At 34.6% G+C, this 144179-nt stretch overlaps 1 protein-coding gene across 1 annotated transcript; it reads right to left on the bottom strand.

Moving 5' to 3' along the window:
• Positions 1–59145: 59145 nt before the first annotated feature.
• On the bottom strand, positions 59146–143154 carry RAB2A (RAB2A, member RAS oncogene family). Its single transcript, XM_074278742.1, has 8 exons — positions 142625–143154; positions 115469–115540; positions 106842–106909; positions 95803–95885; positions 95147–95239; positions 81702–81813; positions 62768–62836; positions 59146–60502 (listed from the first exon to the last, which is right to left on the bottom strand). The coding sequence occupies exons 1-8, from the start codon at positions 142668–142670 to the stop codon at positions 60407–60409; spliced, it is 639 nt and encodes a 212-aa protein (XP_074134843.1). The 5' UTR covers positions 142671–143154; the 3' UTR covers positions 59146–60406.
• Between the last annotated feature and the right edge of the window lie 1025 nt (positions 143155–144179).

The raw sequence follows: 144179 nt of genomic DNA, 5'->3' as shown, positions 1-144179 counted from the left end.
GTGACCCAGAACTGGGTAATGGGAGATAGAGTTATATTCCCATTCCTGTTCCCAGCACAAATTCAGGGATCCTGGAATCTCTATCTTCCCTGATAGTTTATCAGTGCTCCTGTCCTGTTGCTGCTGATGCTGCAATTGCTGCCAACAGGCTGCATTCCTGGACAACCTCCATCCCCAGTAGCTAGAAGGTCTTACTAAGCTTCCTTAAACTGGAAATTTGATTCACTGTGACTTTTTCTTAGTTTTACCAATCAATGTTCAGAATTTTCTAAGGCATTAAGAAGGAAATATTTTGAGAGAGTCATGCAAAAATTCTGACTCTCTGTCTCCTCCTTCCTTTGACTGCTATTGTAATAAAGACAAGTTCATGTCCATAATTCATCAATGTGCTTAGCTGATGTAAATCCCTTGCTTGGAAGAGGCTAAAGAGCCTACATCTTAAGAGAGATATGTAATAAAAGTACCTTGAGGGAGGAGGTTGTATGAGATGTTCAGAGAGGACTAGCATCTTGCTAGTTTGAGGGCTTGCTGAGTCCTTTCTAAGACTGTTCATCTACATCTGCTGTCTACCTATCACCCAACTCTCATCTGTAGCTCTAAGAAAATGTAGCATGTGCATTGACAACATCCTAATTAAACCATTTTGACCTTTATGAATTCTGAAAGATTAGGAGAGCAAATTTCTAGAGTTCCAGAGTTCTTGAGTTTTGCAGCCTGCTCAGCATCAATGCCCTAAGAAGCAAGGTATGACAATGCAAGGACTCTACTAGCATAGATGGTACTTTGTACAAAGAAAATATCCCATTGTAAATATTAATTGATATTAAGAGGGTTAAATGGACCCAGGGTACTAGTAAATGACCACCTTATATAGAGGGGAGCACAGCCAATCAGGAATGGAGATGATAAGATTAGAGAAGAGATACCTCCCCAACCCTTAGGATACCCTCAGGATACCCAGGATCCTATAAGGGGAGGTGTCACCTAGCTGGCCTTGGCAAGAAAGATTCAGAAAGTACTCATCACACTATAATTATCTGTGTGTTCAGTCATGTCTGACTCTTCATAACCCTACTTGGAGTTTTCTTGGCAAAGATACTGGAATGGTTTGTATTTCCTTCTCCAGCCCATTTTATAGATGAGGAAACTGAGGCAAGCAGGATTGTGACTTGCCCATGTAATAAGTATCCGAGGCCATATTTGAGCTCACATGTTCTGACTCTAGGTCCAATATTCTATCCACTGTACTATCTAGCTGCATGATTATCTTTGATTATTGAAATGTTAACCATATTTCAAGCTCCAGCTCAATTTTCACATGCTCTGTGAAGTAAATCTCTTATTCCTCCCAAATGGAAAATTTCTCCTTGTTCTGATAACTTCCATAAAATATTTATTTGCATCAGTCTTATGAAAAAAATCACAGGTTTTGAAGGTTTGGAGAGACCTTAGATTCCTGTTTAGTTCAACCCATACTTCAAATGGAATCTCTCCTATGCCATATGGTCTCTTCTTGAAAACCTTCAATGGGGCAAAACTTATAAGTTGTAACTTAGCTTATTCTTCTTTGAAATAGCTTTGATTAATAGATTTGTATATTTCTAATTGTACTTTCCATAAAGTTACATAATCACAGAAGTTTAAATGCAGAAGAAACTTTTGAAATCATAATTCAACTTTCTTCCTGACAAACAAATCCCTAACATATGTTTGAATACTTCCAGGGAAGAGGAACTTATTACTACATGAAACTGTCCGTTCCATTTTATGTTTTTGGGAAAATTCCAGCTGTTCAAAGTAAAATTACAGAGCTTTAGCTAACTCCATGAGTCTGGGGCACTCACCCTCTCCTAAAATATAGATATATAACATTTTTTTGTACTCTCACAGTTTAAGATATTGTGCTAAACCCAGGGAATAATCAAGAAAAGAAGATAGTCTTCATTCTCAAGAAACTTAACATTCTTTTAGAATAAAATCATGAAAGGGAGAGGAAGGAAGATTGCCTATATGGGATCAATGCAGTTGGTGGACTGGAGTAAAGACTCAAGAGTAAAATGGAAATGAAGTGAGCAGTAGATCTTGTCCTGAGGCAATTGAGGTATGTTACATAGAGCACTGGCCCTGGAGTCAGAAGAACCTGAGTTCAAATCTGACAGAAGAAGAAGAAGAAGAAGAAGAAGAAGAAGAAGAAGAAGAAGAAGAAGAAGAAGAAGAAGAAGAAGAAGAAGAAGAAGAAGAAGAAGAAGAAGAAGAAGAAGAAGAAGAAGAAGAAGAAGAAGAAGAAGAAGAAGAAGAAGAAGAAGAAGAAGAAGAAGAAGAAGAAGAAGAAGAAGAAGAAGAAGAAGAAGAAGAAGAGAAAGAGGAGGAGGAGGAGAAGAAAGAAGAATTAAAAAAAAAAAAGATATGGTATAGTCCCAATTGTTAGGTGATGAAAAAAGCTATGTATACCCAGAGAGAGGCCTGTGGAAACAGTGTGGACCACAACATAGCACTTTCACCCTTTCTGTTGATATTTGCTTGCATTTTGTTTTCCTTCTCAGGTTTTTTTTTCTCTAGATCCGATTTTTCTTCTGCAGCAAAATAACTGTATAAATATATATATATATATTGGATTTAACATATATTTTAACATATTTAACATGTATTGGACTACCTGCCATCTAGGGGAAGGGATGGGGAGAAGGAGAGGAAAATTTTAAAAATAAAGTTTTGCAAGGGTTGATGTTGAAAAATTACCCATGCATATGTTTTGTAAATAAAAAGCTTTAGATCACAGAGTGAAGTTATTCTTAAGTGAGCAAAACACCTAGTGGGGAGGAGGAGCGCACAGTAGAGTGAGCTAAAAGTGAATACTTTACTATTCCCTTTTGGGGAAACCCTAGACATAAGCCAAACATAAGTTTTAAGTGATCTTCCCCAGGGAGACAGGGTCGGGGTGTAAAGAAGCAGAGTCTGAAGAAAAAAAAGTTTAAGATTCCCCAAATCTGAACTCATGAAAATAGGCCAGGAACAATTTCACAGATTAGTCCTTAAAGATAATCTTCATGCTTTTTTTTTTTTTTTTTTTTTTTTTTTTTTTTTTCTCAGACTGTCTAGCTTTTTCAACCACCCACCCCCAAACCTTTGGGAGGATCAATTAAATCCTATATTTGACTCATGTAGCATTTACCCAAAAGGACTGCAGAGTGTGTGTAATGTGTAATGAGAATCAAGTGCAAGTATGTATTGTCATAGTCTTTAGTCCAGTTATGCTTTCCTAGAAGGCCAAGACTTCCCCTTCTGGAGAAAATCAGAACATGCTCCAATCCCTCTTTCACATGAAAATACTTCAAGTACTTGAAGACAATCATTATATTCTCCCCAAGTCTTTCCAAAGCTAAATGACCCCCCCTATTGCTTCAAGTTTGTAAAATATGGACCTGCAGCCTGTTTGTCCTTTTTAAAAAAAAAAAAAAAAAAAAAAGATACTCTTCATCATATATATGTTGTTGTTTTTTTGTTTTGTTTTGTTTTGTTTTGTTTAATTATGGCTCCTAGAACCGAATTCAGTACATTAAATGTAATCAATTGTACAACTCTGACAAGTTTTTGTTCAGCTTCTGCTTAAAGATTTCCAAGGGGGGAAAATCTTTCAGAGTAACTAATTTTTGGAATTAGAGTAACTACTTTGGGATAGGTTTGATTGTCAGGAAGTTTGTTGTTTGTTTTTGTTTTAAATATAGAGACAATATCTATTTCTCTACAACTTTCACTCATTTCTCCTAGTTTTACTCCTGGGGTTGATCAGGAAAATTTTATCACTTTGTGTTTAAGTTTAGGTTTTTTTTTTTCTTTCCCCACTTAACAAACATTGATGGTTTCTTTCACCCACCCAACACAGCCCCACCCCAAGTGGAAAAACAAATTCTTATGAACAGTATGCATAATCAAGAAGAAAAATCCCTCATTGTTTGTGTTTACAAATGTATCTCTTAGGCAGTTAGTTGACGCAGTGGATAGAGCACTAGCCCTGAAGTCAGGAGCATCTGAGTTCAAATCTGGTCTAGGACACTTAACACTTCCTTTCTTTATGACCCTAGGCAGATCACTTAACCCCAATTGCCTCAGCCAAAAAAAAAAATTGCTTTTTGTAGCTTGAATCCATCACCTCTGGGTTGGGGATAGGTAGCATACTTTATCATTGGTCCTGTGGAATCATATTTGGTTATTGCATTGACTGGTTCATATATTTTTGAAAGTTGTTTCTACAATGTTGTTGTATAAGTTGTTCTCCTAGCTCTGTTGATTTCATTCTGAATCAGTTCACACACACCTTCCCAGTTTTCTCTGAAGCCATCTCTCTTGTCTTTTCTTATGACTGAATAGTATTCGATTAGAGGCATATATCATAATTTGTAGTTTTTCCCCATGAAAGGGTAGCCCCTTAGTTTCTAGTTTGTGGTGATCACTACAAAAAGAACTCCTAAAAGAACTAATTGCTTTTTCACTTGACAATCCATTAGGTATATTAACTGCTTTTATATCTCCCTTCAGTATTTCCTCTCCAGTTCAAACATCCCTATTTTCTTTAACTGATCCTGATATAGCATAATTTCTAGTTTCCTCATAAACCTGGTCACCTTTCTTTATCCACCAATCTGTGAATGTCTTTCCTAAAATGTGGTTCTTAGAACTGAATACAATAATTTTAGATATGGTCTCTACAGGTCAGAGTTTATGAGAATTATTACCTTCCTCATTCTGGATACTATGACTTTAATTAATGCAAGCTAAAAATTACCTGGGTTTTACACCTTCTGAATCAGATTGTTGATTCCAGCACTTAGCATAGTAACTGTTACATAATAGGTGTTTACATGATCGATATAGAGGTGCAAGTTACACCTTCCCATCCTGTACTTGTGCAGCAAGTTTTTTCATCCCAAATATAAATTTCATCATAACAGATTTGACCCATCTCTCCAGCCTATCAGGATATTTTTAAATCCTGAATTTCTCATCTAACATGTTTTCTATCCTTGTCAATTTTGTATTATCTGTAAATTCGACAAGCATACCATGTATGTCTTTATCCACATCATAAATAAAAATGTTGAACAATATAGGAGCAAGGATAGATCACTGGGGCATTCAATTAGTGAACTCCCTCTATGTTTACATCAATCCATTAATGACTACTCTTTGGATTCAAACAGTTCCAAATAAAAATAACTGTACTATCATCTGGCCACATTATTTCTATCTTTTTTTTTTTTTTAGAATAGCATGAGGGATTTTGTAAAATGTTTGTTTCAGTTTAGGTATTCTATGTAAATGACATTTCCTTGACCTATCTATCTAATAACCCTGTCAAAAAAAAAAAAAAAAAAAAAAGGAAATGTGAGTCCTGAGAAATCTTTTCCATGCTTCATGATTTTCTTCTTTTTTAATTAAATTTCTTTTCTTTTTTTTTCAGATAACAAACATCTAGCTCTTTTCCTTCTCCCCTCATCCAGGAAAAAAAGAAAAACAAAATCTTCACAGCAAATATGTATAATCACACAAAATAAGTCCCCACATTGGCCATGTCCAAAAATATGTGTTTCACGCTATATCTAGTCCATCACCTTTCTGTCAGGAGGTGGGCAGCATAATAAAATACTTTTCCTCATGGGACTTAGGTGGTCATTACATTGATCAGAGTTCTTAAATCTTTCAAAATTTTCATTTTTGCAATGTTGTTTGCATAAATTGAGTTCTGTTTTTGCTTACCTCATTCTATATCAATTAAGAATGAAGCTTTTTATATTTCCCTTCAGCATTTCCTCTCAGGAGATGCTTCTATCATCTCCTTCTGCTTCTCCTCATTAGAATACTACAACCCTAAAAAAATCTTTTTCAATTTTTCATTTATATTTACTTATGTTTCTTTTTACTCCTATAGTTGAATTTCAAATTTTCTACTCATTTCTTGTTTTTATATCAGGAATGCTTGGAAGTCCCCTTTTTCATTGAAGTCTATTTTGCTGAATAATTTATTCTTGGTTGTAAACCTATGTATTTTGCTTTTTGAAATCTCATGTGAAACTGTGATTCCCCAGTATTTTAAACTCCTTTTTGGCTGCTCACTACATACACACACACACACACACACACACACACACCACTGAAATTCTGGTATTTAGTTATGACATTCCTGTGGATTTTCATTTGGGGGATTTCTTCCTGGAGGTGACCAATAGATTTTGCCTACATTCCCTTTCCCCTCTGATTCTAAGAGATTTAGGCAGGATTTCCTGATTTCTTGAAATCATGATGTCAGACTCTTTTTATTATTATCATTATAACTTTCAGGTAGTCCAGTGATTCTTAAATTAGATTTCCTTGATCTGTGTTGCAATCTAGCAATGGGAAATTATTTTTTAAGATGAAATATCTTACATTTTCTTTTGTATTGTCTCATGCAGTCATCTATTTTAAAAGTCCATTATAATTTTCAGTCCAATATAATTTTGCTCATTTACTTGGGCAACCTCTTATGATGAACTATTAATTCTTTTTCCAAATCTTTCCTCCCTAGCTCTCCCTTCTTTTCCAATTCTTTCCTCTCTCTCTCTCTTATTTACAATAACATTCAGAATTTTTTTTTCACTTTTGCATTCCTTTTTCTTAGGAATTTTAATTGATCTTGTGGTCAAGTTATGTAGGTACTTTTAAGTTATTCTCCCCAATTATTCTCACTCTGGTTTTACCTTTGGCTGCCATCAAAAATGTTGATTAAGGCAAGTTCTGTGGTCTTTTGGTGTTTTTGTTGTGGCAACAGATTGACGATTAGTTAAACATCAGATTATTATAAGAGGTGTTGATGTATTTCTCTGTTTTCCATTTTTCATTGATAATTAATTGTTAAAATAGTTGAGTACTGTGTTGTTTCAAATGCATGTATATATTTTTCTTATTATTATTCTTGCTTCTTACTAATTCTAGTTTTTGCGTTGACAATTGAGTGCACAGGAGTAAAAGAGGGGGGAAACGCTGTGTTTGTATGATATAGAAATTCAATTAAAAAACTGAATTGTGCAAGAAATGTAAAACTCCTTAGCCCATCAAAATATATGCACTGTCCTAAGTGACTAAGCCTATTGCTTAATTCTTGAAAATACATGCATCAGCATGAGGAAAGAAAACATTCATAAAACATTATGGATCTTGGGAGGAAGTTTTATTCAAATAAATAGTCTGTCAATTACTCTGATTTCCACAATATATTCAATTCTCTCTGGATATGAAATTCTCTTTTAATATCTGGATATGTGATTTTATCCATCCAGGAAGCTTCTCTCTCATTCCTCTGCCTCCCAATGATGAACCTATTATTATTATCATCATCATCCTCATCATTATTACACATGTACATTCTTTTTTTTTTACATATTTCCTTATAAATTATATTGGCAGAGAAAAATCAAAACAAAAAGGAAAAACCACCAGAAAAAAAGGGAAAAAAAGTGAACATAGCATACTTCCATTCAAAGTTTATTGTGATTACTTTGGATCACTGAACCAATCAGAAGAACCAAGTCTGTCATACTTGGTCATTGCACAATCTTGTTACTGCATTACAACGTTTTTCTGGTTCTGCTCCTTTCACTCAGCATCAGTTCATGTAAACCTTTCCAGGCCTTTCTACAATCAAATGAAGGTCATGATGAACTTCTTTTGTAAATGCAGAACAGTAGCTACTCTGCATATTATAGTCTAAAATTGTAAGGGACAAGTGACTTGCCTAGAGTCATAGCACCAATATGTGTCCAAGGCAGAATTTGAACTTAAGTCTTCCTGAATCTAAGGTCAGATTTCTTTTTGCAATACCATACTGCCTCTCAAGGTATAACCTGTATCATAATACTTATCAAGAAGGCAAACTATAGACCAAATATATAGGTCGATGCAATATCACAGATTCAATGCAGAGGTCATTTGTAATATACTCCCGATAGACCAAAGGGGCAATTAGGTGGCACAGTGCTAGAATTTTAAGTCTAGCATCAGGAAGACCTAAGTTCAAATGTGACCTCTGGCCCTAGGCAAGTCGTTCAACACTTTTTCTTAGTTCCTCATCTGTAAATTGAGTAGGAGAAGGAAATGACAAACCACTCTTTGCCAAGAAAACCTCAAATAGGGTCATGAAGAATCAGACATAACTGAAATGACTGAACAAAACAAATTATAAGCCAAATACATGCATTTTATCATTGTGAGGCAACATGGTATAGTAGCTAGAATTGGCCTTGTATCTAGGAAAATTGAGTTAAAATTCTGTCTCTGGCACAAATGACTCTATGACTCTCAAGCCTCTGAATTTGTAGAAAAGATGCTGACCCATATTTGTAGGAATAATTTCTTCACCTGGAACTTCCCCATGCCAATGTAAGCATATGTCTACTAACCCTATTTCTATCCCCCATCAATGAGCATTGTTTTCTACATGTGTAAACTCCCTCAGCCATTTGTGGACAGGCTCCAGGCATGCTGCTGAAGTCACTATCAGGATTATTGTACCTCTCTTCAGCTGCCTTGTCCATATTAAGATGATTCCATCTTGAGGTTGACTCTACTGAGTCTCTGGGGGCCCTACCTATGCTTCTTTTATTCCCAGATCAATTCACTATGCAGATGGCTCTAATTCTAGATGCCTTAAATTCTTTATGTTTTATTTCTACCATTAGACTATAACCTCTTTGAGTTTAGGGACTATCTTGTTTTCTGATATTCATATTCCCAAAGTCTTGCAACACTAAAAAGTAAATGTATTCTCTGTCTCTCTATTTCTCTCTCTACCCCTCTGTCTGTCTCTGTCTCTGTGTGTATGTGTGTGTGTCTCTGTCTCTCTGTCTGTCTCTGAATCTCTGTGACTGTCTGTCTCTGTCTCTCTCTGCCCCCCTCTCTTTCTGTGTGTCTCTCTGCCTCTCTCTCTGTCTCTGTCTCTTTCTCTCTGCCTCTGTTTCTATCTCTGTCTGTCTCTCTCTGTGTATCCTCCCCTTCTGTCTCTGTCTCTGTCTCTCTGCCTCTCTGTCTGTCTCTGTCTCTCTCTGTCTCTGTCTCTCTTCCCTTCTCTCTCTGTCTCTCTGTTTTTCTGTCACTGTGTGTCCTCTTCCTTTAGAGTATCATGTGTCATTCTGACCCTGGATGTTCCTAACACTCCAAAGGTGGTCTTCTATCAATTTTGTGCTCTGTGTCCTCAGTCCCACTTGTTTGTAGTCTCAGTTCTGAATTATGCCCAGTCGGGCTATCACTGTCTCTACTTCCTAGTCAGTCAGGTGCTAAATTGAGGGTTTCTATTTCCTCAGGGCCAACACAGCTAGAGAACTAAGATGGATTCAGTAATCTTCCTTCCACTTCCACCTAGTCCAACACTTCAACCTGGGGCAGTCTTTCCTGATCATTAAGGGATATCAATGTACATTTTCCTTTTCATACAAACTGTGATCTGGCTTCTCTCCACATGAGCCACTGTCTGGCTCCAATAGTCCATCTATACCTAATAGATTAGGCTGTTTCAGAGCCTACATGATTAACTATCTATTGCCTTTCTCCTTCAAATCATCAGGGAATACTACTGTCTCCCCTGTCAGTAACAGAAGGTTGTGATGTATTATTGGGGCCCTGACCATTCTCTAGGGCTATTTTGTAAATTCACATAAAGTCTAATCTTTCTTGGTATGAGGTCATTCTCTGATAGTCAGATACCTTTTGTGTTTTTCCTGGACACCAAAATTTCTTGACAGATTTTTATCTCTTGAGACTGTAGTTCCTGAAAACGAACTTAAGTCTTATACTGTCATTTGTTTCCTAATGGTCTTTTGGCTAAGGCCAGGATGGTGGACCTTTGTCAGCCCCATCTGCTTCCCTCTTTAAAGATTGCAATGCATAAATCAATAGGCAAATATGGTTCTCACTTAAACATGGGAACAAAACATGTGATATTCAAAAATTTTTTCATAAATAAACTTGCTCTGATAAATTTCATTTTTAGATTAACTATTTCCCAATATATTTCTTTCAGAAGGCATCTTCACTAAATTAAAAAAAAAAGAGGTGAAAAATATTCAGTAAAACTAGTCAACATACTGAAAAAGTCTGATTTGGGGCAGGAGGAATTGGACATGCAAATTCTGGTGTTTTATATTTCATACTAATAGTGTTCCTACCTGAGCAAAAGGAGGAGGTCATGTGATCATTTTATATGGTAATATACATATGTACTAAAAATGTCACATGATGACTCCACTAACCCTTCTCCATAGATCCCAGGGTCTCCAGAATGTTTAACAGAAAGAGATCAAAATTCTCAGATGTCAAGTATCTTTGGCACATTTGAGATACCACTACACACCTGTCAGATTGGCTAAAATGACAGGAAAATATAATGACAAATATTGGAGGGAATGTGGGAAAACAGGGACACTGATACATTGTTGGTGGAACTGTGAACGGATCCAACCATTCTGAAGAGTGATTTGGAACTATGCTCAAAAAGTTATCAAACTATGCATACCCCTGACCCAAGCAGTATTTCTACTGGGCTTATATCCCAAAGAGATCTTTTCCCCCCCTGAGGCAATTGGTGTTAAGTGACTTGCCCAGGGTCACACAGCTAGGCTTTATTAAGTATCTAAGACCACATTTGAACTCAGATCCTCCTGATTTCAGGGCTGGTGCTCTATCTACTGTGCCACCTAGCTGCCCCCCAAAAAGATCTTAAGAAGGGAAAGGGACCCACATGTGCCAAAATGTTTGTAGCAGCTTTTTTTTGTAGTGGTCAGAAACTGGAAACTGAGTAGATGCCCATCAGTTGGAGAATGGCTGCATAGGTTATGGTATAGGAAGATAACAAGATATTATTGTTCTGTAAGAAATGACCAGCAGAATGATTTCAGAGAGGCCTGGGGAGATTTACATGAACTGATGCTAAGTGAAGTGAGCAGGACCAGGAGATCATTATACATGGCAACAGCAAGATTATACGACAACCATTTCTGATGGACGTGGCTCTCTTCAACAATGAGCTGATTCAAACTAGCTTCAGTGATGAAGAGAGCCATCTACACCCAGAGAGTGAACAAAGTGTGGTTTACAACATAGCATTTTCACGCTTTCTGTTGATGTGTGCTTGCATTTTGTTTTCCTTCTCAGGTTTTTTTTTCCTTAGATTTGGTTTTTCTTATGCAGCAAGATAACTATATAAATATGTACACAGATATTGGATTTAACATGTATTTTAACATATTTAATATGTATTGGACTACCTGCCATCTCGGGAGGGGGTGGGGGGAAGGAGGTAAAAATTTGGAATAGAAAGTTTTGCAAGGATTAATGTTTAAAAAATTACCCATGCATATGTTTTGTAAATTAAAAAGCTTTAATAAAAATAAATAAATTTTAATGTGTCTTTGAAAGGTATAAGGTATAATTTTAGCTTTCTTTATTCCCTGAGTAGCTTGCATCCTTTGCTGCAAACTTGATCTAAACTGATCATGTTAGGGAAACTACACAGGGAAGTATTTATCCTACACCTTCACACCTGGATGCTGGTTGGGTTGCTTGTGTAGATGACATAAAATCATTTATCATCTTAGATATATCTTAAATGTCTCTGACTATTCTTCCTATTTCTTTTGTTTATTCTTCTTTTTCACCTAATTATGTGCTTTTAAGACTGTCTGCTTCTCAGTCTGGAACTATGCCCAAAAAGTTGTCAAAATGTGCATACCCTTTGACCCAGCAGTGCTACTACTGGGCTTATATCCCAAGGAAATACTAAAGAGGGGAAAGGGACCTGTATGTGCCAAAATGTTTGTGGCAGCTCTTTTTGTAGTGGCTAGAAGCTGGAAGATGAATGGATGTCCATCAGTTGGAGGATGGTTGTGTAAATTATGGTATATGAAGGTTATGGAATATTATTGTTCTGTAAGAAGTGACCAGCAGGATGAATACAGAGAGGCTTGGAGAGACTTACATCAACTGATGCTGAGTGAAATGAGCAGAACCAGGAGATCATTATACACTTCAACAATGATACTGTATGAGGATGTATTCTGATGGAAGTGGATATCTTCAACATAGGGAAGAGCTAATCCAATTCTAATTGATCAATGATGGACAGAATCAGCTACACCCAGAAAAGGAACACTGGGAAATGAGTGTAATCTGTTAGCATTTTTTGTTTTTCTCCCCAGGTTATTTTTACCTTCTGAATCCAATTCTTCCTTTGCAACAACAACAACAACAAAATTCAGTTCTGCACATATATATTGTACTTAGGATATACTATGACATATTTAATATGTATGGGAATGCCTGCCATCTAGGGGAGGGGGTGGAGGGAAGGAGGGGAAAAATGCGGAACAGAAGGGAGTACAAGGGATAATGTTGTAAAAAATTACCTATGCATATGTACTGTCAAAAAATGTTATAATTATAAAATTAATAAAATAAAATAAATAAAATAAAATATCCTTCAGCAAAAAAAAAAGACTGCTTCTCTGTTTTTTTTTTATATACTCACTTCCTTTTTCATTTACTCACAAGTTCAATCATCACTTCCATGAGAACAGCTTCCAAATATATATAAATAAAAGTTGTCTCCCAAGCTCTAGGCCTATGAATGTGCTGTACATATCTATTTGTATATTCTTTCTATGCCTCAAAAATAAACATATATGAAAATGAATTCATCATTTTACCCTCAAACCAAATTTCTCCTTCTTATTTCTGCTTATCATATCGACATTCTTCTAAGTCTTCTAAGCTAGAATTCTTAAATTTATCTTTGATTCTTCTATTGATTCTTTCTCTGTAATATTTCTAACATACATTCTTATTTTTTTGTTTTGATTATTTGCCATCCTAGTTCAAAGTTATATTACCTCATATTTAGCCTATTGCAGTAGCTCCCCCAAAAATCTTATCCTTCATTCTTTTACCTATTATAGTTATCTTCCATGCTGTCACCATATACACATTCCTAAAATAATACTTTTATAATGTCACTTCCTCTTGCCCAAAGCACCCTTTGCTTATGAGGTGAATTTCAGATTCCAAGCCTTGCATTCAAGACTCTTGCTGTGTAGCACTAAAACATTTTTGCAAACTCCTCTTTCATCATTTTATGAACCCATCCCTCTAAGTGAATCAATCCATTCCTAGGCAAAGATTATTCTTTTTCCTAGGGATCCTACTATTTGGAATGTTCCTTTTTTCCTTGACTATCAAAACTGCAAGTTCTAGTTCAAATTCTACTTCCCTGATCATCTCAATTAGAAGTGATCTCTCTCTCTCTCTCTCTCTCTCTCTCTCTCTCTCTCTCTCTCTCTCTCTCTCTCTCTCTCTCTCTCTCTCTCTCTCTCTCTCCTTGATCTCCTAGAGTATTTATTAAGTCTATTCCTCAGTTAACGCTCATATATTATTTTGTAAAGCCATTTTTCAAGTAGAACCATGACTTCATCATAGTTGTAGAAATGCAGTACAAAAGTTACCTACTCCAACATATTCCTCCAGTATGGTGAAGAGAAACTCCAGGGTATCAACATGGCCCTGGTGCTAATGGTTATGGACAAGATATTAGTGAAAAGGAATTTGTCTCAATCCAAATATCAAGTGGATCTGGAAATGCTTTTTCTGAGGGGTAAGAGGAGAACACAAAAAGACAGCTTTGACCTGAATTATTCTCTGCTGTACTGGTTGCATGGAGCTATGGGGCCAACTCACAAAGGAATTGACATAGCTCTGAAGTTATAGGTTCTCTCCTCTTTTCTTTTCTCCTCTCCTGGACGTTCCTGACACTCCAAAAGTGGTCTTCTATCAATTTTATGCTCTGTATCCCTCTCCTCTCCCCTCCCCTCTTCTCCCTTTCCTTTCCCTCTCTTCTTCTTCTCTGTCCCTTTGTCTCTTTTTCATATACACACACAAATCCACACACACATATCCTGTAAACACTGTCTTTTGGGGGAGAAAGTAGTTTAGCACCAATTTTTCTTTTTTCTTTTTCTTTTTTTTTTTTTTCCTGAGGGTAGGGTTAAGTGACTTTCCCAGGGTCACACAGCTAGGAAGTGTTAAGTGTCTGAGACCAGATTTGAACTCCGGTCCTCCTGAATTCAAGGCTGGTGCTCTATCCACTGCGCCACCTAGCTGCCCCCTAGCACCAATTTTTCAAAGAAGCAAATATCAATAGCAACTTAGTAGAGAAGGAGGAGGTGGCAGCCAGAAGACATAAGCTGCCCTACAAGGGAATAACCAAAAGAGTTTAAATTTGTAAACTCTTCTATCAGGGACACGAGTATGAATCATCTTTGTTATAAGTGTTCACTTTTCTATTGGTAACATGGTTGTCTGTGAGAAAGTATGCCTTTTATTTATTATATTGGGGACGGAGTGAATTTATCATGTTCTTTACCTTGCTATTATATTTTGTTGAAATGTTTTGCTCCTTGTAACTATGTCTAATGAAACAGAAAAATGTATAAAAGTTATGGTTTCAAATAAATGCTAATTCAAATGCTACCTTGAACTTAAGTGTAGTTTTCAAAAGAACCTAGACTTCATGTGCCTATAGTTGATATACCCAAATTGAATGTACTCTCCTCCAGAACAAAGATTGTGTTTTGTATTCCTCAGAGCACCTCACACAGTATTTATGTATACTAGATATGAAAAAGATATTTTTGATTAATTTATTAGTTGCTTTTACTTGTAATCTTTCATGTAAATAAAAATATAACCCAATATGACTAAAATCTAATTAGTAATGATATACTAATATTAATACTATCTATAACAGTTGATATTATCCATAAAAATTGGAACTATTTTATAATATTAATACTAATGATAACTACTTATAGAATAATTAGTAATAACCATTAAAAACCTAAATAGTATTACCCCCTAGCAAATGTCTGTTTTATCATTATGAAAATTATCATGTTAAAATGAGCCATTGAGGATACTGAACATACTGTGCCATAAGAATGCAATAGGAGATTTCAGATAATTTGAGGTAATATGAGATAATGTAAAGTGAGTAGAATAAGAAAAACCATATATACAAGAAGAGCAACATTATAAAGAAAAATTAGAAAGATTTAAGGACTCTGATCAATGATTTGATTGTTGATGTCTTCTGGGGGCCTGCTATGAAGCAGTTTTTTACCTATCTTCTGCTATGAATACAACAGAAACGCATATGATTTTTAATATGGCCATGATGTAGATTCATGTTTTTGAGTATGTTTATTTATTTCAAGATTTTTTTTCTTTCTTTTTCTGTGTTTTTTTTTTTTTTTTTTTTTTTTTTTTTTTTATTGAAGAATAGGATCCAGAGAAAGGAAGTTTGGCAGTGAAGATGCCCCCAAAGCAAGACCATTGTAACACTTTTTTTTTTTTTGGTACATAGAAGGGAAAAAAAGTTCAAAAGGAATTACTGACAATCAGGAGAAAATTATCACTTTTTGCAGATATGATGTATTTTCAAAACCCTAGAGAATCTGCTAAAAACTAACTGAAATAATAACTTCAACAAAGCTGTAGTATAAGGAAATCCATATAAATCATAGGCATTTTTAAATACTTAATGAAACAGTAAGAAGAATTGGAAAAAGAAATTTAATTAAAAATAATTATATATGCTGTAAGATATTTGAAAGTATATAGACCAAGATTGATCCAGGAAATATAGAATACAACTAGAATATACTCTTTTTTTTTTTTTTAATTGGTGTGGTAATTTGGGTTAAATGACTTGCCCAAGGTCCCATAGCTAACAAGTAAGTATCAAGTGTTTGAGGCTACATTTAGAATTGGGTCCTACTGACTCCAAGGCCAGTACTTTATCAACTGCCACCTAACTGCCCTTAGATAGACCCTGAATAACTGGAGAAACATTCATTGCTCCTGGGTAGGTCAAGTCAACATAATAAAAATGACAAGATTACCCAAATTAATTTATTTATTCAGTTCTGTACCAAACTCCCAAAATAATATTTTTATACAGCTAGAAACAATAATAAAATTCATAGGTAGGATCAAAAGATCAAAATTCTTGAAAATAATGATAAAAAAAAAAGTGGAAAGGAAGAGTTGTCTGTCAATACTAGACCTCAAACTTTATTACAAAGAAGTAGTGATTTAAAAAAAAATTGTTACTGGTTAAGAGAGAGAGAGAAATAAATTAGTGGAACAGAATAGACATATAACATGCAAAAACAAACAAACAAATAAAAAGAGTAGTAAGCTGTTTGATAAACCCCAAAACCCCAGTATCAAAGGAAGAGCTCACTATTTGACAAAAACTACGGGGAAAACTAGATTGCATTTGTCAGGAATTAATTTTAGAGCAACACTTCACATATATTCTAAAACAATCTCCAAATAGATAAATGATGTGAAAGGTCACATTATAAACAAATTAGAAGAACAAGGAAGAAATTCTTCCTCAAAGGTAGGGGATGAATTTTTTACAATTTTGATAATATAAAATTCAAAATTTTTTGAATCAGCAAATCTAAAGGGGTAAAAATTAGAAGGAAAACATAACTAGGGTAGGGGTGGGGAGAAGAAATCTCTGCAACAGCTTTCTCTGATAAAAGTCTAATTTTCATCATATAGAAAGAACTGATAAAAATTTATAAAACTTGGCATTCCCCAGGAGATAAAGGATAAAGGATATTTAAAGGTAGTTTTCAATGGAAGAAATCTAAATTGTTAACAATCATGAAAAAATGCTCCAAATCATTAATAATGATAGTAATATCAATCAATGCATCTTTGAGATTCCACCTTATACTTATCAGATGGACAAACAAAAGAGGTAAATAACAAATATTGGGTGAGTTACAGGAAAAGTTATACTAACTCACTGTTGGTTTAGCTATGAATTGGCTTAGCTATTCTGAAAAACAATTAGGAACTATGCCCAGAAAGTTACCAAATTGTGCATATCCTTTGATTCAGACATACCATCAGTAGGCCTAACCCCAAAGAAAGCAAAGAAAAAGTAAAGAAATTTATATGTTCTGTAAAATGTATGGGATTGCCTGTCATCAAGGGGAGGGAGTAGAGGGAGGGAGGGGATAATTTGGAAAAATGAATACAAGGGATAATGTTATAAAAAAAAATTACTCATGCATATATACTGTCAAAAAATTATAAATAAAATAAAAAAAAGAAATTTATATGTTCAAAAATATTTATAGCAGTTCTTCCCATGGTAGCCAAAAACTGGAAATTAGGGGAATATCATACTGGTGGGGAAAGGCTAAATAAATTGTGATATAGGAATGTAATGAAATATTATTATACTATAATAAATGATGAAGTAGACAGTTTCAGAGGAAACTGGAAAGACTTATTAACTGAAATTGAATTCAGTGACCAGAACTAAGAGAACAATTTATATAATGATAACATTATACAGAAAAACAACTTTGAAAGACTTTAGAACTCTCATTAGTACAATGATCAACTATGAGTCTAAAACATGATGATCAAACACACCACTTATTTCCTGACAGAGAGGTCATGGATGAATTTAAAATAAAGAAACAGACTTATATTTTTGGACTTGATTAGTGAGGGAATTTATTTTGCCAAACACTGGAGATACATATTAAGTTTTTTTTTTTTTTAATTTTTATTTGCTCACTGGAAAGTAGTAGTAGGGATAGATTTTTAAAAGAAATTTTCTACTAGAAAAATAATGAACTATAAAGATAATACTTAAAAGTATTTTGGGATTCAGATGGAAATACCTAAAAAATGAATGTATGTGTATAACAAAAATAGTTTTTACATGCAACTGGGGAAAATAAAAACAATTTCTTAAAAATGAAAAAATATTTCTTGGGACAGCTAGGTGTACAGTGGGTAGAGCATTGAGCGTGGAGTCAGGAGAACCTGAGTCCAAATTTGAACATAGACACTTACTAGGTATGTGATCTGGGCAAGTCACTTAACCCTGATTGCCTACTCAAAAACCCAAAGCAAAACAATAAAAAGCATTTCTAAAAAAAAAATTATAAATAGATAAAATTTTCAGCAACAACCAAAATGCTTTTCTTAAAATTTCTATATTATTTTTTCTTCTTAAAATTAAACTTTACTTCAATTACTCCATCTTTAATACTATAAAACTAATAATTTATTAATAAGTGGCAATTTAACTATCCATTAGTAAAATATTTTACAATATATTTTACAATCTTAGTACAATTTACAAAGGAGAAAGACTAATGAGAGTTAAGATATTACTGAGTGATTTTAATCCTAAAAGGTCCCCCTTAGTGTTTCTCAAGGTCAGGGGTGGCAACAGAAGGGAAACATTGGGAAAGTTTTTTGGTCCCAACCAACAGCTCCCATCCTGCAGGGGAACCTCCAATATCTAATTTCTCTACTCCTGATCCCTAATTATTGAAGGTACTCAAAGAAAGTTAGAACACCCAATTGATTTCCAATCCCCCTACGTCCTCAGCTAAAAATTTACAATGCAAAATCTTAGCTTTGCTCTTCATGCTTCTTGTTCTTATTCCTTCCTATTCTGTGGTGGATGACTTACCTCATTTAAGTTCTCTTTAGGAGATATTAAGTTTAAGACAACCAGGTGATTTACAGTTGGTGCTGACAAATGGTGATAGAAGGGTTGAAGTTTAGGGGAAGAAAGCTGCACTAGAGATGTAGAGCTGATATTCATCTGCATAGGTATGATGGTAGAACCCTTGGAAGATGAGATTACTCAGAGAGACAATACTGATGTGGGTACTCCTCATTTTGTATCCATGGGGGAAATGGCAATAATTTGTTTGCCAGTTTGACAATAGGCCACCCACTAGGCATTTAAATTCTCCATTTCCATGCTAGGAATGATGATTTCTGGAATTACAAAGACAAAAAAAAAAAAAAAAAAAAAAAAAAAAAAAAAAAAAAAAAAAAAAAAATTAGGCCTTACCAAGAAGAGTTTACATTCTAATGTAAACTACTATGGTAAGTAAGATAGGGGCAGCTAGGTGGTGCAGTGGAGAAAACACTAGGCTTCAAATCAAAAAGACTCATTTTCCTGAGTTCAAATTTGGCCTCATGGAATTAATGGGAAAAAAAATGCCAATAATGGTGGCTTAGCTGTGCCAGACCTAAAACTCTATTATAAAGTAGTAGTCATCAAAACCATTTGGTACTGGCAAAGAAATACGAGTGGTGGAACACTAGAACAGATTAGGTTTACAGGACAAAATAGCCAAATTTAGCCTCAGACACTTACAAGCTATGTGATCCTAAGCAAATCACTTAACTCTGTTTGCCTCAGTTTTTTCCTCTGTAAAAATTATTTGGAGCAGGAAATGGCAAACCATTCTAGTATCTCTGGCAAGAAAACTTCCCAAAAGGGGATCCCAAGAAGTCAGGCACCATTGAAATCACTAAAAACAACTTCTTTGTCTTTCCTTCTCAAAAAGGACCATGATAGTAGGGAGGGGATGTCATGCCATGCAAGTGAATTGGATTTAAGTGAGGGAGTGCTGGGCAAGGTCACCTGCCTCACTTTGTCCTCCAGAGCCATTTGGGTCCAGGGGCCAGACATAGATCAGGACGACTGGACAAGAAAAGTAGGAAGGGCTTTCCTTACAGACCAAACGAAAAGCCAAAGTTCCTCTCTAATCCTAAAAGTGATCATCAGTTCTATTGGGAGAAGAGGAATAGCGTGTTAAAGGCTCAAATCTATGCTTTTAAAAATCCCCTTGGCAACTAAGTGGAGAATGGGTCAGAGAAGGGAGAATGTTGGGTAGAATTATAGTAGTTCAAGAGAAGATGATGCAGAAGAATCTTGCAGCTCTATGAGTGGAGAGAAGGGGAGATATATGAGACATACTGTAAAGAGAGATACCACAAATTTGTTGATAATTTGTTAATGTTGCGAGGTGGGGGCAAGTTGGGAGGTGCACATATATAGCATGGGAGTGCTATATGCAGGCAAAATCACCCACAGCTGTAGCATCCTATATAGCAACTACCCCTCCCTCCTTTTTCTCTCTACGCTGACTCATTCATGCACTCAAGTTAGTAGATCTGAGAAGTTTTCCCCAAAATAGACATATTCCTCACACTCCCTCTCCAGGTCCTAGAGATATGCCCTACAGTTGGAGAGTGTAGTGTTCTCTGGTTCGGTTTCCCTGGGATCTCTAGGAGCAGCCTTCCTTTCAATTCAGTAATCACCACAGGAGTAGCCAGGGGTTAAAGTCCAAATCCTTTATTATCTCTTTCAAAGTCTTATCTCCTTTCCCAGGGCCCAGTTAGTTTTCTTAGAGGCTTATCTCTCTCCTTGGTTCCAAGAGCTTGAGCTCCTGCCTGTCTTCTCTGCCCTCTGAATCTCTCAGAATCAACCTGGCTGAGGCTCCTAACTTATATGTTCTACACTGAGTATAAACCAATCATTATATCCCTAGGAAACCATTATTTGTTGTAGGATTAAATCAATGCTAAACTAGATAACCATTATCTCCTCAATTCCACTTAGTACCTTGTTTCAAGTTCTGGCCCAAAACCGGAGAGGGGGAGATAAACTCCTATTCACTGCTGTAGCTCCAGAATATCCTCACCTTATTTTCTATTTACACCATAATAGTAATGGTGGAAACACCATTGACTCAAATATAAACATTTACAAAGGATAAGACAGAAGCAATAATAATCAAAACAATCAATAGAAGACAAAAGCAATAATAACAAAATATGACACTCCACCCATAAATGAGTTATGCTTTCTCACTGATGCCTAAATATCTATATTGTTGTTAAGTTGTTTCAGTGTCTGACTCTTTGTGACCATCTGGGATTTTCTTGGCAAAGATACTGGAATGCCAGTTCCTTCTCCAGCTCATTTACAGATGAGTAAACTGAGGTAAACAGGTTTATGTGACTTGCCCAGGGTCAAAGAGCTAGTGTCTGAGGCTGAATTTGAACTCAGATCTTTCTGATTCCAGGTCCAGAGCTCTATCCACTGTGCCACCTAACTGTCCATGTCTTTGAGGTAACTTAGCAAGAAGATACATGATTCCAGAGCAACTCACAACTCTATAAGGACTACAAACCTTGGTATTCTTAGTCCCTTCAAGAACAATTCGTACCACATTCATTTAAAATAGTTAGCCTATGGTCCCTTATGGTCCTCATTGCTCAGCTCCTGAACAAAGCTGCTCTCTTGCTCTTGAGCCAATAATGCAGAAGGCTCCTTTAGCTTACAATCATCCTGTTATAATGACCAACATATTCTCTTTGGGGAGAAAAAATATATATAAGTATATATGCACATATATATATGTACACAAAGATAAATACAGATTTAGCTACATAAATTTTTCAGTGATAAAAAGTTTCCTTAAGCTGGAGTTCAGTCAGATCAATATTCAATAGGACCCTCTACTCTAAAGAGTGCCTTGTTTGTGATGGCCCTTTTTGTAGTGGCAAGGATTGGAAACTGAGTAGATGTCCATCAGTTGGAGAATGGCTGAATAAGTTATGGTATATGAAGCCACTCCTGACAGATTTCTCCTCTCTCAAGCTATAGGTGGCATTCAGACAGCATTGGACATGGCAGCAAGATTCAACTCATCTCCAATCAATACAACTCTAGCCCTCACATTTCTTCAGCTAGTGAGCATTTAGCAGATGCTATAAAGTTTTATTATTAAACTCTAGAACTTAGTCAGACATGGAAGATATCAAGGTCATCCACTTCACCCTAGGCCATGCCACTGGACTTTGATAATTCAGGAAGAAAGAGAGACTGGTGATTTTGTGTGACTCTGCCTCACTTACACACAATTCACATGGAAGTCCTCTGTGATGGTCCTTTTTGAAGGAACAACCATGTGATCAGGAAGCCAATATCTCTTTTCCAGTCAGCTATCTCAGCTGGAAAAAGCTTCTCTAGTTACCTTGTAAATCTTCTATCTTTTCTTATGATTTCTCCTTGGCTCAATTTATTGTCTTGTTTCTTCCATGTATTTCTTCCTATTGCTTCTTCCCTCTCTTTTTTATGGCTTTCACTGTCTCCAATCAAGTCTTCTGGTGTCAGTGACTCTTCTTTACATTATAAGTAAAGCTCAAAAAGCCAGCTTTCTGGCAAGTATTAAACAAACAGACCTTATTTAATCTCATAATCCTCAAAGAGTTATTTTATTTAAATTTCTTTTCTTGTGAGGCAATTGGGATTAGGTGACTTGCCTAGGCTCACACTGCTAAGAAGTTGTAAGTATCTGAGACCAGACTGAGACTCAGGTCCTCCTGAATCCACAACTGATGCTCTATCCATTGAACCATCTAACTTCCCCCTCTATTTAAATTTCTTAAAACAGTTTTATGTAATTGATTAAAGGACCACAATTTCTTGAAGCCATCATTACTTTAGTCTGTGCCCTGCCTTTAAACAAATCCTCTCAGAACATCCAGTAAATCTTCAAAATACTCTGTTTCTTCAACAACTTATCTGAGAGGTTGTAATTCTTCTCAAATTTGGTTTCTATCAGTTTTTCTTATACAAATGTTCTTTTTTTTTCTGCCCCCTTTCAGCAAATTATTCATGAAGAAAAAGGACATGGATTCCTAATAGAAACCTCTGTTTGAAAATATCTTATCAGTCAATAGGCATTTATAAAGCACCTACTACATGCCAGGCTCTGTATTAAGGCCTGGGTATAATAAAAAAGGCAAACGTCAATCCCTAACCTCAAGGATTTCACAATTTAGTGGGGAAAACTACAAGCAAATAAATATATACAAACAAGTTATGGAGAAGACAAATAGGAATTATTTAATTCTAGAATTAAAAGCAGTTGAGAAGGATTTCCTGTAGAAAATGGGATTTTAGTTGGGATTTGAAAGAAGCCAGAGAAGGCAGTGAGTAGAGATGAGGAGGGAGAGCATTCCAGGCCCATAGGATAGGCAGAAAAAAAAAAAAAAAAAGCTTGGAGCACAGAGATGGAGTATTTTGTTTGTGAAACATTAAGAGATAAGTGTCACTAGTTGGAAGACTAGAAGATTAGGAGAAAATTATAAAAAGGAACATTAGGAAGAGACTATGAACAGTTTTGAACACCAGAGATTTTCTATTTGATCCTGGGGGTGATTATTGACTAGAAAGACTGATATGGTATGCCTTCTGCTTTAGGAAAATCACTTTGGTAATGAAATAGTGGTTAAATGGAAAATGCAGAAAAACTTGAAGCAGGAAGACTCACCGATAGATTTTTGGAGAAGTCAAGTGTGAGTTGAGGAGAGGTCTACATTAGGATGGTGACAGTAGCAGTGGAGAGAAAGAAGAAAATGGAAAGACGTTGCAAAGATAAAATCAAGGGGCCGTTATCAAAGGTCAGGGAAAATGTGTCAACAGAAGAAGCAAAGTTCTAAGAACACACGTGGCACTGGAAAGGACCCTTTGAATCAAAGAGATGCTCCATCAACTATATTCCAGCCAGAGCCAATGAGGAAATTCCCCTGATTGCACCGATGACACTACTATTACTATGTGAATTCTCTTCACTTGGCTGCCCTCCTGATTAGTTGTTCACCATGGCTTATTTTCCAAACCAAAACACTTTCACTCATCAGTATTTTCATATATGTGTTGTTTTCTCCTATTAAAATATATATTTCTTAAGGATAGCAACTGTCTAAATTTTTGTATTTGTATTCTCAGGACTTAATGTCTGTCATAGCAAGTGCTTAATAAATGCTTTTTCATTCACTCACTCGCATAAAGAAAAAAAAAAATGGAACAGTTCCTATTTTTAAGAAGTTTACATTCCATCCAGGGAAAACATTTACCCAGAGGAAATACAAGTATTGACAAAATAAAACAAACATTTTTAAGAGGGAGAGGATGCTAACAACTGGGTGAAGTAGGAAAGACTTTACTCATGTAGGAAATAGCACCCAAGTCTCAGACACTTTTTAGATGTGTGACCCTAAACAGTCACTTGTCTGCCTCAGCTTTGTCTTCTGTAAAGTGAAGGTCATAATACCCATCAGAGTAGTCAGAGTTGTGAAGATCAAATAAGATAAAATGATAAAGCAATTAGCATAGTGCCTGGAACTGAGGAAGTGCTATATAAATGCTAGATATTATTATTATAGAACCAAATGTTCTAAATCACTAAAGATTAGAGAAATTAAATTAAAACAATTTTGAGGTTGTCCTTATATCTGTCAACTTGTCATAGATGACTAAAATAGGAAAATGACAAATGTTAGAGAAGCTCCAGGAAAACAGTCACATCAATGCATTGTAGTTGGAGCTGGAAATTGCTCTAGCCATTCTGGAAAGCAATGTGGAACTATGTCTCAGACACTAAACTATGCTTATCTTTTGACCCAGCGAAACCACTATTATATATATCACATCCTCCAAATGCAAAGAGAAAAGTGAAAGATCTATATGTAGAAAAATAATTATAGTAGCTTTTTTTAAATAGCAAAGAATTGAAAACTACCAATTGCCTATCAACTGGGAAATGGCTGAACATTATGATTTATGAATGAGATAAAAATAAAAAAAATTTAAAAAAGAATGGTTTCAGAGGAACTTGGGGAGACTTATCCAGTATGAACTGGTGCAGAATGAAGTGAACAGAACCAGGAGAACAATTTACATAGTAATGACAATATTGATAAGACAAATAACTATAAAGACAATGACTATTCACGCTTGATTCTCAGGAAGGATAAAGAAACATATTTAACTAAACTCCTTACAAAGAGATAATGGACTCATGATGCAAAATGAGACATATAGTACATTTCTGGATATAGTAAATATTTAGTTTTATTTTATTTGATTATTCATATTAGTTACAAGGATTTATTTTGCCCCTACCCCAGCCCCAAAGATGTTGGGAAAATGCTTGTAAATTGAGGGGGAAAAATAAAGTTTTTGAAGAGAGTGTAAAGAAAATTAGAGATTCCAGAAGTGGAAAAGGAATGTGCATACTCCAGATATGAAGAAAAATTGTGAAAAGTTGTGGAGAGAGAAGGTAGAACTTCATATATGAAGAACAGTTATCTGTCCTATTTGGAATGGGGAATGGATGAAGGTGCATAATGGTAATTCTAAAATAACTGGAAAAGTAGAGGGGAGTGATATCATGAAAAACTTTTAAGTGCCAAGCTGATGATTTTGTATCATCCTAGGGGCAATAGGGAACCACAACTGATATTTGTACTTTTTTTCCCCCCAGGCAATTGGGGTTGGTGACTTGCCCAGAGTCACGAAGATAGGAAGTGTTAAATGTCTGAGGCCAGATTTGAACTCAGATCCTCCTGACTTCATGGTTGGTGCTTTATCCACTTCACCAATTAGCTGCCCCTCACAACTGATTTTTGAACAGGAGAATAAAAACATCAAATCTATATTTTGGAAATACCAATTTGGTGGCTGTGTAGAGAATGTTTTCAAAGGGGAGAAAGATTAAAAGTAGGGAGAATAATTAAAAGATAATTGTAATATCCCAAGTAGCAGGGAGTTTGTATTTGAACCAAGGAAGATGTTGTATGACTAAAAAGAAGGGAAGAGATATGAAAGATCTTGTGGGATTAAATTTCACAAACTATGGCAAGAATAACTTAAGGTTATAAACTTGGATATTTGGGAAAATGGTGGGTGCCCTCAAAAAAGTCATGCACAGAGAATAGTCAAATTTAAGAAAGGAGAGGAGAAGTCAAGAGAGGAAAGAATACAATTGAGAATCTAGTGGTAAAGAGTATGAAAACTGCAGAAAGGCCAACAAGGATAAGGTCTCAGAAACAGTCATTAGATTTGGCAATTAAGAAATTATTGGTCACTTTGGAGATATAATCAAATGTAGGTGTCAGAAGCCATGTTGCAAGGGACCAAAAAGTAAGTTGAGAGTAAGAGAATGGAAACTGATAAGCTTAAAAGATACTCTCTTTGAATCAGCTATGATAGGGATAAGAGATATGGGAATGACAGTTTTAGTCATGGTAGTGTCAAGTTAAGATGCATACAATTATTCATAGAATTGCTAGCCTAGGTCATGGGAATAAATGAAATTGTTAAGAGAAAGTTTAGAAAGTGAATGTCAAGGTCAAATAAAAGATTTGATTGGGAAAAACTCACTTTAAGGGGAAGAAAGAGGACAAAGTGTCAATGACAAAGAAAGAAGAATTAGAGAAGTAGGGGAAACAGGAGAGTGTGCTAACTCTAAAAACACACTTTCTGATAAGAGGAGATATAAAGTGTTAAACACTTTGGAGCTCAAAAAAGAATGAGAATTTGAAAATGAGATTTAGCAGTGATGACTTAAAAGAGAGAGTAGCTTGTAGTAGCGTGGTGGGGAGAAGAAACCTGGTTACAAGACAATTCAGGTAGCTAACTTCCCCACTCTCCAACCCCTGAGAAATTTCATAGTAAAGGGATGGGAGGAGATGTAATGGTAATTGGATAGAATCAAGGGAAGAATCTGTTTTAGCACCTGAGAAATTTGATCACGTTTTTAGGTCTATTGGAAGGAGTCAGTAGAAAATTTGAAGATTTATGCAAGTCAATAAATGCTAGAAAAAAAGTTGGTGGTTAGAAATTTGAGTTGAGGCAGTTATTTCAGATGATCTTAATCTTCTCAATGATTTAGGATGCAAAATTATTTTCACAAGGATAGTGTTTGGGACATGGCTCAGGATTTAAGAAAAGAGGAAAAAGTTTGGAAAGTTACTATGGAGAATGAGTTTAAGAGATAAGAACATTATTGAGGAACAGCAAACAGATGAGATCACATATCAGATGAGGGCAGCTAGATGATGCAGGTGGTGGAGTGCTGGTCCTAGAGTCAGGAAGATTCATCTTCATGCATCTAAATCTAATCTTACTAGTTGCTTGACCCTGGGCAGGTCACTTAACCCTATTTGCCTCAGTTTCCTTATTTGTAAATTGAACTAGAGAAGCAAATGGGCAAATCACTCTAGCATCTTTGCTAAGAAAACTCCAAATGGAGTCATGAAGAACAAAAAGATATTGAAAACGACTGAACGACATTAGATGAGATTAGATTATATACCATGAAATGAGTGAGCTAAGGAGCCTAGGAGTGAAAAAAATGTTACCTGATTTATATTACCATAACCCAAGAATATGGATTTGCAGGTTAGGAGTAATAGAAATCCTAGGAAAGTAGAAACTAAAACATTAAAATAGCAAGTCTTAGGGCAGGGCTGGATTTGGAGCCAGTGTGGAAATAGGACAAGTGACTAGTTAGAATAAAAGAGTGGGAAAGGGGTTAGCTGTGATGTGAGTGAGAGTATAGTGTAAGGACAGGAAGCTATGGTGAGAAAATGGTATTTCAAGGTTTTTGAAGGTGGTGCAATTCCAAGAGAGAGTGAAGAGTAACTATATCAACTAGTAGCTGAAATGGGAAATAGAAAGTCATTGGAATTGAGGAGTTATATTTTTAGAAGATTATCATGATCTCAGAGTTGTAAGGAATCTTAGAGCCCATTTGCCTTTTTATTAATTATCTCAATAGCGTCTAAATCTACCCTATGAATTCAAGCAAATGCTGTCAAGATTCTTCACCACCTCTAGATTTATACCAATCAATTAATCCATAAGCATTAATTGAATGTTTAATGTTATGCACTGAACTTTTATTTGTTTTGTTTCTCTTCTTCCAGATTGTCCTTCACTACTGAATATTGGCATTCCAAGTCAGTTATTCTCTCTTATTTCTTTGGTGAGATGACACCATGAATTTGAATTTTTCTATTTTAAAAATTACATCTTCTTGAAGGCCATAAATTCTGTTTGCATAAATCTTACATCCCTTTCAGGAATATCCTGCTGGTAGTTCATGCTTTCTAAGAAAGCTGGCTGCTTGCAGTATTATAATAAAACTATTTTTATTTGGAAGCCCTGGATTTTGGTTACAATGGTCCTAGGAAATTTTATTTTAGGTTTTTTTTTTTTTTTTTAAGGGATGACTGTCATATTCTTCCTATTTCTACTTTTCTAAGAGATATGGGAAGTTTTTATTATTTCATAAAAATATGGCTAGGTTTTTTTGCTTCAAGTTTCAATGATTCTTCTTCTTCTTTTTAAATCTTAATCTGTTTTCCCGGTGAGTTGTTTTTGCTATGAAATAGTTTACAATTCCTTCTGTTTTCTTTAAATCTTTTGATTTTGTTTTTAAATATTTCTTCTTTTCTCTTGGAAGCACTGCTTCTTTTTGGTTGCTCTTTTTTTCTCCCTTGGCCATCTTGTCAACTTCTGTGGATTCAGTTATCATTTCTATTATTTCCCAAAAGTTACTAATGCTATTTTAAATGGAAAAGAATAATATTTTTTTTCTTCTCAATCCTCATCTATCTTGACCTCTGCAGGTTTTTTACCTGTCAATCTTCTTAATACTCTTCCTGGAAAGCTCTCCCTCTTCATCTCTACATCCTGACTTTATCTTTTTTTTTTTTTTGGGGGGGGGAAAGAGGTTTGAAAGTCAATCTAAAATTCCAAATTCTATGGTATAGGAAGCCTTTTCTCAATCTCTCTTAATTCTAATGTTCTCCTCTGTAGATTAATTCCAAGTTATCCTGTATATAGTTTGATAATATATAGTTGTTTGCAAGTTGTTTCCTCATCAGATTCTTAAGAGCAGAAACTGCCTTTTACCTGTCATTAAATCCCTAGTACTTAGCATAGTTCCTGAAACATAGGTGTTTAACAAATATTTTTTTACTTTCAACAAACTTACTAGGCAAAGTTTTGTACTGATTTTCCCCATTCCAATTCTTCCCCCCACCTTCCCACCCCCACTACAATTATTTAAATAAAAAAAAAAAAACTTTTTAAAACTCTTGCTTTGTCTCAGTTCTAAGCTATATTTTACTGAGACTTCGCTTATATATGTTTCAGAATCATTCTCTTCTTTGGAGTTTTGGTATTCAGCATTTTGTCATCGTGATAGCTTTTTTAAATGATAGGATTCTTTCAGCCTACTTCTGGATTTTTCTCGATGTTAGGAGTTGTGCCTTGAAGATCAGATAGGCACAAAGATGGGGAGACAATTTTTAAAAAGGATTACAGATGCTTCTGAAGTGAAAAGGTGAGGGAGGGGGTAATGAGAGAAATCCAATTTTGGAGCAGCAGTGTATAAATAGCAAACCCTCCTTGTCTTGAAAACCAGAGGATTTGGAATGATTGCCTTTCACTCTGAAAGGGTTACAAGGGATGTGCTCTTTTCAGGGAAATTTTTCTTTTCTATTAAAGAAAGGAGGTAGAAGAAATATCGATTGAGAAATTTGAGGAAGGAGAATATATATCACTTTATTCACAAAGTCTAATAACCCATAACCGTTTTCCATTCTTATCATGACTTCCGATACCTTCACTCCATTGCCTTTGTTCTAGTTACCTCTTCTCCTCTCTGCATATTGAACTCTGGTCAAACCAGTTCAACTCTACACTATCTTGTTTTCTCTAATCCATTGCCCCTTAATTCTTTTGTCTGTCTTGTCCCATCAAGCCTCTGCTTTGTTTCATTTCCGCTATCATCTGTTGCTTTCATTCTTATTCATGTGCTGTGGAACAAAACTAAAGAAAATCACAAACTGTGCTGACTAGGTTCACTACAAATTTTTACATAATTTTAATTGGGCCTTTATTACTACAAGGCATTCATTTATTTTTTTTTTTCTGCCCCACTAAACGATTCACTATTCCACTCAACCCATAAGTTTTTTTAAAACCTTTTCATTCCTTCTCAACCTTCCCATCACTTCTCTCTCCACTCTGAGTTGGGAATTTTGCCTCTTATTTCACTGAAAAAATCAAGGCCATTCACTGAGAGCTCCTTCTTTTCCCCTCTACCTCATCCCACATCGATCAGATATCTTCCCCTATTATCTCCTTTTTCATCTCTATCTTATATGAGTTATCACGTTCCATTTTATCTTTTCCATCAGAATGCCCTTCTATAATCCCTACTTTCTCACTAATCTTGAATTTCTTCCCATCTATTGGCTACTTCTCTGCTGCCAACAATTTTGCCCTTTTCTTCCCCATTCTTAAAAAAATCCTCACTTGACCTGCCCATCTCCAATAGCTATAATCCTGCATTTCTCCTCCCTTTCATGGCTAAACTCTTTTGAGAAAGCTATCTACAATTAGTTCCTTTACTTTCCTTTCTTTCATTCTTTTCTAAACCTTTTTTGCTGTCTGATTTCCAATCTCATCATTCAGCTAAAACTGCTCTCTAAAATTACCAAAGTTCTCTTAATTGCCAGTTCTCATGGCTTTTTCCTCAGCCCCCATCTTTCTTGACCTTTCTACTATTGGTCACCCTCTTTTCCTGAATCTATTTTTTTCTCTAGGTTTTCCAACACTGCTCTATCCTGTTGTCCTCCTTTCTGATTAATTTTTCAATCTCTCAAATTTTCATTCAAGTCAAACCCACGGACTGTGGGTGACCCCTAAAGATCTATTCCTTTGTTCTCTTTTCCCTCTATACTATTTCACTTGATTTTAATAACTTTAATGAATTCCCAGATCTCTTTTTCTAGCCTTTACCTCTCTCCTAACCTCCAGTTGCACATTTTTAACTGATTACCAGACGTCTTGAACTGAATTTCCCACAGACATCTTAAATTCTTATCTCAAACAGAACTCATATTCCCTTCCTTCTCACCACCCAAACAAAACCTCTCCTCTTCCTAACTTTCTTGTTTATGTAGAGGGCAGTACCATCCATCCAGAATAAGAACTTCAGTTTCATTCTTAATTCTTCACTTACACTAACTCCACACAATTAATTTGCTGGCAATTTCTAAAATTTTTATCTTTTGCAATATCTCTTGAGTAACTCACTTCCAGTTGATCAATGATGGACAGAGGTAGCTACACCCAGAGAAGAAACACACGGAAGTGAATGTAAATTGTTAGCACTAATATCTGTCTGCCCAGGTTACATGTACCTTCGGAATCTAATGCTTATTGTGCAACAAGAAAATGGTATTTACCCACATGTATTGTATCTAGGTTATATTGTAACACATGTAAAATGCATGGGATTGCCTGTCATCCGGGGGAGGGAATAGAGGGAGGGGGGAATAATTTGGAAAAAATGAATACAAGGGATAATATTATAAAAATATATATATAATAAAAAATTATTAATAAAAAAATTAAAAAAAAATCTCTTGAGTACATCCCCTTCTCTCCTCTGACCCTGGTAAAGCATCCAACCACCTTGATTACTTCAGCCACCTTCTGGTTGATTTCCCTGCCTTCTGTTCCAGTTCATCTGCCAAAATGATCTTCCTAAAGAAGTCTATGTTTTTGCTTTCAAAGCCCTGGAGATTTCATTCCTCTTATAAGTTCCACCCCTCAAAGCTCTCTTGAATTCAGGAATACTGATCTCCTTGCTATTCCTCCAAAGGAATTGCATATCTTTATTCCATAACTTTGTACTGGCTGTTCTCCATACCTAAAATGCTCTTCCTCATTCATGTCTCCTAAAATCCCATGTGCTACAAGATGCTTTTCCTGATATGCCTCCTTCTTAAGCCTTGCTCCAACTGCTAGAGCTTTCCCTCTGAGATTACTTCCCATTGACATAAAATATTTTGTATTACATAGTTGTGTGCTGTCTCCTCTACTAGAATGTATATTCCCTGAGGGCAAGAATTATATTTTTGCCTTTTTTTGTATCCCCAGTACTTGTTTAATATTTGTAAAATGAGGGAGTTGGACTTGATTCCCTTTCAGGTCTCTTCTTCAATACTTGTAAGTCTTTGATCGTATGAATCGGGGAGGCTTTCCTGCAGTGGTCCAATTTGAACTAGGCATTAAATGGAAGACTTTTATTGAAGAATTAGCATTACTCTAAAATGTGACTTCCTTCCAGAGTCAATTTATATCCTTATGAAGGATTCTGGAGAACTGTAAAACTTTTAAGACCTAAGAGAATAAAGTTATAATTGAAGTCAATTGAAATCAATAGAATAAATGTACAGATTATGGACTTAACAGGTCCTTAGAAATAATTCTATTTTATTTTTATAGACATTATATTCAGTATGGCATTTATAATGGTTTTCTAATTTTGACATCTGTGAATATCAAAGATGGAATATGAACTACTGGAAACTTCTATATTTCAATTTGAACAGAGTAGTCTAAAACACAATTTAATAGGCAGTAAAACTAATAGGTATTCCAATAAAGGGGAGGGGAAGAAAAAAAGAATTTAAGCCCCAACTGTGTACTACACAGCTAATAAGCATTTACTAAGGACTTAGGTATATCAAGCACTGTGCTAAAAGTTTTACAATATTATTCCTTTTGATCCTCACATGGTAGGTGCTATTATTATTATTCCTATTTTACAGTTGAGGAAAGAGGCAGAGTTTAGATGACTTGTCTAGGTCATACAGCTAGTACATGGTTGAAATTGGATTTGAACTCAGGTCTTTCTTACCTCAGGCCCAACATTCTTTCTTGTGCTAGGACTCCATCAAGGAAATTAGGTTGCGCAGTTGATAGAGTACCAGGCTTGGAGTAAAGAAGATCTAAGTTCAAATCCAGACACTTACTAGCAATTTAACTTATTTGATTCAATTTTTTTCAGCTGTAAAATGAGGGTAATAATAGCACAGACCTTGAAGGTAAGGATCAAATGAGATAATTGTAAGGCACTAGAAACAATGCATGGTTCATAGTAAGTACTTATATAAATTCTAGCCAGCATAATTATCATCCACTGAATCAAGTTTAAATTGTGTTAAATAAAAGTAACATATTCTGATAAGCTAAAGAGAATTACATTGTAAATAAATTCTTCATTACTAAACTATCTAGTATTTTATCATATTTGATACTCATTTTAGCAACATTTTAAAAATATTTGAGTACAGGATTTAAGAAAACAATCTCATCATTGTTTAAATGTTTGTTAATCTTAAATTACTTTCAGCCTACATTCTAGCATTCTCTAATAAAACACCTTGAATGTAGATGTTTAATTGGTGAGTTAATTGCATATTTTCAAGTTGTTTAAAACCATTAGTAATTTGACATAGCGTAGATAGATATTGCTTATTATAAAGAAATATTTTTATTCTGTAAATAATTACATCACATTTTTCTACTGATTAATATATCTTATTCATTAGATAACATAAGCACAAATTGGAAACAAATTATTTTATATAAACTTTAGCATAAATCTAAGTGAAGAATTTTTCCCTAGTTAAAAAGTTCTACCACTCATGTTTTAAAAATCATGTTTACTAACTTCTGATGTTACTGAAGAGAAAATTTGTTCTATCATATTTGATAATTCAAATATCTTCCTCCAAACTAAGTCAATACATTCTATTATCATTAATAAATCAATAAAAATCTCCTTTGCATTAAGATTGAAGAGTAACAATTTACTGTAGCTAGAATTTATTCTATCTTACCTTCTAAATTTTAAATCTCTCAAGAAAAAAATGCTTAACTTCAGTAGAAAGCATATTACTTTATATTACTTTACAAATTTGGCAGAGCCCAAAGTAGAGGTCCTAGTTATGAAGGAATGGAAACAAAATTTTCAACTTTTGAAAACACCTTATTAACTAAAATCAAACAAAATTATGTACAATTTCTAGAAATAGGAGAGGAGGTAGGAGTTGTTATTGAATTGTTTTTTTCTTTAAGCAACAATTTTTTTGCTTTGTTAAAATTCATTCCTTTTCGCTAATCCAATTCCAATTGATCAGTGATGGACAGAATCAGCTACACCCAGAAAAGGAACACTGGGAAATGAGTGTAAACTGTGAACATTTTTTTTTCTTTCCAGATTATTTTTACCTTCCGAATCCAAATCTTCCTTTGCAACAACAACAACAACAACAACAAAATTCGGTTCTGCACATATATATTGTACCTAGGATATACTGTAAGATATTTAATATGTATGGGAATGCCTGCCATCTAGGGGAGGGGGTGGAGGGCAGGAGAGGAAAAACTCCGAACAGAAGGGAGTACAAGGGATAATGTTGTAAAAAAAAAAAAAAAAAAAAAATATCACCTATGCATATGTACTGTCAAAAAAAATGTTATAATTATAAAAATAAAATTCATTCCTTCTCACTAAGAGTTATTCATCCAAAAAAATTTCAGGAGAAAAATCTAATAATTTTTCCCCTTATTCCCTCCATTCATAATTTGGGCTATTAATTTTGTCCTAGGTTTCAACTCCAAATTTTTAAATTTAAATTGAACCTGATACACAACTCAATATGGCAATGATACTACTTCTGAATTCAACCTAATAAATCAGTGATACACCTGTTGAAAGGAAAATGAACCTGAAAGGTTCATATTGTATAAAAACAGGTGGGACTGAGTAAAATACCGGCCATATGTTTTATTAAATACAACAAAAATTATAATGGAAATAAGATAAAGGGCAATACAAATCAAGAAAAGAAAAAGTTCCCAAAGGGAAAAAAAAATATTGACTAAAGCTTCTTAATTATTAGAACAGCTACATAAAAGTTTTTATTGTTTTCAATATTATACATGCATGAATCTATACACAACTTTTGTAAATATATATCCTCAAAAAGATTTTACAGCACTTAAAGAAAGTTAAATAACATCTGCCCAACGGAAAGTGATCAACTGATCCCTGCTTCCATTTCTCCCCAAGCTACCTTCCATTGGTTTAACGTAATCCGTCTTTATTTCGTACCGTTCGACAAAAGCTTGGTAGCAGAAAAAAGCTCACGGAGAAAGTAGTTGATTGAGAAAGTTAGTCTAGTCTCCCTTCCCCCCGCCCCCCAAAAAGGAAAACAAAAAAAACAAAACCGAGACACTCGGCCTTAAGGGCTGCCTAGAAATGTCTGATTCGTGTTTTTCCATTGCTTAAAATTTCAAAAGAATATTTCGAAGTTTTATTTCGCCTCTTTTCTGTACAACGTTCATCTTGTGTTAGAATGGATCACGTCTATGAAAAGGAATTTTTAAAATCTTTTTGGTTTTTGTCTTTTAGCATAAGGTAACACTAACCAATTAGTTTTTATTCTAACTAACCCCAGATTACTACTGCAATATATCTTAAAAAGAAACAAAAATACAAACGGGGAAGGCTAATACACAAAACATGCCTGCCCATGTCCAAGGGCACACAGAGAAATATACGTTACACAAACTCCTATTCATGCTTTCCTTTTTTTTTTTTTTTTTTTTTTTTAAGTTTTAGTAGTTTATTCTCGCAAGTTTCTTAGGCTGTTCCTTTCTTTCCTTACAAACAAGATGGTAGTAAATAGAACGCGCCCGCGCCGCCGCCGCCGCCGCCTCCTCCTAGCTCGGGTTCAGACCTCTCTAATCTCGCGCTTCCCTTTCCCTCCGCCCCCTCTTCCTCCACACCACCTGCTACTCTACTCTCCCTCCTTTTTCCACGCCCGTCGCTTCCCCGCCTAAGTTCTCACGCCCATCCAAGGTCCTTCCCCACCCTCTTCTTTTCTTCTCACCCTCCACAGTCACTGCTTGAGGCTGCCCCTAACCCCTTCGATCCTGGATCTGATTTCCCCTAAATCCCATCGTCTACGTTCCCTTTTCCTCCTATTCAGCTACTCCAGTGCTCTCTTGGGCCGTTCTCTCCACCGTCTCGTCTCGTCTGGTCACATCTCGTCTCGTCCCGGCCCGATCGGATTGGGCTAGGTTAGGTTGGGCTGGGCCGGGCAGGGCAGGGCACGGCTAGTCTCCTCCTCGCTCCTCGCTCCTCCCCACCCCACACGAACTTCTCTTTTCTCTCGATTGCTCTCCGGGGGGATTACTTTTAACAGGGAGTCTTCGGCCGGCGTGTTCTGATTGGATATTTTACGCAAGGACTCCGCCCATTCCGTGGTACGCGCAAAAGAGGGTGGGGAGGGGAAGAAGGGCGCGCGCGCGCGTTCCCGCAGCCCGGAGGCAGAGAGCCGCGGTTACTGGGGTTTCTGATTCGGTTGTCGGTGATTCCCCCAGGTCTCCGAGAAGGAGGGTCGTCGGGGCGGCTACTCCGAGGGAGAATTCTGGGTTGGTTAGGTGGCAGAGGGCGAAGGTTCCTCTTTCTTGCCATGCCCACTTCCCTCCCGGCTGGTATCCCGGTGCCGCGGGGTAGCCCCGAGGAAGGACAGGTTTGATTTACAGCCTCCTCCGGGCGGCCCTGAGGCCAATGCCGTGTGGGCTATGTCTCCTCCCGCCCTCACGCGGCCCGCCCGCCCTGATAGCCCGGATGTCTCTGCCCCCTGTGGCCGGGCTGCGGACTCGATTATCAGCCCCAATGAGGATGCTTTTAAAGAGACAGACGCCTTTGCGGACAACTCGGGGCTCGCTCCTCCGTTTTCCTTGCCCGGAGCAGGGAGATCCCAGAGCGAGCCAATGCGTGCGGACTCCGTGCTCCGGGGTGTCTGCGGTCCGAGTGGCCGAGTTTTCTTCCTTCCCCGGGCGGGCTCCCGGCTCAAGGAAAAATGGCCAGTCCAGCGGCCTGAGCGGCGGCCTGGGATTGGCTGAGAGCCGCGTGAATGCCGGACATTTCAGTCTCAGTCGTTTGCCGGGCCAGTCCTGGCTCCGTACTAATCCTGGAGCAAGATGGACGAAGAGCAGATAGCCGTAGGAGAACTTGGCCGAGATGTGCGTGCGTGTATTTGTGTGAGTGTGCGCGTGAGTGTACTTGCATGTGGGGTCTTGTATTGATCAGTAAATTGGGCTAATCTACCAGACTGACCCCTCCTTGAAGATAGATAATTAACGGTCAGTGTTAAGAAAAAAGTAACAAAATAAGAAGGCATTCTTCAGAGTAGTGAATTAAAAATATTTCAACCAGATAGTAAATGTGTATTAAGCTACTACTGTATGCCAAGAAAAGTACAAGGAAGTTCTCGCTCTCAAGTAACTTTTTCATTTTCAGAAGATTCGGGGCTTGGGTGTTTGGTTTTGTTTCTAGACCAGCTCGTGAAGAGGAAAGTTTTCGCCCACAAAATATCCATTTTTTAAACCTTTGCTGATGGTGGTTCCTCGGGGAAATTTTGGACCAGATTAAGATACTTCGGAGTAATCCATTTTAATAATAAAAGGTTGACTCTTAAGAACTGAAGAGACTTTGAAATGCTTAACACCAAAATCTGAGCCCCCAAGAATGGTCTTAACTAAAAACATTTCGGTGTTTAAAGTTTGCAACTGATAGTGTAAACCCCTGGAGGGGAGGGACTCTCCTTTAAATTCTGAATTATATTACCACTTCGCCGATCACCTTTTTTCATTTTAATTTGTATTTAACTTCACTGAATTACAAAATTTTAATAGCTTAAAAAAAACTATCCTAGATAAAACTAAATTGTCAAGAAACTAAAAGAATGTAATGACCTTTTAAGTCTTCAAAACTATGTCTTTGTATTAATGTTCTCAGTTGAAAAAGTGTAAGTCCTCACACGGTTTATGTTATTCTCGTTTGAGACAAAGTAAGCCTTTGGATGGGAGAAACTTTTCATTTTAGTGGTTGTATTAATGTTTGAAATTGAGAAAGTGTGAGCCACAGGATGTTAGGAACCCAAATTTTTGTCGGTGACCTGTGGACCCAGCACAGACTCTGGCTTCAAGTAGGCACGATTACTTGTTGATTAATTTAACAGCCCATAATTAAATAAAAATAAAGGAAAAATCATCAAAATAGGTTACTATTTTCCAGCATATAACTTGGGAGGCAAGGAATTGGCGGAAATAGAAAAAGAGACTTTTGATATCAAAAGGCTTTTTCAGATAGTAGGAACAGTATATGACTGAAAAAATTCTTATCCTTCCCAGTTTATTTTTTTCCTCTAGTGACAGAGAAGCTATAAACTTAGTAGCAAAGTGATGAAATGCAGAGTAGGTGGCTATGAAATGAGAGAAAGGAATAGACACGGTAGTTTTAAATAAAGCAGATTTTGTGAGTGTTAAATTTCTGTTCAATTTATCAGACACTAAATATCTGTTATGTGCAGAATATTTTTCTGGGTGGAAGACATTACACATTCCCACTGAACTAGTCATACTTGTTGTACTGGGTACTTCAGATAGGATGTGAAACAAACAAAAGTCTTGGGCATTCCAAAGTCCTCTGTGACTTAGATGATATTTTTATTTAGAAGCCATGAGTTCTTTACTAAAAATGATGGAAGATACAAATCGACAATGTTATATGAAATCTACCAATTGAAATAGGAGAAGCAACAAAAGAAACCAGAAGGAGCCAGATAAAAAGGAAACCAAAGCAAATGATTAAGTGCACCATTTTCTATAATTTAGAAAGAGTGAAAAATAGCAGAAAATACTATTTGATATAACGAGTTTCCAATGAAACAAGATTTAATATTGACTTAGGTTTTATTTTAAAATTCATCCCCAAAAATTGTTTTTGGAGAGAAGGTGGGAAAAGAGAAAGAATGAAATATTAGAGATTTTTATTTGCCTCTCCCAAAGAAAACAACATTGTGATTCTAGTTTTCCTTACAAGTGATTCAGAAACAGGTTTCAATAATTTCGTCTTAAAGATTTAAAAGTTATAATATTCTTTAGTTTCATGACAATTCAACTAGTTTGCTTAAATTTAATAGTTTTTTTTTTAACCTAATTCAGTAGAGCAAAATGAAAACAGCCCAAGAAATTATAATGAAAAAAGGTAACCAGGAAAGGAGGAGGTGTGATTCAGAATTTAAATGATTTCCTGAATCAGTTTCGCAAAATTTCTATTGTCTGTCAAAAATGGAACCTAAAGAACTTTACCCTTTCAGGAAAAATTGCACATTCCTCCACTTTATTGTCATATTTCTTTCACATTGTGTAAAATAGTTACGTGGTATATCATAAACTATGATAGCAAAACTTGTTTTAGATTTAGAAATTAACCAGTGTTCCTTAGCTTGGGTTAGGAACAGCTCTAGATGTAAACATTTCTGCTTTAGCACTGCTACTGATTACTAATCTTAAGTCCTTACCATAACCTAGAATTTCCAGTTAAATATTAGAAATTTTATGATCAAAGATTCTAGTCTTTTATGTTCCTGTGTATAATGTTCTCCTGGTTCTGCTTACTTCACTCAGCATCAGTTCATGTTAAGTAGCTTTTTCTGAAATCTGCCTGCTCATCATTTCTTATAGAACAATACTATCTCATTACATTCATATACCATGACTTGTTCTGTCATTCCCCAACTGATGGGCAGCCTCTCAATTTCCAATATTTTTGCTACCACAAAAAGAGCCGAGATATATATATCTTTGCCAAAGAACTCACACTTGTGAGTCTTTTTTATGGAATACAGGTGGTCTTTAACAATGGAAGGAATAAGCATCTTATGGCAAAGGTACCATTAAGTGGTACTTGCCACTCTACCATATGTGTTTTTCTTCTGCCATTTTCCCTTTTAGACAATTTTTCTATTCTGTTCACCTATGCCTTCTCCATGAATATCTATCCCCAAGTGAGGATGCCAGTACACTCAGCCAGTGAATTAGTATTTTTGTATGTACCTGCTCTTTGAAGAAGATGGAAGGGATCTGGAAATGAGAGAAGAACCAGATTAATAACATGAACCTAGGGTAAAGAGTATCAAAATGTCTTTTGGACTGTATTGTCTAATTCTTGTTTCCTGCTCCAGGCCTGCAAATGACATTTGCCTGATGGCACTAAAGAATGACCGTTGAGTTACCTTAAAATTTTCATGGATGAATCATTTCATTTGTGCATTTCCATGTTCCTCTGTTTCTTACTAGTTACCGTCCTTGACCATTTTGCTATTCCTTTAGTAACTTAAACAAAAAGAGTTAATAAATCTGTTGCTTTTTAGTAGTCCCTACATTGATTAGGTCAGCAAAAAATTAGAGCTAAAGTGAAATGTTTTGGGTCACTCACAAATTTAATTCATTTCTGATTTGTGATTCCCATTATCACTAATAATTGAGCTAACTAAATCTATGTGACATTTATGATCAGAGATCAAGACTGACTCTTATAAATGAGTATATGATGGGACTACATTCCTTAGCTTAAGTTTCCACTTAATGCTACTTAACCTAGTAATACCCAGCCACTACTAGAAATTATTCTGTCTAGTCCCTACACTTTGATAACCACATTGTCTTTCTTGAAATTGAAAAAAATAGATATTTTTGAAATATTAAGAAAAAACAATTCCATTAATTAATCCCAAATTTTAACCAATACTAATATATATATATATTTTAAAGTTCTTATGTTAAAATATTTTTAAAAGGCAATAAATATTTTGTCTGTCTCTATTTTTCTCTGTATTTTTATCGTAGTTAAGAGGTAGTTTGGTACAGTAGATAGGAGCTGGTTTTAGAATTAGGAAAAGAATTCTAGCCTTGGCACAGTCAGGAAGATCTGAGTTCAAATCCAGCTTTAGACACTTACTAGCTGTGACTTTAAGCAAGTCACTTTACCTTTGCCTCAGTTTCCTTAATTGTAAAATGAGGCTAATGATAGCACTTACCTCTCTCAAAGCTGCTTTGAGGATCAGATAAGATGCTTGTAAAGTACTTAGCACAGTATCTGGAACATATTAAGCACTATATAAATGCTAGTAGTAGTATGTTCAGGTTCAGTTTCATGTTTAAAATAGATTGACTTTTCTGTTATAGTAAGATGCTAATAATTTGGTGTGAAAATAACCCTAATTAGTTTTGCATAAATATTACCATTTTCTTGTTTTTCATTAATCACATGAAAAAACTAATTTTGTCCCTAATGGCAATTTTAACAGGTGCATAGAATAAAAGAATAATGGTTTGCCTAAGCAACTATTCATTTATTTTGTACTGACTTATGATTGCATTAGAATTCGCAATTCAGATAAGAACATTCCTTCACAAATGCCAATCTACTCTTTGACTACTTAACATTAATCTTTGAATTGTCTGGAGTTGGATAGAGAAACAGAAAAATGACTTGCCAGGATCACACAGCTACTAAGTGTCTAAAGCTGGATTTGAATTCAGGAAGAAAAGTTATTCTATAAACTTCACTACCTCACTGCTCCTGTAGATGTAAATACAGGTAAATATTGACTTCATAATTGTGCAGAGATAACTTGGGAAGTCCAGTGTCTCAAATGTGTTAATGGCTTTACATTAAGGCTTAGAAAGATAAATACATGTTTTATATCCTTTCATTCTTTCCCTCAATTCAGTTTGAAGTGATTTCTTAATATCTTGCATAGACCAGTTATGCCTCATTTTATACAATCTTTATGAAAACATATATAATAATTTTTAGAAGTCAAATAATTTTTATATATAATGGAAACAAGCTACCTAAAGGAATCCTAGAATGAATCCTATTGTGCTAGAATATTTAATAAAGTAAATAATTATCAGGTAAATTATCCTTATTTTGGTAAATCTAGATTTTTATATATTATGTATGCTTAAAACAGTATAACTATTTGATACTGTACTGTGATAGCCTAGATTTAACTATGTATGGCACAGTTTTACTTTCTAAAGTAATAAATTTTTGTAATAAAGAATATTTTTCTTAATCCTATTTAGGATCTTTGGCCTATTTTTTTCAGCAGTTAAATAATATTGAAGACAAACTTCTGCTTTGTCCCTACTTCTCTGTGTTACTCTTAACTGTAGTAGGGAAATATGCATAATTGGTTTTCCACATTTGTCAAGAGTCAGTAATTCCTCTTAACATTCAAAATATTTAACAGAACTCTTGTAATAGCTCCAAAAATAATAAAAATGGTCCCAAGAATAAAAATGACATACAACACACTGGTTTTTGTCATGGCTTTGGTTTTGTTATGTTTCTTCACTAATTTTTAGTGCCAGATCGTGTGGTAGAAATAAAAAGGTTTTCCTCACAGTAATAAAATCCAGTAAAGAAATTTAATTGGTTACTTATATAAGGGTGAAGTATTATCTACATAGTAAGCAATTACATGATCCTGTTAAGGCACATCATAGTATAGTATAGTCATTTAACTACTCAGTAGTACCTTTTAGCTAAGAGTAATGTTATGGTTAAATTTTATACTGTGTATTTAGAAAAAAGATCAAACTAATTGAACTTATATGGTATTTCTTAGGTATGTGGTTCCTCTACAGCACAGTGCAATGGAAAGACTCCTTGAGTCATCAATCAGAAAACCCTGTCTTTGATTCTCAGCTTTATAACCTTAGTCAAGTCACTTCTCTGGGCGTCAAGTTACTCATGTATAAAATGAATTGGTTTAACTAGATAATCTTTGAGATCTCTTCCTATTCTAAAATTATGGCTTCCACTGGCTTTTGTCAAAAAAGATTTTTAAAAAATCCACCATTAAAGATCCTAGTTCTGCTCCATTTTTCCTCAAAAAGGAAAGCACTCCAAAATACAAATCTCAGTTTTAGATAATTAGTTACTTGGGGATTTTTTTTTTTTTTTTTAAGATCACTAAATTAGGTGTAAGGAAAATTTTGTTTTACAAAGATTAGGGGTAATTTGATTAGATTAGTGCTTTGGTGTATTTAAACCTATTCTAGATGATCAATGAACTGAGAAGCAAATTCTAAATGTTCAAAGAGCTATAACTTAAAATTCCTAATTGGTCATTTACTTTTCATGGCCAGGTTTGCAGATAGATTTTTACAGATTTAGGGGAGATTTTGGATTTTGTTCTCTAGTATTCAGTACCACCTTTTATGTTTATTGTACATATCATATAGTGATCTTTTAAAAGCAAAATGGTGAAGATTAATCAAAATTCTTATTGAACATTTGAGCTAAATGCTTGGCTGAAATTTGGCTTCTTTGTCATTGACTGAACTTAGAAAGTACATTTCTCTTTGTTAAACAGCAAAATTATTTTTCATGTTGCATGGCTACAATGGAAATTCAAAGCATACAGTTCATAAAACTTTTAAGTCCAAAATAGAAGCATATTCATGGAGAGATCCACAAGACAGTACAGTTATCCCTTCCACATCATGAGGATTGGGGGCCCAGAATCTCTGAGATTTGAAAAATCTGCATTTTTTAAAATTTAAAAAAAATTTTGGTGTTCCCTTTCTACCAGAGAAGTCTGAATAATTATGGCATTAAAGTGAAAACATGTTAATAACTATATAACACTGTTTGTATATATATAAAATCCATATCTAAGTTTCTAAATGTTTCCTGGGTCATCTGCTGTCCTTCAAATGTCATCTACAACTCTTGCAAAACTCCAAAATTCCTATTTAATTTCTTATGCCAACCTGTAATATATTGAAACCTCCATGGGGAAAGTTTTGACATGAAATGATTAACTGTATACCATTTTGGTCAAAGTATCACCCCCAAATTCTGAAAATTATGTGGGGCAAGTAGCATTTCAATGAAGGGCCAGATTTTAATTAAGAAATTTGGTCTAAAGTAAGTTATGAGTTTTCCTGATTTCAAGCTAAGAAAAATGGAAAATAAACTTCAATGCAGATCTGACACTAAAAATAAAAATATGAAATTATTTCATGTCTATAGTGTACAGATCATTTAATTAGGGTTTCAGGGCACTAGATAACAGTGAATAGAGTACCACACCTAAAGTCATGAAAACTCATTTTTCTGAGTTCAGATCTGACCTTAGACATCTACTAGTTGTGGGATCCTGGGCAAATCCATTAATCCTGTTTGCCTCAGTTTTCTTATAAATTAGCTGGAGAAGGAAAAAGCAAATCATTCCAACATCTTAAATCTCAAATTAGGTCATCAAAGAATCAGATGCTACTGAATAATAATTGGGGATTTAGTACAATAGTTTAAAGGAAATGTAGTTTTTGTCTTTTGGAAACCCTATACTAACAAAGTATTACTAGTAGAGGCCTTTAGATAATTTGACTAACTACTAGATTTCTAGTTAGCAATTGTTAGTATATAAAATGCTAGAAAAATTTGTTCAATTTAAAGAAGATCTCATTTGTACTACATATATATATATATATGAAAGCACAAAGATATAGTTGCTTAAGCTATTTTAAAAAAACCTTAAAATTGTATATTTGTATATGCATATATATATATAAGCACACTATTAAATGAAGTTCAAATGAGTGCTCCCTCTGCCAAAGTAGATGGCTAGAAAAAAACATTAAATGAGTGTTTTAACTATGCTGGGCACTGTGCTAAATTGATGGAATATCATACATCCTAGGAGTCTCATCTAGGATAAATATTGGTACTTTTGTATTTGAGAGTTTGGAGAGACTGATTTTTATTAGCTTATTTTGGTACATACATTGTATCTCATTGAAAATATTTTTTAAGTTAGTCAACTCACTAAATGAGAATTAGAAACTCCTTTTTTTAGGATATACTAGAGAAAAATTGACACCTTTTCCTTCTCTTTTAGGCTATAATTGAGTTTTCTCTGGTTTATTTCCTTAACACCATTTTTTTTTTCAGAAATAACTTTTGCTTGTTTAAATATTTATACACTAGAGTCAAAGTATTGCAGATTATATGAGAAGTATGGAATTTGTATTCTTAAAATGCTAGTGCCTAGCAATTTCCCTATTGAATGCTCATATTCTGATTTTTATTTTTCACTTTCAAGCAGACCTAGAATGTTTGCATTACTGTGACTTAAGTCCATACAGCTTCTCTGAAATTCTTTTGTATCTCAAGGCCAATAGATAAAATTTGCTTTTTAGCTTAGAAATCCCAAGTAATCAAGACTAAGCATTTAATCCCTTTTGAGACCACCATAGCTCTTTGAATATGTTTTCTTTAAGTTAAACTATTTGTTCTAGTAAGAGCTTGAAACTCCAATTGTATTTTCCTTATCCTGGCAGAGAGACACTGGGAGATGTTTTGAGTGTTCTTTGGGAAGTTTTCTTCCCAGCGTATTGCGTAAGGTATAGAACCCTTGGGAGAAATTTTGGTGTCTTCTGTGTAGAAAAGGGACACTAGAAATTGTGTCTGGACTCCACTGGATGCATTGAAAGATCATGGTAAAGTTTTGAAGAAGGGATGGTTTGGTTTCTTTCCTAAAGGATGAGGGAATTACTTCCAAACCTAGGTCCATAATTCATGTAGAGAGGCTCACTTGTATTAAGATTTCTCTTAGGGCTAAACTTTTCTTCTGCTATGAGAGCTTTATTTTATTTCCTTTTTAAAGTTAGGCAATGCTGAAGAGACTTACATGAACTGATGCTGAGTGAAATGACCAGGACCAGAAGATCATTATATACTTCAACAACGAGATGAACCAAATCAGTTCCAATAGAGCAGTAATGAACTGAACCAGCTACACCCAGTGAAAGAACTCTGGGAGATGACTATGAACCACTACATAGATTTCCAATCCCTCTATTGTTGTCCGCCTGCATTTTTGATTTCCTTCACAGGCTAATTGTACACTATTTCAAAGTCTGATTCTTTTTGTACAGCAAAATAACTGTTTGGAAATGTATACATATATTGTATTTAATTTATACTTTAACATATTTAACATGTATTGGTCAACCTACCATCTGGGGGAAGAGGAGTGGGGGGAAGGAGGGGAAAAGTTGGAACAAAAGGTTTTGCAATTGTCAATGCTGAAATATTACCTATGCATATATCTTGTAAATAAAAAGCTATAATAAAAAAAATAAAAATAAAGTTAGGCAATGACAAAACCTAGTCATCCTATTCCCCCAACTTAGCTCCTTCTGACTTTCTTCAACATCATGCCTTGGCTGCAGTCTTATCCTACCCTCACTACATACCTGGGGCCTCTTAATCCTGAACTATTTTTCTGCCCTATTATCCCACAGGCAAGTCCCCCCCATTTGGGGAATGGGTTCAGACCAGTTAATGAAATGAAAATACCCCTCTAAGACAGGATCTTTGTTTTTGTTTAAATCTGTATTTCCAGCACTTAATACAATGCCTCGAATATTGAGAGTTAACAATGCTTGGCCAGTTTTAGTAGCACTTGGTATCCAACAGTACAGGACAGAGAAGTTCTTTCTTGGAATGGGTGTAGAATATCTCTCTTCTGGGAAAATCTCAGTTGAAACCCTAGTATTGGTACTAACTTTATTACCACTGTCAATTTGTAATCTTTCTGAGATGCAATATTCTCATTTGTAAAATGGGGATGATGCTTGTACCTACTTTACAAAGTTCTTTAAGTTCTGATGAGATAATGCATGTAAAGTTCTTTCATACTTTAAATGGTTCATTAAATCAGTTATTAATTGAAATTAATCTTCACTGCTACATGGCATTTATTTTGTAATTAACTGATTAACTTCATTACTCCCCCCAGCACATCTTTTCTCTTTAATCTTCTTCTATAGCATTGTTTACTTCTTTCCTCTCTGCAGAATTCACTTCAAACTTCTGAAAAATCAGAGGCTGTCATATGCTCCTCTTTTTTACTCCATGATTCTATGCCTCCATATCTGTCAATATCATCTCAGCTCTTCTCATTGCCAAGGATGGCTCTTCTGCTGTTACTGATCTTACCTTTTTCATTTTCACAGTCAGCATGGCATCTCCCTTGATCAATTTGAACATTCCTTCTGTCCACTTTCATCTACTGCCTCCTTCTATTCGACTGAAAACATGCACAGATGATATCCATTCACTGTTAAATCTTTCATTTGACTCTGCTGGCCTCTCAGGGTATCATCTCCTATCAATTTTCTTTTTTCCACTCTAACTTCCAGGAGTTAACTGCAATGATGCCCTTACATTGCCTCATTCCTATTAACTTTTTAATTCTTTTCAATTTGGTGTCCAAACCCATCAATCAACTATACTTTCTCTAAAGTTACCAATGATCTCTTAGCTGTTAACTCTGATAGTGACTCATTTAAACTCAGTGAAGCTTTTGATATTACTGACTACTCCCTCCTAAATATTTTCTTTTCCACTGCTTTCCAAAAAATAACCCCTTAGCTGTCAAGTTTCCTCTGATGAATTGTTAGTTGACCACATTTAAGTCTCTATTCTGGGTCAGTTTCTACAATTTCTTTTGATGAGCTTATTGGGAATCACAAGCTCAATTATGACCACAAAAAGACTTTCAAATTTATATATATCCAATCCTAACCTCTCCCCAGAACTTCAGTCTCTCACATTGAGTTAGTATATGGACTTCAACCAATTACTTGCTGGATGTCCCGTTGCCAACTCAAACATATCAGGTTCAAAATAGAACTCTTCTTCTCTCCTCTGAAATGACCTTTTCTCCAAACTACTGTTTCTGCTGAGGGACCATCATCTTTTCAGTCCCTTGAATTTATGACATTGGAATCATCCTTGATTCTTTTTTCTCCCTCAAACCTATAGTTAGCTGCCAAATCATATCAATTCTCCTACTACAGTATCTCTCATCCATTTCCTTCCTTCCAAATACATGGTCACTAACCTAATTTAGGCCCTTGTTACCAAAAATTCTTCTTTCCCTATAGTACGCTATCCACTACAATACACAGCCAAAATGGATAGAATTCTCAAATGTATAGAAAGCTGAACTTCAGAAAACTGAATGAAATATAATATTGGTAGAATTAGAGACCTTATACAAAAAGAACAGCAGGTGGCAGAACCTGACCCAGTTCTGACTGCTGTCAAGGCAGAGGCATGGAATAGGAAGGTGGCAGAGGACAGGAAAAGAGAAAGAGTCTTAAAAAATATCTTCTTTCTGAGATTCTAAAGTGGAATGTGTGGTTAGGAAACAACAAAGGAAAAGTAAGGGAAAAGTGAAAGCTTCAAAAATACTACAGCACCATTTGCTGATTTTCCTAGAATATTAGAAGATATAAGGCCTACAGGAAAGAAAAGTCCTACACAGAATCTGTGAAGGAGATCATGGAACCAATCAACCAAAGGATAATTTATCTTTAGGACAAAGTTAAAAGAAATCAAGAGGTCTCCTGTTGAGATAGGGATTAAATTGTAGAAAACAAATTCACTTTTACTTTGGCAAACTTTTTTTTTGTTTTGTTTTGTTTTTTGGTTAAGTGATTGAGCTGATAGGGATGAACAAATAATAAGTTCAAGAGGTAGGAAAGTTAGTAGATTTCTTCTATGTACTTAAATCAGTCTTTATCTTTTATAATCTACTTTCAGGCCAAAATAAGAATAGAAAAAAAAATGTGGAAGATAAGATGTGGAAAAAAAGTTAATATTGAGGAAGAAAAATAGGGACAAAATCTCACTAAGAGTAAAAGTTGGAACCACAAATTTTTCTCCAGATATAAGAAATGAAAGAAAATGGATGAAAAATATTTCCCTTTAAGATGCTATTAAAAATGGAGTGTTTAGAGACAAAAATAATTAACTACCTTATCTGTAAGGCTAAAAGCATGTCAAATCTAAATAAAAAGTATTTATGAAACAAATGACACTACCACTATTATTTTTTATTCTAATAATTTTTTTAAAGGTTCTGACAGTTTCAAATATAATTTTGGAGAACAAAGAAATTTCAAGTCTGAAAGGATAATAGGGGGAATATAGAATTAGAGATACTTGACACTAATGAATACAATATAAAATATTTGCAAGGATTTTATTGTGGAGATTTTATTGCAATATCTTATACTGATAATATATGACAAAAAGGCAATCTTCTGAGAATTTCAAGAGTAATAACTGACATGGCATTCCCCAATTTATAAATGGTCTAAGGGTATTTAAAATTTTCAGATGAAATAAAAGCTATCTATAGTCATATACAAAACTGCTTTAATTCATTATTGATTAGAGAAATGCAAAGTGAAATAACTCTTGAGATGCCATCTCATACCTCTCACATTGTCCAAGATGACAGGAAAAGATGATAAATGTTGGAGATGTAGGGGAAATGGGACTCTTAATGCATTGCTGGTGGAGTTGTGAAATGATTTAACCATTCTGGAAAGCAATCTGGAACTATGACCAAAGGGCTATAAAACTGTGCATACCCTTTGACTTAGCAGTGATACTATGATGTCTATATTCTAAGGAAATCAAAAAGGAGGAAAAAGGACCCATATGTGCAAAAACTTTGGAGCAGCTCTTTTTGTGGTAGCAAAGAATTGGAAAATAAGTGAATATCCATCAACTGGGGAATGGCTGAATAAGTTATGGTATATGAAAGTAATGGAATATTAATGCCTCTATTAAAAAATTGATGAACAAGCTGATTTTAGAAAGGCCTAGAAAGATTTACATGAATTGATGTGAAACAAACAGAACCAGGAATACATTGTACACAGTAACAGCAAGATTGTACAGTGATGAATTATGAAAGATTTGTATCTTCTCAATGCATTAGTGATCCGAGACTCATCCCAATAAACCTTTGATGGAAAATGCTATCTGCATCCAGAAAAAGAACTATGGGGACTGAATATAAATCAACACATGTTATGTTCCTTTTTTTTTTTTTTTTTTTTTTTTGTTATTTTCTTGTAGTTTTTCCCTTTTCTGATTTTTCTCAACATGATTCATAAGGAAATAAAAAAAAATGAATGTACAAGTATAACCAGAAAAAAAACCCAAAAAATAAAAAAAGAAAGAACATGGACAGAATATTGAGAGGAATTTTATGAGCCTGAATCAAGGGAAATTTAGGAGGAAAAAAAAAAATGGGAGGAGAGGAAAGGGGAGTGGTGGGGAAGTGAAGTATTTCTATAAAATCTACAATATGTCAGGTATTTTTTTCTTATCTTTTTTCACTTTTGATCTGATTTTTCTTACACCAAATATGACAAATATGGAAATATCTTTAGAAGAAATTGAGTATGTTTAAGAGGATTGTCCATTGTCTCGAGGAGGGGGAGGAAAAAAGAGAAAATTTTGAAGCATAGTTTTGCAGGGGTAAATGTTGAAAACTTCCATGTATTTGGAAAAATAGATACAACTTAAAAAAATACAGTAATTAAAATGTTAAAAAAAATCCTAAAAAGAAAAAAGAAATGCATTCTGTATTTAAGAACCAGTACTACTCTTGATTAGGGAGTACAATGGACTTGAAAATTAGGTGATAAGAAATATCTTCAAAATTTTTTCAGATTTACATTCAAATTCATTAAGTAACAAAACCAGTTCAAATTCGTTAAGTATCAAAATAACTCTTGATGGGGAGATTGTGAATGAAGGCAGAATTTCTTCAAGGAAAATTATTCAAATTAGAAAGAAATGATGTAAAAGAAGGAAACAAAAGGAAAAGATTAGAAAGCAGTTTCAGAATTTGTTTTTCCCACTTATAATCAAGATTTAGCTTGAGTGGGAAAGGCAAAATGAATACTTTTTAAAAAATTTAAACTTTTTATTTTCAAAACATATGCATGGCTAATTTTTCAACACTGACCCTTGCAAAACCTTGTGTTTCAAATTTCCCCCTTTCCCCTCGCCTGGATGGCAAATAATCAAATATATGTTAAACATGGTAAAAATATATGTTAAATCTAATACATAAAAACCTATTTATACAATTATCTTGCTGCCCAAGAAAAATCAGATCAAAAAGGAAAAAAAATTGAAAGAGAAAATAAAACTCAAACAACAAAAAAAAGAGTGAAAATGCTATGTTGTGATCCCTACTCAATTCCCACAGTCCTTTGGGTATAAATGGCTCTCATCACCATAAGATCATTAGAACTAGCCTCAATCATCTTACTATTGAAAAGAGTCCTGTCCATCAGAATTGATCATTATATAATCTTATTGCCATGTACAATGATCTTTTAGTTCTGTTCATTTCACCTGGCATCAGTTCATGTAGGTCTCTCCAGGCCTCTCTGAAATCATCCTGCTGATCCTTTCTTATAGAACAATAATATTCCATAACATTCATATGCTATAATTTATTCAGCCATTATCTAACTGATGGACATCCACTCCACTTCCAGTTTCTTGCCATTACAAAAAGGCTGCCACACTTTTTGCACATGTAGGTCCCTTTCCTTTCTCTTTGGGATATAAGCCCAGTAGAAACACTGTTGGATCAAAGGGTATACACATTTTGAAAGGGGTACTTTTTTAAAAAGTGGGAAATCCAGGACTACTACTTTTTTATTTTCTCTTTATATATCTATCCTTCCAGGCATCTAATAGAATGTTTTTAAAAAATCCATTATCTATTTTATCCTACTTCTGTTTCTGACCTTTCTCCAAAGTAATGCCATATTCCTAAAATGTTCTTTTTTCCAGTATATGAAGCAAATAATTCCTGTCATTAAGGATCCTACCGTCTAACTGGGGAGGATCATGTATAAGTGAGAACACAGATAAATATATAGTAGATGGAAGGTATCCTGAAGGAAAATGGTACTTGCAGATGGGGACAAGGGGAGTTGAAGGTAGGGGAGAAACCAGCAAAAAGTCTCCTACAGAAAGAGGAACTTCAGCAGAGTTTTAAAGAATGCCAGGGTTTGGATTAGAGGGTACTAAAGTTGTTTCCATCTCTGACATTCTGGAAATTTATGACTTCTTTCTACTATCACTATGCTTTTCATGATCTTTACTGCTACCACTGGTCTCTTTGTGCCAAGTTTTTTCTTGTTCCATGTTTTCAAAAACCGTTACAGTACCATTCCAATAAATGATAACATATTGGGACTGCTACTATAGATATGTTAGTAGGAGAGGGCTTCTAGGCCAACTCCTTAATTTTATTATTGAGAGAGCTGTGGGCTGTAGATAATAGTGAAATTGACTTACCTAAGATACCACAAGTAAATAGCAGAACTGGGATGCTTTAGTTAATCCAACCCAAAAGATTTAGGAAGACTGATGGGAGGATTTGAAGTTTCCTCAAGAGGAAAGAACTCATTAGACTGTGAGGTCCTTAAGAACTGGTGCTATGTTTTTATCCTATGTGTTGGTAGTGTTTAGCAGTACCTGATTGACAGATTCAGTTCATTTGCTTTTTTCAATAGTGATCTACTCTTTGATCACTCATTTGGAGTTTTCTTGGCAGATAATAGATTGGTTTGCCAATTTCCTTCTCCAGCTCATTTTACAAATGAGTAAATTGAGGCAAACAAGATTAAGTGACTTGCCCAGAATCAAATAGCTAGTAAGTTTCTGAGGTCAAATTTGAACTCAAGAAGACATACCACTGAATCATCAAGCCGTTTGCCTGATCATTTAGAATGCATTTAATAAATGCTAGGTGACTGATTAATCTTGAGGATTTATTAAATACTGTAGTTTAAAACATACTGAAGATAAAGAAAATTGAATTATTTTGCTCTCTGCAAACAAGAGGTCAATATAACACCTTTTAAAATCCTAGGATGATTTCATTTTGTTTAGATACCAGATTTGTTTTATAGTAATCTGTTGCAGTCTGCCATTCTATTTTAAGATGGCAGGATTTAATTCACTGGTACCTGCTACAGTAGTAACTGGCAGGAATTGCTAAAACAGATTGGCTTCATCTGCATTGTTTATAACAGTTTACAAAGTGTTAAGATCTGTGCTAAGATCTAAGATACTGGTTCTATTAAAAAAAAAACAAAACACAAATTCTTGTCATCATGACTTGTTTTTCGCTCTTTATAAAGCCATAGATTGCCATGAGGTGGGCAAAATGCCAAAGTCATTTTCACAAAAAAATGAATTTTATCAACTAGATTTGCTCATAAACATCTTTTGTTTTTGTAAGAACATTAAGCCAGTGATATAGGATGAACTTTTTTTTGTTTGTTTTGTTTTTTTTTTTTTGTCTCTGAATCATTTATCTAGAGCATTATTTAAGTGCTCTTGTTATTGAGGGTATATCTTACTATTTTGTTGCTGCATAGCTTTAGATGTTTAAGCTGGAAAGAATTTCAATAGTTGTTCTTTCTACACACACTGCTATTAGAGAAAATAGATGAACCAATGTTGCCTTATCAATATTGCCCAGGAATGACATTCTAAGGGCATAGAGATCTACACTTTCTTTCAAAGTTCCTGCCCCTGTCACATTCTTTTATATTCTGTCTTGTGCTTTTCTTTAGAAGTGGACTAAAACTCAGACTGGATAGCTTCTATAGCACTATAATTTAGCAAACATGGCTGATCTTGGGACTACCTATGTAAAGGAAAACCACCTTATTGAGGCACATAAAGGACTTGAAGAATTATTGCATAGGTCAGTCAGTCAACAAGCATTAAGAAACTACAATGTGCCAGGAAATACGCTAAGCACTAAAGATACAAAAAAAGTTAAAGATAATTCTTGCCCTCACAAAATTCCTCAGTCTAATAGAGGGGATAATATGCAAACAAATAGAGCAAGTTGCAAATAATCAACAAAGGATTAAGAGCATTCCATTTGAAAATGGAGTTGAGAGATAGAGTATATATTGTGAAAAATGGCAAGGAGACAGGGTAATTGCATCACAAAATATATGGGGGAGTGAGGATGTGTATGAAGGTAGGAAGAAGCCAAGTTATAGAGGGCCTTAAAAGTCAAATAAGATTTAAATATATATATATATATATATATATATATATATATATATATATATATATATATATATATATATAAATGATATTGAAGGCAATAGGGAACTATTGGAGTTGACAGAATAAGGGGTTCATGTAGTCAGATTGATACTTTTGAGAAATCAATGGGCAAAAAAAAAAAAAATGGGTTAGAATAGTATGATTCTGATGAAGTGGGTCAGAAAATTCCAAGCTCTAAAAATTTCCCACACAAACAAAATAAAATTGTGTCTGAGGGGAATGAAGTATCAGTGAAACAGTTGCATGTGAGGATTTTTTCCCACTCTTTGTTTTAAATTTTTTTAAAAAAGGGAAAAAATGTACAGGAGTGGGAAGGCACTGCAGAGAACTCGAAGGGTGTGGATTAAGGATTTCTAGTATTGGCAATAATATTGTAGAGAGCAATTTTATTTTAATCATGAGGTCATAAGCTAGACAAAAGTGAAGAAAAGAAAAGCAGCAATGATTGTAAATAGCCTTCTCATAGAATTAAGCTTTAAAAGGGAGGACATGAAATGAAACCTAGTAGGTTTTGATGGATCAAATAAAGATTTCTGGGGATGGGAAAAACATAAGTATGTAGGTAATAAGGAAGCTGCTAGTTGATAAGTTTTAAGAGAAGTTGAGCCACTTCTTCATATGAGAGAGGGTGAAGGAAAAAGACATAGTGATATAGAATAAGAAGGGAAGATGATGCTCTAGATGACTGATGTCAAATTTCTTCAAGTATGAGGCAAAGATTTTTGGCTGAAAGAGTGGCTGTGGGAAGAATAAGACATAATTTCAGGGGTAGGAAGGAGCAAAGATGCGATGAAAGATGAAGGGAGAAGAGTCATCATGGAGAATGGGATTGTGAAGTAAGTAGGACAGTGTAAAAGGTTTAACTTGTCACTGTCAGGCCCAGTTGAGATCATGTAATGCAAATACGTAATAGACCCAGTGAGCATGGTTTTGTGGTTAAATGACTATCTATCCCAAAATACTCCCATGTAAATCCATGCCTTAAAGGGGGAAGTATTGTTAGTTGGCTATTGCCATCTTCCCTACCACTTTCTAACTTAACTCCTTCCTGCTCAGATTGGAAAGTGTTTTCCCTTGAAGAAGTAGGGTGACATTCTAATTTGCTAAAAAAAAAAAAAAAAAAAAAGAAAAAGAAAAATATTAACATATACATTGTTAGAGAACATCTTTTAAAAAAAAAAAGGAAGCATATCATAAAAAGTCAACATAGCCCGATCAAAAAAAAAAAAAAAAAAAAAAAAAAAAAAAAGCCTACCACTATTTTAGTAAAAAACTTGAAAAGGTTATCCATACTATTCATGTGGAAAAGAGGTGAAAAAAGTGGGATAGATCTTTTTTCTACAGAGAAGACATTGTTTCCAGTGGAGAATGCAGACGGGAATTCTGCTTAGTCTGGTGTTTTTTTTATTTACTTGGACAAAAAAGGTCTAAATGGCATGCATGTCAAATTTTTGGATGCCACAAAGGAGGAAAAGCCAACTACTAGTAGTCAGTATGCAAAAAGAATCATGGCAGGCTAAAACACTGGGCAAAATCTACTAAGGTTATATTATCAAAGTTTCATAATGAGTTGTTTAAAACCACTAACCTCCCAATTACAAGATGCAGTAGAATAGGGCATGGTTGAACATGGTTGAATTTTGTATATTTAAGATTTTGGGAATTTCAAGCTGAGTATGAATGGATGAGTGCTGGGCTTGGAGTCAGGAAGAACTTAATTCAAATCCAGACTCAGACAGTGTGACCCTGGGCAAATCATTCCATTATCCTTGTTCTTACACCCATGGACAGAGATTCACAGGGTTAGGAAGAATTAGACACAGCTGAAAATGACTAAATAGTAACCTAAATGGTGACATGACAGTAGAAAAAGGCTGATGGCATTCTGGGATATATTATGCTGCAATTTCCAGTAATAAGATGATCATAATGTTGCATTGTATGAAGATCACTTCCTAACTCTTCTTTTCAGTTCTGGGTACCATAACTTTGGATAAATTGGAGGACATTTAGAAGAGTCAACCAGATCTATGAAGGGCATTTAACACAACAAATGATTAACCTAGAGGATCCCAAAATCGGGGCAGACATAATAGCTGTCTTCCCATGTCTGAAGGACTGCTATGTGGAAGACAATTTTAAAAAAGGGGAGTTGTGATTGAAGTTTTTCTATGTTCTTTTGCTGTATTTCTTCTATTTCTTGCCTTTGAAATATAAAGAGATTCGACTAAGTGGCCTCTAAGGTTTCTTTCAGTTCTAAATCTATGATCTAAATTTGTTTTATCAAGTCTAATCTGCTCCTTTTGCACCTGCCCTTTCACTACTTTATTCCTAGATCTTGTTTTTGGAGTCAGGCAGGACAAGCATGAACCCTTTCCCACATGCCAGACAAATGAAATATTTGAAGTCAAGTACCATATCATACAACCCTCCAGGTCTTTCTCTTTTCTAAGTTAAACATCCCCAATTCCTCTAACTGATCGTAATAGGCTATGGTCTCTTGCCCTATCACCATCCTGTTAATGGAACTTTGACCTTAGTATGACTTTATCATTATCTTTATTGATTACAACACTATTTTTTTTTCCCTTTTAAAAAAGGGTTGCTACATTATTTCCCATAGCAGTCTAGAACAGCAGTCTATGAGTTCTTAGAATTTACTGTGAGGCTAAAAATTTTTTTCTTCTAAAAAAAAAAAGTTAAAATGTTTCTTATGTGATTTCTAACATTTTAAAAAATAAGATAGGGTACATTATGTTATACCATTGCAAAGACACAAGTCTCTGAAATACAAGGCTTAAAAAAAGCCATTGTTGTATAATTGTTGAGAAAGTGTATTTACTTTATATTTATTTTAAGCAAACATTTGTATTTGTATTATTTTAATAATCTAAGAAGTTTCAATACAGTTTAAGTACACTGAAGAGAATTTTGTGGACCCAAAGAGTTTTTTGTTTCTGTATCTTTTGTTTTAAACATTTGTGCTACTAGGGAAACATTTCAAACCAGTACTGTACAATGAGTATATGTTCTATAAGGGACTATACACTTTCTGGAAGACCTTAGAAAATGAGCCACATTGTAATTTTTAATTTAAAAAATACTAAAAATTTTCTTGGAATTACTTTGTGGTGGGGAAAACATACCATAAAAAAAAACCCTTTGAACTCTCCCTTTAAGAAGTCAAATCCTTCACTCTTAAGTATAAATCTGGTTTATGTAAACCCAAACCTTGTGGTAAGGGTCACACTTCTATTTATTTTGTATATATTCATATGCACTTGTTTCATTGACAGAATGTAAACTTCGAGGAAAGAAACTTTTGTTTTAGCTTCTCTAGTGCCTTAGAACATAGTGGACACTTACCAAATTTTTATTTATTTGAAACCTAACATACAATAATGTTTTAAAAGTCTATTGAAATTAGTTCTATCAAAACAAACTCATAATTAGTCAAATATGCAATGGAAACAGAATAACACTAAACTCTTCCAAGGGATTAAACTAATTTTTTATATAATTTCCATAATCAGGTACAATGTTATACTTTTACAGACCCATAGTTCTAGAAAATTGACAACAGTTGATTTGGAGAATCCAGCCTAAGTACATGGAATAAACTTTTTCCATGAGAAATGTGGAAGTAGTGGTTCCCTCTAGTGTTAAAATATTTGCTTTTACTAATATAGTCAATTCTCTATAGAAATGGCTTATCTATAGGTTTCCTGATCTGCCATCCCCACCCCAACCAGTTTCCAAGCTGCCAATCAAAAGTGAGCTTAAAATAGAATTAATTTTGGATTATTTATTTTGGGGCATAAATTTATATCTTTTTTCCCCTTCATTAAAGTATACAAACACAAATAGACTGTATTCTCCAACTGAACAGATAATTTCAAAATTATTCTCAAGCAACTGTGTGTAAAAAGGCCATTTCATACCCCCCCATTTTATAATGCATTGTTAGAAGCAGCTGCCCTTATGTAAACTGGCTTTCTAATGAACACAATTTTAAATTCATAAGAACTTCCAAATTTGTTACAGTAATGTATAGGGAGCCTTAAGAGCGAAAATTTGTGGCATGTCTGGATAGTTATAAATATTATTAAACTACTTTGAAACTTAAAGCAATTTCCCAAATTTTTACGTAACTTATACCATACACTGAATGACTTAAATAACTGCACCAGAGTGTAGAAAGACTAAGTGACAACTGCCACTACTACTGTCTTTATATGATGGTGGCTTAAAAAGAATCAAAGATTCTAGACACATAAGACAGTAATACTTCCTATTTCATAAATCAAAACAGTTTTTAATTACATCTACTCACTTAGCTAAAGAATGCTAATAATGTGCATTGTTGAGACTATAAACAAAGTTTTTTGTACTTGTAATAAATTATAAAGAGCTAAATAGCAGCAATGACATATAGTGCCATATATAATGATTTGCAGTTGGGAGACGTGGGATCAAATCTTTGTTTGACAGTTACTAGCTATATTTTCATGGACAAGTGACCATATTTCTGAGCTTCTCATCTCATATGTAGAAGAATATTTGTAGGGTTCACTTCATAGGGCTTTTGTATGGAAAAAAACTTTGTATGTGCAAAGTAAATGTGAACTTTTTATTAGGCATATTATTTCTTAAATACATCAGTTCTGCCACAGAATGAGACAGATAGAGGGAAGAGAAATACTTGGGAGGGAATTATCAGTTCTGACTTCTGAAATGGCCCTCCTTACTCTCCTTAATTAGGGCAAGAAGAAACTTATTGGACATGATTCATCTAAACAGCCTTGAAGCTAACATTTCCATAAACTTCATTCTCTACAACATAAAGTAGGCAGGTGATAATTAAGTTTTTGTGGAGTATTTATTTATACCCATTTCATCAGGACACTGACTAGAATCATAAAATTCTAAAGTTATAATAGATTGGTGATCTGATATCTCCATTATGCACAAATGAGGAACCAGACTCAGAGAGGCAAACTGTTCCATGACCACACAGCTTCTTCTCAAACCAGTATATAGCATCAACAGATAATATAGATATCTACTTTAAATAAAAGTTCACAATAACCTGGTGACATGGGTGAAACATGACAATTTTATACAAAATGGCTTTTTTTGTTTTCTGTTTTCAAAAACAGATTAAAATAAAACTATGACAGATAACTCCAGGCCATTTCCCATAAGAATTATTGCCAAATATAAAATCTTCAGGCCAAGTCAGTAAGTTTAAGTGTCTGTGAATGCAATCAAAGTAACTTCTATTCCCATTCAGGTAAAACTATTTTGTGCCACTGTGTGGAATTGAAAAGCCTATACTTGAAATCGGAAAAACAAACAAACCCCACAACCCTCACAAAATCTAACAAACTAAATTGTTGATAAGTTATAAATATAAAGGTTGCTCTTAAACATCCATTCTTAAAATGGGAAAGGAAAAGGGATATTAATGATTTTAGAGTAAACTTGTTAGCAGAGAAAATAAATTCCATTAGGGGTTGATAAATCCTTGGATATTTTTACATGTCAAATACTTGTGGAAAATGGTAATTAACTTTCAAAACCATGTACAATTCAAAAATGATGTGGTATAATAAAAAAGGAATACTTTTATATACGGGATTTTATTTTGCACTGATAAAACAATTTCATTATAGGCCAAGGGAAAGAGAAAGAAAAAAAGATAAAACCTCCACATTTAGCAAATTACCAAAGCTTTTCCACTTTTGCTTTTTTTTTTTTTTTTTTTAATCAGGATTTTTCATTTGGTAATTTATTGTCACATCCCTTTTGAAAACAGACAAAATGCTTACCATATACCAAAGATTACAGGCTACCACTAAAAGAAAAACTTTACACATTCACTGTACATCTAAGCTGGAAAACTGTCCTGCATGAAAAATATACTTAGAAATCATGTCAATAAATGAAAAACACAGAAAACATTATTATGTTTAAGAAAAATATTAATGTCCTTATAATGTGTCTTTGAATCTGGATGTTAATTCTTCATGGTGCTATTTTGACACATATTAATTCCTCTTGTATTTATGCACTCATACTGTGATTTTATCTACAGTATTCATTAAGGCAAACAACTAATGCATTTCTGAAGAGGTGTTATGGAAATTGTGTTCAAACAGCAAACATTTGGCATTAAAATAGGTTAACACATATATAGCTTCTAGTATTATACATCAAGCATTCTTCTTGGACTTGGGTAATAACAAGAAAAAAGATGAACATGCTAACAATGTCAAAAAGGTTGAAAATTCAGTGTCCAAGCAATTCCTAACAATGCCTCTGTAGTCATTGTTTTCAAGCTCTAAACAGTATAGAATTTATGCAAATGCATTAAAGAATTTTAGCTTGGCAAATATACCCAAGCAGGTTAAACTATATATACAGAAAGCAAATGATAAATACAGAATTAAAAGAGACCTTCTGTTTTCTTTATAGCCTTGAAAATTGACAAACTTTTTGAGGACAGTTCTACAATATTAAACATTAGGTAACCAGAGGTGCTTGGGAAACCTAACTACACAAACTGATTTAAAATACTCCAATGACTTTTGTAGTGTTTAATACAATTCAGTTTGTAGTCAAGGGCACAAGACAACATTTAACAAAAATAATCACATCAATTGAACTAGAAATCAAATGCAAATATATATGAATACAATCTCCAAAATCTGTCTTTAAGTGAACATTAACCATTTATTCAAAGTTATACAAGAATTTGAAGGATAAAGTCTTCTGTGACACAAAGCCATTTCATAATAGTTTCATGTCTCAGGTGAGCAGTGGGAGATAAGGTGAAAGAACAAGTTAGTAGGCCCCATTCAGGTACCTAGAAAGCAAAAATAGGCTCAACAGCAGCCTCCACCAGCTTGTTGTCCTCCCTGACTGCCAGAGTGTGTTGCATTAGTAGCGGCATGCTGAGGGCCGATTTTAATGCCATTTGCCTGAAATAATTAAAAGGGATAAAACAGTGAATTTCATCTAGGAAAAAACAAACCTGTAGCACAAATCATATTTTTTAATGTCTTTAATTCATGTCTTAATTCAAGTCTTTAATTCACCCGACTCACCACATTACAAAGTTTATCAAGTACTGATATTGAACAGTACCTAGTCATAATTAGATGTCAAATCGATAACAAAGACCTTTTCCTCCAAAAAACAAAACACCATAGCATTTTATTTAAAGACATCCAACAGCCAAAATAAGCTCACGGTAAATAGGTGTGAACTGTGGGTTGTTTTATGAGTTTTAGAAAATCTTTAAACATAATTTTATTTCAAATAAATCTTCAAAGAGAAAAATATTCCAAGTCCATGATGCTATAAAAGAATATAAAATATCTCCTTTCCCTACAGCATTTCTGTTGCATGTTGAATCAGCTGTACAGGCTAAGGGCATATGAGTGTTCTGTGTCATCAATAATTTCTATGATCCCCAAAGACATGGCAACTGGCCAAGAACCCACACACAGCGGATTTCTTTCATTCATCAAACTCACACTTATATCTTAACCCTCACTCCCTCAAGTGGATTTTACCTAAAAATACAACACTTTAAGAAAAGTAATACAGTAGCTTCAGAAATTAAGCTCTTAAGGAAACTTTGCGTCACAGTAAATCTCAGATTTATAGTGCTTGGCAGTTGTTCTGCAACACTAGTAGCCTTGGGGTTTCTGGCACTAACTCAGTATTGACAGCAGCTGATGTGGGTTTCTTTTTCGCTCTTTTGACTCCTCTTTAATAAAAAGCATGCCCTATGGCTCATTGGTTTTGCCCCCTCTGGGCTGGTAGCAACTTCTTGAGGAATCAAGGAACCAGACTTGGCATTAAGCCAAATAAATAGCACGGACTGTTGGCTCTTGACAGCATATTGCAATCAAAGCTCCATAAGGCACAGTAAAGCAGTCAGCTACTTTATGAAACTAGACAGAAACAATGAAGGGGCTTTTTAAAATAGAGGCCCCAATTATTGTTCAATTTATATGGCATCAGTCTTTGAATGGCTTCTCCTTTAAACTAACAAGTCTTATAGTCACAGTAATAAATAAAAAAAGAACATTATTCTTAAAAAACATAGATTTATGAGAATGAATGCTAAATATTATAAAACATAACTTACACTTGGTTCTTTAGGGAAAAATATATAAACATTAATTTCTACATATGAGTATAGTTGAAATGATTAAAGGCTCATTCATATTTAGGCTAAGGGGTATAAAGAGCTAGTTTTTTATAGTGTTTTCCTAACTTTAAAATTGCTAGAAAAACCTTTCTTTCCCCCTTCTAACCATGCAAGCATTAAGACAGTGAAAAAGTTTCCTCAGAACAAAATGTATATGTAATGTACTCAACAAGATCAGTCAATAAATAATTAATGGTGACTACTATGTGCAAGCTGCTGTGCTAGGCACTTGAAGGGATCCAAAGGCAATTAAACTGTCTTGTCCTTATTACATGGAGTTCATTGTTGTAGGGGCAACATGACAGATTTCTTATAAAAAGTGAATATGATCAGTGCACAATGAAATTTATCTCCTCAGGTGGAACACAACCTCATGCAAAATTTTTTAAAATTTATGCTTTACAGCTAAAAAATTTTATAAAATAATCAGCTCAAGATAATTTATTTGAACTTATGTTCAAATAAATGAATATATATATACACACATACACACACACACACACACATATAAATTATGCACAAATAATGAACTTACTATGCAGTAATTCAAACCCCTGAAAACCTGATGTGTTGTATTTAGTGTAATTTTCAAAGTACACTCGATAGCTCAGAGAGCAGTACATCTGTTATCAGCAACATGGTCTGTCTTTATCTATATACTGGAAAATTATTCCTGAAAGCAGATGACACCATATGGACAAGTGGATGAAAGTGGATTTTCTTTCCTCTTTGGGGGATTTATATTATTTTGCACTGGTGCATGGATGAAAAGGGTCATTTACTTTAATCCATTTTCACCACAACTTTTAGTGACACTCTACCTAAAATGTCAAGCATAAATATGCAAATATCATTAGATCTATCAAGTCTTTCATTTGGTTACGAAGACCTTGTCTCATGTAAATCTTCAACAAATTTTATATAATTTTAAAGATTTGTCATGAAATTCATGCATTTTAAAATTAATATTTCAGACTTTTTGGATTTTTTAATTTTGAAACTATTAGAAAATTTTAAAAATTACCTCATTATTAATGTCAAAAACTCCTTCTTGGATTTTTTCATAAATTTCTTTTGCTGTATTAATAAATGCCTAAATTAAAAAAAACAAACAAACCAAGATTAGATTCTTTGAAAAACCTATAGTTTATTGTAAAGTCAGACATAAATATAGAAACAAAACCTGAGCAAGGTTATGATGTAGACCATTAACATTTACTTTTGCAGTATTAATTGTAACTTCTAAACTATGTAACAATAGATATAACAATACAATCGTTTTTAAAAAAAAAAAACTGTCTTTCACACTGGGATTACAATAGTAATCTTAATTCAGTTTTACATGACAGATTCCCCCCAAAATACTAGACACATCACTCTGAAAAAGATTAATATTTTCTCCCACAAGATGACTAAGTTTTACTTTCTACACAAAATTTACTACTTAATCTATACAAAATTTATCCAGAATAAGCACAATACTATGCAACATTTAGAAATTAGCTACAAGTAAAAAAGGCACAAAGATGAAGTATATAAAAATAACACCTAGAGGACATTGTATTTGACCATGTTACAAACTAGTGATGGTCAAATACAATCAATAATGCATTTTAAGGCTCTTCAACCTGAGTTTATAAAAATTCATGCCAGGGTTCTATCCCCTAAGCAGAAGCCCACTAATGCTGATCTAATTCAAATATAAAAAAGTAAACAGGATTCCTGGAAAGGAACAAATCATTTCTACACTGGAAGCATTTGACTGCTGAACTTGCCACAAGAGCTTTGTTTCCTAATTAACAGGACTGATATGTTTTCACCTCTAAAGGCCTTACAGCTCCCCAGAGTAATCAATCTACTGCAGCTCAATTACTGCACCAAGCACATACTGTAGCCTGCAGACTGCAGCAAGAACAGAGAGATATGAATATGCATAAACTCTTAAGTGGGTGATCGAATCATCACAGAAGGTCATGAGAATTTGTGGCAAAATAATGAGAAGAATTAATCATTGCAGATTCATAAGGCACTTAGGAAGTGAGTATTTTTTCAAATGTGTGCTGGAGTTACAAAGAAATAATTGGTTTTTATTCAATTTTGAACTGATTCACATTCCTCAAAATTTAAGTTTTCCCATATAAAAAGGGAAAAAAAATATTCTTATCACTATCGCTATTTCCAATAACATTTCAATTATTATAAACCTGACTTATTAAAAACTAGTATTAAAGGCTTTGAAAATTCACAAAGCCAGAATTTCTAGGGGGAAATCAACTTTCATATTTAACTAAAACATAAGAACCATAAAGCCCAAGAAATTTATTAGACCCTCACATTAAACACAACTTTACACTTTAGCAGACATTGTTAAATGTGTCAAATTACGTAAATAAATTGCCCTCCACTTAGAAGACAGTTAACTTAAACTGAATCTATTTGAAATTAAAACAGTGCAACTTAATCAAAGAGATTATGTTTCTGAAGGTAACTTAAGGGAAATGACTTGTTCTATTGCTCAAGCAGCTTATTGAAAGGGGAGGAAGAATTCAGATACAGGTTTTATATTATTGTTCTATAAGAAAAGATCAACAGGTTAGTTTCAAAAAGGCCTTATAAAGACTTGTATGACTGATACATTGTTGGAGACATCCATTCTGGAGAGTGATTTGGAACTATGCTCAAAAGTGCAATTTAAATCTTCTTGAGAAGATTTATTATATTTTGTAAGATTTCTGTTGGTAACAACTTTGAAGTGCCCCTCTAAATAATGGACAAAAGGTGTGTGCATTTTATAGTCAGAAGATGTAAAACACTCACTGTACAGAACTGCTTTCATTACAATGAAGTTATTCTGGATTTTTTTTTAAGTTCCTATAATTGGGAAAAATCTCTAAGAAAAGGATTTAGAATAGGAAAACAGAAAAAAACCAGCAACTAGTTTGCAAAGCCTTGACTGGATAATCTTGATAAATTGTAATGAGAAAGCAAAAAAACTGTTCCAATCCCAATCTTAACCAAGTCACTAAAAAGAAGTCACAGAAAATGCTAAACTCCTAAAAAAAAAAAAAAAAAAAAAAAAAAAAAAAAAAAAAAAAAAAAAGTGACATTCAATTATAAAATTTGATATCTCAAATGTAGAATTCTTAAACGATAACATTTATTGGTCAAAAGATATGAAGACAATTTTTGATGAAGTTAAAAAATTGCTCTAAACCATTATTGATCAAAAAAATGCAAAGTAAGAAAACTCCAAAGTATCAATATACATCTCCCAGATTGGCTAAGATGACAGGAAAAAATGATGGTAAAATATTGGAGAAGATGTGGGAAAACAGGGACACTAATACATTGTTAATGGAGTTATGCATATACTTTGATTCAGCAGTGTCTCTACTAGGTCTCTATCTGAAAGAGACCATAAAATAAGGAAAACAGGGGCAGCTAAGGTGGAGCAGTGGACAGAAAATCTGCCCTGAAGTCAGGAAGACCTGAGTTCATGTTCAAAGTTAACCTCAGACACTTAAAACTTCCTAGCTGTGTGACCCTGGGCAAGTCACTTAACCCCAATTGCCTCAGCAAACAAACAAACAACAACAACAAAAACAGAGACAAGGACTCAAAATGTTTGTAGTGGCAGGGAACTGGAAACTGAGTGGATGCCCATCAGTTGGGGAATGGCTGAATAAATGAATGTTATGGAATATTATTGCTTATAAGAAATGATCAATACAATGATTTCAGAAAGGCCTGGAGAGACTTACATGAATTGATGCTGAGTGAAGTGAGTAGAACCAAGAAAAGAGCAACAAGGTTATGCAATGATTAACTGGGATAGACTTGGCTCTTTTCAACAATGAAGCTATTCAGGTCAATTGAAGAGACTTGTGATAGTGTTTGCATCCAAAGGGAGGACTATGGGGACTGATTGTGGATCATAGCATAGTATTTTAGCTTTTGTTGCTGTTTGCAAGCTTTTTGTTTTCCATCTCATATTTTACCTTTTTTGATATGAATTTTCTTGTGCACCTCGATAAATGAAGAATTGTACAAGAGAGGACAATAAGCTGCCTTAAAATAGATCATTCAAAAAAAAAAAAAATCAGGGGAATATATCTAAAGTGGAAACAGAAGATACTGTGTGGTGAGATACACGCAGTTAAAATATATAAAAGTACAAAAATATTGAAATGCCTTCCCCATTACCACAAAGTAATTTTTTTTTGTCTTTGTGTAACATACTGCCATCTGGTGGCTATATTGAAGTTAAGGAACCTTATTTGGAATTGCCAGCTCCAGTATTTTACTTAAGCTTAAACATTTCTTAATCATCACCAAAAAGCATGAATATACTCTGAAAGAGAGAAAGCCATATGTATTTGTCAAGGGTCAGATAAATGACTGAGAGAATGGATAGAATGCAGTTTCATATTCCTCCCTGTTCCTTTTAAACACAAGGATATATAATTAAGGTATCAATATTGAGTCAGCAAACAACAGGCCAGTGACTTTGACTCAGCAAAGTATTAGAATGTATTATTCAGAAACTAATAAAAGCATATAGGAGTGGTTAAAAACAAAGATCAATTATGGAATTATTAAAGACAAGTGTTGTCAGCCTAACCTAATTTCTGACCAAGTAACGCAAATGAAAGATGAGGAGAATGGTGTAGATATCATTTACCAAAATCTGGAAAAGCAATTGACAAATTTTATTTTTGTAAGTGTTAATTTCTCAAATCTAGCCCTTCTTCTCAAATGAAGCTCTTTCACAGTACGAGCTAACTCATAAAGTAGTCTGTAATGCAATGAGAGAGAGTCACTGATTAAAATGTTGAACATGCCTGTCAGGTTTTGCAGATGATAAAAAATTGGGAGAGATAACTAATGTGCTGATGACAGAAAACATTTATAGACTAGAAGTCTGGGATGCATCTAGTAGGATTAAAGTTATTAAGAGATCTACATATGTGGAAACTAAGTGGATGTCCATCAATTGGAGAATGGCTGATAAATTGTGGTATGTAAGAAATGACCAACAGGATGATTTCAGAAAGGCCTGGAGAGACTTACATGAACTGATGCTGAGTGAAATGAGCAGGACCAGAAGATCATTATATACTTCAACAACAATACTATATGATGATGAATTCTGATGGACGTGGTCCTCTTCAACAATGAGGTGAACCAAATCAGTTCCAATAGAGCAATAATGAACTGAACAGTTACACCCAGCGAAAGACCTCTGGGAGATGACTATGAACCACTACATAGAATTCCCAATCCCTCTATTGTTGTCCACCTTCATTTTTTATTTCCTTCACAGGCTAATTGTACACTATTTCAAAGTCCAATTCTTTTTGTACAGCAAAATAATTGTATGGACATGTATACATATATTGTACTTAACTTCTACTTTGACACATTTAACATGTATTGGTCAACCTGACATCTGAGGGAAGGAGGGGAAAAGTCTGAACAAAAGGTTTGGCAATTGTCAATGCTGAAAAATTATCCATGCATATATCTTGTAAAACAAAAGGTATAATAAAATTTTTTTTTAAAAAATCTATGTATGAATGAATTTGAAAAGGAATGACTTTAACAAGTACAAGATAGTGGAAAAATGGCTGAAAATGATCTGGGGATTTTAATGCAGCTAGGGAGAATGAAAATTCGCTCAGTAGTCAAACCTCACAGTAGTCATTAATTCAACTTTAGCTTTAGGAAATTTTCTTTGATCATGGAAATGCATTAAAAACAGAAAATTATAAGATGGGTTATAAATCTAAACCTGGAAAGGATCCCTAACATCATCTAGTTCTACCACTTCATTTTATAGATGAGATCTAGGAAGTTTAAATGACTTGCATAAATTATTAATGATAAGTTATATATACTTTCATATAGTATCAGAGATGAATTTTTTCTAGAGCTAATACTAGTGTTACAAGCAACAGTATTTCTCCAAGTATTATTCAAGTCCTTACAATCTCCCTAAAGTGATGGTAATAAAGCAGAAATGGGGGCAGAGCTAATAATCATATCCCTTAAAATATGTAAAAATAAAATAAAATTGTTTTATCATATTCTAAACATTTAAATAACCAAAGAAAAAAAACAACTAAGTCATATCTTTATAAGGTTAGTTATGCCAAATATGAAATCTTTGTCTAATGACCAATGAGTTAATACATTGAAGTGTTGAACTGTATCAACAATGACATCCTTCCTATATAAATGAAACCAAAACTCAGAAACAAGTTGTAGTTAAATGGAAGGATGGTTCATAGACTTTCTTTGGAGAGGCAAATACTACAATAGTTGTCAGAATGATTTCAACACGTATTCAAGGTAACATTTTATACTTCAACAATGCTGTCACTTCATTATATAGTTTAAGCAATGATACTGCTGAATCTCCTTCCTTTACATCTTTTCTCCCCTGTTTTTTTTTTTTTTTTGAGATTCCTGACCTTTTGTTCTTCCAAAGTAACTTTGTTGCTATTTTTTCTAACTAAGGTAATTTTCAAGTAACTTAATTGGAATGTCATTGAGGAAATAGATTAGATAAAATTGTCCATTTTTATTTTATTGGCTTTACCTACTCATGAACAATAAATATTATTCCAATTATTTAAATCTGAAAAAAAAAAACATTTCAGTTTTCAGTCATCTTTGTACAAAGTTCATTATGAGCAAAAGCAAAAGATAACATAAAGATAACTTCAGCTTAAGTTCAAGACCTATTGCAAAAGATGAAGAGATAGAGAAGTTTCATGAAGAGGAACTGTGAGCTTGGTTTTTGTTAAAGCTATTTTGATAATTATTTCAACATAGCTGGTCTTCTCTGTAAAGGTGTGTGTGTGTGTGTGTGTGTGTGTGTGTGTGTGTGTGCCCATGTGCATTTTGCTGTGGCAAGTGGGGTTAAGTGACTTGCCCAGAGTCACACATTTAGGAACTGTGAAGTGTCTGAGACCAGATCTGAATTGGGTCCTCCTGACTTCAGGGCTGGTGCTCTATCCTCTGAGCCACTTTTCTGCCCCTATATTTCTATTAAAACAACAACAACAACAACACTATTTTAAGAAATGGTCTACAAGCTTCATTGGACTACTAAAGTGGTCTGTGATTCCCAACACCCCCCCCCCAAAAGTTAAGAACTTTTGTTCTAAACAAAGTCAATATATATTTAGTACTTGGTTTCTTTAAAATGAGGATTAACATATGATAGAGCAGTGAAAAATATGTTGACTAATATAGTTTGGGATAAAGAAAAAGGCTTGTAGACCCTTTATCATGTATTATTTCAAAAAGACCTTTAATTTGGAAGGTGATGGATATAGCAAGTATGAACAATATGACAGAAAAGAACTAACAGGTGACTGATTACTGATGAGGTAAAAGACTGGTCATCTCCCAACTGTCTGTGGACTCAGATAATAAACAAGATATGTCAAAAGTCAAATGAACAATAAAAGATGAGGCGAAAATATGATAGCATATTCCAATCTAATTTATTGCTCCTAAAGCTGAAGATTGGAAAGGATAACATTGAAAACAATGACTCCAATTACTATTCTCTAAAGCAGCTATCTCAAAAATGAGTCTGAAAGATTGTATTATCTGCTTCACCCAATCAATATTTGATATCTTTGGAAAACTGTTCCCATAGAAATCAAAAGCAATGCTGACTTAAGAATAGCAATTTATTTGCTAAATGTTAGAAAAGGATAGAGATGGTAGGAACAACAATGTCCCATAAGTAATAAAAAGCAGGAATGTAGAAAAGAAGCTTAACGAAAAATCTAACATGAAAGCAGAGTATCCTATGAGTATGTGTGTGTATACACACACACATGTATACACACACACACCCACACACCCCGGAGTCTGGAAAGAGGATCCCAAATTAATTGGAAAATGGAACAAATTTGCCAGCATTTCAATAGCAATATATTTCCATCCTTGAAGACACAAAAACCAGATCCTAAAGCTTCAATATCCCATGTGCTAAACAAAATAGGTCTGGTCATACAGAATATCCTGTGTACAAGCCAAATAGAAGTGAAATTCTTCACAGATATTAAATCCCTCTAGATGCTCTAATTTGCAGACAACATTGTTTAGGACTCACTCTAAACTATTAGGCTTCAACAATGCCAGTCATGACTACTCTAAAGAATTTGGCTTAAAATTACACCTTTAACAACTTTAATGTGTTATCTTAACCTGAAAAAAACGAAATCTTTATTTAAAAAAAAAAACATCAATAGTCTCCTAGCAATGCTCTGTGGCTTTAAATCTTGGTAATGAAAACTTGGAACACTTATTTCTGAAACCCAAACTGGGTAATAGAGCTAATTCATGGTGGAAAATATAGGTTTTGGTGAATTACCAATAATAACGTGCATAATTAAAAGTGGAACAAAGCATTGTGTAGGAAATGAAAAAGAGTAAAGCCAGGCGTATACTAAGATTAAGGGATAAGATGTATAGCCAAATACTATAATGATATTTATTAGGAGCTAGAAGAAGGCAACCTAAGTTTAAGTACATCTTTTATGGAAGAATTAGGGATGAATGTGGGACAGAAACTATATAAAAACTGAGATACAATCTACAAAAACACTGGAGAAGGTAGTTGTAGTTTTTTAACTACATGTTTCATTTCTTATAAAAGGATAAGACGGTGATCTAAATTTCGTCAGATGGGAGTCTATCACAATAGGAACTTAAATTAATGTGGGCCCTCTTCATTACAAGGCAAACAAATTATTTTTTCCCTGAATACCTCAAATTCAAGGGCTGAAAAATTATTGCTCCTTGCCATCTTCTGCCTCATCTCGAAGTAGATAACTATTATCCTTTCCTATGAACCTATGATTAAGTTTCTTCATTAATAAAACAGTGATGATAGCACCCACTAAACTCACAGGATGGTTGCAAATCTAAATAATACATGTAAAATGCTTTGCAAATCTTAGTGTTATATAAATGTTAGCTGGTTTTATTATCAAATCTATTGTACTGTAGTTAGCACCCTATTCATTGAGAAACTCCAAGTAAATGTTTCTTTTCTTAAGCATTTACTATGAGTCAGGACCTGTGCTAAGTCCTGGGGAAAAAAAAAGGCAACAGCAGCAGCTGCCTTTACAGGGCTCACATTCTATTGGTAAGACAAAATATAAATAATTAGGTATGTGCAAGATATATACAGAGTAAGATAAAAAGTAATCTCAGAAGGGAAAGTACTAACAGCTGGTAGACCAGGAAAGGCCTCTTGAAGCTGAGTATAGCTGAATTTTGAAGGAAGACAGGGAAACCAGAAGTTTAAGTGAAGCAGCATAGGAGAATCCCCTGTATTAAGGAGAAGAGAATTTCAAAGACTGAAAAGATAGGAAAGAAACAGCTTATGAAGGACTTTCAAAGCTTCTCAGGGGATTTTATATTTGAGATTAGAGGCAATAGAGCCAGTAGATTTTTTTTTAAACTAGACTTGTGTTTTAGGAAGATCACTTTTCCAGCTTAATGGAGATGGATTAGAATAAGGAGAGACTTTATGCAACAGACACAGCAGTAGGCTATTTCGTCACAATCTGGGTACAAAGTAAATTAGAAGGCATGAATTAGGATGATGTCTGTTGCTGAAGGAAAGGGACTGTATATGAAGGTGAATGAGGTGAAATTCAAGCCTGCCTGTTTGACAGGAACATGGACACCTTGAGAAATAGGAAGAATGTAGTGAATATACAGTTTGGAAGGAAAGATAAAGTTCTGTTTTGGTATGAGATGACTTCGGAACATCCAATTTGTGATATCTAAAAGGCAGTGTAGGAGAGAAGAGGGTCAAATAATATACTGGGAAACATCAGCATAAAGATAACTGAACTCACAAAGTTAATGAGATAACCAAAATAGAGGGAATAGGACAGAGACTGAATTGCACTACTTGCAGTGAGAACTGGTGTTGCATGACTCTTTGATGCTGAAGTGAATACTGTTTGACCTTCAATAGGATGCAATTGCTCTCTATCATACATGCATTCAAGGTGTGAAAAGTCAGGGTTGAGACAATATTTTAGGGTGTGCAGAATGAAGGGTGTTGGAGTGAGGGCCAAAGTCACAGTACTTTCTGTCTCTGAAGCTCCTTACCTGGGCAACTCAGTGTGGAGTGATGAGGCTCTTGGGGTTTGAGGGAGGAAAAGGAGAACCTTACAGTAATAGTAGGGAGAAGGCAGATAAAGATTAAGTAACTTCTCTAGAGTCTCATTGGTGGCAAAGGGTTGGACCAGCATCTGAATGCAAGTTCTCTTGACGTAGGGCTAAAGCTGTAAAGGTGCCTGAAACTTCTCAACTTCCCCATTTTACAAATGTACCAACTGAGGCTCAAAGAGGGCAAAGGACTTTTCGCAACACTATGTTAATACTCCTATTAACCTGTTAACACTCACCCTCTTTATTTTTGCCCCCTAGCTTCTCTGGCTCCCTTTCAGTCTCAGGCTCAAATTTCACCTTTTGAAGAAGGCTTTTGCTTATCCTCTTCCCTAAATTCTCTGGTCTTGACTTACCTCTGAGATTACTTCATTTATTATATATTTTATATTTGTTTATTGTATAATTTGTATAGTTTGTATAGTGTCCCTGTCATTAGAATGTGAGCTCCTTGAGGATAGAGAACATGTTTTTATTTTTCTACCTAGAGCTTAGAATAGCATTTAGAACAAAGTTAAGTACTTAATAAATGCTTATTGATAGCCCCGGAAAATAACCATAGTTATGACATGGATGAAGATCTTTGGGAGAACTCAAATAAACAGGAGGAAAAGAAACTACTGTCAATAAGATCCAGGGAGGAGAGACTATTGAAGAAAGTCAAAGGTGATAAAGGTTAAGAAGGATGAGGATTGGGAAAAAGCAGTTAGGTCTGTCAATTATATCATTGATAATTTTGGAGAGTAATTTTAATTGAATGATCAAAGTCTGAAACTAAACTGCAAAAGGAGAGGTGAATAAGTAAAGATAAGTGTAGACAGCTTTTGCAAGAAGTTTAACCACAAAAGGGAGGATATGAGATGACAGCTGTGTTTAAAGATGGAAGAGATATGGGCATTTTTTTTTTTTTTTTTTTTTTGTAAGAAGAGTGGGGCCTGTATCTTGTTAGATATCTTCATCTAAACATTCCACGGACATTTCAGACCCAGTAACACATCATTACACTGTTTCCCTAAAAACGCTCCTTTTGAGTAGGTAATGAGGAAACCAAATTACCACTATTTGTAGATGATGTGATGGTATACTTAGAGAACCCCAGAAATTCTATTTAAAAGCTATCAGAAATAATCTACAACTTTAACAAAGTTGCAGGATACAAAATAAATCCACACAAATCATCAGCATTTTTATACATCACTAACAAAATCCAACAGCAAGAAATACAAAGAGAAATTCCATTTAAAATAACTGACAATAATATAAAATATTTGGGAATCGATCTGCCAATGGAAAGTCAGGAACTATATGAGCAGAACTACAAAATACTTTCCACACAAATAAAGTCAAATCTGAACAATTGGAAAAATATCACGTGTTCTTGGATAGATCAAGCAAAAATAAAGATGACAATACTATCTAAGCTAATCTATTTATACCAAACAAACTCCCAAAAAACTAACATCAAAATTCACCTGGAAGAACAAAAGGTCAAGAATTTCAAGGGAACTTAAAAAAAAAAAAAAAAAAAATCAAATGAAAAGCAGTGATCATCAAAACCCTTTAGTAGTGGCTCAGAAACAGACTAGTTGGTCAGTGGAATAGGTTAGAGTCACAGGACAAAATAGTCAGTAACTATAGCAATCTAATGTTTGACAAACCCAAAGACCCCAACTTTTGGGCTAAGAATTCATTATTTAACAAAAACTGCTGGGAAAATCCTACCTGACTAGTAATCCTTTCCAAAGTGCTTGAATATATACAATAGAGGACAACTCACTACCTACAAAGACTGGCATTTTTAGATGGCTCTAATTTTCTTGTTATTTCAAAGTTATTGTACTCTATTTGGAGAAGAAAACAAACATATGAAGCATTTATAAATACGATGTGTCAGATACAATGCTAACCATTTGGATACAAATACATGCAAGCAAGATAGTGCTTCACTGAAAATAAATACATAAATGGGTCACTAAAAGTAGGCTGGGAAAGTACCCTAGAGAATGGTTTAGAGGGGCAGCGAGGTGGAACAGTAGATAGAGCACCAGCCCTGAATTCAGGAGGACCCGAGTTCAAATCTGGTCTCAGACACTTAACACTTCTTAGCTGTGTGACCCTGGGCAAGTCACTTAAGCCCAGTCTCAGAAAAAAAAAAAAAAAAAAAGAAAGAAAGAAAAAAAAAAAAGAGAGAATGGTTTAGAGACTGTGGGAAAGCAAGGTGGAGATGTGGACCTAGGCAATATAAGGCAAAACCTCACCTATCAGAGCTCAAGGTAGTTCCAAGGAAGAGTCCAAAATTCTGATAGGAGTAGTAGAAGAATAAGAGATGCAATGTAAGATGAAACCTACCCTTAAGATTCCAGAGTAATTCTAGGTATAGAATCCAAGCCTCTCTGGGGAAGGTTGGGAGATGAGGATACGGGTATGAATTTGAATAGCTGGTACATTAATGTTGTAGTGGAGGTGGTTGGGCATCCAGCTCATTTAACTCTCAAACTCTTCCTTAAATAACTATATAATTTCCCTCCTTTATCTCTAATGTGTTGCTATAGTTAAGGAAAGGTCAACAAATAAGAAATAGGGAACTGATTTGATACCTGACTAAAAACAACAATAAAGCTAACAATCTTCCATTATTTCTAATAGGATATTAAATCAGGAATATTACCTGGGATTAGACTTGTGTGTTCAAACTCAACCATATTAATATCATATAGTATCCCTTTGGATGGAGAGTGTTCTAAGAATGTTACAAGTTAAATGCAAAAGTGCATTTCATTTTCATTTGAACCAGTAACAGTTTCTTAATACAAACTAGCTATGACAAATACTAGACTAAAAAAAGTCACAAAGGAAAAGATAAAGCAAAACAAAAAAACCCAAACAAACAAAAAACAAAACAAAAAACCCAAATATTTTATGTTGGGATTCTGCTAATTTTCTAATTAGGTTCTGGTTTATTTATTTGAGATGGGAAGAGTTCTGTGATTTTACTAATGGAGGGAAATTCCTTTTATTGCTTCTCTGTCTTGCCTATGGTCACTGGAGCTAGTACGTGAATCTAGGTCTTCCTGATGCCAAGAACAAGCTAGCTCTCTAAACATATTGCCTCTTGGGCTTTGGAATTAAGGGAACTGTTCTTGTTCAGACTTGTGATTTCATTCATACATTTCTAGAAGAAATGTCTATAAGTCAAGATCCTCAACTATTCCTTAATGCAGCTTTTTCAAAGTTGTCAGGGGCATTGACTTGTCCAAAGTCACACCACCAGTTTGTATCAGAGGTAAAACTGGCACTCAGAACCAGGTAATCTTGACTCTGAAGTTGTTTATATATCCACTGCAATAAGTTTTATATCAAAGGGAAATAAGACATAAAATGTCAAAAGCCAGTGAACTAACTTTCATCAGGCAATCAAGGAAGCACATAGTGTAAAGATCACTGGCTATCAAGTCAAATGACATGAGTTCAAATCTACCCTCTGCTTTTTTGATACTTATGTGGCATGAGGGGCAGGTCAGTTCTCTGAGCCTCAATACAGAGTGTTGAAACAATTGTTATGGGATAGAAATCTCCACTTGAAACAAGGATTTTTACAAGGTGTTAAATCAGTAAGGAATTGATAAAGATAATGGTTATTTAATTTAGTATGATGTTTAATAGTTCTCTAGTTCAGTACACATACTTAGTATAGTTCCACCTATGATAATGTAATTAAAATAGTGCATATAAGCTGGGACAAACTCAACCAGGGTCAGAGCCAGAGAAAACAAGAGGACTGAAGGCGGTGAGCTCCTAGAGGCAAGGAGAGACATTCACTTCACTTCATACCACCATGGGGTCTGGCCTCCTGAACTTTTCCCAATGAGACCAAGGCCAGGCTGAAAGGCTCTCAAGAAAGCTAGCTGAGCCCCAGGCAAGAAAACTAGATTGTGAAGAAGAAAATAAAGGATTTGTACTTTTAACACCTGGCTATTCACTTAGTGAATACTCTACTGAAAAGAAGGCTGCTCAGAGACCTCCAGAAAACCAACAAAAATACTACATTTTGGCATCTGACTAAAGACTACATCTGTGACCCAGAAATTAGGGTGAGTACAAAAACAGACAAGGAAACTTTGCTAAGGGTTAAAGTTTCAGCTGAAATGGGACAAATGTTTAGAAAACAGCCTTCTTTTTCACCTCAAGGAAAATGTGTTGAAAGCATAGTTAAACTCATAAAAAAAAAAAAAAAAAAGGTTTGATTGTAACTTGGGAGCAGATCATTCAACTTTTAGAAACATTACAATACACATCTCCTTGCTTCTCTAAGGAAAAAGAATTAGATCCAGATGAGTGGAAATTAGGAGAGCAACTAAGTGAATATTATTACAATGATAATGGTCCTGATTCAATTCCTAAAGAAACACTCTATACATATAAGTTAATACAATTGGCTTTAGGAAATTACATAAGTTATAAAATAAGGAAAAAGAAGAAAGTGCAGGAAGGGGAGGATATTGACAAAACTAAGTGAAAAGCATGAAAAATTAGATTTAAGTAGAAGAATTAGCGTTAAGAATGGAGTTAAGTACAATTCTGATGAAATTAAGCAGCATGGTGCTTCATACAGGAGACATTAAGGCATTCCCCATGTCCTGATCTACCTCCCCTCAATTAACCTTTCATGGATAGAGGGAGGAGGAGGGGGCGGGCCAGTGACACAATCAGCACAACCTATGAAACAGCCTATGACAAGATTAGAAAAGGCACTAGGTTAAAGCAAAAAAAAAAAAGGACAGGATATATCTCATTTAAAAATAAATACACACCCTGTGGTTGAAGAGTTTGACTCTTCAGGTCAACAAAGGAGAAGATACACTCCTTTTAACCTAGAAAAAAGTCAAAGATTTGAAAAAGGGTTGCACTCTTTATGGGGCTACATCATCTTATGTTAAGATGATATTAGAGAATTTAGCTTATGAAATTTTAACACCTAGTGATTGGAAATCCATAGTAAGGACATGTTTAGAACCTGGACAAACCAGCTCCAAGACCTCAAACAAAAAACAGGGCATGATGGCAGCCAAGGTTACAGGCCAGAAAGTCTTTAGAAGTTCAATACTCTGATGTGATCAATCAGTCAAAAAACAATCAGAGGGGAAAGGGGGATTACAATTGGGGAAAATATAGGCTTTTTAACCCACCAGAAGAACAGTGTCCAGTGTGAGCAGTTCCAATGTAATTGCCAGATGATGATGAGAAATTCAGAAAATGGTGAATGGAATGGATTAGATAGGCTAACTGCTTGAGAGATAGAGTTTGCTTGTATCTCTACAGATGGAGAAGCAATCAGATGGGTGCCAACGAGCACCTTGAGACTGAAAGAGAGAAAAACCTCAAAACAAAGGAGAAGACCTAAAAAACATCTGACACTGAAAGAGTATGGCTGATAATAAGGCTGTTACAGAACTTTAAAACCTGCAGGAATCAATGGATTCCCTGAGACATGATAAGACTGATACTGGACTTCAAAATCTGCAGGGATCAGTGGATTCTCTAAGACATAAAGACTGATATAGGACTTTGAAATCTGCAGGAATAATTGGATTCCCTAATATACCATGAGACTATTACAGGACTTCAAAACTTGCAGGAATTATTGAATTCCCTGACATATGAAGTAATGGACATTAGATTGGTTTTGCACTATTTCTAGGACTTATAGACATGTATAATTCCTCATGTTGATTCTTATTGTTTGTACAACTAGCCTGTGCTATATGTGCTTATATAATAACTCCCATATTGATGGATTTATGTATACCTGTTTCAAGAAAAACCCTTCAGAAACCTGTTAATCTGGTTTGATTCCCCATTTCCTTTGGTGTTTTCATCTCCCTTCCTGAGATGTCAGGGGTTCTTTTTGTGGTTCTTACCTCCCTGAGAAGTCAGGGAGGACATGACCACTTATGTTTTAAAACAAAAGAAAGCGGGAGATGTTATGGGCCAGAACTCTTGTAGGATTCTATAAGGTACTAACTAAATGGAATTAATAATACAATGATTATCTAGTTTAGCATGGTCTCTAGTTCAGTACTTGTACTTAGTACTTAATATAGTTCTACAAAATTCACACCTACAATGATGTAATTATAATAGAGTATATAACAGCCAGCAGGGACTGACCGATTCATTCCATCTTCCACCTTTATGGCCTGTCCTCCTGTTTCCCCCACTGAAACCAACCCTGGTCTGAGGGGTTTCTAGAAAACCGAACTCCAGGCAAGGAGACAATAAAGAATTTGGACTTTTAACACTTAGTTATTCTTGTGGTGACTACTCTGCTGAAATGAAGGCTGCTCCGGAGACTTCCAGAAAACCAATTGGAATATTACAACAATGATATAAAAAATCCCTTCCCTACTATAATCCCCAAAATGTTATTTACAAGGGGTAGTACAGGATTAGGTAACTAAAAAGCAAAGGATTAAAAAAACAATTTTTAGTACTAATATCAAGAAGGTACAGAATAAGGCAAAGGGAACTGAAAAACTACAAAAACATAAAAAAAAATACGTTCTTTAGCTCCTTGAAATTGAGTCTAGTGATACTATTGTAATGTATACCTTTTGTTTTGAAAAATGGGGATTGCTTTTCCAAAATGTTCTTGGTTTTAGGTTTCTTTAAAAAGAAAAACCAGTAAACATCTATCGCATACTGAGTGACTATTTTCTATATTATTATCAGGTGTGTTTCTGTATAACCTTGGGTATAACCGAATTTTTTTGTCTCAATTTATTCAATGTAGAATGATGGGAATTACAGTTACATCAGACTATTTGTAACCTCTCTTTTAGTTCCACCGCTATAGCAAATAGTTGTTTTGTATTTATTAAGAAGGTTGGAAAGATCTATATATGTCACCGCTGTTCTTCTAGGTCTATTTTCTCACCAGGATCATTCAAAATGGAAAAAAATTTTTGGTAAATAAAAATAGTTCTGATAACAAAATGGAGATAATACTTAGCATATTCCAGGTTAAGGATTTGTAAAATTTTGGATGAGTTGTGTACTCTCAAAATAGCAAGTTACTAGGGATAAGTAAGACATAGAATAGCATCTGAAAGATAAAAAAGATCCTCTTTAGCTTAATGCCTGGGTAGATGTGCAAATGTGTGCAAATCACTGAATCTCCCTAGTAGATTTGCTGTGAGAATCAAATAAGATAATGTATATAAAAGCACTTAAAAGTATATAAAGTACAAAATCCTATATATAGTGACATTATTTCATACTAGTTACACTTAGATTACTTCATTTTTCAAAGTAATTTTTGTTTAATGCTTTAATTCATGAGAGTACTTCACGGAAGTACTTTGATAGATTCAGGATGGCTACATTTGGATTATCAAAATCTTATCTAAACTGTCTATAGTTTGACAGTGTTGGTCACAGAATATAGTTATATTAATAAAAATTTCTAAATAAATCGAAGCTACTCATACTTGCATTTTACATCTTCCCTAAATTACTCTCCAAGCACTCAAATCCTTAAATAACAGTCTTCAATTTGCATTTTGGGAAAAATTATTCCCATTTGTGAAAATATGTAAATGTACTTATGTGCAAATTTTTAAAAAATCTAAGTACTCTGAGTCAAAATAAAATAAACCACAAAAATAAACCAAAATAGCAAATTACTCTCCCATGAAGTTGTATAATAAATTGCTGTACAGCATATTTTCTCAATTGTGTTATAGAAAAAAGAAATAAAAGCTTTTTCATGAGAAAAAACACAAACATAAGACGACTATTTAGTCAGTTTAAAATAGCTGGAACTTGCTATGTAAAATAGTACTGTGTTCTCAAATGCTCTGCTAGTAGAATACAAGTTCCTAGACCAAGCTGGCACAAAAAGATCTTCAAATACGGGTCTGGTTAGAGATTATTGCCTTAAGAACTACCTAGTCTGACACAAAGTGGTTTTCATTAAGACAAATCAGTACCTCGTCTGAAACTTAAAAAGTCTTATAGAAAGTTGCCTGGCCATCCCAAGAGACTTGTCTGGGATCAGGTAAATGTGTGAGGCAGGACTTAAACTCAGGACTTTGTGATCACTAGGCTAGTTATTCTCTTACAACATGATGTCACATCTCTTATTTTTATTCTATAAATATTTGAGCTTATACCACATGAGATAAAAAATTTCTCCTCCTTAAGGACAGAACCTAAATCACATTACATATGTTTTAACAAAATAAAATCAGTGTTTTTAAAAATCAAAGTGTAACAAATATCAATTATACCTTGGATTTACTATACTTAAATTAATAGTTAATTAATATAATAAGTAGTTAAGGACCTGTGTCCTAATTATGTATGGCAGAAACTAGGCATGGACCCACATTTAACACCACATACCAAGATAAGATCAAAATGCGTCCATGATTTAGGCATAAAGAATGAGGTCATAAATAAGAGAAACATAGGATAGTTTACCTCTCAGACCTGTGGAGGAGGAATTTGTGACCAAAGGAGAACTAGAGATCATTATTGATCACATAGAAAATTTTGATTACATAAAATTCAAAAAGCTTTTGTGCAAACAAGATTAGAAGGGAAATAACTGGGAAAACATTTTTACAGTTAAAAGTTCTGATAAAGGTCTCATTTCCAAAATATATGGAGAACGGACTCTAATTTATAAGAAATCAAAGCCATTCTCCAATTCATATATGGTCAAAGGATATGAATAGACAATTTTCAGACGATGAAATTAAAACTATTTCCACTCATATGAAAGTGTTCCAAAACACTATCGATCAGAGAAATGCAAATTAAGACAACACTACACACCTTCAGATTGGCTAAAATGACAGGAAAAAATAATGATGAATGTTGGAGGGGATGTGGGAAAACTGGGACATGATGCATTGTTGGTGGAGTTGTGAATGAATCTAACCATTCTGGAGAGCAAAGTTATCAAACTGTGCATACCCTTTGATCCAGCAGCTACTGCTGGGCTTATTTCCCAAAGAGATACTAAAGAAGGGAAAGGGACTTGTATGTGACAAAATGTTTGTGGCAGCTCTTTTAACAGTGGCTAGAAACTGGAAAATGAATGGATGCCCATCATTTGGAGAATGGTTGGGTAAATTGTGGTATATGAATGTTATGGGATATTACTGTTCTGTAAGAAATGATCAGCAGAATGAATACAGAGAAGCTTGGAGAGACTTACATCAACTGATGCTGAGTGAAATGATCAGAATCAGGAGATCACTATACACTTCAACAACAATACTGTATGAGGATGTATTCTGATGGAAGTAGATATCTTCGACAAAGAGAAGATCTAATGCAGTTCCAATTGATCAATAATGGACAGAATCAGCTACACCCAGAGAAGGAACACTGGGAAATGAGTATAAACTGTTTGCATTTTTGTTTTTCTTCCCAGGTTATTTTTACCTTCTGAATCCAATTCTTCCTGTTCAGTAAGAAATTTGGTTCTGCACACATATATTATATCTAGGATATACTATAACATATCTAACATATACAAGACTACCTGCCATCTAGGGGAAGGGGTGGAAGGAAGGGGAAAATCGGAACAGAAGTGAGTGGAAGGGATACTGTTGTAAAAAATTACCCATGCATATGTACTGTCAAAAAAAAAGTTATAATTATAAAATAAAAAAATATATTTAAAAAAAAGGGGGGGGAGGGGAAGGTATTAGTTTCTTTTTGTACAGGCCACTTACCTCTTCTACATTGGAAGCGGTCTTAGCAGAAGTTTCCATAAAGATAAGTCCATGTTCTCGGGCAAAAGCTTCACCTTCTTCTTTTTTAACTTCTCTTCTAGATTCTAAATCACTAAAGTGAAGGGAGAAAAGGATCGTGTTACCAACCATCAGAGGGGGGGAGGGGGAAATCCATGAGAAGTAACTCATGGGTTCTATATTTCTATGAATAATTAAAAAAAAATTTTTTTTTAAAGTGAATACAGCAATTAAGAGGAAGTTACCTCATTTGATGCTATGAGTGATACAAAGACGTATAAGGCATATTACAACATTAAAGGAATATACAATCTAATTAAAAAATGAACTCCCCCCATCACAAAATTTTAGAATTGTAAGGAATTTTAAAGATAATTTAGTTCAACCTATCTTTTACATGAGAAGAAACAGCTCCCAAAGACATTGTGTCCTGCCCAAAGTCAAAGGTATTTAAACCCATCTTTTGACTCTAAATCATAACTATCAATCAAAATATAACAAAAAAGCAAGGCATTCCTTTATGCTGCCTAGAAAAAACATTCTGAGAATGTTCATATGACAGATGCAATAACCTGGATGTATCATGGCATACTAGAGAGGGCACTGTTCTGAAGTAGAATTAAATTCCACTTAAGAGTCTTTCTAGCCAGTGTGATCACTAATGTCCTAATTTAGTAAGCTGCCTTTGTTTTCCCCATAATTTAGTTTGCTGAAATGAAGCTCAGAAAGAAAATCTGGAAGAATAGATACATTTTTAAAATAGATACAAAGATACAATAGATTCAGACCTGGGACAGTATTTTTAAGATCCTTGAGGTCATTATCACTACACCTATTACAAGTCTTTTCAATTTCTTTGTCTCCAGCCATTCACCCCTCTAATCTATTTTGTATCCCCCCACTACCAGATTAATTTTCCACCTAATATTTAAAATTTCTCCCCCAATTATATGTGAAAAAAAAAAATTTGCTTTTTAAAATTCTGAATTTGACCTTTTCTCCTCTACTCCCTTCTTGAGAAAGCAAGTAATTTGATACAGGGTATATATATTCATTTTGTGACACAGCAACAAAAAAAGGTAAAAAATATGCTTCAATCTGCATTCAGACTCCAGTCCTTTCTCTGATGGTAGAAAATATGTCTTGGATCATTGTATTGCTGAAAATAACTAACTCATTTACAAGTGATCATAACACAATGTTGCTATTACTGTGTACAATGTTTTTGTGGTTTCACTTTGCAACAGTTATGTAAGTTTTTCCAGTTTTATTCTGAGAATATCTTTCTCATCATCTTAAAGTACAACTGTGTTCTGTCACAGCTTTTGTTCAACAATTCCCTATAATTGATGGATAAGTCTCTTAATTTTCACTTCACATATAGGTTCTTTACCTTTCTCTTAAAAACAACAAACCTCTTTGCAACACAGATCAACAGGTGGTATTGCCGAGTCAAAGGATATGCAAGTTTTGTAGCCCATAGGACATAGTTCCAAATTGCTATTCAAACAGGGTGACAACTCCACCAATAGCATGAGTGCCTCATTTTCCCCAAACCCCTCCCCCAAATATGTGACTTTCCTTTTCTGTCATATTAGATAAACTGATATATCTATTTTATCCTCAAGATTTAGAATTAGGGTAGTTTTCCTTGATAATTTCTTAAATGATAACAGGAAATCTCTCTTTTTAATTAAGTTTTCAGATAGTCAAATATTTCTTAAATTATTTTTTCTTGTAAAAATTTCCAGTTGTTTTTCCAATGAGATTTCCCATCTTCCTTTATTTTTTATCCTTTTGACTTTTGTTTTATTGCGTTTTGATATCTCATGAAACCAGTACCTCCATTTGCTCAATTCTGATCTTTATGGAGCTATTATCTTTAGGTAACTTCTGTGCCTCCTTTTGCATTTGACCAATTCTGTTTTTAAGAAGTTCCTTTCAGGGGATTTGTGTGTCTATCTTACTATATATTTGGTTTATTCTGTTTTTTAAGTTAAGTTACCAAGCTGTTGACTTTTTAAAAAATCATTTCCTTACACCACTCATAAGTTAAGTTACCAAGCTGTTGACTTTTTAAAAAATCATTTCCTTGCACCACTCATTTCTTTCCCCAGTTTTTCCTCTATCTCAATTGATTTTAAAAATCCTTTTTGAGCACTTCCAAAATTTCTTTATTGGAGGAACTGAGACCACTTCTTCATGTATATACATGCATATGTTACTTTTTTTTGAAGATTTGGATTAGCTGGTTTGAATTTCTTGTGTTTGCTTATTTTCCTAGTCTATTTATGGACTTTTAACTTTATGTTAAAATTGGGCTATGCAACAGGATGGAGGAAACCAAAGCTTTATAATTTTTGTGCAACTGTTTTCAAGGTTTTTTAAGGGGGTGGGATGCAGGATATGTTTCCAATTTTTCTAAGTATGTTCTGAAAAGATGTGTTTTTACATCTCTGCTCCCCTGCAGTTGTGTGCTCTTGATACATAAGTGTTCCTCTTCATTCTGGTATTGTAACCCAGGATTGGGACCTAGATCCACGCATAGGCAATACCACAGAGTGCTACACTCAATTCTACACATGGGACCCATGTAATGCCCTTTTGACTAGTTGTTGGATCTTCTTCACATCTGGGATTTTATAGCTCTGAAAGGTGCTACTACTGCAGCTCCCCCAAGACTTGTGTTGGTTTGCCAGAACATTGTCTTACATTGGACTGCATTCTATTATTAACCCCTTGGAATGGAAATTTCCTGAGCTTGTGTCTTAGGCTGGAAAATTATTCATCTTAAAGTCTTTTGTTTAAAGTAGTTTGGAAAAGAATTTGGGAGAGCATAGGAGATTCCCTGTCTTTTCTCTGCCATATTAACTCTGCACCCCCTTCTCCCAATTTTCCTAAAAGCAGATTTATGTCATTTACCTGCTGAAAAACATGTAATAACTGCCAATATTGGTCCCCATTGATTCAAGTCAAAGTTCAGCTCTTTAGTCTGAAACTCTCAAAAGCTATTCATAATATGGACAAGTGTTTCTTATTTCCATTACCCTCCATCAATTCCAAATATAGAACAAGAGTCATTGCTAAAATATCATTTCTTTCACATTATCAATTTTTTCTCTCACCATGCACACCATCATCCATTTACAATTAGAGAATGGTCGGGACTACCTTAATTCCTCAACTTCAGTTTACTATTAAGTACTTTACTATTAACTATTATGTACTTTAATTCTCTTTAAATAATTCTTAAAAAAACAATCTTTTCCTATAACCTCTTTTTTAATCTCTTAAAGCAACCTATTTTGTTTCTGACAATGTTAACCTTCGGATCATTACATCTTTATATTCTTTCTAGGCTCTCTAATACTTTTCATCTACAACTGTGCTAAAATGCTACAAAATGGAAGGAAAATAAACCAACTTTCTCATCTGTCACTGTTCCCTCTTCTCAACTTCTTCACTAGCTTCCTATTGCTTTCTGTAATTCATTCAAAGTAATTCCTCATTTTATACCCTTTCTAATAATCAGCTAACTCATTTCCATGTTTTTTTTTTCCCAATCAGCTTCTAATCTAGTAATATCTTCATTAATTCTATCTTTATATCCTTTATTCTACTTCCATCTTTAAACTTCTTTTGATACTTATTCTTTTGCTTAAACTTTACATTATACAAACTGAAATTTCTCATGCACTTTTATTTATGCATTGTCTTATTTCCTCATTTAGATATTAAACCTCAAATAAAACTAAGATTTTTAAAATAAAAAGCTCGAAGCAGTTAGATGGCACAGTGGATAGACCACCTGCCCTGAAGTCAAGAGGACCTGAGACTGGCCTCAGACACTTAATGTTTCCCAGCCATGTGATCCTGGGCAAGTCACTTAACTCTAATTGCTTTGGCAAAAAATAAAATAAAATAAAAAATCAAAAAGCTCTATGTACCTGTAATAAGACAAAACATATTTAGAAAACAGAAATAGGTATCTGAATTAAAAAGAAAAATCCTTTTCTTCAGTTTTCTATTTATTTATATTTATCTTTATATTTAGGGGACACTGATGAAATGCTGGTATGAAGGATTTCCACTCATATTTTGATTTAAAAAATTTTTTATAATACTTCTTTGCTTAATGGAGGGGAAGCAAGAAAATAATCAAGTTAAATGTCGTACCTAAAGGAGTCACTAAAGAATATTCCAATGTGGCCTTCAGATCAAAATAGTAATTGTTATAATGACTACAATCCCCAGGTATTGAAAGATAATTATGAAATACATTATCCAAACAATATCAAATCACTTTACCTGTCAAAAAAAGAAATATGAAAACCCAAATCCTTTAATGACAGTGGAAATGTTACTTTCCAAATACTCTATTGACATGTATTTATTACTTCTATTATCTAACAGAGGGAGAAAAATAGTTTACATGCAGTTTGAAATTTCACACTATGTACTATATTATAGTGTGTGTATATATATATATATATTTGAACAGGCAATTTTATTTACCTAAGGAAAACAAATCATATATAGTCTCAAATTTTCAGTATTGTAAAAACAAACTCTTCTAGAAATACTGTGGTTACATGAAAACATTCAGCTGCTTCACTAAGTTTCAATTTCCTTAAGGAACCTTCAATAAATCTCCACTACAATGTACTGTATCTAACATGAGAATCATACAGCATGAATTTATGGCAAACAAAAGTCCTAAAACAAAAAAAAAAAAGATAGATTTGGGTAAAGTGAAGCAAGATTTGTAGGTGAGGAATCAGGTAGGGAATATGAAAAATTAGATAGACTGAATTCCCAAAGTTATAAGAAAAAAATTAGTATTAAATTAGTTAAATTGAATAAAAGTAATGAGACTACTAACTGGAAAAATTCAGTAAGTATGGCTGTAGTTAAAATATGCTTCAGAGCAACATTTAAAGAACTAATCCAGAAAATTATAGAAGAAAAACTTTTAAATTATATTAGAAATTTATCATATTATAAATCAGTCTTCTCTTATGAGCCTCACAAGGAAAATCAATATGAAGTTCAAAACATACATACAAACAAAAAAAACCTTGACTCATATTTTGTTTTTACATCACATTTACAGATTACTTTATAATTTTTTTTGTTCAGTCACATTTGACCGACGTGACAATATTCAGAGGATAAAACAAAGCAAGTTGGTAACCAAGAAATTTAGCAATCGGAAGATGAAATGGTCAGGCTATCTATGGAAAGGAGATCTGCCTTGCAAGAAATAAATTTAAAAAAAAATCTCTTATAGCAACTCATCATGATCAATATTTTTAAGACTGTTTCTACCTAGCAGTATCAGAATATCATTGTTGTTATTGCTTGTTATCCCAAAAATAGCAAGGTTAAAAGGCAAGACCCAATCTTATGCAGGTCTATGGCAAACATGCTCTTTGTAGCAAAGAGCTGATCATATAATCATCATGATTTTTACACTTTTCTTTTTCAGGACTTTTAGATATCCCAAAATTAGCATTATGATCTAATTTGTTCTGAAATGGCTAAAGTAGAATTCACTGACTAGAAAGCTGATACTATTCTAAAACCTGATGCTGATAGAACTGTGTACTGGCTGAACACGACTAACAATGAGCTTCAATAAAGTAGAGAATTTCACTGATGAGAAAGGTCAAGGACTAAGTCTAAGTCAATACTATGATATATTATCATAGTCACTAAAATTCACTCCATCTTTATCCATATTAACAATGCCTACTTTGAATCTATAGTCACAGTCAAAATATACCAATTCAGAATGACAAGATGAAATTCTACCCTCAAAGGCAAGTGACTATTATCTTCATGATACTTCCAGAGTCCATCAGGACAAAACAATGTAGACTCTTTCTCTTATTCATTCACCTACATCTATATGTAACTAACATAAGGGGCTTTCTTTTTAACCTAAATCAACTATTAACTTAAACAAGTTGTATAAAAAATGCAATTGGCTGCCCTAGTGTATCATTCATTTTTTGCCTGGTCATATCAGGAGCTGATCTTATCTTGGATGTAGGCCAAATACTGGCATTCCCATAAGACCCTCCACAAAAGCAATTGAGGCTTAAAAAATTTGTTTCAGGCTTTCATTAGTTTAAGTGAGCCTTGAAGCACTAATTGCAATTTTGTGGAGAGTAGACCTGGCATAGCAGCAACTGATGAAGTGGTACATGGCTTTTTTTTTTTTTTTTTTTGCAGGGGCACACAAATTGAAACATATAACTTACCACAAGAACTGTAATAATTGACTAAAATACTGATCCTGAGTATGAAATACAATGAAAAGCAGAAACAGGGAACTTTCCAATATATGGAAGGGGTGTGTGTGTGTGTGTGTGTGTGTGTGTGTGTGTGTGTGTGTGTGTGTGTGTGTGTGTGTGTGTTTAAACCTTTTGGTCTCTGAAGCCATTGGGCTGTAAAATAAAGTGTTATGAAGACCAGAATTGCTATATTTTCTGTAAAATTGCTTCTCTAGGTTTGGAGGTGATCATTAGAAGATTGGTCATTAGGCAGAAAGAGTTCTAGTTACAACTTTAGCTCTGAAAAAAGCTTATTTTCTATGGGAGGGAACAAAAAACAGAAAGTTAATTAAAAATTATCAAGTGAATTAAAAATTATGTGAACATAGAAAAAGGCTGAAGTAAAGAGAATATATTTTGATGCTCATTTTTGTGCAAAGACTCAGGTGTAGAGGGAATAATGAATGGCAAATTGATTCATATGGCTGGAATAACAAGTATAAGAGAAGAAACACTGAAAGGCAAGTCAGACTGTGAAGGGCTTCAAATAATAGACTGATATTTAATCCTAGGGGCAATATGGAGAGTCAATAAAGATTTTTTTTCAGCACAGAAATGATATGATTAGGTAATATTAACAACATTCTTTTAACTATTATCTGGCCACCTTTGGAAGATGCATACAAGAGGGAGAAATCAGTAAGAAAGGTATTGTAATAACAGAGTAGAAATGGTGCGAACTTCTATGGTAGTAATTCAGAAGAAAAAATGAGATAGATATGATGTGCCCAGTATACCAGGCAACAATTAGATATGATGAATGATAAAATCAAGGATGTTACTGGAGACAGGGGAGATTGCAATATTGTGAATCTATGATTAGTAGGATAGTAGTACTGGCAATATTCCTCTGTATCATAGGGCAAAACTTGAAGTAAATCGAGAAGTCCTAGAAATTATGGGATTAAAGATGTCCAAAATAAAGCTGGCAATGCAAGTCTTTCCCACAAGCTGGTATACTTGGTTTAGACTCCATAAATATTACATTATGCTTCTCTCCAGATGACTCAAAATATCAAGAAGACTTGCATATTCCATATTTCCTCAAGATCCTCAGTAGAACAAGAAACCCCTCCCAAAGCCTCCCTTTATGGAAGGATCAAAATTTCCAAATATTTCTTCAATTCCCACCAAATGCTAGGCTTGATTTGGAGTGTAAGACTATCAAGCCATTCCACCTCCCTTTTCAAAATCCTTTTGTGTATATATATATAGTGTTTCCCCCTTTAGAGAGTAATCACAGAGAGGGCAGGGACTTTGTTTTTCTTATTTATATCCTCAGGGCTCAGCACACAGGATTAAATTAGGTGCTTAATAAATAAATGCTTACTGATTTGGAACTATGTTCAAAAAGTTATCAAACTGTGTATACCCTTTGATCCAGCAGTGTTTCTACAGCAACTTTACAGCAATTCACTGCTACTGGAAAAACCATAACTTTTACTACACAAACTTCTGTTGGCAAGATGATGTCTCTGCTTTAGTGTGGCATAACTATCCTTCCAAAAAGGAAGTATCTCTCAATTATATTATGCTTATGCATGTGTTATATCTCAAGACAACAAAGAAGTGTTATAATATCTAAATGAAACCATAATTTTAAAGTGTTAGATAAATGTCAGCTGCTATTATAATTAGTTGTCAGACAGGTAGATCAATGTTCCTGAAGGAGAGAAAATGAAGAAAAGGGCATTCAAGAGTGATTGTCTAAAACAGTAAAGGGTCAATTAGAAAGAAAATTAGGTTGTAATATGAATTAGCAGCATGAGCTGTGAGACAAAAATAAATAAATAAATAAATGAATAAATAAATAAATGATCCACCAGGTAAATACAGTAAATAAAAATGGTGCCTAGTTTTATTTACAACCCGTCTCCAGAATATTAGAGAGAAATCAATTATTCAGATCTATTTATCAAATGAAGAGTAAGGTCTGAAGAGTTTAAGTGATTTATCTAGTGTTATATAGCAAGTTAGTGACAGATCAGAGTTCAGCTCTACTACCACCCAATCTAATGTTCTTTCCAGCACAGAAAAACCTCACTAATTAAAATGTTTGTAACCACCAACTGATCATTACCTAAGAATTTCAGAAGAATTATTCACAATGAGCCTCCTGCATATTTATCTTTTAGTATTGCTAGTTGAAATGTATGTGTATATATGTACATAATATACAATATATATTATATTATATATAAAATTATATTATTATATATTATAATTATATTATATTATTTTATATATTATATATTACATATTACATATATATATAATATTATATATACATATATAATAATATATATGTACATATATATATTTACCTTATAGCATTCTTTTTTTTTTTTTCTTTTGGAGGCTAGGGTTAAGTGACTTGCCCAGGGTCACACAGCTAGGAAGTGTTAAGTGTCCAAGACCAGATTTGAACTCGGGTCCTCCTGAATTCAGGGCTGGTGCTCTATCCACTGTGCCACCTAGCTGCCCCTACCTTATAGCATTCTTAAGCCTAAATGCCTTCAGACTAATTTCTGTCTATCTCCGTCATAGCAATCTTTTTGAAAATGTATGACTGAGAAATGATACCAAATTTTGAGAACTGACTCATATAACAAATTATTGAGCTTTTCAAAAAAACACTATCATTGTAAATAAGATATTCTAAAATAAGGTATAAAGTTCTTTCCCCTGTAATAATCCCTGATAAATTACTTAAAATATACAAAAATTTAATTTTACATAAGTTTTAAAGCAATGTTTTCAACTTCAATAGTGGTCTTAACAACAGAGTGAGAACTGGTATAGATTCTCTATTGTTCATTTTCTCTTCTGCTCTGTATCATTTTGTACTAATTATATATATATATATATATATATAAAGTAAGTATATGATTTACTTTTTATATTTGTTGCTTCAATCCAGTAGAGCATAAGCACCTTGAGAGCAGGAACCAATTTGTTTTTGTGTATGCGGAGGGAATTGGAATATAAATAAGGAAGGGAGACTATGAGAACACATGAGACAAATTTAATTTAGTTAAAATTATTGTATGCATTTAATTATTACTATATATATAATTATGTCTTGGCTATATCCCTATGTAGAACAATGAAAGCTTTTGAAAGGAATTTTCATCCTTAATATTAAAAAAGGAGATGAATGTGCAATTTTCCTCTTCTTGAAGGCTCCTGCTTCTAGGAATCTAGACAGTTATCACCTCACTTTTCAAAAGCAAGTAAAATCCCTTAATAGTTTTTATTATAAAATACAAAAGAGACCAGATGGGTGCCTAGTTCTTGGCTCATATTTTATTCCCTTTAGTCAGAAAGCAAAAGAAATCTTTCCCAGTGGTTGAGGAAGTGAGAACGTGGGCATTTGTTTGCACCTGAAGAAACGTTTCCTATAATGGTAATAAATTTTTCCACCGATGAGCATTATTCTTCTATAAACTGCACAACTATGATAAAGAGGAATTAATTTAATTGTTTAAAGAATTCTGATTCAACAGGGGTCTCAGCGGTGGTCAGTATATAATGGGAAATATAACCACTTTGGAAGAATGTAATAATATATCATTATAAATATAAAATTTAGAATTCTTAAAAAGAGTTATAGTTTAATTTTGAAAAATCTAGGTTAAGAGCTATTAATCCAAGTACTACTTATTAAAAACTTATAGAGACAACATAAATCAGTTCCATGCATAATCTTAGAGGGTCAATGATTTTAATCACTGTGATCATTCATATAAAAATCACCCATATGAAATGATGGTTTTATGAGCTGTTGGAGGAAAGATGGGAAAAGTTGGGGGAGGCATCTGATAGCTAATCACTTAGTGAAGAATCCCTCTAAATTTAGATTGGATACAAAATAGATTTAAGATCTATTAATTATATATATTTAAGTATATATATATACACAATTAGTACAAAATGGTATGGAGCAGGAAAGAAAATGAATATCAGAGTAAGAGAAAAGGTTAAAGATAGGAGTTCTGCACTTTGGGAAAAAAGCTGAGGTAAGGAAGGGGTAAGGGCAGCTAGGTGGCGCAGTAGATAGAGAACCAGCCCTGAAGCCAGGAGGACCTGAGTTCAAATCAAATCTCAGACATTTAATACTTCCTAACTGTATGACCCTGGGCAAGTCACTTAACCCCAATTGCCTGGGGGGGGGGAGGTCAACAAAGGTCTAGGAGAAAAGACAATTCTCTCCTCATGACAGAGAAGCAATATGTTCATATAAGTGCCAAGTACTGTATTTTAGTATTTTAGTTTTTGACCCACCCTCTTTTTTTTTTTTTTTTAAATCATGAGAGCCTTTAATCTGAAGAGTGATGGGAAGTTGGGGGGGGGGGGGGGGAGAAAAAGTCATCATATCTTCTGAAATAACTGCTGCTTTTGTTTTTCTTTTTTCAAAGGAGCAAAGGTAGATTGGATTAAGATAAATAAGGGCTTTAAATTTGAAACAGCAATTTATATTTTATTTTAAAGGCAAAAAACTTTTTGGGCAAGATAATGCTTTAGGAATATCAATTTTGCAGTATAGAGCAAAGAGTTTTAAACATGCTGTTCAAAAATACTCCTCAGTGTCACAGGAATCAGATTAAAACGTAATTGAGAAAATAAGAAACAAAATAGTTTACATGAAATTAAGAAATTAATTTTATATTTCAGGCTAGTTTATTATATAATTACAATAAAAAATATATTTACAAAACACCCACCCACACACACCCACCCACACACACACACACACACACCCACCCACCCACCCACCCAAAGGTTTAAACATATGAACGTTGTTTCATGACCTTCGAGTTCCTGATGAATGTATGAGGAAAAGAAATAAAGGAATAAATAAGGAATAAAATAATTAACTTTTAAAAAGAATATTAACTCTTGCTAAATAAAACCATTTTCTTAATTTTTTTGTATGCATTTTCTATTATTATTTAGAATAATAGAATAATTAATATTGAAAAATCTACTAAGAGATTTCTTTTGATAGCTTTTCAGGGACACAAGGATGAAAGCAGAAGTCAAATTTAAGATGTGATAGTTTAGGTACAAGCCTGGAACATTTTGAACATTAAATCTCTCAGCACTTTTTCTATAAGTGAATCAAAATTGTTTTTTTTTTGTTTGGCAGGCATATAAAAGGAAAGTAGGAAGAAGGATAGAAGAGAATATGTAATGTATTTTGATTAAATCAAAGTTTTAAGAATAAAAGGAAAAGAAATTCTCTGGTCTCCTGGGAATAAAAGGGCCTATAGGAGTGAAGAGTGAAGGGTGAAAAGGCAAAGAGAAAGACTGAAAATAAAAGAGGGAACTCTTATTAGTGGTAATAATGTTCCAAAGAAAGAAGAGGGTTATTTTATAATGCAATATAGTGGGAAAGTAAAACGGGTATAAATACTAGGCTTTCCTGGTAATGAATTCTTATTTTATTTTAACAAAGCCTTCTTTATTCTTTTTAGAAAGCCTATTTTTTTTTAAAAGCAAATATACAAGAATTTCCCAACAAATCAAAATAATCCATTATTAAACATTTACTATGCATTTATCTATTCAAGTCACACTGTCCATTTCATTTGTAGATTGTTAAACATGTTTCAGTTTCCCTCTAATATAAGAAGTTAAAATTAATTTAACTGTTCACCTTAAATATTATTATTAATTATTATTCTATTTTAGTTTTACGGTTAATATAAGCTAATATATAGATTTCAAATCTATATTTTACAAAAATGTAAGTTTAATGACTTCCAATAGTAACCATAAATTTGTAGAAGAAATCTAGCTTTATCTTAACTTGGGGAAGAAGACAACTGTCAAATGTATTCAGGAAATAAGGGAAGACAACTACCCAGAGATAATTATATCAAGACTTATCTCCTACATTTTGTTGCAAGTATGAATATATATTTACTGATATATGCCACCTGAAATCCACAAAAGGTTATTTTTCCAGATATTCCTTTAAAACTCTTAAGGCAAAATTAATGTATACCCCACAATGTTCACTTTAGAAATGACTAAAATTAAGGAATTAAAAGAGAGCCAATCACAAATGCAGCTAAGCTATATTACCCAAGTAGCATTTAAAAATCATACAATATTAATTTGAGTTTAAAGTGTATTCCACTTTAGGGCCATTGTGATCTAATTGGGGAGAAAACTGCAACTTGGGGACTTGTAATCAGATACCTATCATTATTTCTTTGTCAATGGAGCAAATCCAAGACAGATTGATAACAACTGAAATTCATTACTATCACCATCTGGATAGCGTGGAGTGTTCTTTGAAAAAGGTAAAAAAAAGGTTAAGTGGTTTTTGCTCAATTTCTATAGGTTAAATATCAAAGTATCACTTTTGATATCTTGAGAGGCAGTACAGTACTTAGGATAGGACGGAATGAATTAATATTTTAAAAATAATAATCATAAGACTGCTTGTTTTAATGAATTGGAAGGTCAATGAGATTAGAAGCTCATGATAGCCTAATTATTGTGCATCTATCTCACTGAAGAAGACATTATGTATCATACATCTTACTTAACCAGTGCTAACTTTACTTTTATCATTAAGGTAATGTTTTACTGCCTTAAAAGTTTGGAAAAACAATCAATTGTTTTGTGTATAGTACGAGCAGCATACACAGGAAACTATCCCTTTTCTATATACTGTTAAAATTATAAGCATATGAATTGGTGTATCACTTTTCAGGTAAGAGTGCTAATTTAAAAAGAGGTAATAGGTTTTGGAAGTGAAAAAGTTGAAAGATACTTAAATGATTTATGTAACTCAAATTGAGATTCAAGAGAAGAAATGATTAATTTTTTTTATACTGTCCCATACAAAGTAAAACTTGAAAAGAGTCCCATACAAAGTACAACTTGAAAAGAATAGTTCCATATTTGTGTTTTTAAAAGATTAAAAAGTTTTAACATGATGGAACTATTCTGTCAGTTTCAGAATCTGGGTGTCACTAATCATTAAACATTCAAATAAAACCTACTAGTCATCAAAAAAGTTTTATAAACAAATTACTCCTAGTGGCAAAATTTATCTCTTAAATGTCTTTTTACCTTTTATTCCCAATTAGCATAATGACCATGTTGGAATTGGAATGCTGGCGAGCATCTTCTAACCAAGTTGTCAAGTGGTTGAATGTATCTCTCCTGAATGCAAAAATGAAAAAACTTAATGTTACTGAAAATCAAAATACTATAATATCTATAACGATTAGAGTGATGAACTAGGGTTTCATTTTTGCATTACTCCATAGAATAAATCACATTGTATATGTATGCATAAGTGTATGTACATGCATAACTACGGATATTTCATAAATATATATAAAATACCAATTGTACATTTACACACATATACATATAACTTTTTTTACGAATGTAGCAATTAAAAAAAAAAGAATTGTCCTTTTTAATTGATTATTGTTTTTGGAATAGATCTAGTGCTTTGGTGATTTCACTGATGGTGGGAACTCTGTGATACAGAAGGATCGAATGATATAAATCCATTCTAGAATTGTCTGGAACACTGAGATTAAAATGACTTGCCTAGAGTCTCAAACCTGATGTGTCAATTGAATTTTTCCTGACTCGAAGACTAGCCCTATAATTCATTATATTTAATCTGTACTTAGTCACAAACATCTATATTTATTTTTTAAAAATACATATTTCTATTGATATTAAAAGCAAAATATTTCTATTGTTCTCACCTTGTAATATCATACACTAGTAAAGCCCCTGCTGCACCTCTGTAATATGACCTTGTAATGGAACGGAAGGACTCCTGTCCTGCCTGTGAAGAAACAAAAATTTGAGAGCTTTCATTTAATAAATTGCTTGTTACAACTTCACAAAAGAAGAATCAATATGCATATTATTCACATGGAATCCTGGATGGCAAGGTAAAGAGTGGATCAAAGAAAAGAAATGACAACTTCCCCAATGTTTGAAAGAGAAACCACATAACATAACTATAACATAAGCCATTTAAAAAACACACACACACACACACACACACACACACACACACACGAACAAGACCTCTAACCCTTTTTTGGCAATCCCTGACAACCCAATTTACTGAATGGTTTCACAATACATGAATCATTATTAGAGCACAGAATGGCCCTCCTAGCAACTAAGCTCTGAAGACAAATTTGAAAGGAAGCAAATAAGCCAGAGCTTCACATTTGAATTCAATAACCCGCTCCTGGGGCAGCTGTTGACACTAGAATAAATAAAGCCCATTGTAAATAAATGATGAATGACATCTTTACGCCCACCATCTGCTGGTGTAAAGGTTGTTGGAAGGCCAAGGATGCAGATTTTATCCGTTATATCATAAACTGCAGCCAGCTTTCAACAGTCTTCAGAATAAATTCTTTCAGTAATCATTTTATTATGAAAAACAGAAAATGGTTTTGAACTTAAATCTTATATTATTTGATTTTTCACTTAATCAGTTTCTTCTATATTTGATGTATAGCAATTGCAGACAGGCAAAAGAAGGTAAAAGCCATTTTTACTTAGATTTTTGATACACATACCACAGATAATGGATAATTAGCACACTTCTCCCCTTTTGGGAGGGAGAGAAAAGGGAGTACTAGAATTCTATTAAAACTATGGTGAAAGATGTGTCTACTGCTTTTAAGCATAATGATATTCAAATATAATTTTAAAAAATAGTTCTTTTTAATTAAGTTCTCAGTTTTATCAAATAATTCATAAAATGTGTATGTAACATTTTGTTTAAAAATTATTTAATTCACTTTAAATGAAGCCAATTTTAACAATTTCAGAAATAAATATGGACTAAGAGCCTTAAGAATGTTCTCATATAGGGATGTTGGGTAAACAGTAAGTACTGAATAATTGCCTCCCAAATGAATGGGTACTTAGGCAACAATTTTATTAGGGGTGCAGCAAGTGTGCCTTCAAATCTGGTTTAAAGTCAACAGATCAAACATTATGTTCTAATAGGACCATAATGCAAGGAACAATTTTAAGGAGGAAGCCTCATTTTACCAATGAGGACAGGAAGCTTCAAAGTTAAATGATTTCCCCAAGTAGTGAAAAGTAGGATTTGAACTTAAGTTCTCTGACTCCAACTCTTTCTCTTTCAAAGACTTATCTCTGTAGAATTTTATAACAGTTTTCAAGACAGCAAATAATATTTGCTGAAGTTGACCAAACTATAATATGAGATTGGCCAGGGCTACCAGATCAAGGATGGCAAACTGATCAAAAAGAACTCTTCCACGGAGTATAAGAGCAAACTTCTGGAAGGCTTTGTCCATTATGGTGACGAGATCAATGACTATCATGCGGCAAGGCTTTGTCGTTGGGACCCAGAAGTAGGTCCTCACCCTGCTGGTATAGAGCAAGCATCGCACCCTGGAGAAGACTGAATCGAGTTCCTGTGTAGGAACTCTACCCAGGTCAAAATTGGGGAAAGTTAGGGATGTTGGTGAAGAGGACAGTTTACCTTGGCTGTGCATCAGGCCAAACAAGCCATCTTGGGAGGAAAAGGTTGAGAGGAGTACTGGGGAAGAAGGTGCAGAATCTCACAAATAAAAATTGCCAGAAAGAAGTGAAGAGTTGGCAGTCAGGGACAAGTTGTTAAGACTGAGTACAGTGAGAGATGTGAAAAGTGGTACCAATAGAATTAAGAGCCATCTGGTGAAGATGCACCAGAAATTCAATTCACAAGCCAAGACACAACCCTCATGACATCATTAATTTTTTTGAGAACTAAGGTCAAACAACAGTTGCACTAGAAAACCCCACTGGAAGAAGTAAGGAGGAACAGAATCCTAAGAATCCCCTAGAGGAGGTAGCAGGCAGAAAACAAAAGTAAGGCTGTGAGTTGGGACCTCAAGAGGGGAATGGACCTTCACGGCAACAGATTTTCCTGGAAAGGATTCATCCACAGAATATCATATGGCAGAATTGTATAAAGTGAAATTTAAGTGGCATGACAATGGAAGAAGGGCAGGACACTTGTAGTACAAAATGGTATCCACCAGTGGATTTTCAGTCATTTTCCCCTTAACTACAGGGGAACCCAGTCCTGTTTATTTCACCCTAATTACAACTTGTGGTCTTGTTAAGACTGAATGAGAAAAATATCAACTAAACCAAGAGTTACATTCAATTAGCTGCACTATTTTTGGACTTGTCTATCATACCCCACCAAAGCTCCTTCATGATGAGAGAAAATTTCATCATCACTGGTATTCTATCTCAGGACCTTTTGCCCTTCTTGACAGAAGGGTATACTTATGAACTCCAAATATCATCAATTATCATCTCATTTCTCATCTGACTTCTCCTTCCAGCCCTCATTGGATTTTTCCTTCTCACTCCCTTTTTAGCCTTTTGTATGCTATCTTTACTCATTAAATTTTAAGTTCTTTGAGATCATTCTTCACCCTTAATCCCTTAGTGCTTAACACAGTGCCTGGTAGTAAGTGGGAATATTGGTACACTGCAGACTTCTCTTCCTTTTCAATATTTCTTTAAAAATAATATTTGTTGTATAAGACCACTTTCTAGAGGGGGCAGGTGAATGGATACTGAGGAAAATTTTTGTGATATAAAAATAAAAGCTATCAAAATTTATTTTAAAATAACATCAATTTCAGAGCACTGACAAGATGTTTAAAAACAGTTTTACATTAAGTAAACAATGAAATCTCCAAAATATTTTTTAAATGGAGTTCTGTGAAAAATACAACAACAACAAAATTTGGTTCTGCACATATATATTGTACCTAGGATATATTATAACATATTTAACATGTATGGGAATGCCTGCCATCTAGGGCAGGGGGTGGAGGGAAGGAGGGGAAAAATTTGGAACAGAAGGGAGTACAAGGGATAATGTTGTAAAAAATTACCTATGCATATGTACTGTCAAAAAAATGTTATAATTATAAAATTTTTTAAAAAAAAGTAACAACTAAAAAAAAAAGAAAGAAAAATATCTTATGCCTTATTATAAATCTCACTTAAAGGTGCTAGATACAAAAACTGCTGAAGCCCTGCCTCCACATAAAAACTCTTCTACACTAAATAGTGACTTCTACAGGAACTGAGAAACAGAGAAACTTATTCAACTTATCTATGGTACAAAATTGAAAAGTATGTTAGCATACTGATGTGTGTAAGAAGTATTGTTTGTAATTGGTATGTAGGTATAAGACTGAGGGTAAAAATACAATACCATGGCAGAAGAATTAGATATTTCCATTTTCAGTACAATATTGTAACAAAGTAAACCAGAATTTCTAAGCCTCAGAATATGCTTTCAAAATATATTTCAAAAATACTTGTACTTTGTTCTTATTTTAAACCCATCAAAACAAGAGCTTAGAATTCATAGTTAAGTCAAAAGGAATGCAATCTCAAAAATTCAGCATCTATCCCAGTACTTACTATTTTTTTTGTTTGTTTGTTTTTTTGTTTTACTATTTACTATTCTCCATACAACTCTTTTGTCATTATATAGGCTGTCTCTATGATAGGAATGCTCTCCTCTCCTGTGATATTCTACAAAAATCTTTGTGGATCACTCCAGTTGAGCTCCTCACCTAAATCACACAATAATTTTGCATGTGATTCTGAGTACATAAAGGAAACACTTCCATAGAAGAGAATTTGTGACTATACAAGAACTTCACAACTAAATTAAAAATTTAAGATGGATACAGATGATTGAAGCAAGGGCAGGTAACAAAATTAAAATAAACATGGCATGGTCCTTTAAGATTAGTGTTAAGAAATAATTAAACACAAATGAAACTTTACTGGGATATTTTTAACAGATCACTGTAGTTATAATGAGTGGAATAGAATTACTTTTCCTATTTCTTCTGGCAGAGATGTTGAAAATATATAGTCACTCAGCCAACAAGCATCTATTAAGCATTTACTCTGTCAGTACTTTGCAAATATAGGGAGATAGAAAAAAAAGTTAAAAAAAACTTTTATGCCCATAAAGACCTTTCATTTTAATGGGGAGATATGTGAATAATACCCCCCCACACATGACTGGCACATGTGTTTAATAAATGCTTGCTGATTAGAGGGTATTAAGGAACGAAAAAAGGTGAATCTTATTTCCCTCTGAAAATAGATAATTCTACCCCTTATTTATTGTTAGTTTCACCTCTTTCCTGTTTTCTGTTACTATTGCTATGATTGATAAGAAGTTCTACAGCTATATAAAGTAACAGTGATGAATGGAATAGACATTTATTCCCTTATAGAATGAAAAATGCTAAAGGACTCTATCTATGGAAATACAACTTAAAAATTCTAAAGAAATCAAGGAAGATTAAAATAACTGGATATAGAAAATACTCATGGTCAGGTTTTACCAGTAACAACATCTTCCATAGTAATTTGTGTAATAAGTGCCACAGTAAATGTACTGCTATACAGAACTAGACAAAAAAAAACTACTAGTACTTGTTTAAGAGGAAGTAAGGAAGACCTAGAAGCAACTGAACATATTAACATAATGTTAGATAAACCCTAGCATATCAGCTTCTGGGTTTCTGACAGAACTTGAGAAAACTGGAAAGCATTCTTGGGTCTACAGCAATATTCCACACCATATTCATAAAACAGAAACAAAATAATATAGATCACATCATAAAATTAAGGAGGGAAATAGTTGGAGGTGATCACAAAAACCAAAATAGAACATTTTGATTACATAAATCTCTTGCTTACTTATCTTCTCAAAGTTTTCCCCTTTATCTTTTACTTTGCCATAAACTACCAGAACATAACATTTAAGTCTTTATAGAGTGCTACTTCTTTTGTTAATTTACTGACCTTCATTCTGAAGAACTTTTGCTTTATAAATGTTCATTTTCACAATGAGAACTTGATACTTGATCTAGTTTTATGAAAACTTGGGTTTGCGTCCTAAAGGTAATCCCACATGCACTATAAACAACTAATATGATTTCAAATACAGCAACTGTTTAAAATGGTAAGAATTAACTTAAATATAGTTTAGTTTTTCTTTTAACTCATTACTATGCACACATATAAACACCTTTCAATATATGTAATTATAATAGTTAATATTTATAAAGGTTTATAGAGTGCTCATGTATTATTTCATTTGGTCCTTAAACCAACCTAAGTTTTAAGTGACTTTATTACTCCTGTTTTGAATATAAGGAAACTGAGGCTAAAATAGATTAGGGCACACACAAAGCTAGTAAATCCGGCAGATTTCAAACTTGGATTTTCTTGATTCCACCATTAGCCTCTAATCTACTAAATGATGCCGTCTTCCAATTCATGATTAAAATAAATGCCTGATTCAGAGTTCTAATTAATATAAATGAAAGTCAGTCACTTTAGTTGATGCACATTGTCAAATCCCTAGTATCAAAGCCATAATCTGGAATTCAAAAGACTAAGATTTCTGCAAGGACAGGAAGGGATTTCTGAACTGAGGAAAGTAGCTAAGTAATTGTTTTATATCTCTCTCATATTTTCTAAGAGAGAAGAAGTCAAATCCCCTGCATTGGAAAAAAAACAAAAACAAAAATAAACCTCATAGATACATTCACCTAAATGTTCTACAGCTCTTTGGATTTTTTTTTTTTTAAATTTAAAAACACAAATAAGAATGAGAAAAATGAAGGTTCAGAGATACAAAATGGAGATAACATTTGTACTAGCAGTACTGAAAGAACAAACTTTTAATACTTTAGTACAGGCATGCATTACTTTACTTGATATATACTATACACACATTACATTTTTACAAGATCCTTGTAAGGATGAGAAAATAGGTTAAGGGAAGAAAAGTGGCTTGAATAGAAGTACATATCTAGGTTGTGGCTGGTATAAGTTCACACCCCAGCTTCCTTATTCAGTTCAGTACTATATCCACTAACCATTCAATTTCAATCCCTCTTCTTTCAAGGAAAGAAATCTGAAAAAAAAAGAAGCCGAATTCAGGAAAGTTAGACAGATAATATTAAGAAAGAAAATGACCAAGGACAAGAGTGATGAGCAAAGGGATAACAGCAGGGATTGCTGCTATCCTTTCAGCACAGGATGTTCTAGAATGCTCCCACAATTAAACCCTTAGTCTGCTATGATGAAGTTTGATTTTATATAGAATTCTGAAATTAAAAACTCAAATTATACCTGTCTCCTCTTAAGCCTTGAGAGAGAAAACACTTTCATTTGTAGCATGTGCTCGTAAGTGTGTGTGTGTATGTATGTGTGTGTGTTTGTGTGGCAGCAAAGGAAATGCAAAGTGAAAAGCACAGGGTCTAATAAGATGAAAAGGCCACAGAAAAGAAGATTCTTTATGATTGATGAACCAAGTAACAATATTAAAAGTAGCTAATTTTAAAAAATAATTAAGGTTATCTTTGCCATAAGGAGAGGCAATATAAAAGAAAAATCAGTTAATTGCTAAATGTTACAAAAATGTTACAAAAGCTACAAAAGAGGATCAATACAAATCTAGGACCTTGTCCTCAACTTGGGGTTATAATGTATCCATTTATCCTGAAAAATGCATTCTTAATACATAAATAAAAGGCTAAAAAATTATCATAATATTCTTAGTTTTACTCCTACTTGTGTGCCAATTTCTCAGATTTCTTCCATATATTACCATTTTCCTCCTTAATACATGTTCATTTGTGTCAATTTTGTGACCTCATTTGTTTGTTTTTTTGTTTGTTTGTTTTTAAGCAAAGATACTGGAGTGGTTTATTATCTTTTTCAAAGAAGGAAACAAATAAATATGGCTAAGTCACTTGCCTAGAGAACACAGTAAAGGGATAATTCCTGACCCCAGGCTCAGTATTCTATTCATTGTGCTACCTAGCTGTAGGCTCTGTCTCCCAAACTTGGTAAAACTATCAGGTACCATGGATAATATGTAGATGATTTATAAATACACATCTAGCATATCTAACTCCTGAAACTCTATATCTCTCTATATCCTGAACTCCATTTCTGTATTATCAATTGCAAGATATCTCCCACCTGAATGTCCTAAAGATACCTTAAAATTCAATATTTCTAAAACGGAACGCATTATAACTTCCCCTAAAACCCATCTGCATGCTTCTCCAATTGGGAGCTGTCCTAATTCTACTTGGCTACACTCACAACCTTTGAGTATTGTCAATTCCATCCTTATACCTTCTCCTATATCCTCTCTTCTTTTGATTCACATACAGCTTCCATTTTACTTCAGAACCTCATCATATCTTAGAACATTGCAACAACTTCTTATTTTAATTGGGTTTCTCTGCTTTCAGTCTTCTCTTCAGCCATTTTCTACATAGCTGACAAATTCATAATCCTAGAATAAAGATCTGACTTTGCCAAGGAAAGCCCTGGATCAAAGTGTTGGAAAAGATATTGGAGATCATCAACTCCAACCCCCTTCTTTTACAGATAAGGAAACTCAGACCCAGAAATATTAAATCAACTTTTCCAGGGTCATACAGCTAACCTAGGTTTTAGATAAGTCTTTTACCTACTCAAAAAGTCATGGCCATTTAAATCCCTGTAAGACCTGGCTCTTAGGAAGCTTCAACCCTGCTCATGTTCCCATTCTCTTACTCTGCCCTCCCAATGCTTCCCTTTACATTCTGCAGGCAAGCGGGGATGCCAGGTATATATCATTAAAGATATGCCTTTCCACTTGCATATTTTCCCACAAAAGTACCTGCATGACTGGCATAAATCTCACTCATATCTCAGAGAATTCCTACTTGCCTTTGAAGTATAGTTCAGGTGCCACTTTCTACATAAGCTGTTTCCAATTATTAGAACTCTTTCCTCTAAAAATTACTTTATTAGTTACCACAGATACTTATGGAAATACTACAGACATCTGCCGCAATATGGGCAGAAACTATCTGTTTTGCCTTTGTGCCCCTATAATCTTATATGTCATAGATACTTAAAACAAATTTATCAAATTTGGAAAACTATAAAATGTCTTAATGCAGAAAGTTCAGAGTAATGTGACTTCCTGCACATTACTATGACTAGTTTTTTTGAGAGCATTAATAATATAATAATATGATATACAAAGAGCCAGTGGTATCAAGTAAATATCAGAGTTCATTGTGAGGCAGAAAAATGAATAAGATATACTTGAAATAAAGTTTATTTATTCTATTTAAGGAACACTGTTTTGTACTGAGAAAGAGAGAGCCGGAAGAACATGTTCAAACAAATATGCATAAGTACTGTTCTTTACTTCTTAAATTGTAAGGCCACTATCTACTTCAGTCACTTAAAGGCAGCAAATCAGATTTGCAAGTACAACTTCTTGAAGTTTCTATCTGGCAAATTAAAATGATAGCAAAGGCCACAGAATATGTGACAAAATATTCAATTACTAGAAGGTTTTACAAAGAATGAAAGTTAATTCTACAGAGGAAAGCACTAGCAATTTAAAGGTGACTAACCTAATCCTTGGAGTTTAATAAGACCAGTCAATAGGTGAGAGATAAACTGGGGTTAAATTTCCATAGAACATTTAAAATTCAATTCCTCAGAAACTGTGAGCAGAAATACTGAAAAGCTAAGTTTCCAGAGAGTGTTGTAAATTAACTCAATGTAAGATATGTGACCAATGAACTTTTAGGAGATTCACTTGCTTGGCTTCAAACTTTTGACAAACACATCTAGGTTAGGAACTGGTTTAAACTAAGCAGGTTTCAAGGACTGGGAAAAAGGCTTTTTTAAAATGCTTAAAAAGGCTCGTGAATGTAAGCTGATATACCCCGTATAGAATTAGAATCTCAATAACATAACATGGGATGTATGTAGCAAGGGGGGGGTATGTTTAGGAGTAGCATGTAAGAAATGATGTATGCAACCCATTCTTTGGGGGGATGCAGGGGGAAGGAGAAGAACTGCAATGAACTAACAGCTTGTCTGCTTCTGTACCTAGTGCTCCCTTTTCCCATCAGAGATAGTACTTTTGGCTGGAAAAGTCCTCTGGACTCTAAAATTTCTATGTTATCTGACTTTTGGAGTCAGTTTGTTTCTAACAAATATAATATTTCAGCCATTTAAAAAAGGAAAAATCAAACCAGGGGCTTGTATACTATATGTATACCTCATTTAAAAAATCTGATGACCAGACTTGTACTTAATTGCTCTATACGTATATAAACTCTTATATGTTGTCATTCTTAAAAATTAAGTTTCATATATTTCATGTATTATAAATTATAGTTCTATATATGTGTGTATGTAATTACAGTGTTTTAGATTTTTCTGATATTATAATACTTTAGAATTCACAGACAGGACAATATGGGACATATATTGATGTTAAAAGACAGGGTTTGTGTCGGCGCTAGCTCGAATCACTGGGATATTGCTTGGTCATTTCACAAATCTACTTCAAGTATTTATTAAACATCTACTACTATATCTAGCACTCTGCCAAGCACTGAAGATACAAAGACAAAAATGAAATGCTCCTTGAGCTCAAGGAGCTAATATCTAGCATACTAACAGGAAGCAGGTACAGATAGGAATAAATTAAAAAACAAACAAACAAAAAACCCAAGGTAAATGGGGTGGGGAGATGCCTATATAGGAGGGGGCACTTGAGATGAGTTTGGAAAGAGATTAGGGATTCTAAGATTTAGAGGTGAGTGTGGAATGCATTCCAGGAATGAAGGATAATCAGTCCTGACACACAGTGATAGAAGAGAGAAGGTACTATGTGAGAAGCTGAAAATAGGTCAGTGGATTGAAGAGAGCACAAAGGTGAGTAATATGTAACAGGCCTAGACAGAGAGACTAAAGCAGGATTATAAAAGATTGTAAATGCCAAAGAAGTTTGTGTTTGATCCTGGAAATGAGGTGATCAGACTTGTGCTTTAGGATTATCACTGGCAACTATATGGAGGAACTGAAGAGAGAATTGATCTGAGGCAATGTCATTAAAATAGTCTATGGAAAAGGTTGTGAAGGCATGGACTAGGATGTTATGGAAAGGAAAGGACAGATAGGAGATGCGGAGGTACAATAAAAAAATATGAAAATTATGAGAAAATAGAGAGGTTAAGATAACTCAAAAGTTGTGAACCTGAAAGATTAAAATGATGGTGGGTACTTTAGAAAGAAATAGGAAAGCAAGAAAGAAGGGTGGGTTTTGGAGAAGAGATAATGAATTCTGTTTTGAACAATTAGAGATGGAGATGTTCTGTTGGAAATATCCAATATGTAATTGGTAATATGGGCTGATCATCAGAAGACTGGCCACAGCACAGTCAAAAAGACCATTTTCTATGTCACGGGGAGGTGTTTTTAGAATTGCATTAATAGAGGGGGTACCCACAAGAAAGAAATCACACCTAATGATAACGTGTTGAATATTTCCAGAATCCATCATTGCCATGGGATACTCTTTCTTCAAGTACAAATAGTAAGTGCTGAGCCCCAACTCAATATTATAAGTGGTAGACTTTCAAAGACACAGGATCCCTTCTACAGGATAGATAAACATAAATATCCCTGATAATTCAGGGTGCTCACTAACTGAAAGCAGATCAAAATATTTCAAGAGAAGAGGAAAAACAAAGCTTTTTCTAGTACCAATTCTAATGCTGAGCCACAAATGGAGGATAATCAGCTGGCAAACTATGACAAAAAGCAGAATCAATGAATACTTTTTAAACATGAGGTAGATGCAATGTACTTTTGCTATACTTACTGTATCCCATATCTGAAGCTTTATCTGTTTTCCATCAATAGTTATCATTCGAGCACCAAATTCTACACCTGAATAGAATTAAAAAAAAAAATTCATTCACAAACTGGTAGGAAAGTATGACATCACAAAATTTTAAAATATAAATTTATATATTCAAGCAATGCTATGCTATGTGCTACACTGACTATGTAATCAAAGACTATAAGGCAGAAATGCTGACAAATATAAAGTCAGTCAGTTAGTCAAATATTTATTAAGCACTTACTATGATCTCTAGGTCCTATACTAAGAGCTGGGAATATAAAGAGTGGTAAAAGTCCCCTCCTTTTAAGAACTTCATAGTGGGGAGACAATATAAACACACACACACACACACACACACACACACACACACACACACACACACACACACACACAAGCATTACATACAGGATAAATTGGAAATCAACATAAAAAAAGGAACTAAAATTAAAGAAGATCAGGAAAGTATTTTAATTGAGACTTGAGAGAAACAAAGAGGTGAAAATAACAGTGTTCCAGATATGGAATAGCCAATGAAAATGCTCAGAGAGCCTGAAGATGATTTTTCCTGAGGAAGGAGTTAATAAAGAAGCTGAAGTATATTTTTGTATTTGGGAGCAATTGGGGTGGGGAAGATGGTGGTATAAGACTAAAAGATCAATTAGGTGTAGGAAGGGAGTGATGAACAGGTTTGAAAGAAATCAGAACACTCCTCTGGAGTTGAATAAGTAGGAGTGACACAGCTGATGGAAGATGTTCTGGAGGAGGAGAAAAACAATCTATGTAGACAAGGCTTGTGGAATCGTTAAAGTATGAAGAAATGAAAATCATTGTAGTGGCAGTGTCTAGGAAGAGATATAATAAAGAGATAATAGAAAGAAATGACAGGACTTAAAAATGATTATATATTGGGGGCAGAAAAAAAAGAGAAGAGTATAGCATTACTCAGACTTTGAGACTGAGGGCAACAAGATGTCACAGTGGATAGAGCACAAACATCTGGAGTCACAAGGACCTAAATTTGAGACCAGACTGTTACTAGCTGTGTGACCCTAGACAAGTCAGTTAACTTAGTTTCCTCATCTATAAAATAATCTAGAAAAGGAAATGAGAAATCACTCCAGTACCTTTAACAAGAAAACCTCAAAGCAGGTCACCAAGAGTTGGATACAATTGAAACAACAGAAAGTGGTGGTATCCTGAAGAGTAAAGCAAGTGCTGGAGATACAAAAGCAAAGGACAGTCCCTCCCTTTGAAGAGCTCAAAATCAAATGGAGGAAACAACATGCAAACAACAATGTGCACCAAAGTTATGGATAGGATAAATAGAAAGTAATCAACAAAGAAAAGACTGGGAAAGGCTTTCAGTAGAAGGTGGAATTTTACCCTGGAGGCCAGGGAAGCCAGGATATAAAGATGAGGCAGGAGAGCATTATAGGAAAAGGGGACAGTGAAAATGCATCCAGAAATCTCCAGCAAGGAACAATTAGGTCAGTACAACTGAACTGAAAAGTATGGTAGAGGGTGGTATAAGGTCTAAAAAAAAACAAGAGAAAGAGAAAGCTAAGTTATAAGGAGGTATTTTATAAGCTTTATGTAACTGATACTTATGATTATTGGATGTAACCTGGTTGAAGACTCAGCAGGGAAGACTGAGGAATGAATTAGATTAGTAGGAAACTCAAAAATTCTGGTGTCATGAAAACCTAGAGAAATGAATATCAAGAAGAAGGTAATCAAGAATAGAAGAAAAGCTGAAGAAAAGAAGGCTGAGGATTGAGAAAAAGCCATTAAGTTTGGCAATCAAGTATTGGTACTCTGGAAAAGAATAATTTCGATGGAATGGTAAGATGAAACATTGGAATTGTAGGATTAAAAAAGTCAAAAGGAAGTGCATGCATTTTTATAGAAGGCCTTCTTAAGGAGTCTAGCCACAAAAAACAGATGGGGATGATAGGTGGATTAAGTGAGTTTTTAAAGGATGGATTTTTCTGGGTTATAGCAAAAGCCAACAGACTGGAAAAGAATGAAAATAAGCAAGAATGAGAGAGAGAGAATAGGATGGGACCACTGGTTCATGAAGAGGGCAAGGAGAAACTCTTAATGTGAGGCAGGGATTAAAGAAGAGATAATGAGAAGGATTGTGATTGATGTGAGAAGTAGGGAAGAAGCTCTTGGGGAATGGCCTCATTTTTCCCCCCCCAGTAAGATGGTCTTAGCTGAAACAGAAAAGAGAGAGACATGGGAAATGGAAGGGACAGAAAAGTTTAGAACTGTGGTGAATGGGACACTTAAGTATTTAATGAGCTATTAAAAAACTGCCTTACAACAGTGAAGGCTCAGTTGATTTTATGTTACATAAATTTGTAGTGGACCTAGTCAGCATGGTTTCGTAACTATTATAGAATTCTTTCTTTTCCCCCTTAAAATAGCAGGTGTATAAGAAATTAAGACAGAGGATGTTGGGACTGAACATGCATGGCAAGTTCAGCAATTTAAAGAAAGAAGGGACTCAAGAGGAAAGAACAGTGTACACTTGAATTAGTTCACCAAGGAGTCAAGATGGGAAGGAAAAAAATTATGGTTAATATAGGGATTATGTCCTTAGAAAGAACGAAAAGATTGAAAATTACTATGTGTATTAAAAACTGTACCTGGAGTTGCAAGGCAGAGAAAGTGAAAAATGATCATAAATTGTGACCAGATAAGAGAAATTCACATTTATGATTTGTGGATGATGGCAAGATCAAGGGTATATGATTATCTTTGTGTGTAACTGAGGCGAAATAGAGGAATAGATCATATAAAATAACTAAACTGAGAAACTGTAAGGTTACATTGTGAGATGTATATGAATGCTGAATTCCTCTACTATGAGGACAGGTACTGAGTAGAAAGATTGTTAAGTACTGAACTCACTGAGCCAAGAAGGTCAATGTATTGGAGGGCAGTAGACAACAGCTAACAGAATTTTACCTGGCTGACAGATATGGATTGAGTGAACCTCAAAAGAGAAGATTATTGAATGACAGTGTAAAAGGGAAACTTGGAAACAACAGTGAGAAGGAAGCAAGGACTATTTCTATCCCCTCACCTTGACCTGAAAGTTAGGAAGCCAGGGAGAAACTTAGGAGGGAAGTCAGGTCTCAGGGGGATCCTGAAATGGAAAGGTGGAAAAAGGAAAGAATTAAGATGAAAATACGTTTGTTACCCATGGAGTACTCCACAAAACACAATGGAAGCAATGTATAACTCTACAGTGGGACATTGTGGGGGTTGGCTTAAAGGAAATGGAGTCTAAATGATGACCACCAAGAGTTCTGTATCATTGTAATGAGGAAAATCTAACCAGAGATCCTTGAGGAAGAAACAGAAATTAAGAAATAATTTAAAAGACATATTAGCTAAACTCAATTCATTCTATGCATAGCTGTAATAATAGTGGCAGTGTTGGTATGGAGGTAATATAATAATTCTAGTAATAATAACAGCATTTATACAGGTAAATAAGTGCTTTTTAAGAAAGACGCTCTCTATGTAAAATACTGTTATCCTCACAATCCTGGGAGGTAAATGTTATTCCGATCCTAGATAAAGAAACCGAGACACCCATTCTACCCCTTATTGCCTATAAAAATATAAAGCTTTTAAAAATTATTCAAATACAGTCATTTCTTTAAAAGTATGTTAATTTTTTTTAAACAACAAATTCCCCTCTTAAAGGTCTCCTTTTGGGAAAGATCTACATGAACTGATGTTGAATGAAACAAGCAGAACCAGGAAAATATTTTACACAGCAACAGTAACTATGACAGACAATTGGTTCTTCTCAGCCGTTCAGTGAATGATCCAAGGCAATGCCAACAAACTTTTATTGGAAAACACCATCTGCATCCAGAGACAGAACTATGGAGACTGAACAAATCAACACAAACCCTGTTGTGATTTTCCCTTGTTTTCTCTCCCAACATGATTCATAAGGAAATATATAAAAGAAGGAAAAAAAAAAAAAAGGAGGAAGGAAAGAAAGGAAGAAAAGAATGTACATGTATAACAAACTTCTTACATGTAACTGGAGAAAATTTTTTTAAAAAGGAACTCATTTGTTAAACATATAGAAAGCTGAGTCAAATATAATGATCCAAGAGAATTTTAAAGGATTTGTGATGAAAAAACCTTACCCAGGGGAAAAAAAAAAAGAAAACTTGAGTCTGAATGCAGATTGAAGCACATTTTTTCCCCCCACTTTTTTTTTGGATGGGAAAATTACTTGGGTCTGTTTTCTTTCACAAATGACTAATATGGAAATATGTTTTGGGTGCCTGCACATGTTTAACTTGTATCAAATTGCTTATTGTTTTTGGGAATGGGGAGGAACTCAAAAATTTTAATGTAATGTAAAAAAATTCCTTTTACCTATAGTTGGGGAATATATCATTACAAAAAGAAAGTATATACAACAAAATATATAAATTAATGAATAAATAGGAATCTCAGTAATTTGTTGGGATGAAAATTCTTCCTTTTTAAAACTGAAACATGTTAGTGGGTTGTCAAAACTATGAACTTCAAATTAATTTCATTTAAAATTTCAATATACTACTTTCTTACACCTATCTATTCCTAAAACACCTCAAAGAATTCTTACCAACAAAGTCAACAGAAACAAGTAGATCTGTAGTTTGACATTGTTATGTGGTAAGGGACTATAAGGATGTTAGTAAAATCAAGGTGAACAAAGAGTATTCAATTCAATGAGGAATTGGGGGGAAAAAATCTTACCTGTAACAGAAATGACAAAGCCTTACATAAATGATATTTGGTTATTCTAGGAATAACCATTACCTTCACCTTTTAAAAGCTTCTAATGTCAAGAATGCAGAGATGTTATTAATCCAGGAAGCTGTCAAGCTTAATCATCTGGGATTTTCTTGGGATAAGGACAAATTAATGTAGGTTAAACATGCAAAAAGCATTTTGCTCAGATACTTAATATACTTTCTAGTTGTGTGACCCTAAGCAAGTCACCTTAATTGCCTCAGAGGGGAAAAAAAGGCATTTTGCAGAATATGTTTTGTGGTTTGATACTAGCCTCAATTAACTGCCTTATTACAATGATCCAAATAATAGTTTTCCATTATTATCAACCAACACCTGGACATTTTTCTCTATAACAATACTGGAGGGTCAACAAAATTCTACATGTTTTGGGAAAAAAATAAATTTAAATTATTTGCTCCTTACTTGTGATGACAGAAAAACATAGTACCTGTTGTCATAATGAAGAACAGTACCACTTAATATAGTGGAAAAAACAACTATTTTTTTTTAACTTTACTTATCAAAATTCTAATTCAGTATCCAAAATTTGAGGAGCAACTAGTGAATGACAAATTAAGACATGATTATTGTTAATAATTGTAATAGATTATTATATTTTCCTCTCCCTAACTAATGCTAATCTGTACTTATTCCTAGGCCTATCAGAATTATGAGATGACTCCTGCTAAAAGGGAGTATCAAATATTACCAAGTCATTAATAGACGATGTGCTACACAGAATTCACAGTAGAGGAAGGTTAAGAGGACACACTAGGCCTTAGGGAGCCAGATGCTATCCACAAAGACAATTGCTTATAGTTGGTTAGGGAAGGGCATGGTGCCAGAATGCCATCTCTCCATTGCTCATACTGGGAAATGGCTCCCAGCATTAATCTCAACTGTGATTTTTGGTGGAAGAAAGAAATGGTCACATATATTTAACTAATCCTGAATTAGTTTAATTGTTCAATACCAAAATGTTCTTAATGTTAGAATGAGTAACATAGGAGAAAGTTTAAAAGAAAAGATTCAAAGTAAACACACCACATGGAAAACAAATCTATTTTATGCCAGATTGCAAGACAGAAATACAACTACCATTAGTCATATGAAAACAGAATTAAAGAGTAGACTTGGTGAAAAATTTTCACAAAAATCTTTTCTAATCTTTGATTCTCCTCTTTTTCTTTATCCTTCAATTGCCAAATCCTGTTTGTGCTAAATCACTCTATCCATTCTCTCTTGTCCAATTCAGTGGCCATCTGGACTACTATAATAATGCACTATCTTACTAAAGGTTTAGATTAAATAAAGCAGACAATCTTTAGGTTACCTTTTCTAGCTCCCTCCTTATCTTAGGAGGTAAACAATAGAGTCCTTTAAAAAGACTACTCAGAGGCAACCCCCCCCCCCATTGCAATTTGGCTTTTGATCATCACTAAAGTGAAACTTTGGAGAGTACACTCCAATGGGGAGTCATTTTCATAAAGAAACTCACTATGTAATCTGATTAATTTTTTTTTTTAAAGACCAAAATCAAATGAGAAAAATGAAAGGTACTACGATATAGCAGATAAGAATGCTGGACTTGAAATTAGAAATATGCAGACTGAAATCCCTAAGAAATCAAGCCATTCTTCAAATGATAAATGGTCAAAGAAGAACTATTCAATCAGAAAACAAAAAAAGACTATAGTGTTCACCTCCAGGGAGGAAAAAATTTAAAACAACCAGAAATATTATTACCAAAATCCAGAGCTTCTAGAACAAAGCAAAAAGTATTATAAGCAGCCATAAATAAAAGAAATAACTCAGATCTATCCAGGTTACTTATACCTTCAGAATCCAATACTTAACATGCAACAAGAAAATTGGATTTACACACATGTATTATATCTAGGTTATACTGTAACACATGTAAAATATATAAGATTGCCTGTCATCTAGGGGAGGGAGGGGAAAATCTGGAAAAATCAATACAAGGGACAATATTATAAAAAAAATTACTCATGCATATATAATGTCAAAAAAAATTTATAATTATAAAATTAAAAAAGAAAAAAAAGAAAGAAAGAAAGAAAGAAATAACTCAGGTTAGCAAGAAACCACTGGCAGGGCCATACAAGGTTACCCCACAACTACATATAAGGAGATGAAAGCTTGGAATATGATATTCCAAAAGACTGAAGTTAAGATTTATAACCAAGAATAACAATCTGCTAAACTGTATTCCAAAGGTGGAAACAGGTGCTTTCATAGAAGATTTTCAGGAATTGGAGAAGAAAAGACCAAGATGAGGAGAAACTATTAAGTATAAACACAGAAGTCAAATGAAAATATGGAAGCTAAGTACATTTGAGCAACTGAAAGACACCAAAGGCTGATCTGAGAAGCCTATTGTTTTAGTCACAGAGGGAGTTAAGTAAGACATAGAACTTGGGTTTTATTTTGTTGTCTTCAGAATTTTAGGACAAAAAAAGGGAGAAAAAGAGACAACAATAACTATCAAAGTGATGGTATGTAAAATTAATTCATACAAATAATCACCTTTTCCACATATTACCAAGAAGTGATAGAAATTCTGTTCAAAATAGCCACACAATATTTAGGGGCCTACTAAGACAAAGAAAAACCTCTCTTTAAAGTTTAAACAGTTAATTTTCTTATTCAGTCCTGATAGAAAAAAAAGGTTCCTTTTTTCTTGGGGAAAAAAAATTCAAGAAAAATTCCAAAGAAACTAGGTTCGTTTTTGGACTCATTTCATATTCTTTACATTCCAAACTAAACTATTTGCTACTCCCTTTACATGACAATCCATTTTCTGCTTCCAAGCCTTTCTATAGAGTGGTTCCCCATATTTGGAATGTAGTCACTCCTTATCTCCTATTCTTAGAATTTCTCAAGCTTATGAGTTTTTATGAATTTATGACTTTTTTTCAAAGCACTGATTTAGGTGCCTCCTACTTGTTAGTTTTAGTACCTTTCAAAAGTACTCTATTTCACACCCACAGAATTTTAGAGCTAGAAGAGCCAGAGTATACTTAATCTAAGTGCAAATGAACAAAAATCATGTCCAGCTTTTAATCAAACTTTTGGGCACTCATTATGAAGATAGCCCTATTCCACTTTTGTAAACTCTTCTGGGAAATTTTTTCAAGCTAAACCTGTGTCTTGGCAACTTTTTTTCTCTACCATCTTGATTTTGTTCTAGATTCCAGAATGAATAAGTTAATTCTTCAAGTCAACAATCATTTATTAAGCACATTTGTGCTGAGCACTGTGCTGAATGTTGAGGAAACAAAAACGGAAAAATACTTGCCTAGAACTTAAAATGGGAGAGACAACATGCAAACAAGTTTGTACAAACAAAACAACGCACAGGAAAAATGGAGGCAATTTCAAATCTCATTAGCATTAAGGGGACCAAAAAATGCTTCTTTTAGAAGGATTTCAGTTAGAAATTGAAGAAATCAAAAGAAATCAGGAAGCTAGGACCAAGAAAGGGAGAATTCCAATTGTAGGGAATAATCATACAGTTAGGAAATAGAAGTCTTATAAGGAGATCAGCAAAGGGGATGCTGGTGTCACTGGATCATAAAATATATGAAGAGAAATGTGTAAGGCTGGAAAAGTAGAAGGGGACCAGGTTATGAAAGGCTTTGATTTAAATAGATTATATTTGATGCTGTAGGGGAATGGGAACCATTGTTTGTGCTAATTTTCAAAGTGTTTATATGTTTCCCACCCCTTCAGTTTTATTTAAACTATGAACTTATGAAACTTACCAATAGTAAGGTCATGCACTGGCTGAAACCTCTTGTCTGTAAATTGTAGTAATAAACATGATTTCCCAACACCTGAAAGATAAATATATATATATATGTCTTAATTACTGTTGGTATATAGTATTAAAAAATAGAAATAAATAAAAGCAAAAGGAAGAACACTAAGGCATGATCCACTAAATAATATGGACCTTTATAAAGCATCATATTTATTTCAAAATTCTTTTAAAAATCCACATGAAATAAAGGACTATTTGCTAAAATATTCATAGCAGCATTCTTGATAATAACCAGGGAAAAAAGTAGTGTTCAATTGAGTGAGAAATAGTTTAACAAACTTTGGTATATAAAGCACCATGAGAAATAATAAACAGAAATCAATATGAACATTAGAAGGCATTATGAAACATACCTAAGAGAACCACAAGAACGATATATATAGCTACAATAAGATTAATTAAAACATTAAACGGGAGTGGAGCTCTGATTAAATGTAATAAGCAGTCAGTAAACTGACTGATCAGTCAATTAGCATTTATTAAGTACTATGTACCAGGCACTGTGATCAATCTTGGAACAGCTCAAGATTCAGTGGGTTTTGTTTAAATGTTCTTTGTTAAAAGAACAAAGGACAAAAAGAAATTGTGTGTGTTGGGGGTGTAGAGGGGAGGAGATTAAGGGGAAATCACTATAGCACAAAATCCCCAAAAAATCCTATAATACTTTTTTTTGGATAGTTTTAAGTTGAGAGGAAGGAAGATGAGGATAAGCAAGATGAGGAAGGAGGAAGATCTGAGGGAATGATTACTCAGAATTCTTACATATGTCATGTACTAGCTACCCTACACAAATAGGGATGTTTTTAATGATGGTATAGTAAGATACATTGAATAGGCAAGAAAGAGCTACACAAATTTCTGGGATTAGTAAGATTGTTGGGGATAGGTAAATTCTTATGCAGCTATCACTAAACCCTTGTGTAAGCACCTACAGGAGAAAAGCCCAGTCAATCATGTGGGATTTCGAGAGTGATCAGAAGTTTGAGGATTTAAGGCGTTTGTTAATTTACCTATATTGGCTCTCCCCACCTTGGAAAAACCTTTCCACCTGAAGGAGGGGTGGAAGGGTGGCTCTGGGAGTTATTGCTCAAATAAGAGGGGGGCAAAGAAGACCAGTGGCTTTCCTTTAATCTTAATTCTGCCTCCTCTGTTCCTCCTGGAACAGAACCATCTCATGGAGAGGATAGTAAAGAACTGGTCCACCATACAGCTAGTCAGAGAGACACTGGAAAACATGTAAAGGGATATCAGCTGGGAAATTCTTTTGAGGCAAGGGGAAATAGATTAGCAGATGAGGAGGCCAAGGGAGCTGGAAACGAGGAGATTATTCTTATAATGGCCTTGATACCTGTACTTCCCCTTAGTCTGCTCTATCCCACTTTACCCAGAAGGAAAAAAGAGAAAGCCTCAACTCTCAGAGCAGTTGAGAACTAGGAAGGAAGATTGCTCTTATCTGATGGCAGAGAGGTCCTGATTAAAGCAATTAAGAGGCAGGTCCTTCAGCAACTGCACCAGGGCAGTCACTGGAATGTCAAAACCTGTGTGATGCTGTGCTGACAAGGTATGTTTTCCCCGACCTATATACTATGGCTTGATAACTAGTGGATAGCTGCCTTGTTAACAAAGCTGCTCAACACCAGGTCCCGAAAGGGAAACTATCTTCAGGAATTAGACCATTCCAAAGCATCCAGGTGGACTTCACGAGCTGTCACCAGTGGGTCGCATCAAATATTTGCTGGTCATACTGGACCATTTGACCTCATAGCTAGAGGCATTCCCCTCAGCTCTGTGGCACCACCTTTATTGGAGTGGACAGCTGATAATAGGGAGACCTCAAATTACATTTGAGGAGGGGACCTCCACTGAATGGGAATACAATCTCTGAACCCATTGTAATTGTCCATGCCTCACTCTTCTTATTGCCTTGGACCTCTTCACCTGTTAGGGAGCTGATATATTTTCCCCTAGGAATTTCACCTAGACCTCACAGTATACGCACCTACCTCTTAATTGGACAGAGAATCTGTCTTATCATAGACATAAGTAGTGCCAAATATTGATATCAATCCACAAGTATATGATTTTAATTAAGTATATCCATCATTTGGAAGTCATTTATATAATTCTATTAGATTCTTCTCTTGATATTTGTCTCTAGAATGTCATTTTTTAAAAAATAGTTTTTATTTACCAGATATTTGCATGGGTAACTTTACAACATTGACAGCTGCCAAACCATTTGTTACAATTTTTCCCCTCCTTCCTCCCCACCCCAGATGGCAGGTCAACCAATACATGTTAAATATGTTAGAGTATAAATTAAATACAATATATGTATACATGACCAAACAGTTGTTTTGGTGAATAAAAAGGATCAGACTTTGAAAAAATGTACATTTAGCCTGTGAAGGAAATCCAAAATGCAGGCAGACAAAATTAGAGGGATTGGAAATTCTAGTGGAAATTTTGTAGTGGTTCACAGTCAAATCCCAGAGTTCTTTCGCTCTGTTCAGTTCATTACTGCTCTATTGGAACTGATTTGGTTCATCTCATTGTTGGAGAGGGCCACGTCCATCAGAATTGATCATCATACAGTATTGTTTAAGTATATAATGATCTCCTGGTCCTGCTCATTTCACTCAGCATCAGTTCATGTAAGTCTCTCCAGGCCTTTCTGAAATCATCCTGTCAGTCATTTCTTACAGAATAATAATATTCCATAATATTGAAATATCACAATTTATTCAGCCAATCTCCAATTGATGGGCATCCACGTAGTTTCCAGTTTTTGGCCACCACAAAGAGGGCTGCCACAAACATAGAATGTCATTTTGGGGGGCAGCTAGATGGCCCGGTAGATAAGAGAACCAGTCCTGAGTTCAAATATCATTTCAAACACTTAACACTTCCTAGCTGTGTGACCCTTGGGCAAGTTACAACCCCAATTGCCTCAGGGGGAAAAAAGTGTCATTTTGCAATCACTTTCAATTTGAAATTTAGTAGGAAGCTTGTTATTTGCACAGTTAAATGGTTTTTGAAAAATGGAAATTACTTTTACATTTTAACAACAAAGTCTGAAAACTGCTGCTGAAACAAACAGTAGTTTGAGCTCAAAATACATAGCTCCTAAAAATTGTGTGGGAATGGAAACCTTGCTTGTTAGTGAATGAAAGGATGGTGGTTTTCTGAATAGAAAAGGAAAATAAGAACTAGGTGACAAAAGGCAGAGAACTGGGCTTGCAGTCACGAAGAAAGGTTAAGTTCTGCCACAGACAATTATGAACTAAGTGATCCTGAGCTAAGGCCTCTATCTATGACTCTAAAAAGTTATGTCAAACAAGGAAGTTTTATACTTGCTCAGCAAAATTGCATATTTCCTTCTTTACTGAGAAAATAAAGGCCATCAGTCATGAGCTGTCCATTTTCCATATCTCAATATCCTTTTCTTTTCCTTTGCCATAATCATTAATGAATGACTACAGCTAACACTTATATAGTGTGTTAAGGCCTGAAAAGTGCTTTACAAACATCACATTTTATGCTTGCAACAATCCTAAAATGTATTGATGATCTTCCTACAGATGAGGAAGGCTAGACTTATATCAAGTTGCCCAAAGTCACATACCTAGGAAGTGTCAAAGGATAGATTTTAATTCAAACCTTCTTCTAGCTTATACCATTTAGCTGATGAAAAGATGATTTCCCTTTAGTGACTGAATGCAACCAGAAAGACTGGAAATGTGGGAAGTAAGAAAAGGATAGATATAAGCAAAAAGGCTCTGATTTTTGTTAGCCCTGATTGAAATCTAAATTTCCTCATGGTAGGGAACTTTCTATGACTTATTCACCCAAGAAATTATATATGAAACTGTCTGGAATTTGAGCCAAGGTATTTTTAACATCAATTTGTACCCATGCAGTGCAAGTGCACCATGTTGTATGTTAAAACCAAGGACGCAGTGAAATCATTAGATGAAACACAAAAAAACCCACCAAAAACCCATTGGATTATGGGATTCATTGTTGATTTAAAATTATTTTTAAGTCGTTGTGCTCAGAACTTTTTATGTTGCCAAATTTTTCACAACCCACACACTGTTACTCCACTCCAATGGGGTCTCAATCCCCAATTTAAGAAACTTTGCCCTACAGGAAGCAGTTTAAAACTTTGTCCCTTTTAGTTTCCTATACTTCTAATATTCTATTTTGAAGATTAGACTTTAAGTCCAGATATTTGATTTTTCAAAAATAAATATAAGTTACCAAGGAGGCAGGTTGGGACTGCTCTATATACATAAACTGAAAAGATGTAACATGGGAAGAAGCAATTCAAAAACGTGTCAAACTGTAAATATTGGGGTAAAGAATGCTAAATAAATTTATTCTTCTTCAGATATGTTAAACTTCCAGATGGAAGGAAGAAAAAAAGCATATTCTGTGCCACAGGCTGTTGCTAAGCCCTTTACAAATAGCTCATTTATTCCACACAAAAACTGTCAGTAGTTATGAGCTTCATTTTATGCTGAAGAAACTGAGGCAAACAGAAATTTATTGACTTGTCCAAGGACTAAGAGGTAGGACATGACTCCAGGCCCAGTGCCTGTGATAAAATACTAGAAAACACGCATTAGAGTTAGAGGGGAATTTGAGAGGAATTTAAGAGTTTAGTGGTTCTCAAACTTTTTCATCTCAAATCCCATTTATATCCTTAAAAATTATAGAGAACTCAAAAGAGTTTTAATATGGGATTATATTAAAGGATATAACAGGACCAATTCAAATTGGCTTTTTCAGTATGAGCATTTATACCATGGAAATCAGCAAACCCTACAAACCAGAGTTATATTTAGTATTTCTGTTGATTTGTCTAGATTTAAATATGTGGAAAAAATTAAGTGGTGTGCTGTTTTTGCTGGAGAGCCAAATATTTACTAACATACCACATTGTATCTATGAATATATACCATATCATATCTGCTATTGTGATACATTTTTAAATATATGTAAAACAGGATTAATAATAGCCCCTACCTCCCAGGGTTGTGAAGATTAAATGAGCTAACTGCAAAGCACTTGGTATAAATAGTACCTGCTATCTAGATAAATGTTAACTATTATTATATGGAAAAAATTCAGCTTCATAGTGATACATAGTTAGAAATGAGAGGATTATTTCAATAGACATATGTACTAATATTTTTATTTTCTCCTTTGGTCATACATGTACTTTCATTAAAAAAATTTCCTTATTAATTAACCTTATTAATCAGGGAGAGAAAAACCAGAAAAAGGAAAAACCATAAAAAAAAAGTGAATACAGCATATGATAATATATATATACTAGATCAGGAAGAATCAAGAACATGCTCCTCAAGATAAGCTATTTATCAGAAATCAAAAAGTCATACAATTTAATCACTCTCCCACTTTTTTGGTATGCAACCACTTTCCCAACTTCCTCAGGCTCCTCTCTTCTCCTGCTCCTCTGAGGGCTGAAGGGTAGAACACTAATCTCCTAAACACTTCTTTTAGAGTTTAGGATCTAGACTTGGTGCAGCTGAGGACCCCACTTCTAGCATCCTTTTGTGTCTTCTACAATTAGATTATAAATTCCTTGCCAGCAGGACAGTATTATTTTTTATTATTTATATCTCCAGGACTTAGTAACAAACTACTTGGCACATATAAGGCAAAAAAAAAAAAAAAAAAAAAATGTTTACTGAAAATAGAAACTCCTTCCTAATTCCCAGTGCTGCCCAAGTCAGATTGAAATGTAACTAGGAAACATTTAACGAAAATAGAGTTACAGCATAATGTGTATTTGTGTTTTTTAAATCAATATAAAATTCAGAGATTCTTTATCTATTTTAATTTGAAACCACTGGACCAGACGACCAGTTTAAGATGAATGTAGGTCTCTAATTCTCTTTGTACCAACTTGAGAATTAATCAGCAAATTTAGAAAAATCTATGGCTGCTCCAAAACCCCTCCTTTTCACACATAAAAACCTTATTTTCCACTGTATCTCTCTTCTCACCTTTAATCTGATGCCAAAGTTTGTTAATTTTATTCCTCCTCATTAAGGAGCCTCATCTAGGCTTAGTTATTCCTCATTAAGTCTCTCAACTTTGCAATGCTCCAGACTCCCAGACATATACTGCAGAGCACCAATAAGAGGGTCAAATCACAGATCCATTTCCCTAGCAATTTTTGGTCCTAAAATTAAATATCTAATTCAGTTGATATTAACTCTGTATTCTTGTGCCGAATCAAAAAGGGTTACAGGGGAGCTCCATTTGACTCCCTATACCTCGAACCTGCCACTAGACCTCAGTTGACCCTAATTTCATGTAGTTACCCCAATTCTAGATCTCATCAAAATAACACTTCTTTCAGTAGGGAGAGGAGTACAGAATGTTTTGTATATGCCCAAAAAGTTATCAAACTGTGCATACCCTTTGATCCAGCATTGCTGCTATATTAGGCTTATATCCCAAGGAAATACTAAAGAGGGGAAAGGGACCTATATGTGCCAAAATGTTTGTGGCAGCTCTTTCCGTACTGGCTAGAAACTGAAAGATAATGGATATCTATCAATTGGAGAATGGTTGGGTAAATTATGGTATATGAAAGTTATGGAATATTATTGCTCTGTAAGAAATGACCAGCAGGACGAATACAGAGAGGTTTGGAAAGACTTACATCAACTGATGCTGAGTGAAATGAATAGAACCAGAAGATTGCTGTACACTTCAATGCTGTATGAAGATGTATTCTGATGGAAGTGGGTATCTTCAACATAAAGAAGATCCAACTCACTTCCTGTGGATCAATGATGGACAGAAACAACTACACCTAGAGAAGGAACACTGGGAAGTGAATGTAAATTGTTAGCACTACTGTCTATCTACCCAGGTTACTTATACCTTCTGAATCTAATACTTAACGTGCAACAAGAAAATTGGATTTACACACATATATTGTATCTAGGTTATATTGTAACACATGTAAAATGTATGGGATTGCCTGTCATCTAGGGGAGGGAGTAGAGGGATGGAGGGGATAATTTGGAAAAATGAATACAAGGGATAATGTTATTTAAAAAAAAATTACTTATGCATATTTACTGTCAAAAAATTTTTTATAATTATATAAAAAAAGAATGTTTTGTATATGATCAATTATTTTATTGTTCAATTTGTTTTCCTTTTTTACATGGAAGCGGGGTTCAGTGGAAACAGGAGACCATAATAGGAAATTATGACATAAAAAAAAAGACTGAATAAAGCTTGGGCAAAAAGTGAAAAGGGGGGAAAGGAAGATGGGAACAGTCAGTATAGTGGTTATGATATGATTATTACTATTACAAATGATTAACAATTCATATGTTTTGTAAACATTAAAATACTTTCCACAACTCACATAAATCGACATAAGTAGTATAGACACATTATAAAAATGAAACCATGAATGAGTGGAAATCACTATTTTAACCCTCTGAACCTTCAACAATAGTACAAAAAACTTGTGTAAATGTAGTCAATATACAGCAAGCTTTTTGATTTTGGCTTATTTAAATAAGCTATTAATACTAGAAAACAGGAAATCAACAGAACAGTTATCATTACAGGCAGTCACCACTAGGTAAATCTGTCTAAATCTTAGTTTCCTCACCTGTAAAATAATTTTGAGTCCCTAGCAACTTTAAAATTTTATGATTTGGGGAATTTTCAGGTATGATTACTGAGCCAATACTGGAAATTTTTGAAATTTGAAAATTTATGGACAACGGAAAAGGTAACATAGGGCTAGATGGGCAAAGACTTCCTTAGTGTTTTCAAAAAACGGAATAATGAAATCAATTCCTAACAGTCTGTAATATTAGTGAATGAAGGTTTGTAAATCAGTTAATAGGCATTTTTAAGAGCCTATTATATGCTAAATGCTGAAGATACAAAGAAAGACAAAAGATAGAACTCACAGTCTAAGGGGGAGAGAATATAAAATAAACAAAATACATATGTACAAATAAGATCTATATGGGATAAATTGGATATAATCATAGAAAGGAAGACATTTGTTTTAAGAGGGTTAAGAAAAGCTTGTTAAGAAAATGTTTTGGATTGAGATTTGAGAGGTGAGGAACAAATGGAAAATGCCCAATCTGGAAGAGTATCTTGGGTAAGAAGCATCAGGGAGATAAATGTCACCAAGTACAAGGGAGGTGGGGGTTGATGAGTGAGGGGAAGAGGAAGTAAGGTATAAGACTGGAAATATAGGAAGGGGCAGGATATGTAGGGCTTTGAATGCTAAATAAAGATCTCATATTTGACCCTAGAGATAGCTGAAAAGATTATTGAATGAAGTGAGAGGAGAGACGTTAGACTCAGAATAACATAGTCAAGACCTGCACTTTAGAAAGATTAATTTGACAGCTGAGTGAAGAATGGAGTACGAAAAGACTTAAAAGCAGAGTGCTAACAGAATCACACTCTTTCATATTGATGAGGGTTAGATTTAGGGAACCAAAATGAAATTAGTGTTTCTGGTGGTCAGGGAATTAAATGATAAGGTCTAGTGGCAGGTTCGGGGGTTCGGGGTACCAAATCAAGAGGTTTGGCTCCCCTGCATCCCCTTGGGATTCAGCACAAGGATAGGGAGTTTTGGGGACTCCCTTCAGGCAGCGCAGAGGTTCTCTGTGGAAGAATTTATAGACTCAAAACCCCAGATTGATAAAAAGGTTTATTATGGGGATTGGAAGTAAGGTTAGAAATACTGACAGAAGCATAGGGAAATAGGTGAGGGTAAAGAGAGGATGGCACTGGAAAGAGTATTCCATGGACAGAGGCCCTTAGCATGCCAAGCATAGAGACGGCAAGTTTGGAATCTCTGCAAAGAGAGGGTTTTAGTTTGGCTCTTTAATAATGAGAGATTTAGCAGAAGGGGGCCCGTGGGTGGAGTCCCAAGTTGGCTCCTAGCAGGGTTTCAGCTTGAGCTAGAATTTGAATTGAATTCAATGAGTTTCAGGACTGAGAAGACCCCACCCAGATAACAACGGTGAAACAAGTTTGTCACTCGGGACAGAGTCCCTCACTGAGGCAGAATTGAAGATTTTCTTCTTCAAGGATTTCAGATTTTTGGGGTCCTCTCTTCATTCCCCTCTCAAACAGTCACAACTTAAAATTCATTTAAGGGAAAAAGGACTTGGGGCTGAGTCCCTTATTGAGGCAGAGTTTCAGTTATATATCAAGAAAGTGATGTCCAGAAAAATAAAGACCACACAAGTACTATGTGGCAGAACAAGATTCAAATTCAAGCCTAATACTCAAAGTCAAACTTTTCTGCTGAAGGTTTTGAAAGGTTAACTTGCTTCAGTTGATATAATTTTTTAGAGGGGAAAAAAGATGTTGATTAAAAATAAAAATACAAGTTTGCTAAACTGGAATTTGATGTAATCTATCCTTAACATAAAAAAGAATTTTATTAGGAAAATTCCAAAATGGCCTATATGATACACTAGTATGAAAGCGTCAATACATAGTGAATGTATACACCCTAAGGTTTTAGACAACAAACTTAAAGATACAATTTGCTCTGCTAAAATGAAGTTTAATAAACAAATAAAAATACAAAGAAAAGTCTTATATGTATATACATAAAGTGTAGATATGATGTGGGTTGAGGTCCCTTTAATTCACAAATCCTGGTCAAAAGCACCCTTTTGAATTCCAATGATATCCGGCCTTTCCCAGCCCCCACTCTAATGATCTGCTCAGGTTCCCCAACCCCCACAGCCTCATTATAAAAAGGGGAACCCTGGAGCCCATTCTTTGCAGGAGCCCCAAACATGGTATCCTTCCTGCCATGTAAGGGTTCCTGTCCACCCAGCGACCAGCTCTGGCCCTGGCGTCTTTCTGCCTTTACCCTTACTTTCAAACCTCTACAATAAACCTTTTTTTAATCAATCTAGGTTTTCAGGCCTGTGAATTCCTTTACAGGGGACTCTACAGCGTCACTAGACTGTTTTTAACTATGTATCCTTGTGCCGAACAAAAGGGGTACCCCATACCTAATTCTCATCAGAAATATATTGATTCTTATGTCTCTATCTCTATAGAGATCTAGAGAGATAGAGAAAGAGAAAGAAAAAGAGAGAGAGGGAGAGAGAGATAGATGGATAGATGGATGGATGGAGTTTAACTCCAGGAAAATTGTTGTGCTGAACATAATTTCACTTAAAAAAAAAATCTAAATAACAAATTTTTGATGTTTTGGAACTGAAGTTGGAAAAAAACTAATGCCAGTTTGTTGTGAATAAGTATACCCAGGAGAAAGGGGAAGGCACTACATACTATCTACACAGGTTTATTTTTTCCTCTAAATTTCTTGTAAATGGATTTTTCTGATGAAAGATAGTACATTTGAGGGAAGTAGAATACAGGATCTGAAGATTAAATGTCACTTAGAATCATGTAACATTAGCTATTTGAAGATTATCTGAAATAACATCCTAAAACTAATCCCTCTTACAATATCCCTGACATATAATCATTAGCTATCATTATAGAATCAAAGAGATCTGAAAAATTCAGGTACCTTAGCTCATTTTGGAAAAACTATAAAGGTAGACATCAGAACAATTCTTTATACAAAATGGAAGAATTATTATGGCTAAATCAATAAAGCCCTTATACTACATGCAATATACCAGGACAGAGATGCATTTGTACAAAATTTTTTTCTAATAAAATATATCTATATCAGAAACATCAAATTAGTTTGCTAGTGTCATTAAGTCCATTCAAATTTCACAAAATAGCATACCATAAAGATCAAGTAGTCTAAAGGTATGTAAATTGATTATACATAAGAAACTGTTCTATTTCATTATAATAACAGGTAATTTATTTTCTCACTACAATTTTGCCTTTTATTTTTTTTAGAAGTGAGTGCATTGACATTATATGTCTCAGTCTCATCTCTATACAGTTCCTGCCATATGTTGAAAAGAAACTTCCAATTCAAAACATTGGACAAACATTGAGCAATTGTTTATTTTTAAAGCTGCTTTCATTTGCTTATCTGTTATAATGTGCTCTAATCAAGCTTATTCTTAATTTTCCAACATTATTTACTACGAAACATTTAACATGAGATAAGTAAGGGGTGAATAGATGGCGAATTATTAACTCATGTATAAAATTATTTTTATTACTTTATAAACTGTTCATAAAATTCATATAGAACACTGAAAATGATTATATTCTGTTCTATTGAACAGAGGAAGTGGGAATGGGGGAAGCAAATATATGACATGGGTCAGAAAGGGAAATACAAATTCTTTTTTCTTTTTAAAGTATCTCTCAGGCTAGAGATGGAGCTGACACTAAAAGGCTTGATCTCATCATCGACTGGCATGAAAGCTTTGACCTACTATCTGAGCTAGGCCAATTTATCCCTCCCTAAACAGTCTGAAGGTTGCCTACTCTCAAGACTTCATCATGTTGGACTAAATACAGACATCAGATTACTGGCTTTGCCATACTATGGCTCAGAAATCCCAGACTTTAAGCAATTGACCAGCTTCTGCCTCCCTGTTAGGGATTATAAACATGTGCCACCCCCCACAAAAATAATGTGAATTTTCAATGTATAAAAGCAGAATTCTTTGAAAATATTCTAGTTGGTTATTACCATATTATCTCTTGGAGAATATATGAATTATTAAAAAAAAAATGCAGAGCTCCCAATGGGGAAAAACTTGTTTTTCAATGTTAGATTTAACTATAGATGTTGGAATTCTGTAGAATGAAAATACAAAGATAATTATTAAAGAAAAGGTGGTTAGCTACTTGACTGACCCAACTCTAGAAAATAAGCTACCACTTCCTATAAAAAACAAACAAAACTCCACTTCCTATAAAAACCAACTCTGCTGGATGACTTGGTTTTTCCAGCATATGCTTATAGAATTATATTTTTAGAGATAGAAGGATCCTTATCTGTCATTAAATCAATTTTCACATCTAAAAGTTGGGAAAACTGGGACCCAGAAGAGTTGCTATTACTTGCTAAACTCCACTGGGGCTTAACTGCTATTCTGATGAAATCAGGACATTTGATTAAAAAATGTGAACTACATTGACACTGCACATGTCAGGTTGTCAGGTAAACTTATGAAAACTCTTACATATTACATTAATATTTCATCGATGGTAGCCAGCAAAGTCAATACAAAATGTTCCACTGGACAACAACTGAACCATGACTAGATTCTTTAGTGTCCAATATGGCACATGATCACAAAAATATCCATTAAGTTCCAAAGCAGTATTTTACATGAAAACAAAGATCTGATAGGTGAATTATTCCTTGCTCTCCTAATTTGATGGTATCATCCTTTATGCCCAAATCATGTACCTATTTTGGTATGTTGTGTAAGATGTAGATTTATGCGGAGTTCCTGATATTATTTTCCAATTTCCCCAGCAATTTTTCTGAAATGAGTTCTTATCCCAGAAGTTGGAATTTGGGGGTTCAAATACTAGATTACTATAGGTCTTGATGTATATTGATGTATATTTATATAATATTTACACCCCAATATTTTATAATCTACAACCCACCCATACTAACATTTAAGCTACAAAATATTACAAATGATACATGAAATCAAAATGTAGTCACCATTTCTATTCAGTTTTCTTAGAAATGCATGTCAAGTAACCATAAAACAATTCTAAATTAAAAAATTTAAATTTCTAAATGAAAATGAAGGTTAGTGACAAAATGACAATGAGCCAGAATTTAGAAAAAATAAGAATTTGAATTCAGCCTAATAGAAATAAAATTGTCCTTTTTTATAAAATAACCTATTACAAGAAAATTGATGAAAACCTCACATCAAAAATGTGTTAATATAAATGCATTTTATTTTAAAAATTGTACTTCATGCAATTTATACTTTTTTATTTTAACATTCATATGCAATAAATTTTTTTTAATTTTTATTTTATTTTATAATTATAACTTTTTTTGACAGTACATATGCATGGGTAATTTTTTACAACATTATCCCTTGCACTTACTTCTATTCAGATTTTTTCCCTTCCTCCCCCAACCCCCTCCCCCAGATGGCAAGCAGTCTTATATATGTTAAATATATTACAGTATATTCTAGATACAGTATATGTGTGTAGAACCAAATTTTTTGTTGCACAGGAAGAATTGGATTCAGAAGGTAAAAATAACAGTTTACACTCATTTCCCAGTGTTCCTTTTCTGGATGTCCATCATTAATCAATTGGAATTGGATTAGCTCTTCTCTATGTTGAAGATATCCACTTCCATCATTATACATCCTCGTACAGTATCATTGTTGAAGTGTATAATGATCTTCTGGTTCTACTCGTTTCACTCAGCATCAGTTGATGTAAGTCTCTCCAAGCCTCTCTGTATTTCTCCTGTTGGTCATTTCTTATAGAACAACAATATTCCATAACATTCATATACCATAGTTTACCCAACCATTCTCCAATTGATGGACATCCATTCATCTTCCAGCTTCTAGCCACTATGAAAAGGGCTGCCACAAACATTTTGGCACATACAGGTCCCTTTCCCCTCTTTAGTAGTTCCTTGGGGTATAAGCCCAGTAGTAGTATGGCTGGGTCAAAGGGTATGCACATTTTGATAACTTTTTGGGCATAATTCCAGATTGCTCTCCAGAATGGTTGGATTCTTTCACAACTCCACCAACAATGCATCAGTGTCCCAGTTTTCCCACAGCCCCTCCAACATTCATCGTTATTTGTTCCTGTCATCTTAGCCAATCTAACAGGTGTGTAATGATACCTCAGAGTTGTCTTAATTTGCATTTCTCTGATCAATAGTGATTTGGAACACTCTTTCATATGAGTGGAAACAGTTTTAATTTCATCATCTGAAAATTGTCTGTTCATATCCTTTGACCATTTATCAATTGGAGAATGGCTTGATTTCTTATAAATTAAAGTCAATTCTCTGTATATTTTGGAGATGAGGCCTTTATCAGAACCTTTAACTGTAAAAATGTTTTCCCAATTTGTTACTTCCCTTCTAATCTTGTTTGCATTAGTTTTGTTTGTGCAGAAACTTGTTCTATTTTGTGATCAATAATGGTCTCTAGTTCTCCCTTGGACACAAACTCCTTCCTCCTCCACAAGTCTGAGAGGTAAACCATCCCATGTTCCTCCAATTTATTTATGATTTCGTTCTTTATGCCTAAATCTTGGACCCATTTTGATCTAATCTTAGTATGTGGTGTTAAATGTGGGTCCATGCCTAGTTTCTGCCATACTAATTTCCAGTTTTCCCAGCAGTTTTTGTCAAATAATGAATTCTTATCCCAAAATTTGGGATCTTTGGGTTTGTCAAAGATTAGATTGCTATTTTTATTCACTATCTTGCCCTGTGAACCTAACCTATGCCACTGATCAACTAGTCTATTTCTTAGCCAATACCAAATGGTTTTGGTGACTGTTGCTTTATAATATAGCTTTAAATCAGGTACACTTAGACCACCTTTCCCTGACTTTTTTTTCATTAGTTCCCTTGCAATTCTCGACCTTTTATTCTTCCATATGAATTTTGTTGTTATTTTTTCTAGGTCATTAAAATAGTTTCTTGGGAGTCTGATTGGTATAGCACTAAATAAATAGATTAGTTTGGGGAGTATTGTCATCTTTATTATATTCGCTCGGCCTATCCAAGAACACTGAATGTCTTTCCAATTATTAAATCTGACTTTATTTTTGTGGCAAGTGTTTTGTAATTTTGCTCATATAATTCCTGACTCTCCTTTGGTAGATATATTCCCAAATATTTTATACTATCGACTGTTATTTTGAATGGAATTTCTCTTTGTATCTCTTGCTGTTGGATTGTGTTGGTAATGTATAAAAATCCCGAGGATTTATGTGGGTTTATTTTGTATCCTGCGACTTTGCTAAAATTCTGAATTATTTCTAATAGCTTTTTAGCAGAGTCTTTGGGGTTCTCTAAGTATACCATCATGTCATTTGCGAAAAGTGACAATTTGATTTCTTCATTTCCTACTCTAATTCCTTGGATCTCTTTCTCGGCTCTTATTGCCAAGGCTAGAGTTTCTAGTACTATATTGAATAGTAATGGTGATAGTGGGCAACCTTGTTTCACTCCTGATCTTACAAGGAAAGGTTCTAGTTTATCACCATTACATATGATGTTTACTGAAGGTTTTAAATATATGCTCCTTATTATTTTAAGGAATAGTCCATTTATTCCTATACTCTCAAGCGTTTTTAGTAGGAATGGATGTTGGATTTTATCAAATGCCTTTTCTTCATCTATTGAGATGATCATATGGTTTTTATTAATTTGATTATTAATATGGTCAATTATATTAATAGTTTTCCTAATATTAAACCAGCCCTGCATTCCTGGTATAAATCCCACTTGGTCATAGTGTATTATCCTGGGGATGATTTTCTGAAGTCTATTTGCTAATATCTTATTTAAGATTTTAGCATCAATATTCATTAAGGAAATTGGTCTATAGTTTTCTTTCTCAGTTTTCGATCTACCTGGTTTAGGTATCAGTACCATGTCTGTGTCATAGAAGGAATTTCGTAGGACTCCTTCAATCCCTATTTTTTCAAATAGTTTACATAGCATTGGAGTTAGTTGTTCTTTAAATGTTTGGTAGAATTCACCTGGGGACTTTTTCTTAGGAAGTTGGTTAATAGCTTGGTCTATTTCTTTTTCTGAGATGGGACTATTTAGACTACTTACTTCTTCCTCTGTTAATCTGGGCAAGCTATATTTTTGAAGGTATTCTTCCATTTCATTTAAGTTATCGAATTTATCGGCATAAAGTTGAGCAAAGTAGCTCCTAACTATTTTTCTAATTTCCTCTTCATTAGTGGTGAGTTCACCCTTTTCATTTTCAAGACTATCAATTTGCTTTTTCTCTTTCCTTTTTTAAATCAGGTTTACTAAGGGTTTGTCTATTTTGTTGGTTTTTTCATAAAACCAACTCTTAGTTTTATTAATTAATTCAATAGTTTTTTTACTTTCAATTTTATTAATCTCACCTTTTATTTTTTGAATTTCAAGTTTTGTGTTTGTCTGGGGGTTTTTAATTTGTTCCTTTTCTAGCAATTTTAGTTGTAAGCCCAATTCGTTGGCCCTCTCTTTCTTTATTTTATGCAAGTAGGCCTGTAGAGACATAAAACTTCCCCTTATTACTGCTTTTGCTGTATCCCACACATTTTGGTATGATGTTTCATTATTGTCATTTTCTTGGGTGAAGTTATTAATTATGTCTATGATTTGCTGTTTTACCCAATCATTCTTTAGTATAAGATTATTTAGTTTCCAATTATTTTTTGGTCTATTTTCCCCTGGCTTTTTATTAAATGTTATTTTGATTGCATTATGGTCTGAAAAGGATGCATTTACTATTTCTGCCTTACTTCATTTGATTTTGAGGTTTTTATGCCCTAGTATATGATCAATTTTTGTATAGGTTCCATGAACTGCTGAGAAGAAAGTATATTCCTTTCTGTCTCCATTTAGCTTTCGCCAAAGATCTATCATATCAAACTTTTCTAGTATTCTATTTACCTCTTTGACTTCTTTCTTATTTATTTTGTGGTTTGATTTATCTAATTCTGAGAGTGCAAGGTAGAGATCTCCCGCTATTATAGTTTTGCTATCTATTTCCTCTTGCAGCTCTCTTAATTTCTCTTTTAAGAATTTAGATGCTGCACCACTTGGTGCATACATGTTTAATATTGATACTGCTTCATTAATGATGCTGCCCTTTAGCAGGATATAATGCCCTTCCTTATCTCTTTTAATTAGATCAATTTTTGTTTTTGCTTGATCTGAGATGAGGATGGCTACTCCTGCTTTTTTGATTTTGCCTGAAGCATAATAGATTCTGCTCCACCCTTTTACTTTTAGTTTGAATGTCTCACCCTGTTTCAGGTGTGTTTCCTGTAAACAACATATAGTAGGACATATGCAATAAATTTAAAACACAAGGAAGCAAACACCAGATCTAAGGGAAGTGTGCATTCTGAAGCCAGAGATTCTATATTTAAAAGTGATGATAATTATTAGATCTGCTAGTTCGTTTCCAAATATATCCTTAGTGAGAAACTATCCCTTGGTTAAAAAAAAAAAAATTTAAAGAGAAAAACTAACAGTTCAGTAAAACATCACAGTAACAGCTGGTATGGGCACCATATTTTATATTTTCATGGGACAGGATCAGGATTAAGTATGACCTGACCTTCTCCCATCAACCTGTGCAATTAGACTAAGTCTAATTTTTTATGTTCTAAAAAATTTATTCTTTCTACATGTGTTGAAATGTTTGCTGTTAATTAAATCACACAAAAAAACCCAACTGGAATTAAATGCCTACTTTGCCTACAATGAAAATGATTGAGAGAAGCCAGGCAGTAGCCTGAGCTCTCCCCAGTTTTCGTCAGAAACACTGTTAAATCAAGTTCCTGAACAGATTCTGGGATGACAAACAACCCCCCCCCCCAAAAAAAAAAGATCAGAATGAAATGATTTTCTGGCTTAAGATATCTTAGAAGGACTTAAGGAAAGGTCTGAGTAACTTGAGTATGACCCAATATAGGCAGAGTTTAGGGAATCTACTGGATGTCTCTTAGCCACAGCATAGACCAACAGTGAAGGCCCTTTCTTTGGTCTTGCCTCAGCTAGCCAGTGGCTCAGCAGGCCAGCTGTAAGACCTGTAACTCAAGAGCAGAAGGCAAACTGAGTTCTGGGACAGAGAGGAGTAGGGGAAAGCCAGCAGCACCTCTAGCCCAGTGCAGAAATTCAGTGAGAGGTCACTGTCCTCCTGCAAAAGAAACTTGGGACAATGTCCCCTCAGTCCTAAAAGCAGGGCTTAATTTTTAAAAATGAGGGAAAAATGTAAAAAGAGCCTGTTGACAAAAAGTTATTATGTCAACAGGAAAGATCAGAACATAAACCCAGAAGACACCAATGGCAAAATGCCTAGATGTGAAGCCTCAAAAAAGAATATGAATTGCTTTCAAGCTCAAAGGATTCATTTAAAAGAGTTCAAAAAGGATTTTTAAAAACTCAAGTAAGTAAAATCAAAGAGATTTTAAAGAAGGGAAAGGGACCTGTATATGCAAGAATGTTTGTGGCAGCCCTCTTTGTAGTGGCCAGAAACTGGAAACTGAGTGGATGCCCCTTAATTGAAGAATGGCTGAATAAATTATGGTATATGAATATTATGGAATATTATTGTTCTGTAAGAAATGACCAACAGGATGATTTCAGAAGGGCCTGGAGAGACTTACATGAACTGATGCGTACTTCAACAACAATACTATATGATGATCAATCCTGATGGACTTGAGATAAACCAAATCAGTTCCAGTAGAGCAGTAATGAACTAAATCAGCTACACCCAGGGAAAGAACTCTGGGAATTGACTATGACCTGCTATATAGAATTCCCAATCCCTATAATTGTCTGCCTACATTTTTGATTTCCTTCACAGACTAATTGTACACTGTTTCAAAGTCCGATTCTTTTTGTACAGCAAAATAACTGCTTGGACATATATACATATATTATATTTAACTTATACTTTAACATATTTAACATGTATTGGTCAACCTGCTATCTGGGGGAAGGGGTGGGGGGAAAGAGAGGAAAAATTGAAACAAAAGGTTTTGCAATTGTCAATGCTGGAAAATCACCTATGCATAAAATCCTCGCAAAAATTAATTAATTAAAAGCCAAATACATAGTCATGCAAAATAAATGTCCACATTAGCTATTTCAAAAAAAAAAAAAAAAAAAGGAAGAGAAAGGAAAAAAAATTGCTTTAATTTGTACTCTGAACATACAGGCTCTCTCCATTTCCCTCCCTCCCCCCCTTTCTCTTTCTCTGTCTTAACAGCATGTTTCATTGTAAGTCCTTTGAACTTGTGGTTTGTCACTGAGTTGATCAGATTTCTATGTCAAGGTTGATAGTCTTTGTAATATTTCTATTAATGAGTATGTGAATTCATGAATATAGCAAGAAATTTTAAATGTAAAAAACAAAACCTCAAGTAAGAGATAGAAAAGCTGGAAAAAGAAATGCAAGGATTTGGGGGGGAAATTAACAGCTTGGAAAAGGAAGCTTAAAAATGAAAGTAGAATTGGTCAAATGGATAAAAAGGTAGAAAACCTAACTGAAGAAAATAACTAAAAATTAAAACTGGACAAATGGACATGTATGACTCAATGACACATCAATAATCAGTCAAAAATTGTTTTTAATGAAAAAACTGAAAATGAAATGGCAGTGAATTTTAAGCAAGAGGACTGAAAGAAAAGCAATCAAAGTGAATGTCACGTGTGAGGCCAGTAAGATTTTGGCATGAAGCCAGATTAGAACTCCAGTTTGTAATGGTGAAGGTTGAAAAGTTTGGTTTGATTTTTTTTTTTAAATCATGAATTACATAAAGTAATATAAACTAAAAAGTAATATGAACTTAGTTACATATCCCAGAACAAAAGAACAAAGGTATACCTTTAATGAAAAGTTATAACAAAGCAGAAATTAGCAGCTGATTTTGTTTTCAAGGTTCTAAATAAACATCCTCAAAGTCATTTTAAATTTAGTAGCCTTAACAGATTAACACCTATGGGACACTCTGTATTTAAGGAAACATAACTCAAAGCTCTGCTTTATGATGCCAAATTTTGCATATTTTACAAAGTAAATTATTCAGTCATTTATAATATCCCCTGAAAATGGCTAGGGATATCCCTTATTACTTCACATAGCAGATAATAAATCTGTAGATTTCATTATCATGAAATGAGCATAAGAAGCAGAACATATATTTTTGAAAATTGAAATAAATATATGGATGGCAGATTCATTATAAACCACAAAGGAATGCTATCCAAGTCTATTCACCACTTGAGTTTTCCCAAAATATTTTTCAGGAGAAATATGATAGCCAAAATCAAAGGGGCTTCATTGTTAATACAGTCCAAGAATGTTTCATAATAAAACTGTCATATAGTTCAATTCCAATATCTAATCAACTATCTTAATTAAATACTTAGGGCACTCTAGTAGATTTTTTCTTTTTTAACTTCTGAAGGAAGCTCAATAAAAACATGATGATTATGTACAGTACAGAGTAGTCATACATTTCAAAACTATTTTAACTTATTTTACAAACCTCAGATTCACAAAAACAGAATCTTAGTTTTAAGAGAAACACACACACACATAGTTGGAGAACTAGTCAGATAGAGTCTCTTAGTATAAATAGCCCAAGATAATACTTTGATGGATAAGTGAAGTGGACCTTCTACCATTTAATTTCTTCAATTTGGACTTTTTTTGTCTTGCTACTGTTCACATAAGATTTTCATCTCCTATCTTTGTACCTTTGCACTGGCTGACTGTCCCAACCTCCATCTCTGGAATGTTCTTCCATATAAGGTATACCTCTTATTAGAATTCCTGGCTTCTTTCAAGATAGCTCAAAGGTCACTTCCTATAAGAGGTTTTCCCCCCAGTCTCTTGATCTTCTTGCTAGTGAACTTTTCCTCCTAGAGACATCTTATGTCTACTTAATAGCTACCATATACATATATACATATACACACCTGTGTACATGAGGGTAGGACTGTTTTCAACCTTTTTTTTTTCCCTCTAGCACACAGCACAGTGCCTGTCATATAGTAAGAACTAGGAAAAAATGCTTAATGATCCCTTTATCAAAAGTTGTCTAGAAGGAAGAGGAAGCCAAACTGTGTTTGGAAAACTATGTAATACTTTAATGACCCTAGATTATTCCCTGGAAAAATGACCCACTTTAAAGCTAATATTCTTTTAAAGATGTATGAATCTCAAGCATAGGCTACCTGAGTCTCTGAAGAGTCAATGTTAAGCATGAACTAGGTGGGCATAAGTAGGCCACAACATGTTACAAATGAAAACTTTCATAGGAATTATATGGCATAAAAAGAAGAAATATATGAGAAAAAAAGAGAAAAGTGGCAATAGATGAATAAACCCCTGGCTTTACTAGTATATAGAGAATATCAAAAGCTAAAGGAAAATTGTCAAGGATGCTGGTTGCATTCTCTCTGAATAATTTATTAGAGGACATGGATAAGTCATATAGGATGAAAAGGCATGAATAGGTTGTGATCTTCATCCTAGGGTGAAAGATACTATATCAATAAGATCAAAGAACATAGTTTAGAGCTAAAAGGTAGCTTAGAAGTCATCTAATAAACCACTGATTTTAGAGATTAGACTTCTAAAGGGCTGAAAGGAGAAGTAGAGTGGCAGGGCTGGGTTTTGAACTCTAAACTCTGATTCCAGTTCTCAAGAGCTGTCCACTGTACATACTGCTTCCACTTTCTAACACATATTTAGAAGCAGCATTATAATGCAATTTTGCCAGATTCAGAGAATGGTACATTTCAGATATATAGACACTTAAATTATATATATAAAAACAATTTCATTTTTCATCTGAATAATTCTAGCTGAGAAATACCTAGCTTTTCTCCTAAGGTGTTAAAATGTACTACAATCATAAAATACTAGGCAGCAAGTATTACTTCCAGTTTTTGCTTAAGGAAACAAATATGCTAGAAAAAAAAAGTTTAAAATCAATTAAGTCAAGAATATAACAGAGTCCCCCCCCCATTTCCTTAAGACTGTGATATATAAGAAAAAAACACCATTCCCAAGAGATAAGTAGTGAAAGTATATGAACAATTCTCAAAAGAATTGCAAAATTAAAAACACGTGAAAGAATATTCTAAATCACCAAGAAGAGAAATGCAAAGACTGAACCCTAAAAATTACCAAAAACAACCAAAAAACCAAAAATCCCTGGTATAATCAATGTTGGAAGGGTTGTAGGAAAATAGGCAGATTAGCACATTATTGGTAAAGCTGTGGTGGATCAGCACAACTGTTTTGGAAAGTAATTTGGGATCATGCAAATTCACTAAAATGCCAATGCCCTTTTACATGAGATTCCATTGGTAGACTGTACCTCAAAGAGGCATTGAAGAAAGTCTGCAAACATGCACAAAATATTCATAGAACTTTTTTGATAGTAAAGAAATAAAGTAGATGCCTACCAACTGGGGAATGGTAAAACAAGTTGTGGTATATTAATATAATGGAATATTATTATGATGTACGAAATCATGACTGGTGACCAGAGAAATATGGAAAGATTCATAACTGATACAGAGTGAATTCAGTAAGCATTCAAGAAAACAAGATACAAAGACTATAACAATGTGAAGAACACACACCATAAAAATCAAATGAATGCTGCAAAATTATAAGAACGTGGCTTAAAAGAAAAATAAGAAAATACTACTAATCTCACCCCCTTTCAATGTGGGAAATTCACATGTGTGTGTATTTGCTGACCATATTTTCAAAGTTTTTCAATGTACTGATTAGTAATACTAATTTTACACTTTTTGGTCTTAAATACTATTTGTTTTATGGGATGGCCTTCAGTGCGAGGGAAGGGGGAAGTGAAAAAAAACTGATGTTTTTATTTTATTTTTTTAATATGTATTTTTTTTATTGTAGCTTTTTATTTACAAGATATATGCATGGGTAATTTTTCAGCACTGACAATTGCAAAACCTTTTGTTCCAATTTTTCCTCTCCTTCTCCCACTCCTCCCCCAGATGGCAGGTAAACCAATACATAAAACTGATGTTTTTAAAGACATCAATAAAAATGTATTCAAAAAAACAAATTATATTTCTCTTCTAGTCAAGAAGGACAATTCTATGTTTCCAAAAAATTTTCTATTTCTATTTCTCTGAACCTGAAAGCCTAAATTTCAGGTTAAAAATTTCAACTGTAAATCCATGTTAGTTATTTAGTTGGTGAAAGGAATTCTTGCTTGGGTAGCTCCAATTACTTTGCCAGAGGCACATTAAAAATTTAAGTGACTTGTCCAAATGAGATTTAACCCTATCCACTTGAGTTTTCCTAAGATGTTTTTCAGGAGTAATAATGATAGCCAAAACTTGCTGCATTGTTAATATAGTTAGAGAATATTTCATAATGATCAACTATTTGAGAGATAATATCAATTCCAATAGCTAATCAATTATCTTGATTAAAAATTACTCAGGATACTTTTAGATTATTTTAACTTTTGAAAAAAGGTCAATAAAATAATTACATGATACTTATGAACAGTAGTTATAGATTTTAAAAATTAAACTCACTCTTTAAAAACATGGGCAGAAGAAATCTACTTCATGGGTAAGAAAAGTGAATACCATTAAAGTCAGAAGCAGAACTGGGACTTTTCTACAATGTCTTGTCTTCTGAACAGTACTATCAAAGAAATGGTATATTATGGCAAGCTCAGCTTCTTTGAAACTCTGGATCTATCTTTTCTTTTCAGATTTCTAACATACGTAGCTTTATTTCCTGCTCCTATAATTTGTTGAGCTTTTGTGTAAGCGGCACTGTACTACACACTGAATGGAGTACAAAGCGGTATGAAACATCCCTTTATTAAGTAGTTTACCATACAGAAGGAGAAAAACACATCCACAAATGTTTAAAGATAAAGCAATATGTGGAGGAAGCATTCCTTTTTACCCAGGGCTTCCTTTATTACCATCAAGGTTCTTCATCCAGAAACCTCCCTTCAGCCTAGAAATCCTAACGTTAGAAGTATCTTCTGATCCTGCAGCAATTCTTAATTGGATGATTCTTCCAGAATGTCCATTTAAGTGGAACATAGGTTAGCCATGCCTCACTTTTTAAATAATTACTCAGGGCCTTATACCTGTCTCTACAGAGGGCAAGAAAGAGCTCTTTCTATTTGTATTTGTATTCTAGGCAACTTAAGAGTGCTTGACACATATGTGCTTACTCCATATGTGACTTTGGGCAAGTCACTTAACTCGAGGCCTGTTTCTCATCTTTAAAAAGAAAGATTTGTATTAGATGCATAAGGACCCTTCAGGCTCTAAATCTGTTCTCATGAAATCCATGACTGGTGCAAACATAGGAGTGGAGAACAAGTTCAAGGGAGAATCTCAATATTAGGACAATGCCTGGCATATAAAATACAATCATTAACTGCTTGCTCTGCAGTAGTATGGGCACAAATAATCAATAGTATTGAGTGTCTACTATGGCAGACAACATTAGGCTCTGAAAAACAGAAAGGTTAAAATAAAATGCTATTTATCCTTTAGGAGTTTATATTCTCAAAGAAGATAGCATGTAAGGAACCAGGGCTGGACCTTTTGGTTTCATTGGTATAGGGAATTTACAGATAAGAAAACTCTTGATCAAAGTCTTAACATTTTTGCAACTTAAGAGTTACCCAAGGAACTGGATCCAGGTTAAATGCCTTTAAGATCATAAAGAAATTATATTTTTTAAAAAAGTGTATAAGAGGTAAAATCTGAATCTGCTTTCTACCATCATTCTATGGTATACACACAAAGTGATAGTAGGGAAAAGAAGAAGCAAGAAACCTTCTCCTGCAGAAGGTTAACACTGAGCATAAGTTTGAAAAAACCAAGACATTCTAAGAAGTTAAGGTAGAGAAGAGAGTTCATTCCAGGCATGAAGCACAGCCCATGTGAAGGACTCAAACAAAATAAGACTGCGGAATCCTGGCTAAATTTCAGGGTGCAGGAAAGGGAATGATGCACAATGGTCAAAAGGTATGTAAGGCCAGGATGGTGAAGGGCTTTAAAAGGCATATGGAGTTTAAATTTGTCCTAAAGGTAACAGCATTGGTCTTTAATAAAGAGTTGACAAAAATCAGACCTGTTCTTTATGAAAAAACATCATTTTAACAGCTAAATTACTTAAGAAAAAGGAAAAGCTTTTGGTGGGAGTAGACAGGGTGCTTGGGGGCTGCTTTCAATAAGATCAACCCACAATATCTAATGATAGATCCCTCTATCCAGAGGTAATATATGGTAATTTCACTTTATTTTTATTCTTTTATTTTCTTTACTACTTGGGGTTATCTAAAGTGTGATTTTCAAAAACTTCTTTCCTTCCTAGCTCCCATCCCTGTCTATTAGTAGGATAAATTACTTTTGGTAGGCTGCCTAAGCCCCTCCCATGCTCAGGCAATTGTGTTGACAAATTAAAAGCCCAGGAAACTGAATTATCTAGAATACTATCTTGAAAACAACTACTTTCCCACACCACTTAAAAACTTCAAGAATTATACTAGCTTTAGTGCCTCTTATTATTCAATTAAGGTGATTTGTGAATTTATTAAAAAGTACTGCCATATTATCGGGGCAACCATCAGGAACAATTGCAAGAATATGTCCAAAGTTGAGCAACCAGTCACCACTAAAATCATATTAATAGCTGAAGTTGTGACACCTTAATTTACACCTGAACAAGGCTGTTTTATTATTAGATTCAAAGCAATACAAATCAAAAAGTATTAAGTGAACTGATTTCACAATTTCAGATACAATAAATCTAACAAATCCTGGGACACATTTTAAGATCACTTTTAAGTTTCTAGCTACTTCAAAAGGATGTTTGTTCTTCCATAAATTATCTCCTCGGTCAGTCAAGAAAACCTAAGTTCCTTAAGGACGGGAACTTTTTTTTCTGATAGCATAGTAAGGATACCTATGGACTTAAATCAATAAACAAATATGCATCAGATAATAGAGATACACAGGAAAAGCAAACAAAAAACTTATCTCTGCTCTAGAAGAGCTCAGTCCAATGGGAAAGAAAGGCAGCACGCACAGAAACTATGCACAAAAACTTATAGGCTGAATTGAGGATTTAACAGAGGCATTAAAAAGGACTGGGAAAGTCTTTCTGTAAAAGATGAGATTTTATAACTGGGCAAGTATACATATATTGTATTTAACTTATACTTTAAATATATTTAACATGTATTGGTCAACCTGCCATCTGGGGGACAGGAGTGGGGGGGAAGGGAAAAAGGAACAAAAGGTTTTGCAATTGTCAATGCCGAAAAATAAGGAGGTCCACCAGGTTATGATGGGCTCTGAACACCACAGGCAGAATTTGTTTTGATTCTGGAGCCATTAGAATTTTATTGAGTTGCAGAATGAGAACTGGACTAGCTTAAATAGCTCAGATATGCTTCTCAAATCCTACTATTCCAGTAATACAAGTTAATGTGACTGAGATGTAAAAACGTTTGAAAAAAACTTACGACTGGCTTACAGTATTTAAGACATGGTGGTTATTTTCCAAATCCCAATATTCTTGTTATACATTAATGTGACTGACATACAATAAGTAAGAAAAAAAATTACAACTGGTAGCAGCAACTGCTTGCAGTAACTTGCCAGTTATTGGGAAATCTCTATCTTCAGGACCCAGTTTGATACTCAAGATTTTTCCAGGCTCCTAAGATCAAAACCATTGTGGCCTTAAGATGAGTAAAAGGCTATTTATTATTCCACTCCCTTTTTGGAGAGACTGCCCCAACATCTTCCCGACAGAAGCGGTCTTTGACATAATCACTCAAAGTCACAGAAAATGATTCTCTAGGGAAAAATACTCAGGTTGTCAACATGCTCCAGACCCTCTCCACCCCGTAGGTCTCGGATCCTCTACCTGCCTCTAGGCCGGAGGAGTAGAAGGGGGAGGGGCGGGTGCTACGGGCTCTGGGCGATCCAGGCCGAGCCCAATTCTCAGCAGTAGCTGCCTCCGGAGGACACACGTGGCCGCTCCGGCTTTCCCCCCACTCCGGAGCCCAGTTCGGAGCAAGAGGGGACCGAGGCTGGGCTGGGCCGGGGTGAGGCCCGGCGGGCCAGGCCGCATCGGCCGCTCGCAGTGCCCACGTCACCGGCTCCAGCACTGCGGAAATGGAGCCGTGGCGGGAGGAGGGGAAAGGGCGGAGGAGAAGCAGGAGGCGGGGGAGGGAAACACCGCCGCCAATCGCGCTCGGCCCCCGGCCGGGGTCTCCGGGGACCAAGGCCCACCCGCCCCCTAGCCGCTCCCTGCCCACCCGTCGCCGGGCGACTCACCTGTGTCGCCGATGATGATGTACTTGAAGAGATAGGCGTACGCCATGGCCGCGGCCGCTCCGTGCCCCCGGCACACGGCTCCTCCTCCGCCTCCTCCCCCGAGCTGCCGCTCCTCACCCCGGCCTTGCTCACGGTACCAGACGCCGGCGAGTCCGTCTAAAAAGAGGGGCCCGGCAGTGGCGACGGCGCGGAGCCCGCAGACCTAGAGAACAGGGGAAACGCCGACACGACGCCGGCAGAAGCAAGACGAACCTCCCTGCCCAGCCCAGCCCCCTCTCCGACCTCGACCCGGAAGAGCAGTCGAGGAGCCGGCTGCCGGAGGAACTGAGGAGGAGCGCCCTCCTTCAGCTGTTCCCCCGCCCTCTGTCACGGCAGGCGGGGCCCACAGCCGAGCGAGAGCGAGGGAGGGAGCGAAGGTGGGAGGGAAGAAGTGCCGGAGCTCGGAAGCCCCGGGCGTGGGTGCGGCCGAACCTAGACTGGGGAGAGCTGCGGCCGAGGGGGCGGGGGCTGGAGGTGCGCCTTTCGCGCATGCGCACAGCGGACGGGCGCTGGTGGGACCCGCTCCGAGATGGGAGGAGGGCACTCCCTGTGTCTGGGGGAAACAGAAAACATATTTCCCAGACATTTTCAAGTGAGCGCTGGAGGCAAAGAATGGTAATTTGGAAAAAATCTGGAAAAAAATTCCATCTCAATCTCGCTTGAGCACTAACACCCCATTACTAACTGCCGGCTGGTCATCCTCGTCCGGATCCCTGAAGGCATCTCTCCAACTTGACACTTTTCAGTCAGCTAGTCAGTCGTCAAGCGTTTACTATGTGATATTACTATGTATTACCATATGCCGGGCAGAGTGCCGACTCCGGAAACATTCAAGTACGAGCATAGGAAAAACAGCCATTGCCCTCAGAGAGCTTACATTCAAAAACAGACAATTTAAAAACGAGGCTAAAGGAGGAACGTACCTAACCCCGGGTCCGAATAAAGAGGTACAGAGCGGGGAAGCAGCCAGGGAAGAAAGAAACAAGTCCTGGGTGCTTTTGTTAAATGACAGGTTCTGGGAGGAGCTAGACAGTCTGAGGGAAGGCCACAGAGCTAGAGGGTGTTTCCAGTATGTGTGTTCTGGGACTGCCGAGGAAGATCTTCCACCAGGAAAAGAGATTTCTGGAGAATAATAGATTCTGGGGTACAGACCGGTAAGAAATTAAGATATGTAAAGAGCTTTGCAAAGCTTAAAACGCCATAGAAATGCTACTGTTACTATTCTCTGAAATGGAATTCTTTATTTTACCAATCTTTTTCCCTTTTTCAATTTTCATGTTTTTCTTGAGATATCCACACTGTTACCTACCCAGATTCCTAACCTTAGAAGTATCCTTGACTGTGCAAGTTCCCTTACCTTCCACATTTTGTCAGTTGCCAGGTATTATTCATTCCACCTCTCCTATTTATAGTCTTCTTTCCCCTGACACAGTTCCCACCCAATCCCATTTTTTTAAACTGACTAGTGAAATTGACCCAATTTGTAAAATTGACTTTTTTCTTTTTTTTTTTTTAA

Source organism: Sminthopsis crassicaudata, chromosome 1 (genome assembly GCF_048593235.1).
Source record: "Sminthopsis crassicaudata isolate SCR6 chromosome 1, ASM4859323v1, whole genome shotgun sequence".
Classification (NCBI taxonomy): Eukaryota; Metazoa; Chordata; class Mammalia; order Dasyuromorphia; family Dasyuridae; genus Sminthopsis; species Sminthopsis crassicaudata.
This window is presented reverse-complemented; position numbering and strand designations above follow the sequence as displayed.

Coding starts and splice junctions, on each gene's coding strand:
- RAB2A (XM_074278742.1), bottom strand. CDS start 142,670: ATGGCGTACGCCTATCTCTTCAAGTACATCATCATCGGCGACACAG. Junction 106,910..115,468: donor AGTGCATGACCTTACTATTG/GTAAGTTTCATA, acceptor AATTCTATTCAG/GTGTAGAATTTGGTGCTCGA. Junction 95,886..106,841: donor AGCTTCAGATATGGGATACA/GTAAGTATAGCA, acceptor GTTTCTTCACAG/GCAGGACAGGAGTCCTTCCG.